Here is a 109,004-nt window from a genome sequence, read left to right on the forward strand (position 1 = left end):
GACATTGAATTTTGTCTTGTCCAGATTTCACTGTACCTGGGCGTCCCGAGCAGACGTGTCTACCTGACGTACTCAGTGTTCTCGTGTCTGCTATTTGCTATAAATAGCGCAAGCATTACACGGTGGAGATCGAACGCGGCATTTCAAATATTGCCCAGGCGGCCCAGCATGGCACCGGACTAATGTAAAGACCAGATTAGTGCTCTAAAGACATTATATCTGAGTTTGAATCGACAACATCGATTTCTAACAATACGTGGGCAGACTGGCTTCATGCCTCGCAAATTCAATCTTAAGGATGGGGGTTAGGGGAGGGGACGGAGAGAGAGATGGTGGCGTTATTGATTGTAGGAGGCAAACAAAGCATATAGTACCATTCAGACGTCACCAACACAAAGCTCCACCATTCCACGACAAGAACACGTGACAGGAAATGTAGTGACTTCCTTTACTTGCCTGGTTCGTCAGACAGGACTTTACAGGTAAATGGTGCGGCAGTCGTTACACACACAAAAAAATACGTCTGTGTCATGCATGAGTACATGTATACAGGCTCATATGATGATGTATTACCAGTTTGTACACATACCAACACATTTATACACAGACACAATCTCTCTCTCGCTTCTGCACGGACATAATGACTTAGCTGTTGCGATTGCAAGATCATACAGTCCTACATGAAATAAAAGATACAGAACAATGTAACGAAAGGCAGCATCTGCTAGACTTGTACAGCAAATATCAAATATTTAATAAACCATCGTGACCCACAATCGGACCCTGGTCACCAAGCGGTAATGGCACGTGGAACTACTACCCCCAGACGTAGACTTTGTGCAGTTTTTTAAAACTAATGCCGTGATTTCACTCGTGCCACAAGCGTGAAATGCAATGCCCGTCTGCCTCGTATGCAGCTGTCCCCACCCTGAGCTGCCCTGACCCTTGAGAGCACTATAATAGTCTGTCTGACCTTATCAGACAATCACTGTTGACACATTTGAAAACAAAACAAAAAAAAGAACAAATTTGACTTGATGGGGTCAGCAGTTCAACGTCCAATCAATCTACGTGGCGCTGGCCACAAATGGCGAAGCCGGGTGCGAAGATATCGATATGGTGTGACGCCAAGTCGTCTGTTTCGCCAGTTGAGTTGATGCCCTCACACCATACCCTTACCCCAAACCTAGTTCTACGCCATTGATTTTTTTTTTTCAAAAGCGCAGAAAGGTACTGCGCATGTTTCTTGACGTAACTTCCGTCTGGATTCAAAACTAGCCTTCACATTGGTTGAATGGGCACTCCGCTGCAGCCTCAGAAAGTCAAATTTGTGCCGAAGAGAAAAAACAAACAAACACACAAACCTTTAAATATAATGCATATAACATAACACAAACTGAATACATCAACTCTCTTGTAAAAATGTTTCAGAAAGTCTTCTACTCTCTATTAGCAGTGTTTAGGCATCATTGTTGTTACCATTTAAAACCATAAACCTGTCAAATGTCGTAGTTTTCTGCGAGAAATTGTGCGTATATAAGCAGCTGGCTGGAACAAAGACGTTAAGCACCTGTCAGTCAATTGATGGGAGCTGGCATGCAGTAGTTCTTTCAATCTAAGCACTCAAGACCTAAATGCTGTGTTTTCACCGGCAAAATATCGACGAATATTGAACCGAGTTAAGTGAAGTTTTTATAAAGCCATCGTGCATAAAATTTGCCAAACTAGGGTAAATGTTCCTTTGTCTAGCTCCAGTTGCTGGCACGGCATTAAACACAAACAAACAAACAAATCCTTTGTCTAGTTAAGAACAGTCTAAAGACCAAAAAAAAAAAATTGACAGCCTAACTTTGCAAACTGGTGATCTCATGAATATTGTTTCGTTCTCAACTTAGGGTGATTGACACAGAAGAATGCTGTATACTTATTTCAACATCATGTCCATCTTCTTAAGTCCTGTCCAGGTTCAGGAAGATCCAATTTACAGGTAAGTTGAAAGTACAGAAGTAATCTACGTGTTGTACAAATGTATGTACTAAGCATAAGAGGACACATGCTATCAATCAATTGCCTCAGCTATCACCTGTCGTATTCTAAACTTCACTGTTTAAAAAAAAATTTAAAAAAAAATGTTTTAGTGTGTGTGTTTGAAAACTTTAAGGATTGAGGTCACTTTACACCAGGTCATGACCATAGAGAGCACCGCGTACTTTTCTATTACTATATGGTAAAATGTTTGCGCTGTAGTGTGTTGGTAATATTTATTATCATCACCAGAAAACCGATTACAACTTGCTTATGTTTGCGTATCATCAAGTCTACTATGTACTAAAATACAGCAAAAGCGAAAAAAAATCAAACTATTTTTATCACAGCCCATTCACCAGAACAAAACAAAAACAAACCCCCAAAAACAAACTTAAAGACAAAATCTCGCAAAAAGCATCCTTCAGCCAGTTGGCCTAACTAAATGGTCAGGATATAACTTGCTGCTACCGAATCTTTGGTGTGACAGACTGAAAGCTCTGTATGTCAAACGGTGTATTCGTGACTATTTTTAACATTTAAAATTTTCGTTTTTTTCAACCACGTGCATAAGAGGTCTCTTCCATAGCGATATTGCTTAAAAGGCAAACTTCAACAACACTTGCAGTCAGCAAACACGGTGCTCGGCGCAGACGGCCTCGTTGCTAAGCAACGAGAGACCTCGTGATACTCGTGACAGAACAGAAAATTTAACCTTGAATGACTTCTTTTGCTGCTGCTGCTGCTTCGCAAGCAAAAACGAGAGCTTTGCCAGGCAGACTCCGTGTGTTCTGGGGGCAAACAATGCAAGACAGATGGTTGGCGTAGAAATATGTAGATCAATACAAGAGTTTGCTCGCTAGGGAATGTGGAAGTACGCCATGTAGAAGGTGGTGGTACAGAGAGACACCGATGTCACTCAGGGACTGTTTATGGTGCGTTCAGTCAGTACGGTGTGGGATGGTGCAATATCAATACTTATACCTTAACATTGGATATATGTTCGGAAATAGCTTGCTCCTGCTGTCATATAGTTTAACTTCAGTCCTCAGAATCCAATATGTACCTGTGTGTGTGTGTAAGGGTGAATGACTGAAAAAGACCAGAGTCAATAGGATGGGAGAAATTATAGACAAGATAATCTAACATTTGTAACGACTGGTTCGTAAAATTACATTGCTGACTAGGTTAAATCAGACATGGAAACAACACGCTAAAAAAAACTAAGGAAAACAAATGAGAAAGGTAAAGCAAGCCGAGGTTCACTCATAACCACTCCTTGACACGGGAAGAACTATGCTTTACACAAAAATATTTGAAAAACACACAAAACTCAACCCTGGTGTTCATCGCAACTTGTCTAACGTTGCAAGAGTTCTGTTTGCCCTATCGGAGGAGCATAACCGTGCACAGGTTGCTAGAAAAAGGGGGAATAACTTTATAGGCGGCATAAGCACAATAGGACTGCTGTCGGACAAGACCGATAACTACGTCAAGAGCACGGTCACCTCCCTTGTGTCTGACCTGGTGAACATGAAAGACTGGGCTGACCGCACGTGCACGCCCATGTGCAGCTTACAAAACTCTGGCAAAACTTTAGCATCCCTCCAGCCTCTCAGCCTCCCTCCTCCCGACGATCATTACAGGTCCGAGTGTTGGAACTGACGGGCTGAGGGCTGACATCAGCGATCGTCAGTTGACTTGCACACTTTTACCCAGGTGGCGTGAACACTGGAGTGCAGCACAAATAAAAGCTCATTAAGGACGAGCAGACGATTCCAAAAATCAGAGAGAAGTCTGGGAAGGTTTTTCCCTTTGTAAACGAGAAAGAAAGCTCAGTAAGAGAACACGTAATTTTTTTTTTTTTTGGTAGCAAAATATTCTTGTCTGGGATATTATTATTATTATTATTATTATTATTATTATTATCTCAAAGGGGGGGGGGATTGGTGTATATAGCCCTGTAAAAAAGGTGCCACGTGCAGAGAAAGAACGGTGTGGCCAAGACGAGATCTGAACCCAGGACAGCCAATCCTTTCTGAACAGATAACAGACGCTAACGGTTGCGCCACCGAACCGCCCCATCCCAAGGATCTCAGCGACCTAAAAGTAGAAAAACTAACATACAGCACTGGCTAGGAGATTATCTAGCTTTAGAAACCAGTAGTAAACGGAGGATATATTTTTTAGAAGACGAGGACGTGAAACCAAAACATCTTCTGATGCATTCCTTCCTACAACGTAACGTCTCTGATCCCCACCCCACCATGATTGCTGGCTGTAGAAATGCGTGGGTAGAAAAGCCAAGGTGAACGAAAATAAAAGGTGAAAACTTCAAAGTCGTTAAAATCCTTGTCTCACGTACGCAAGCACGCACACGCATGCACACAGAGGAATGAAGTTAGTACACTTGGAGAAGCTCAAAGTACTACTTAGCAAATTTTTAAGCAAATTATTAGAAATGCTAAAAGCTTTTGGTCGAGAAAGCCATTAATCATCCTTTCTCACAGCCCTGTCCCTCCGCGCGGTCTATGACCATTAGAGATCCTCCCACACACGCGCACTTTCGTGTATCATTAGATGCTGACGAACTGTTGTATACAGAAATCATTGTTCGGGAAGTCCTCAAAAGCAAGTCTCGCCACGTTTATACAAATAAACATTCATCAAAAGAAACATTTCTCCTAGTAAATCTGCCCTTTATAGCAAGAGGTAAATGATGTACAATGAAAGGCAGTAGTTATGAGGAAATATTCACAAAATCTACATGTAAACTCAAGCATATAGCTGCTCTCTTGACATTACATGTCTTCAATCTTCTCACTCACATCTCTCATACATCTCAAAACTAAGGCATATACTTTACGTGGGCACTTAAGAAAATTATGCATACTTCACGAATGTGACATGACACATAATACGCTCTGGGTCATTCCAAACCTTATTACAGTATTCATGCACGTATTCGTATGTATATATATATATCCTTCTCTCCAATGCAGCAATGACACATGAAGGCAATACAGCGGTCGGCTTGTTACCTGAACAGCAACATCGTAGTAACGAATTCTTTAATGCGATCACATCAGCCAGACTAAGAGCATGAAAACTGTTCTCTTAGCAAGATTCCAATGCATTAGCATGAATACTTTAAAACTGAAATGCGATTGTAAATGACAGCAAAAATGTTCTAAAAGAGTGAAAGTGAAGGAGATGGGGTACCTGCAGTCCAGCTGTCTAGAAACAACAGTTTCTTCTGACGTGCAGGTTGTGTATGTAAAGCTACTTGTCCACAAGTTCTTTAGTGGTTATGGTTACAAGAAAATTCCATTCACTGCTGGGCATAGTCTTCAAGGGTTACAATGCTCATTTTCCAGTCGTGGTTGATGAAAATATTTTGTTTACATCTAAGTAACAAATATACTTCGGACTTTTAGTGCTTCTTCTTCTGGTAGCCACATGATCTTAGTAACACATCTTTGTGATAATCCTGAATGTTAGTCTTAGATATAGTTACCACAATTACAAATGTAAAACGTTTCGTAAATGTTACTGCAGCATTTTTGGACACAACTACTGATTATAGAGAGTTCTTTAGGATCTCTGACACTTTGCTTCATGATCAGAAAATAAATGTTCAAGCCCTTGGTGTTTACCCTTGGTGTAAACATTGGTGTTTACATGAATGCTGTTTCAAAGTCCGCATCGCCCACAAATAGCATCCCTACAAAAGCATGGCTCCGTCTTCTTCATCCTCATTTAAATGACGATAGCAGCGACACCTCGCGCTCAACTAAAGGTGCACAGCGCCACTTTGTAAGGGGAAACTACTTGTCCACATTTACGGAGACTGTGCCGCCAGACAAGAAGTGTTAGCCTTAGTTCTCATCGTAGATAACATCAATGCCCTGTACACCAAGGTAGCAAAATTTATTACTAATTACTGAATCTTGCTATTAGAGGATAAGTGACAAGCGGTGAAGTCACAATTAATTAAAGCATAAATTCTATTCGTTTAAATAGCCTTATAAGAGCTGAACATGATATCACTAAATTATGACACAAGTTCAGTAAAAAAAACCAACTAAAGCTACATTATTACACTAGAAGGTAATGCAGAATTATTGCATCAGCTCAAGAAAAGTTTACTCTGAAATACTACCCAGGCTCAGCAGAACGAAGGAAGAAAACAGATGAAAATAACACTTTCACAGTGATAATTAATTCCAAGGTTGAGTGCGACTGGTTGTTTTTGAAGATAATTGAACGCGTTTGATTACGTTTGATCCAAATTACTGGATCGGTGTACTGCTTCAAAGGCAGAAGCAAAATTAAGATACTCTTGTCTTGTGGGTGAACTTGTCCTTTCACAATTACCGACCCTCGTGTATTTTCCTTTCAAAAAATGACAGTTCATAATGTTAATTAAAAGCATCAGCCACTACATCTATATGAAAAAAACCCTTGAATAACGTTGTTTAACGTACCTTCTACACTCTAAGATAAAATTGCCCGGAAGTAGCATTCACCTACACCCATGTGACCAGCCTCACGCGTTGCCCATTCCAGCTGGACAAGAGCAGATAATAATATCCACTTGCAATAGTCTCCCCTGTACTAGTCGCTCTCTGCCAGTTATTGCTTTCGTATGTACACGTCATCAGCGTGCACGGCAACAGCAGCGCCGAGGTCCCTCCTCACATAATCAGTCCGCTCTCGTCCATCTGTGTGTCAGCAGCAAGTAATAAGAACAGAGATGTGCGAGTAGCGGCCCCTGTGTTCCAAGATGGCGCCTCCATCACTGTGGCACGTGGTCTTGTAGCACAAAGATTATCTCCCCTTTGATCTCGTTGATTCATTAAACTTTCAAGTTCACTGTCTTACCCCGCTGGTTCGATTCTTGCATGGGACCGTAGATAGCAGCGTCATCGTGCGGTAGATTGTATTCAATACTTCATGAAGGGCGAAACCGTTAATGAAACCATTAATAAAACAGTGTCAATAACCTTCGCCTTGTACAACTCAAGTATGGTTACCTAGTCACAATGGAACAAGTGAACGAATTCTTTTCTTTCTCACCTTTAAGTAGTCTCTCTCTTGTGTGTGTGGAGAGAGAGAAATGGTGCACGAAATAAAATCGAGATAAAATTCTCATTGAGTATAAACAATCAGCTCTAATGAATTCGATGCCCGCAGCTGATTTACCTGCGTTCCATCTGCTCTGTTTGACAAAGTCGATTGTTATCTCTCTTTCTCTCTCTCCACACACACTTTTTTGGAGGTGGTGGGGGAAGAATTGGGTTTGCTACATATGGCGGTATTTCAATATTTTTTAAAAGCAACAGTTCCTTGTATGTCTGAAGCGGTTGCCAGCAAAGCTTCAGACAAGATGTACATACACTCCAGTGAGTGAGAATTCACACCACGATAGTTTAGAGCAACAGTCTAAGAAAAGAAAAAAATGGTGAAATTGTTTTCACATTTGACGCACTAACATTCTTTTTGCCCTTAAAGGCCTTGGTAAAAAGAGTTCTCGTTTGATGTACAATTCTCATCGATGTCTATATTCCGCGATGCTGTCGAACTGCATCCACCACTCCGATTCTCAAGAAGACACCGTGGGCGAAGAATGCCACGTCATCAAACTCGGCAGAAAAAAAGGGCAACAACTGTGGCCGACATCTACATGTTTGGGGTCGGTCTCTCTCTGTTGCTTGCTTTCTGCAGTGTAGAGCCTATTGGAAGAAAAACAAAGGTGGTTTGTTGACGCAAAGCAGACGTTTCTGTAGCGGCACAGGGAGTGTGCTAGTGTAATCAATGTATCCAAACCGCTTCGCTGTGTCAACATCGCTCTCCTTGCCTTTCACATTGATTCACTTCACCATGGAGCGATGGCAACACATCCCCGCTCCTTCGTGCTGTCAGCCCGCAGACGACCGTAGGAGGCCTTTTGCTGGACAGGAGGAGTAAAGTCTTGAAAGTTGGTCGTACCCTTGAACAGCCATCTGACGTTGAACTCCCAGAGTGGACCTTCACAAAGGTCAGCAGGGCACACGCGCACACACACACGCTAACGAACACAGTCGCAGTTTCTGTGTGTGTGCTAGACTTGGGTACCTAGCTTCAGGAGGTTAAGTTCGTCCTGTATGCCATCGCTCATGGTCTGCAAAATGAAGGTGATGGTTGTCCTGTAGATGGCCTCCATGTTATCCGTGTACCGGTCCCCAAGAGTGATTTTCACAGCCTCCAGGAATGGCTCCTTCATGTTCTGCAACACGAAAACATGGGAGCGGGGAGTTAACAGCAGAGAGCAGCCATGATATTTAAAAAGTTATCCAATGTGCCTGCAAACGAAGCTAAGATTTAATAAAAATTAACAGATTAAAGAATAGGTGCGAATTAAAAGATAGTATAGCGTATGTCGAAGATGTTTACATTCGTCAAAGTGTAAATAACTGAAAGTGTGGTATAAAGTAATCATCTGACATTATCATTGTAATAGTCATTTTAACCATCACACACTATTTCATAGTCATTATTAACTTTGTTAGTGCTTATTCCTTTTTTTTCTACAGTTGGTTTCAGGCCACACATCTATCTAGATTCTAGAAAGTAAGAGATGATTTGACTTGCGGGCGATAACCTGGCTAAACATGCCATGATAGGTTGCTTCCCTTTGCACATGCAGGCCCGTGTTCTACCCTCCGCGCGAACACCATGAACAAATACAGGTAAACTGTACTTGCACACACGCACACGCACACGCTCACATAAAGATATGCTTGTTTCTAAATGAAAATAAGCGTTTGCATGTAGACGAGTCAAATGAAGGAACAGAGATGGGGAGGGGAAGAACTTTTTATGTTGAATATTACAAAAACGCCGTCCTATCTAGGGCTATACAATAACAACAAAACTCCATGGTAAAAACAACTTTTTCTATACAGCCAACAGTGCCGGAATATTAATCTTTCATGGCGGTATATTGCATACTAAACACTGCTACTAATCGTGTGATAACAACCTTCTCCTTTTCCAAGAGTGAACTTAATGGTGATATAAAAAATGTCATTTAATTCTCTTGTAAATCCTGGTACACCAGTCAGCGGAGCAAGAAATATAACTCGTTTGGGCCAACCAGACAAGGTTTGGACAGAGTTTTGCCCCTTATTAACGCTTAAATTAAGACCAACACGGAGTTGGATGAAAGCATCTCTAAACTTTAACCAAACAATAAAAAAATCAGTTATCTCAAAACACGGTAATATTATATAACCATTTTTAACATGATTATGTTTTCATCATCCTGCTCGAGAATGCAGAGATGCAAGTGTTATAGCTTACTTGCTGTATCTTAAACCTCTCAATACACATCGAGTATCGTTCAGGGTAGTGTTTGAGGTCCTTGGTGAGACATGTAAAAACACGTTTACAAGCAAACTGATGAGCAGACTGCATAGTGCACCACGAAGTGAGGCCACAGACGATTGTATAACATCATTCATTAACCTGTGAATGAGTACATGTTAAGGAAAACATTGATATCAACCTCCGAAGCCTCACATTGGCCTTGTTATCTTTCCGCTTAGCCTCATCAGTGATTTCTGCCAGGGGCAATGTCAGGAAATAGCTGAGATATAAGGTTAAATGAGAGAGAAGAGAGAAGAGAGAGAGACACACAGAGAGAGAGAGACGGTTTTGATCTTTGACTTTACCATTGATTCACAATCGAGGTTTCACAAATCATCTCCCATTATCCACAGTCTCGCCTCCATTTCTTTCGATAATTGAAGTTAAGGTCCTTGCTATCAACTGACACAAAGACAGCCCACTTCCTCTACAGATTGTTGAAGATGATCTATTCTGAAATTTTCATTTACAGGGCGTCCTCGCGCTCGAGAGACAGGCGCTCATGTCAACCAGGATACAAATATTTAAAATTTAATATTAGTTTGATTGTGTCAGTCCGTGGACGTTAATGTAAAGCTAATTAAATTAAATAAATACAAATGAAGAGCTTGTAACAGATTTTTAGAGTGCATTCATATCAACATCGTGCAAATAAAATGTCAGGCAGTTTAGACAGAAATGATACTTTTTTCTCGTTTAAATCGTAGTTTATTAAGTTAATTTTCCAGAAAGTTTGGGTGGTTTTTTTTTAAATCTGGCCATACCTGTTAGAAATTCATGTAAAGCAGGCAAGCTGTTAGAAATGGTGGATGGAGTTAGGCATTCTTTCTTCTATGAGAAAGTCAAATTTGATTTTCCATTTCTTTATGCTTTTTGGGAACTAGTTAAAACACTTATATTTCGATAGTTTGACATTTGACAATTATTTATTGCTGAGACTAGAGCCACCAAGTCATCTGTTGCAAAGGTTTACATCCCACTAGTCACAAACATTCGAGGTTTAGACGCTGAAACATAACGATGAACAGATATCAAAACCGGAAGAGGAGGTGAAACCGAATTTTACGAGAAGACCACGTCCATAACCTTCCTGTAAGTTAGAAATTACTTGGAACAGGAATTTAATGACAATCCAGGGCAGACGTTAACAACGGAAGAAAAAGTCCAGATCAGTTTGAGACACCGAAAGTTGACGGATATATAGTGACAGGAATTCCCTAAAGCTTGCTTGAGCGTATTTCCTCTCGCAAATAGAAAAAAGAAAGAACAAAAAATTAATTTTGCGTGATCACGACCTCACGAAAAGCTGAAGCTATCTACACGGAGACAAGTCCCGCAACCTGGTCTTCTTTCAAGCTGTCAATGCTTTAGAATTGTGTTCCCTCTTTCTTTCCTTCCTCCCATCTGTTAGTCGTGTAGCCCCGGCGTGCTGAGTGTCCCTCACGGCAAGTGGCGGTCAGCACCGACCCATCCATCTCCGTCCGCGGGAGGAAAATAGAGATCGTCTTTCTCGCAAAAGGGTCGGGGAGGACGACGCAGACGTTAAGAACACGAAGGAACAGGCGCACATCGATCGTTTGTTTAATGGATGAGCCCGGCAAAACGGAACGTTGTCACGATCGGCGGAAGTGACGTCATGATGGCCGTTGAGGAGGTTCATTTTAGCTGATATAAAGGTAGGGTTGGCAGTCAGTCTCGCATGGGTCTTAACCTTGCGAACCTGAAATTCTTCCGCAACAAGAGTTACAGGTTTTCCATCATGAAGCTTGTCCTCAATAATCTGTGTTGAGCTGGAGTTGTAAAGATTATAGTCGGCTGCAAATTATGGGACGAAGCTCAGTGTAAGAGAATATTTACCCAGAAACGAGAAATAGACAAATCTTTATTTAAGAGAAATAAGTGAACTTGTCCTTTGTATGGATACTCGCAGACAAACATGCACATAAAGAGGTCAAAATCGCGGTTATTTTTGCAACAAGTACTCTTGTTTTTACATGTGGTCCCAGCTCTCCCACTGACAACATAAATGTAATCATGTACAATCGTGACATCCGTGTTGCCAGTCCTTTTAAGCAGACGACATTCGTGATTCCCTGGCGTCAATGATTGTTAAAATTCCATCGATTCTTCTGGTTCGCCATTATCTGAAAAAAGCGAGAGCATGGCAACAAGCAAGCGTGAGCACTTTCGAGAGTCTGACACGTTGGAATCAACTGGTTTTTGTTTTTTATTAGAACAAAAATGTAGTTCCATTGTCTTGCAAATAGGCTCAAAACGATTTTTGGAGTTTCTAAAAATGACTTGGTGGTGGAAACAGCGCAGAGAAACGCGATATTTCCGCTAACGGTTTAAAGTTCATGAAGCTAGGTCAAAATCAGGCCAAAGGTCAAGTCGGGTCTACTGTAGCCAGTTTCATTTGTGTGCAAATAGTTCTGTCTCGCGTGTCCATTAAGCTTCCTGAAGTGGAAAGGAACACAGGGCCTAGTGACAATTTGTTAGTCTCAGAATGAGACTGTCACTCCTTTCTTTTCAGATACGACCTGGGCATCTCAAGCTACTTTTCTGCGCTCGATGGCAAAAAAAAGAGAGAGATGGGATGAGGAGGCAAAACACGATTATCTGAGAGTTACGTTGGCCGGTACGTAGAAACTGGTGCAGCTACAGGAAGACATCAATATCTTGTTTTACAAGTAAATAAATATCGACTTGAACAAAGTTGAAAAGGGCAGAAAGAATTTTTAGGTTAATCGGACACAATGACTATCATAACAAAATCAAGGGCGATGAACAGCAAAAATGCTGGAGTGTGAACAAAGACCCGCCGTGAAAGGCTCTGTTCTCTGTGTGTGTGACAGGAATCAACAGGATCGCTCCATCAAGCCAGTGAAGAGGTGCGGCAACAGATCGCTCCTTCAACGCAGGAAAGAGAGCAACGCTCGAAAATTTTCAACTTTCCAAACTTGATTAATATTTCTTTCATTCTGCCAAGCCTGCAGAGGCTGCAGTCATAGGGTGTAATCGCATCCCAATCTCAGGTACCCGACTCGCCAATCAAATTCACGAGAATTGTTTCCCCTGTGCCTCAGTCCAGCTGTATCGATCTCGGAAACAAAGAGAACGAAGAATTATTGCAGAGACATATGATTCACTTCACAGCATTATGACAGCGTAAAATTACAGAAGAGAATTATATACACTTACGGCACAAAACATATCACTTCGAAATCTTTTCCCTTTCTAAAATGAAAATTTATACGTCTGGGAAACCGCTTGCCATGACCCACAAATAATTGCCTTGTGTTAGTTTTATGGAAGCTTTATTGTGTTGAGGAATTCACTCAAAGGCCACAGTATTTTATAGCCTCGATGGACCAAGAAGCCTGCTTCCTTCAAGATGTGGAAGAAGTCATCGATCCCCTCAATGGGAACTGCGTTTGCACCGTTACTCCTCCGGGACTGAGCAAGGAGACAGCAAGTCGACAGCTGACGGAGGCAACATCAGGTCAAGCAAGAGCAACACGTCTTCTATGACAGGTCCTTCTGGCTGAAGACATGCACAGCCTTCGTGTGGTCTTATTCACTGAATTAAATAAATTAGATATTTAACCCAAATAAAAGTTTTCAAAAAGTATTTTAATTATATGGTGTTAAGGTCATGCTATTTTTAAATCAAAGTTATTAATTTTGCAGGAAGTTAGTGTTGCTTGCGAAGTACTTTTGCGGCTTCTGATAACGGGAAGGATGGTAGATAACAACCGCAGATAAAACACACTGGCAATACTCAAGAGATTTACTTCATAGAAATCATTTGCAAGCCAAGATACAAACATCTTTATCTTTATTCCACACTAAGATGTCTTAAACTTATTTCATAAGCATTTTCAAGCTCTATCATAAGCTCAAAGTGAAGGTAAACATGTCACGGAAGTACCTTGGCGTGTCAGAGCTTTGAGATTACATTATATCACTAAAGTTGTACCACCGCTGATGCTGAAATATTGTCGTTTGTAGCGTTTTATCAAGTCACTACTTGACTATCATGGTCTGGAGAAAAGCTCCGAGCTAGAATTCGTATTTGGACCTACACAAATATATATATAGGGACCTTGACTTCCAGTAACAGTACATTTCAAAGAATATAAAGTGTGATTTTTTTGTTAATCTGAAATAATATTGTGCCCATGTTTTGGTGTGTGTCAGGGGATGACGTTCATAAATTTGGCATTATCAACCTGCTCCTCCAGACTACACTTAAAGAGACAAACACAGCGCTGTTGTTCACCATGTCCCAGAATAGAAAGCCGACGCCATTGTCAACCTGCAAATGAGGTTTAGAAGGCAAATGCAGCGCTGACATGTTCTACAGACCTTTCCGCTTCTCTCCAGTAAAAAGGCGCTACAGGGCCATTAAGGACTGGATTCTATGGTTTCGGACGAGGGCTGGAAAAGAGATCATTTGTGTCCCATGCAGGGTCCATTTTATGACTGGCCAATGAAAAGATAATCACCTCTTCTGTGACGCCAATGCAGGCTGTGTGTAGGCAGAGATAATAACGTGGCTCCAACAGGCTCCGAGACAGGAGGACTGTCTGGAATTACAAAATGACCTCATCCTTTCCTCCACAGCTGTGCCGTTACACGAGGGACGGTTTGAAAATGCCAGAAGTTATAATAATAATAAAGCAAAACTAATTTAAAGGCGAAAGCTTTTGAAGGTGGAAGTTAGAAGCTCAGTACAATAACAAAGAACAACAAGAAATATCAGAAGAAGAAACAGAAATAAAAAAAGAACGCAAGAGGACAAAGCCCACCAGAAAAACGCGAAGAAATAGGTTGTTATGAAAAGACAGCGCGAGTGGCATCTGTAAAAGGAAATTATTCTCTTAGTCGTAAAGTCGAACACAATTCAACTGATTTTGTAAAGCAAATGAGAAGCAATTTTATGGGTTGGGGGTGTAGAAGTGAATGCATAAACGTTTATTTACACTTACCTCGCCCTACTAGGTCTTTAAGGCTTTCAGCAAGATAAGACAAAACTATTTTGCGGATACACAAAATGCATCAACGAATTCTAGACGATCGACGCGTAAATATTTCATTAGAGGCATAACTTCGATCCTAAGACAAGAGCATTCTAGAAGGAATTGATTAAACCGGAAGAAAACATTTTGAAAACACATAACGATGCTAACTGTAAGCGCATGCTCCCAACTGCTAACTACAACATCGAAAATACCATCTTTATGTTTAATTTAAGGATCTGAGAATAATCACTGTCATCAGAGGATTACAACTGCGAGGCTGACATGTAGGGGAGGGGGAGACAGTACGATGTCAGCAGAAAAACAACAAAAGTAAAGGAGATTTCTCTACCCGACATGCTATCAGGCTCTGAGAGAGTGAGTGATTGCGGTGCTTGCAAACATCGTAGAAAGACAAATTGATTACAGGTTCATCTCTGACGATGTTTCTCTCTCTCTCTTTCTTGGGGGGGTGGGTTCTGTCTACAGACGAGGACGGACGTCTGTGTGCGTTCTGTTGGTTGTGGGATAATTACGACAGATATACAGCAACTTTCTAAATCAACTTTATGCTAAACAAGCAGAAAATTTAGGTGTTAATTTGTGGCCGTTTTTTTTTTCTTTTTTTTTTTTTGTGGAGTTTTATTTTGGGGTAGAGCCATGGCGGTCGCGGCCTTGCAGGGCAAAGTCTGAAGTGGATGAGCGAGATGTCTTCTACTGTCTGTCATCGACCAACCTTCTAATATGCTCTGGAGATATGGAATGAAACCCTGGTCCAGTCGACACGACTTATAGGATCAAAAAAGCAAACAACGAGAAGGCAAACTTAGTTTGTGTAGACAGTCTCGGCTAAACCTACAGAGGAAGTGGGTTTCGGTTTTACATCGAATAACTAGGTGCAGGTGCAGGTGCAACATCGAGATATGAACCCTAGAAATCCGTTCCTTACTGAGTTGGCGACCGATACTTTCTAAACCACTGCCCCAGCGACCCAAGCGGGCTACGAACGAGCTTCATTGTAAACAATCTACACATTGTATTCATCAACCGTAAAACTCAAACAGTTCAGTTTTTATAATAGTTATGATTTCAGATGTCACAGTGACTCATACGTTTGGCCGCTGATGGGGCAGTTGGTATTTTACGCCGAGCCAGCAACTGACTATATCACAGCAGCCAGCCTGTAAACAAATCCCACATTCAGGGAAAGAATGGCGTGCCCGAGACGAGAACTGAACCCAGGACACCCTTCCCTGTGTTGGTGACAGGCGCTAACCGTTGCATCACCGACCCCCCCCCCACATACGTTTGGCCAAATAATTATTAACCAGCAGTAGACAGGGTATAGATTTATTTTCTGTTGCGATGTATTAATATAGATATGTTAATTTGTGATGGATTTTTTTCAAACTTAATTTTCTGGCAGTCAAGAGTAGACGACTGAAGTGAGAATGCTGACCCTACTTTCATTTTTCTTTTATAAAAGAATTGGTTTTTCGTTAACTACTTGATGTTAATTTCTTTCTTTTAAAAATAGCAAGAATATCTTTATTCAGCACGTCTTGTAAACCTTTACTAACGAAGTTTGCTTGTCTGTTCGTAAAGCATTTTTTTTTTTTTGAAAACTCCCAAGCCGTTCAACAGAACTTTGTTTATCCATCCAGACCAGTTACGATTCGTTGTTCTTCTTTGTTGTAAAAACTGTCTTTGTATCAACGGGGCAAATATCAATGTGGCAATTTGAGACCCCCAGCAGTCCCGGGAGATCAATGTAATATCTTTCTTAAGTATACAAATGTGATGTTCAGAAGGATAATCTGTGATGACCTTCAGCAACACGCGGGTCCTCCTGGCCTACGACACGTGACCTATGACGTCAGATCCAGGTTGTTTATCTCCAGACCGTAAAGGACGAAAATAAATCAATAAAATAATCAGGAAAACAAAAGAGGTAAAAAATTTCAGTGTAACGAGCGCAGGAAATGAGGAGAAAGATGCCCTTCGTGTCCGTGGATGGCGGAAGCACATAAAACTCGTTCATGATACATTGGTGAGCAACATAATCCTTCTCTCACGGTGCTGTGAACTATGAACAGCCTTTATTACTGGACAGACGATGAGTTTTATTGGAGTGGTGAAAAGTACACGATTTCCTCATATTACTGGAAACGACAAGTGATTTTTTTTTTTTTTGGTTTGGTTTTTTTTGTTTTTATGGGTTTGTTTGTTTGTTTTGTTTTGTTTTGTTTTGTTTTGTTTTGTTTTGTTTTTGTTTGGTTTTTTTGTGTTTTTTTGTTCTTTTGTTTTTTTCTTTGATTGTTTGTTTTGTCTTGTTTTTGTTTTTTTTTGTTGTTTTTTTGTTCTTTTGTTTTTTCTTTGATTGTTTGTTTTGTCTTGTTTTTTGTTTTGTTTTTAATCATTCATTTAAAGTACACACATTTAATCATACAAACATGTTTGGGGAACTGCTCTTGACTAAGAAGATTAAGCTTTTTGTGGAGTCCAGTTTCTCGGTAAGAATTCATATGGAGGCCTCTTAAGACTACAGCACTTTAAACGCCTCAGCCTTAATGATACTTTCATGTTCATTCATATCTATCCTCCAACCCCCAAGGCTCGCCCACAGTTTCAGGGTCAAAGAGAAAGAGAAAGTCACGGTGACACCTGGCTGAATAACCAAGAACCACACAGCCTGCCCAGATACTGACCTCCGTCTTTCACTCTGGACCTATTCTGAGCAACAGATCGACCAATTATTCACTTTGGGACGTCACCTCCAATCGTTCATCATCTGGACGATGATACCCGCTGTCGCATCCACATCCCTGACGCGGAAAGGGTAGAGACGAACCTCGGGCACGTGCATCCGCATGGTGAGGGTGGAGAGCAGCTCGTGCACCATGCATTAAGGCTCAAGACAATCTTTCTCCTGGGACCATCCAGCGTGTCCTGCTCCTTCTCACGTGAACGCATTTCCCGCGCAAATATGTCAAGAGGGATCAAGCTTCCAGCCGCCCTAATGGCTTCTGTCGCTATGTTCCCCTAGAGGCAGATCGTTTTACTGCTTTTCATTCTACTGTAGCCCAGTCATCACCGCAATAAATAAGCATCTTGACTTGCATGCTCACTTTTATGTGATCATACACTCTTAAAGGGAATAGCAAGTGAAACATGCTGGGCTTAAAGGGCAGATAATGATCTTGTGAATCGTATTTTACAATCCCCTGTACAACACTAGGGGATACAAGGCCACCCTCCAAGGTGCTTTGAACGGTAATCTTCGACAAGGTGTCGTACCGACTCATACGGCCAAACCACACCAGGTTAAGTCCCTTGGCTGTCGAGAGTAGAGGTTCCTAGTGCCCTAAGTTGTCGCAATCTTGTTTCGTACAAAGTCGTTGGTTCTATGTTCGCTGTATGAGGTCCGGAGCAGCTTCTTCAGGCACTTGCTCTCGAATGCTGGATTCTTCTTTCCGTGTGGACGAGAAGAGTCCACGTGTCACATACCTAAAGCAGGATTTCTACAGATTGTATACAAGAGATTTTTATAGATTGTACTTTGCAGTAAGCCTGATGTTATGACCATGCCAGATCCTTAGCTTTAGCTGAACCTTAGCAATGTTTTAAACACAATCGTAAGCAACTGGTTTGTTTAACACCAAGCATTTTCGGCAAAGACTAATTAAAATGTTGGTTCTATCTTTTAAGCCCAATTTATTTAACTTTCCTTTTTCTTTAATTAACCTTAGATTCTCTAGAGAGTTTTCCGCGTCTTTAAATGAAGTCCTCGCTCATAGGAATCTGAGCTCTGTTTGGACAATAGCTACGTCGATGTTCAAAAGATAAATATTTTGCATCGGACGAATTATTTCTCCGACAAATATACCCCAAAAAATTCGTAAAGAACGAAACAAAAAAAAAAAAAGCAGAAGAAAGGAAACCAAAGGCAGTAAATAAATGAATAAACGTCAAAATGCGTTCAAACAGACGAGAGGAAATTATAAACAATATTCTAAAAAAGAAAACTCGTGAAACACAATATCAACAAAAATTCCCTGGCATGTTGTGTCTGACTGACCCAGAAATTCTCCGGCGTGAACCCTGCGAACCGCACGTGCGATGCTCCCGTTTTCCGCAGCACCTCCGACACGTAGTCGAAGTTGTCGATGTGCGTGATGGCGTCGTCCAGCGTCGTCATGACCAGCGTGGCATGGTGCTCCAGCGCCTCGTTGGACCTCAGCTCGTCGTCGCTGTGCAGGTGTTTGAAGCCGTGGAACATCGTCTGCAGGCTGGCGTTGGACTTGAAGAGTCTGCAAACAAGACCAACGGCCATCTTGAAAGCTATCAGCGACGACAACGGACATTGTGTAAGACACAGACAGCAGACTGATGATGTCATTTTATAAACAAAAACAATGACATGTCACCATGCTGGTCTCTCTCTCTCTCCCTCTCTCCCTCCCTCCCTCTCTCTCTCCCTCTCTCTCTCTCTCATGCTTTCTTTTGTGTGTGTGTGTGTGAAGGATGCAAACAGGAAGATGAATAGATCTATGGATGAACATATTCTTATATTTCCTTTCTCTATTATCTATCTGTAAAATAAAATAAAAAATCTCATTAACTTCAAACCTCTTCTGTCTCGTGTTTCTTAAGCACAAAAGTTTCGACACAAATAATCCGGAATTCTATTAGACAAAGGTGAATGGGTGGCAATGCAATTCAACAGGATTTTAGAAAAAAAAACCAACTGAATAAGCTTTCATCTTCAGCTGGCATTCAAATCCTTCAGAGCGCTCATGTATTGCCTTCAAGGAATATTTTTGTGCTGTGATTGCCATCGATGACCAGGAACTCACGATGAGCTTCTTTCCTTATTTTTGCTTTTGAAAACAGGACATGGTGGCGAATGGCAACGAGCAGCATTGTCTCATTATTGGGGTGGCCAAAGTGTCAAACCTCATAATTGTGTGATTACATAATACAAATAATAGCAAGCACCCAAAGGATTTTTCGCATATATTTAAAGATATCTATATCTTCCTTTTCATCATTCCCTCCTACATTCACTCACATGCACTATACATTTTCTTCTTTCTCTCTCTCACTTTGCGTGCATACTCACCCACGAACTATCTATCTATCTATTCCTCTTCGTGCATCAGGTTGCACATAAGGCCTCAACCAGAGTCCGCCACCGATGTCGATCGGCTGAAACCCGCTCTAGGTGACCCCATGTCCAGCCCTTTCCTTTCGTCTCCCTTTCCACTGTTCTTCTCCAAGTTTCCTTTGGGCGGCCTCGTTTTCTTCGGCCGTCTGGAGTCCATCGTAGGGCGACTCTGGAAAGGTCTGCTGTCTGCTGGCGGAGCACATGTCCAATCCATCGCCAACGCTTTTGTTGAACCTGCGTGGTGATGGACTCGGTTTCAGTTCTTCGGTGGAGTTCTTCGTTGGTGATGGTGTTTGGCCAAAAGATGTTAAGTATGCGCCTGAGGCATCTGTTTTGGAAGACGTCAAGCTTGTTACTGATGGTTTTGGTCATCTTCCAAGATTCTGATCCGTAAAGGAGGGTGCTGATCACATTTGACTTGAAGATTCTCAGCTTGATCTTCTGGCTGATGTTTTTTGCCTTCCATGTGCTCCTGAGTGAGGCAAAGGCCTGGCTGGCTTTCGCCAGTCGGGCTCGAATCTCTACCTCCGCATCCCCAGTGTTTGACATTTTGGACCCAAGATAGGTGAAACTGTCAACTTCCTCAATCTCTTCTCCATTTAGTTTGATGCTGTCTTGGACTCTGGCGTTCACTCTCATACTGTTAGTCTTTTTTGTGCTGACCTTCAAGCCAAGGTTTCCAGCTGTTTCTGAGAAGGCATTTGTTTTTTCCTGCATGTCTTGGTGGCAGTGTGACAACAGGGCAATGTCATCAGCAAAGTCTAAGTCTTCCAGTGCTGTTGTTGCTGTCATAGTCATGGTCCATCTGAGCCCTCTCCTCTCGCTGTCGGTGGAAGTCTTCATGATCCAGTCCATGGCCAGGATGAAGAGGAACGGCGACAGAATGCAGCCCTGCTTCACCCCGGTACTGACGTTGAAGGGGTCTGTGAGCTCCGTGTCACAGACAACCTGGGATTTGAAGTCGCTGTACAGCATTGCAATGACCTGAACAAGTTTTGCAGGGACTCCGTAATGCCTCAGGATCTTCCATAAGGACTCGCGGTGGATGCTGTCAAAAGCCTTCTCCAGGTCGATGAAATTGATGTACAGCGGTGTGTTCCACTCGTTGCACTGCTCCAGAATCTGTCGCAGAATGAAGATGTGTTCGGAGCAGGATCGCCCAGGGCGAAATCCTGCTTGCTGTGGTCGGAGGTCTTTTTCAAGAGTTGCCGTCAGTCTTGACAAAACAATCTTGCTGAAGACCTTGCTGGTGAGGGAAAGAAGTGTTATGCCCCTCCAATTATTGCAGTCTCCAAGATCTCCTTTCTTGGGTAACTTGAAGATGAGCCCTGTCTTCCACGCAACAGGGACCTGCCCTGATTCCCAAATTTGCCTGAAGATTTCAGTCAGCTTGGGAGCTGTCACATTCACGTCTGCTTTCAACATCTCTGCTGTTATTCCATCTGCCCCTGGTGCTTTGCCACTCTTCATTGTCTTGACTGCTGCTGTCACTTCTTCCAGGCTTGGTGGGTCTGTGCAGATGTCAAGGTCTATAGCTGCTGGCTGGATGTCTGCAAGCTGAGGGGGATCTGGTCTGTTCAGAACCGACTCAAAATGCTCCCTCCAGCGCTGTAGTTTTCCTGCCTCTCCCTCGACGACATTACCGTTCACGTCTTTCACTGGCACATCACTGTTCTTAAACCCGTTGTTTAGCTGTTTGTTTATCTTGTACAGTGTCTTCAGGTCATTTTTACTTGCTGCATTTTCTGCTTCATCTGCCAGTTTCTCTATGTGGTATCTTTTGTCGGTTCTTCACCCACGAACTCAAGTATACTTATTCATGTGGCCTAACTAGTTGCACATCACGTGATTTTCTATTCCTTAATTTATTTTAGTTTAGTCAGTTTTTTCTAAAATTGTGCACAAAAGATATCACCGCTTGCATGACAGTGTCTTTTCAACGTTCCTTCCTGTTTGTCTTTCAAGATAAAAAAATAATTGCAGTTTCTTTATCTCCTGATAGGGTTTATATACTTGCGTGTGTGTGCTGGTGGGTGAGTGAGTGAGTGAGTGAGTGAGTGGGTGTGTGTTGGAAGGGGGTAGCAAAGATAGGAGAACTAAGACCGATAGAGCTAAAAACTTTCTATGTAAGGAAAGCTAAGCCGGGTGTGGGCGATGTAATGCTATTTACCCAAATAAATAAATGCAAAATGTCACTGTAATATGCTATGGGGGGAACTGTATCGATTGTGTAAAAATCATAATGCATCGGTGATCAAAGCTGTATTATCTCGTCACCACGTTTACTGTTGTGGACACAGTAGCGACTGGCTGTAACTATTTAACGCTTGACTGAGTTCTGACTGTCACCGGCTACCATAGTTTCGCCCTAACTCTTGACTACAGAGGACACTGCAGGACCGCAGTTCTTTCTCGTTAACAACGATCAAAAGATGCAAGCTCCTGAGTATTTGTAAGGGAATCAACTCGAGGTGGCTAGTCGGATGCAACTTTTTTTTTTCTATGCGAGTCATCCTTTTATAGACGAAGTCCATTAGCGTGATGAAAAGAAACGATGGAGCGCAGTGCATCTCGGGACACGTCTGATGTCTTGCAGGTAATGAATGACTAGTACCTTGTACAGTAGCCAGAAGTAGTCAGCGTTGTGTAAGACCATCACTACTAGTGGACCTGTACACATTCCCACACACACTGTCAGAATACCATTCCTTACGTGCAGACTTCATTGTCTCCGGTGACATACCCAGGCCAGGATAGCGAGAGTCGGAATAGATTACCTCCTGGACTTTTAACCCCTACACCTTTTGTCTCCGACCATCAAGAGAGGGGGGATATTGTTTACTTTGTTGGAGCATGTTGCAGGGAGGGGGGTGCTGCGGTTGGGAGGATGCCCCTTGTTGTTTATTCAGCAGCAAATGCCCTGCCGGGAGCGCGCGTTGATTTACATTGAACATTAGGGTCTCTGGGCAGATTTCTCCCTCAGTCATAAAATAAATATCCCACCCTTCGTGCTAAGGCCTTCGCACCAGTCAAAGCAGCTCTTAAAAGAGGAAAGAAGGAGGAGCTTTGTTCTGAGCGCGAATATTTCTGTCCAAGCCAGAGCACAACCTATTGCCATGCAGTTGCCGTCAGTGACAGGAACTCACGCCAACCTCATACCTTGCATGTAAACATTCACAGTCGACTTGAAACAAAGCTAACACATCACCCACATCAACAACCACCTACCACCATCCCAGCCAACATCCGCAGTAAATGAGTCTGTATGCCACGGACATTGTCGGTGCCACGATACCATTTGACTGTTAAACAATAGTGAAAGCAGTGCGTGTGTGCGTGGATAGACATGACAGAGAAAAGGGTTTCAGAATGTGTGTTTGTAGTTGTTGAACGTGAAGGAAAGGATCCTATTAAACATAGTGCAGTATAAGTTTCCCCAATCTTCTATTTTCCAGAGACACACTTTCGTCCTGGATTATTTACCAGAAAGATGATCATCAGATAATCTCGGTCAAGGCTACAACTTCTGTCTGCCATCGTTCTTTGACACCTGTGGCACCTGTGCATGCAGACCGACAGGTAAGACGCCGGTTATGAACCTACCCCCAAGTCATCAATACACCGGTGATGTCACTGCCTCTCGTACCAGGTCAAGTGATAAGATTAAAAAAAACCATACAGACAGACGTACAGATAGACAAAAAAAATCAAGACAACCAAAGCTGATCACTTCAAACTTACTGATGTCGGATATAATTGTCATCACTGAGACTCTCACAGCTCTGTCTCAGACAGTTAGACAGGTATTACTGTTGTCGTCTGTTCTACCCCGCAGCTCTATTTGCTGCTAATTGTACCCGGTACAAGCCCGGCAGTCTGCTGCTGTGTTGATTATGTATCGATCATGACCCCCCCTCTCCTCCAGGGAATATTATTTCCGCAGAAACCAAGATAACAGACTTGAGGGGATTCCGCCCTGTAGGTCAATTAACTAAGATTGAAAACAAGTTGTGTTGATTGTGTTGTGGGGGATCAGAAGGTAAGTTCTAAGGAGGAGAAGGGGGAGATGAAAGATGTTAGATGAGCGTATCGGTGGCTGGGGGAGTAAGTCTTTGATGTCCACGCACAAAGGAGGTTCTGACAAATCTACTTCCCCTCAGTCTCTTTCCATCTCTCCCGCTCTCATCCATCTATCCTCTCTTATCTGCCTGAGTGGTTTGCCTGTTCTAAGGCCGTCTGCTGATCAAACAGACAATAATTTTATTTACAGTCACTAAAATACTATTATTCTGAGTTAGACGCAATCAACTCCAAAGTGATCAACGATAATGTTTACTCCAACTTCATCAGCGTCGCTCTTTCGTGTCCTGAATTGTTGTTTTTTTACCTCCTTATCGTTTACCGCATCTCGATGACGTCTTTCCGGTTCTCGCCTGTCACCAAGCCAGATTTTCAGTGCATTACGTTTTTTGAAAGAGAAAAGCGTGAAAAAATAAAAGTTTCCAGAACCGAAACTAAACAAAGATCCATCGATTGCCGCGTTGCCTTGAGAAGGAAAAACGATCTTCTTGAAATATTAAATGGCGATGCATAACATCGACAGCAGGCACAAATGTTAATTAAAGGTGTCATCGTGGTACTGCAGAAACCAGATCTTGAGTGACAAAACCTGGGAAATGGGACTGGGAGTCTGGTAACATGTCAAACATCCTCAGTGTTACTCCTACTTCTAAAGGTCAGATGAACAAGAAGAGACTACAGACATAAAGTTACTGAGGCTCAATCTGTAGGTAATGGGGACAGAACTACGGGAGAATATCCCCTTGGTGATTGACAAATCCAATTTGTAGGTGTTAATCTTTTACGTAAATGAAATGTTTAATCGGATTTCATCCTTGCCTCAGATCAGAAAGGTCACTTCATTCTTCGCAGAGAACTCAGAAGAAATCAATTCACGGTATCTTAGAAGAAAATAATCTTTTAAATAGAAAAATAACAAAAAGTATGTAAATCGTCTAATTTATTATACATCTGTAAATGCTAATCGTATTTATTCGGAATTCATGTTTATTTTCGTTTAACATCACTCACCAGATGTATTTTCATTTGATGTTGCGATAGTTTCGATTTAATTCTTGAATATTCGTAGGCAAACAATGTCAGCTCCATCACGAGAGCTAAGCTCCATTGTCTTATATACCCACACCGCCAAAAAAACAGCAGCACCACCACCACCACCACCACCACCACCACCACCACCACCACCAACAACAACAACACCAACACAACCACCACCCCCACCATCACCACCACCAACACCTCCATCTCTACCTGTTTCATCGTTACGACTACACGTCCCAATTTTCAGAAACTAATTGGAAATAATAAAAAATAGGAAACGTTTAGATAACAATAAACCCTCACATGACAATAATCCCCCAAGTCATCGGATGAGCACGAAAGAAGTGAGCTGTGACAGCACACAGAAAAACGAAAATATCACACAGCCGCAAAAAATGGAGGCAAAACCAAAGGAGAGAGAAAGAGATAAGCTGCGCTGTCTTGTATGCCAAACCTCATTTCCATTTTATCATTAGCTGCAAATCATCCTGAACTCGACAGAGATTTCTCTCGTCCTTCTTGAAAGGACAAAGTGGCAATAACACAGTAATGCAGTCAATTCCTCGAATAAGATGAAGTGACGTAACAGTAATGCAGTCGGGAGCATAAATAAGATGCACTTCGCGGAACCTGAATTGGATGAACATCAAGAAGACTCGGTAGAGTGATGCGCCGCCATCAGGCATGTCAGTTTAATATAATATACGCCTTATATAGAACATATAAAGATTGTTTTAAAAAATGTATTGAATATAACCTCTTCTTTAACACACTACTTACAATTATATCTGCCATATTTACATTTTTCTATCACCGTTGCCATTGTGAATATGATTATAATCATCATAATTACTCATAAATTTATATATATATATATATTATTAATGGATCTTATTTTGTCGATACCAAGTAAAGATACCAATGATGGTGAAGGACATTAGCACTGACTAGTACATTAAGAACGTGCAAAGATAAATAGAATAATTTGTAAAACGCACTTTTTAGTAAACTTAATTCCTTTTAAAGAAAAAGTTTAAATGGAATGGCCTCAAGAATGTCCCTAGGCACAAAGTAGCAAGCCAAACAGATTATGTAACCAAACAAATCTGTATACACTTTTAGGTGTTGGGACTTTAAGAGGAAAGAACACTTTTATGCATTAAAGTGACGTAGGCGTGTTTCCCTTACACTATAAATCTGATGAAAGTATCCACTTCTGTACCCCAACCACGAACAAAATATTTTTTAAACCTAGTCTCCTTTCCTAACAATGCTGCAAACGCAAGCTGATGCTATCGAATGTTCTCACCATTTCCAGGCAATAAATTGTTGCCAGAGCCAGATACTCGAGAAATCCATTTAGAAAAGCCTCGTCCTCGCGCCTGCACTGCTTTTTTAGAAGTTCAGACGACGAAAAAACAACAGCAAAGTCAGATGTTCCTAGTCTTCAAAAAAGAAAGAAAGACATTCCTTTTTTCATGTTTTTGCTGCTGGTGTAGAGTTTATGCAAACAGCCTGCAGTCACATGGCAACTAAATGAGATTTGAAAAGGTGTGAAGAATAATATAACGGACGCTTGGCAACTTTCAGCTGCCACCTCAGTTCCGTACGTGAAACACGTTTCTCTCACTCACACTCTCTCTCATGTTGTTGTCATGGAAGTGGCGATTCCTGATGGGGGTTCTTGTACCTTTACCTAAGAAATGCTGTACTTTTCCAGGCCTGGCATGTGTATACAAGTGGCGATAGACCAGCACAGTCCCTACTCTTCACGTCTGGCGTTAGGTGGGCCTGGTGCCTGCGGCGGTCGTCTGCACGTGCAGGCGACGTGAACAGAACGTAAAGCAATCTCAGCCTCAGATGCCACAAAAGTCGGCCATGCTTCCATCTATAACGGTTTCTTGTTTGGAAGGACTCTAGCTGTGCATTTTTCTTGCCGTAGGTGTTTATTATTTTAAGTAATTAGGAAAAGCTTAGATTGCGCACCTGGATGCAATTTGACTTGCGCAAGGGGCTGCGTGTGAGAGAGAGAGAGACGAAGGTATACCAGCTTGTCATAAATCATTTTATGAAACATTAGTGAGATGGCTGTGTATTTTTTGCATCATCTTCTTACTAAAAGATATATTTTATGTTTGTGCATGATTTAATGTGTATATTTTCTTTCACAAAAGGTTTTAAAAGTCTTCTATTTGCTGATCACATTTATTTAAAACCATATTGTTCGATTTATCATCTTTAAACCTTCTTGGAATTCGACTGGCGTGGTGTGAGCTTTGTTGGTTGTGAAATTCTATTTTTATTGACGTTTGTGAACTTTTGTCACCTTCTAAGCCCAACGAAGATCATTAGCTGCTTAGTTCCTTTGATCATTTAATGGAAATAACTCTTTGTCGACACAAACTGCGTTAAGTCGATAAAAAGTTAGGCGAAAACATGCGGAATGAAGACTGGACATCATCTACGGCATAAAAACAGATTAACAGCCTCCGTGGATCAATCTTAAAGACCCATTTAGCGGTCTGGTGGCCGCAGAAGCATGCAGGCTGGACTTAAAACCATCAACAAACAGCAACGGCGCAGGTGGTTTTTTTGACGATGAATCCATGTCAGCCTGCTTCTTGTGATGGAGTTCTAATGGGTGTGTGTCACGTTTGTGAGGTTGGTTGGGCGAGAGATGTTTTCTGTCTCGTGGCGATAACAGATGATGATCATCGAAGGATTCATTCACATCGTCAGCCCTGCCCAGTCCAACCTCCGTCACCACCTCCAGTCAGGGCTCTGATTCCAAAACAACCGCCTTTCAAGGACTTGATGTTGCCTGTTTATGGTCAGTGTGTCTTTATCTCAGCGATAAAGACTTTGTGTCTGGTAATAGCAGACCACAATTTCCGGACTTTCAAGGTGCCAGACACAAACTCGACCATTGTCGGTCCATAATAGAGGCGATTAGAAGGCAACGCAAACTCCGCAGGTCGGATTGTGACTGGAGGTTGGTTTACAACTAGAAATCTGTTGGGTCCTTCTGCAGAAGTTGCCCGAACGCGTCCTCAGATGTTCGAAAACGTCTACATTTACATTCATTTACAGTGTTTACACAGGTGAGATGAAAACACAGGTAAACGTGTCGTCTGCGGCTAGGAGTCAACACATAACAAGGGAAATAACCAAGCGGATGTGACGTAACCATTATAATTCGCTACCTGAAAGTCAAAGAGTTAAAATATCTTTCTAAGAAATGAATAAATTTTAAAGACTCTTCCTTTCTGTGTAGCTCAATTAATAGTGAAGATAGATAACCATGAAAATCAGTGCTCTCCCCTTTGACTATTTGTCGAAAAGTCAAAGTAGCGTCTAGTAAGTTGCATGCAGTTGGACACTCATGAGAGATGCTGTCTTGTCAAACAAGTCTATCTCTAAAAAAAAAATATATATATATATATAGTATATTACTACATACATATAGCCTTCAGCATAATCTTGAGTTAAGAGATCTGTCTGGCGGTTATTGCATTCTCCCAGCGGACCTCCCATTGTGTTTAAAACGTTCTTTGTGGGATGGAAGGGGGAGAAGTTAATAGCATTTCTTCGTCGCTTCCCCCATTCAGGGTCAAAATGACTGATAAGAAAAGACCACCAGAGGCATATACTTTTCCCGGCATAAAGCACGAAGACAAAGAGGGCTTTGGGGGAAAATCGTCAGTGCCTAATGGGAAAAAATGACACGCTGCTTGGAAATATTTATGTCAAAAGATGGGAAAAGTACACACCAAATGTTGCCTTTCATCCCTTTTTCCAAAGACAGAGCCTTGCATCCGTAGAAAAAAAAACTAATGATTATCTAGAAGGACCCAGAAACGCCTAGCTCGTTATTCTAACCAACATCGGGGTGTATTACTACAGAAACAATACATATCTTGTGAGGTCGGTTGCCGCCGCCTTGACGCTAGGGTATCATGTGTTGTTATTAATAACAAGAAACAGAGAATGTGTGTTTTGAGATAGCGTGAGGGAGAAAACTTGTCAGTTATATATTTTGTGTCATTTCTTTCGTCGTACATGCTTTGTTTCAAAGAAAGAATACGTGGATGCTTTCTACACTTTGAGTGCCTTTGATGTGTGACCTTTAGTGGGGTCACTATTCTATGTTCATCTAAGTGTTCTTATTGTCAGTAAGTTTATTGTCAGTATGTAAACGGGCTTTTTTTGCATCACAGAAAAATCGCGAAAGTTATTTTATGCTCTATATATTTCTTGGTTTGCATATTTTTTTATTTTCTCTTCTTTTGAGAGATAGTGCGCTTGCCTAGAAGTCTGCTACAGTTCTAGAAGCACAGGACACGCACAGTGACAAGAAGATGAAACAATAACAAAGTTGTCAGTTTTATGTTTTCTGATAAAATATTTCACGGAACTGAACAGTTCATAAAACCTCCAAGACATGCCAGTAAAGCAAGCACTTTGGACCAGAATACTTTGTGCCTGCGTTCCTGCGTGCCTGCGTGCTTGCTTGCTTGATTGCGTTCCGTGTTTGTGTGTGTGTTTGTGAGGACAGGGTACATGTTAGAGAGGTAAATCGTATCTCTAAAGTTTAAATAGTCGATAACAACCGTTCACTGGGAAATGACGACCTTTGGGAAATAGCATTTTCATCAGATGAATGCACAAAAAGTAGCGACAATGGCTTTCTGTGAACGACAAGCAGAGTGAAGGCCCTTTGCGGCATCTTCCATGGCACATCGATTACTTCCAGCGCAGCTTCCTCTCCGGCGCACATCCGGGCACGTTTACCGACGTTTAACATCAACACCCACACACTCTCTGGTCCAGACTTTTTGTCCGTCATTATCGACGCCAGAGAACGGGAAGAGTTGAGTGTAAAACATTGTAGATAACGCAAGCTTTTATGCCAGTCCATCATTAATGTTGTCCATCCCATCGTGACTCCACCCTCCGAACGTAAAGATATATTCCAATGAAAAAAAATTTACTTTTTTAAAATTCTTGTGATCTTTCACGGAATCGCGGACAGTCCCGTAAGGGAAAATCAAATGTGACACATGCCCAGAGTTTGATTTTGTTATTTCTTCTTTATTTCCTGTTATTTATTCTCCGTTTATAACCTTTTCGCTTCTTGATGCCAGATTGCAAGCCTTATAATCTGAAGTGGCGCCTGATAAGAGGACAGTGTTTCTGTCTAATCAGTGAAAATACGATGATATTAATGGCACAGAAAAATCACATTTTTTGCTATAAGTGATCAAAATCATGTATCTGTACATTGCTGCGTATATAATAAATGATTATAATATTGATATTGGGTGTGGGACTACTCACTACTCATGCAAGTATTAAGACAGCAATGTCATATTCTGCTTTCTTTTTCAAGTACATATTATTAATAACAAGCGAAATACGAGAATTTTCAGTTCCATAGAACAAGGTATAGTGTCAAACACATTCTCTTGAGTTCTCTGCCTCTTCTATCTCCTTCTAGCGCAGTAACACATATTTGCATGCAGAAAGAGAGAGAGAGAAAATGAGAGAGAAAGAACAGAGAGAAGGAAATTAAAATCTTAAAAATACACCGCAAGAACGAGACCTGCCGAGGGCGACCTCCACCAGATGAAACTTTTCCACTCAGATGGCGCTGTTCCATCTCCAAGGTTTGCTTAGTTCAAGAAAAAAAGCTCAAATGCCAAGAATAGAGAAAATACCTTTCTGGCATTTCAAATATTTTGCATAAGCAATTTTTTTCAATAAATGTCTGACATTTGAAAGCAACTTTTAAAAACCAAGCTCAAGTTTTGTTATAGAAAATAAAATCTCGCACAGTGAATAAGGGGATAAACCCCTGAAGGAGTTCCTTTATCGTCTGCTGTTTTCGCGCCTTTGTTAATGTAAAATTTGTCTGCTCGAATCTCTCTTTGTCCGAGGCGCAGGCCATCTGACAGCTGCAGAAGGAACACGCACTTGTAAGACTCTTGGAAGATGGGGAGGAAGAGAGGGGATGAGACCTAACCTGTTAAGACAGCATGAAGTCAATTATAATTCTGGCTCCTCGCATCCTCCTGGGGTCCTCCTCCCCTCTCTCCATATGTGTGACATCGCTCTTGACGATTGAACAGGCCCATCGATGGGTCTTTCCATGTCCGTCTTCTGAATTTGTCACCTGCTATCACCCATCATATTTAAAAAAATCCTTCGTTACCTTTTCCTCCAGAATGTGAGATCACCGCTACAGATTTGTTCCCTGGGTTTGCAGGTTATTGATCACGTGATGCGTTCTGATCTCTGGTGAACAATTCTCATCCACAAATGCCGCCACACAGAAGGAGTTGACGGCACATATCACCAGACATATTTCTTTAAGGGAACAGCATGGTAGGAGTTGGACAGTTCTCTACAAACACCCCCAGTCTTGCAGAATGGTAAGCGGGTGGGTGGGTTCGGGTGCACTTTAACCCTAACCCAGATGCCCGTAAGCCGTAAGGTGATGTCAGAAGCACCGTATGCTGTGGATGTTGTGGATGTTGTGGATGCTATGAAGGCTGTGGATGCTGTGGATGGACGCGGCTGCCGTCTACAAACACCGACACGAGTTGTGAACCGCTCTCATCCTTTCCCAAAGCTATGTTTCTCGTAGGGGAGTCATGAACAACGAGAAAGAAGTGGAAGGTGTTGTTCTGACAAGTCCAGTCCTAGAAAAATAAGCCTTTAATAAAACGATCATGCAAATTTAAACCAACTTTCTCTCATTACTGTTTGTGTTATTTTTTTACACAACAACCACGCATTGTGCAGTTAACGAGAAGATAACGGGGAATCTGGTAGCGGGGAATGCGTGACAGCACAGTAGGCTTCAGGGACGAAATTGCTGTAAGCCAAATAATTTTTTTCTAATGTAACTATGTTATCTGTTTAGACAGAACCAGAAAGCCGAAGAACATGCTTTCACTTGGGGGAGCGAGGTGAGGGGAGATCGACAACACTAGTATTAAAACAAGATAAGAACATTCTGGGCTCTGTCATGTCTCGAAGGAATAAAACTCCCTTTAATACAATATAGCAATTCCCTAGACCTGACCCCGTCAACAGGTTTTATTTCCAGACGCTGAATAGAAAGAGAAAGGCAAAGTCTAACACGGTTGAGGACATTTCATGGGTAGCGAAATCCGGAAGATTTTGAAATGAGGAAGAGAAGATTTTATGTGAGGAAGATTATGGGGAATATTTAATACATGAGTGAGCAAAGAATGTTTTGGGAGGTAGAGTGGTCGACATGATTGCAACTGATTTTGAAATTCTAGATGCGCCCGCACGAACGATTCACTGACTGACTGACAAAACAGAGATTTCCCCAAAAAAATATTTGCAATGTAGTTCTACTCCAGTGCAAACTTACAAATTGCATTTATCCAATTCTGAATAAACACCTCCCTCTCCTCGAGACATAGGACGATAAACATCCCCCTGAGGTTTTTTTAAAGGTGACGAATGTACATGGATAATCTTAGCCAATGGAGAGTTGCACCATATTAACCAAGGATACCTGTGGACAATCGTTAGTATTGTTGTTGTTATGTGTTTGTGTCCCTAGGTGTCTATCTCCAATATGTCCATGGGTGCGTGGTAGAGTTTGTAATCGCTATCTTGTACACCACTCATGGGAACCAATTGTAAAATGCTCTGACTCGTAGTAGACATTTAAACAGTGTTACCCACAGGACTGGGGCTTTTTATAATGAAATCTTTTTTCGAAAAAACGTTTTGAATAAGCAGGCTTGCAACAATCTCTCCCTTGGCGACCTTTCTCTGAAACTGTTGTCCGTCTCGATGGCTGGATCGTTGGAACGTGACAATGAGACTGACGTCAGGCACTCGTAAACTGTATTAGGTCAGGTCGATCTCTCTCAGAGGTCACACTCGACACGTAGCGAGAAGCTATCCTGACCTGACTGCCGCGCTCGCCATTATGTTGTAATATTTTTAAAAGATCACATTAACCCAAAATGAGAGTTACAAACCGCTGGCCATTTGATACTCTCGTGAGAGTGCTGAACATGGACGGTCTTTTTTCCAAACATAAAATAACTGCCTGCGTTCGATTGGCTCAGATTCTTGAATGATGCGTATGCACTTCAATTGCTGAAATTAAGCTTAATGGTTTTTTCTCGAAAATAAAGTTTACTTGACATCTTTGTACTGGGCTTGCAACCATCTAAAGTTGTTAACGATTTCATTACTTCAATGGCCTACTTTCAAGTAATGATAGAACCGTGTGATAGTCTATCTCACTACATCAATAAACATAAAGCCTCAAAGCCTCGTTCCGTTACACGCAGTATACGTGAGTGGTTCACCGTGTCTAAAAACACTACTCACTGTACGTTCTACACCTTTTATTGCGCTATAACATTTTTGTCTCTTCGAGAAAAGTTTTGTATTCCGCAAGAATAACTGTCTCCAAAAATATTTGCTGAGCTGTCACAGTTTTTTTGTTATCCTTCCTTGTGTTTCGATAACCATCTCAAAGTCCTAGTAAAACAATTTGTCGAGTCTCACGTTTCTATAACAGCCAGTGAGGATAAAAGTTATAATCATTAACCGTCTCAAAGCTCTTTAGTGCGTCACTTTATGGGTGTTTACCCGTCTGCCTTGCCTATATGTTACTTTTAAGATGTACATTTTCCTTTTAAAAAGAAAGAAAGAAAAGCAAGCAAGAAGACAGAATAATGAAAGATACTTGCCACCTGAATCCCATTCCCCAGAGGAATAAAGCAAACAATTTTCCTAAGTTTTTTCAAAATTATATACCTCTAAAATAGAAATACTGACAAATGGAAAGGAAGATTTTAAAAATTCATAAAAATATGCCCAATTATAGTTGGCATTAAGAACGACGACAGCTCTTGAGAAAAAAAAAAATTTAAGCCTCTCATGCTGCACTGAACATCTGTGGTGGAGAATAGTCCTCTTTCATGGTTCACGGAGAACATCGTTTCTCTACTAGAGAATCTTGTAGCCCGCCTACACTTTCATGATTTTGTCCTATTCTGATTGTAGTTTATTTCGCATGCTTGATAAATAAGTCATTAATCACAAAAAGCAAAAAGAGAAACCTAGGGCTACGTCTAACAAATAGCGATTAGCTTTTTAAAAAATCTTTGAAAAGTCTTCGTTCATTTCAATGTGTCGTCTCAACCTGTACAACACATACGACTATGAACATGAATCCGTAAGAATTCAATCAAGAATGACACTAGGGATAGCTCAGAATTAACCCAAAAGAAAGATAAAAAATACTTTATTTTCAAGATCAATCCAACATCTTTAAAGAAGAAAAGGTCTAATGAGAAATACGAAACTTTCACTGATGCTTCGTCAGGCGTTTCGGTTACAATAAAAATGTCAAGCGTCCCATGGTTCATTGAGTTCAAATATTTGAAGGAAGCATGTAGTTTTAGAACACGGTAAGGTGACTACCACCACAGCAAACAGTTTGAATCAGAGAATTGGTTTAGCGGAGATTCGCAGGTAGAGAGTTACGTTGGAAGAAAAGATCGTTCGTGTCCACATTCGTAACGATCGCAGATGTCTGGGCATTCTCCATCGACTGGGTGTAGTCTGCGCATGCGTGGGGCTTTATCACTAAGCAGTGTTTGATCGTGGACTGGAGTGTAATTAAATGCATGGGCGGAATCTCTGTTCGAAAACGCATGTGGACAAATGTCTGAGCAAAGACTGGAGAATAATGGTGTCGTGGTGCTTGCTGTTGTTTGATGTGTTTGCTGCGTTTATCATTGCGGTGTGTTGCGAGTATTATGTTTTTGTTGCTGGTGCATTCTTTGCTGATATAAAACTAATGTAGGTTGTAATACAGGGCACAAAGACATAGCACGAAGCAGGCAGATAAATTTTTTGACGGGTAAACACACACAGCACATGAACTCGACGGGAAAAACAAAAGATAGACCGAAAGTGAAAGATTGTGGAGCCATACACTATTCGCGAAGGAAATAAAAATCGTATAAAATCATACTACGCAACCGCAAGCATGACTGAGTTAAATAATGCTGCAGAATAAACTACAGCTATAAAACATTACGCTTTTGGCGGCTTGGTGTGCAATGTAAAACAAAGCATAAAAAAATAAGTCATGGCGGTCCATATGCAACAAAAGACGTTTACCTGACAAACATCTCTAGACCAGTCTCCTCCATGTTTCTTTTAATGGCTTTCCACGATTGTTTGAGTTTGAAAACATCTCTGGTCGACATTCCCAACGGTTTGAAGGTCTTGGAAATTTCGGAGACGTTGGCGAACTCCCCACCATTGACGGAATGTGCCGAGGGTTTGACCCTGCAGGCCTCGGCGCTGCTGTGTGCTTTGACCACTTTGGTGTTTCGGCAGCCCATCTCTTGTCAAAGACGTCACAGTACCATGGCTCACAGCAGCCAGTCCAGCTCACCACACCACACAGATATGTGCCACGTCCTTTCACAGTTAAGAATGCTGAGGAATGGTTGGTGTACACGAAGGACTCCGTGGCGTGGTCGAGATGGTTGCTGGAACACAAACTGTTGAGTCGACCATCAGCACCGAGCCGCTGCCTCGTGAGAGGCGCGTTGGCCAGCGAGCCAGACGGGATTCGTCGTCTGTGTAGGTTAACTTAACTCTTGCGGGCCTTAAGTCGTCTTAACTCGTGCGTCGCCTGTGCGCATGTCCAGTGCCGCCGGATGCACTTCCCGCTTGGCTCCGCATCGATTCTGCTGTGCGAGCTGCCGTCGCCGCGTCTGACAGTGAATGATGGCCGGGGCTCGTCGTGCGAGAGGATCCTACAATTTTATTACACTTCCTGCTTCTTTGTTTCTTTTGGGCTTACATCTTCATTTAATTTTATTATATCTCCCTATATTCTATTCTCTATTTACCTCCCCTCTTAGGTTTCTTGTTGTCTTCTCTCTGCCGCTCTCTCTCTCTCTCTCTCACACACACAAACTATTTCGAGTTTCTCCAGAAACCTTTCTTACGTTATTTAATTGCTTGTCACTGTCGTTCATTACCAATCTTCATGACTTCAGATCTTTAGATGTCAGGTAAAATACTTACATCTTCATCACAAATCTTTGAAGCTCAACAGGTGCTGTGTTGGTTTTCTGAACAGTTTTTATTTATCAGGTTTTTTTCTCTCCTTTTTCTGCAATAGTCGTGCAAAGGCGTGGGTGGTAAATGATGATCGCCAACGAGCTTTCTCTCGGACTGTTCGATTCAAATCCCATCGATTTTCTTGCTTTGAACCCTCGAAAGGCCGGGGTCTTCCGGCAGGGTGTGGAGGACTCATCGATCTAGCGACTGCTTTTTTGCAGGCCGACTGGTTTACATCCACTGGTCTCGGTATGTTTTGTGTCCAAGAATCATCCTCCGTCATCAACATTTACGATGCAGCCTCTCGAGTCACCCTCCGGAGCGATGGTCAGCGCCTTGATTAGCCTCGGTTACTTCCTTGACCTACTTTTGTCACCGGAAGTGGTTCTGGAGCTGCGTGGCTCGGTACTCCCACGGAAGGAGCAGCACGTTTCCGCTATTTCCAGACTCGACACGAGATCTCGTGATGAATGGACGACGGCCTGGGACTGTCTTGACAGTGACTAAGGAGAGTTCACCTCTTTACGTCGACTCAGCAACTAGGTTTATATTAAAGGAACTAGTCCATCCCTGTAAATATGTGTCACATGCAGAGAGGAATAATGGATGTCGAAGGCTACATCTAAACCGACAGTTTTAGTGTCTTGATGACAAGCGCTTACCTTTGCGTCACTTACCTATACACCGGATTTATTCATTCACTCTGTTACAAACCAGGTATTTATTTTTTCATCAATCAGAGGAGAAAGGAGTCGAAACGGAAAAGGTGGGCGGATGGCAAGTGATTTCCGTGGGTGTGTGCGTGTCATGACGGCTGCTTTATCTTTGATGTAATGACGTCATTGAGAAGCTCGACTGCTATAAAATGTGACAAGAGTGAGGAAAAGGAGAAACAAAGATAGTGATTTCTGCTGCTGTTCTGGAATCCTCCACACCTGAGCCGAGTCGAGAAACCTGGCGACTTTCCTTGGTTGGATGTTGTAAAATCCTGACTAGACTTGTTAAAAAGAGTCTCACTTTACTTGAAAACCTGTTTAGATGATTCTGATTCCCTTTTTTAATAATCTTTTGTGTCTATTAAGTCTAGAAAATACATTAACCCTTTTGTTTGTCGATTAATTTATTCTTAAAATCGGATTTTTGTTCGTGTTTTCTTTTGGCATATTAATTCAACAGTTAGCAACGAGGCAAAAATCCCAAACAATTTCCACTCGTAAAAGGCTGCGTTCTTTGGATTGACAAAAGTGAAACATTCTACATCCGTTAAGCTTCTTCAATGTTGTTTGTCACGAACACTGAAAGGGAAGCACTGAGCCGGGCAAGGTAACACCTGTGAGCAGTTGACCTTAATGAGTCGACGAGGAAGGAATTAGGAAAGTAATCAGTACTAGAGGTTAAATATCTATGCATTACTACGGCTGCACCACCTCTGCTGCAAACTGCCCCAACAGTGACGTCACAAACCCCAGTCACTTTGAAACCACCTGACAAAACATTCCTTCACGGAGATGGGATGGGTAGTGATGGGGCTGAAAGTGTCGCTGCTAATTAAAGTAGCAGCTATACAAACATAATTACAGTCTTGGAGCAAGGTACGCTACCGGGAAACGTGACTATCGTGACGCACCACAAGACTGGAGCTCCACCGACGTCACTGAGAGTGACGTTGTTCACGAGGCATACACGACCGTCACCAGTTCATAAAGGTAGGATGGGGCTTGGGGATGTATTAGCGGTTTCTGTAGCATTTTTGCGGCTCTGTGCTCCACTGGGGGCGACTAGGAACAAGAAGAAGAAGAGGCTTGGTGATGGGCGGGAGAGGATCAACTGATTAGCATCAGATTCACTCCCTTCGTCTCCTGTCCCCTGCGCTGCACAAATTTCAAGCCGAGTTGGCTTTTCGTATTATCGTCAATGGATTTGGTCTAACCTGCTCAGACGTCGGAGGTCCCCAACGCCATGTCGATGCAGTCGTTCCCATACTGTCTGCGTGGACAAAATGGATCGAAAGATTAAATTTATGCTTTCTGAAAGCTCTTGCCTGATAAAGGGAGACAGCAACCACTCGGTCTTGTAGCATCTTCTTTACATTTTCTTCGCTGCAGTCCTCAAATAATAATGATATTGGGTTTGAAGTTCAGCATGATGATGACAGTTTGATGATCGATGGTGATATTGGTGATTAATGAAGATGACGACAACGACGACCATGATGAGGATTTCATATCCCCCATTAAATATCTGGTAGTTTCGGGGAGTTTTTTTATTAATATGTTTATTCACACGTATTGTAAAGCAGTGGAGTCAATAACGAAGCCCGTTGGACAAACTTTAGGTAAAAATCAGGCCGGACCAATCAACACTGGGAATCTTTTGCACCTACAGCCACTGGGAGGAGTGGACGCTACGTGTTTGAACCAGTGATGTGCTGACCATACTTGAAGGAAAGAAGAGTTCACAGAGAACGATAGAGGTAAGCAAGTCTGATCAAGAGTTGGCTAAACATAGGGCAGCTCCAACAAACACTTGAGTCTCGTGTGAGAGAGACAGAGCACGGGAGGGGAGCAGGGGGACTGAGTCCTCGTCTTACTTCAGGACCGGGTCTCTGGACGGCCAACACCATCACAGTTCTTCTTCTGTTCAAGGAATCCGCCATTGGAGTATTTAACTAGAGAAGGAACTGTCTTCAAGTGTTGTTTACTAAGATGGCCATTGATAAGATGATTTGAGCACAGTAATTGTGCTTCCTTGTAATTATACTTCCAGTCTTCGTTATCATAGCGCAAGAAAGATTGAATCATGATACCGGTTGTGTGTGTGTGTGCGTGTGCTTGTTTGTACTCAATTGTCATGTCTACATCACTCGGCATCTTTCCACACTGTCCCTGGTCTCTTGTAAAGACCATCGAGCTTGCCTCCATGCTCTATAGAAATCTACAGAATTATTGTAAAATATGTACAAGGGCATGGATAGAATTCAATCAAGACCATTTCAGATGAAACAAAAGATAAAAAGCAATCCCAATTCATGAAAGACCCATCGCATTAAGAAACCAAACAAATTAGCATTGGGACAGAGTTTGCTGTACGCAGACTTGTTTTCATAACTGTATGGTTGATCAACATCGCGCTTTGTTCTCGTTGCTAAGTGTCTAATGGACCCTTCAAAGATGCATTGTCTTTAGTGGACAAATGTATGTTCTTTTCCTTTCCCTCCCGTACCTCCGTCTACCCGTTCAAGTACACCCGTTTAGAAGCTACGTCCACTCGCTCCACCCATCTTTTTGTCAACACGGCAATAATACAACACTCCATGACACGACTGCACTCAGATGACGTCACAGACACATGCTGTCACACTTCAGTTGATTCCAAATATTGACAAACGATTCTCGCACTCTGTGCGAGATTTTGTTAAGAAAAGTACCTCGTTATTTGCGTTTGATTGATTAATAAAATTAAAAAAATATTTATAAAGCGCTTTTCTCAAAAATATTCTCAGAGCCTGGTGTCAGAATCATCGCTTGATTTGTAGCTACTACAGTTTCTTGGTGACCGCAATGACCGCTCAACAGCTTTCCACCCGCTTTGATCTGTTTCGCTTCCCTTAAGAGGATTTTACCGCCAAAAAAACATTGGTATTACCTGACATGCAATCGCAATTTTGCTCGTTGGCTTTGAAGATGGTGAAGGCATCCACGTGAATAGACTGAGAGGTGAGGTGTACAGAAGCAGAAATGCAAGAAACCTGCAGGCAAGTACACTGGTGCCGCAAGGCATCATGGATACAGATACTGCTGATAACATCTGTCTGGTTTAGCTATTTCAGCCCTACACGTTAAATAATTGCGCTTCGATGTGAATTTGATCCTACAGGTTTTTGTCTATTCAAGAAGCAGACCCAGTCCTTACAGGAGATCGTTAGACAAATGTCTATAAATCTGAGAAGAATGAGACGGAAGAAGCAGTGATGCTGTACTGCGTGGTCGGCATCACGATGAACTCCAGACGCTGATCACACAACACTCTCACGTGACCTGCAGGGTCACTCAATGCTCGCTTGAACCACGAGGTCACCCTGCATTGTTACGCTAATAGTGACGTCACGTGGAATTGTAACGTCGTGCGGGGTCACGCTAAACTGTAGCCTTACAAGACGAAGTCATATTCCGCGTGTCTATACCGCCGTATGCGTGCCACGTGACTGAATTGGACCATTCAAACGCTGCCTTGTACGTGCAGAACGTCACACCCTGCAGTCGGGTGTCATCTGTTTCACTTCCTTTATTTCCTCCATTTCTCGCCCTATATTCTCTCTCTCTTTTCCCCGGCTAAAAACTTCATCACTTCTTGAAAGCTTCTCGGTCCTCTTTCCTGTTGACAGCAACGGTCAAAGCTGGTCCTGCGCAAAAGTGCCAGATGTTGCGAATAATAACACACGGCGTAATATTTTTATCTGTCATTGCATTTAACAGATGTCAACAAGGAAACACTGGATTTGTTCATCCTGTTTATCATTAAGCTCTCATCTAAAGTTGTTCCTCGTTAGACTAGCGTTTCCTTGTGAGGACGGATAACACTCGCAAAAAGCTGTCAGGAAAGTCTCTACAGGGTTTCAATGACATTACTTTTGCCGTTTCTGGGCACATAATATCCTTGTTACCCTGCCAGCATGTTTGAGAACTGGTAAACAAAGCTGTAGTTACCGGGTACAGACGAAACTCTATTTGAATTCGTTAATGAGAAAGGACAAGGCAAAGATCAGGTTGCAAGCAAGCTGGAAACCTCAGCTGGAAATCCGTTGACCTCAAAAAGTAAACTCACTTTGAAGTCTGTAAAAATTGGAATTAGAATAAAAAGAAAGATTCATGGCTGGAATCGTAGGTCGTAATCAGGCTGGAAACCTCATCTCAAAGTCACAGACCTTAAAAACGTCGACACACTTAAAATAACCTGTGATCGTCTGGCTTACATACACGACAAAGGTAATAAATATAATCAAGAAAAATTTGACTTCTAGCAGGTCTGTATTACGAAGTTTATTTTAAAAAACATTGAATCTAGAACAGTTATCTAGTCTTTACTAAACCATTCCAGCTTTCGGGAAGTTTATTTGTAAAAAAAATCGACACGATTATGTCTTAACGAGTAAGCAACAACAAAAGCATTTTTATAAATGTCGCTTACTGATAAGTTATTCCTTTTGACACAAGCGACACCAGGTGAAATGTAAAACTCTATTCCTCCATTTTCCTCTCCCTCATTTTGTCTGTATGAATGTCTGTATTTTCTTTTCCTTGCAGTCCCACGAAAGCGCGTGCGTACGTGTGTGTGTGTGTGTGTGGTTTTTTTTTCTATGTTTTTGTGTGAGTTGTGTGTGTGTGTGTAAGTTGTGGAGGAAAGTCACGCTCGTGTACACATTCGAGGAAAAAGACATTTTCCTACTTTCGTAAAGTGCACACAGCTTCATTTACACCGGGAGAAGATGGACTGTGCAAACACAAGCTTGTTATGATAACAACGGCCATACATTAAATATGACTGCATACACGCGATACACGAACAAAACAAGATCAAGTTTATTTGTTTGTTTCTTCTTCTGTTCTTTCGTTTGCTTGTATTGCAAACGATTTTTACAAATGCTTCCCGAAAGCTGGAATGGGTACGTGACGATTGGACAACGGTTCTAGATTCAGTGTTGTTTTTTTTTAATAAACTTCAAAGTACAAACCTGCTAGAAAACAAAAACGCTTCTGAAGTCGGTTTAAAGGTCAGTCAGCGAACGTGTTTTCAGCTCCATCAGTTTTATTTCCCCTGTGATTACTTCCAGTCAGTCTGAAGATTCTCACCTTCGCCTAAATTCCTATTAAATTATTAGTAACAATTACCGATAAATTACTACGTACAACGGTAAATGTGGAATCAGAAACAACAAAGATGTTATAAAGAAAAACAATGTTCAGCCAACACCATCACTTGGCCACACAGAGGAGGTCGAGAGACGTGGATACAGAGGCAGACAAGTCAGGGTCGATAACCAGCTTTCGCGCTCCCTCGGGCGTGCGTGACGAGCCTGACGATGCAAGCAGGAGTTGTTGCCCTTGGACAAGACGGCGAGACACCGAGACTGAGATGTCCGCGGGCTGATGGGATCGGGTCTCAAAGCCACGTCTGCGGCCGTCACGGTCCGTGCACAGCCAATTAGTTTTTTATTTGTCTGTCGTTTCGAATGTGTGTGTGTGTGCGTGTCGGTCGAATCCAATCCTATGCACCGGATTCCAGAGGTGGCAAACAATGTGACTGCTTAAATCTTTGCAGAACTCTTTGCCGCTGTTTGTTTGTTTGTTTTTTTAAACATGAGATTAACTGCTAATGACCTAAGGGAATAATAAACAGAAGCCTTAAGATTGTTTATAGAACGTTCATAGCTGACATTGTGCAGGTGTTGATAGCCGTTGATGAACACAGCACGATCTTCATGTAAAGATGAATCAAGAACATAGGCATACATACTTCTACATATGCTTGGATAGATGCACTAATTAATAATAATAATAATCGTCATCATCATCATTAGACATAATCAGCAAAGGCGCACATTAACCTTAACAAAAGAGCACAGAACTACCTCAGGCAACAACAGACATCCATCAACGAACACAGGTATCCATAAGACACTATATATGTCATACAGCAACAGGTCAGGCAGCAAATGCAGAGCAGTTTCAGCAACAGGTATTAAAAAGAAAACGAAAGTCAGCAGCACAAGAAAGCACAGAATCTCCACAAGCACAATGTTCTCGCCTGTTATGCCCTTTTTTTTCGGAATCACGGTGAATTACTACTGCTAATTACTACTTACTAAGGTCAATCCCCCTTTAAATCATCATAACTATCGTCAGCATGCGTGGGTGAGTCTTAAGAACACAATCCCACATTTCTCTCTATCACTGTGCGTCTTGTATCAAGCTCGACCAAAGTCGGGTTCAATTTTTTGCCGGTCTCCGACCGTAATGGGATTGACCTTCCTCCCCTCCTCCTCCCATCCCTCTCACGTCACGTCCAGTCTACGTCTCCCATCAGCCCACTCGCAACCCCTCTCGCCTCCCCCTCGCTGCACCAGCCTCGTTGCCTCGTCGTCCTCAAGATGTGTGTCTATTTCGGCGGCGCTGAGTGAAGCCGTTCAAATCCTCCTTCATCCACAGATACACCGGCTTTCTCTAGATGCTCTGCTAGACCCTTAGCGCCGCCAACAACCCGAACGTCACAGGGTCTCGAGCACTTGCTACCCGTCAACAAACTTGTTCTCACAAATTCACCTCTGTTCTGTTAGCAATAAATACTCAGGTTAGTGACCCCAACGCACAGATGCACACAAACATATATATATATTTAGATGACTTTGCAGAGAAGGATGTAGGTGTTCATATTCAAGCTCGTCAAGAAAAATATAATTCTGGAATAACTTACACTCAGTTCTAAAAGTACATCCAGGACATAATATTATTCCTTGACAATATCAACCAGCCTAACCTCCTCAGCTGTTTCATACATCATTGATGTAGAGCATGGAGTTACAGCGCGCTAATTATACAATGTGTCCACACGCTGGGAATTACATAGTTGTTTGACCTTCCAGCTAATACCGAACGTCACACTGTAACCCACTGGGTGTCTGGCTTTAGCATACGTAACATGTGACGAGAGCACTCAGCTGATGACTGCATCTGATGGCTGCACGGTGAAGGAGATCTGGCAAGTGTGTCATGTCCCAGGAGGTGTTCTGAAATTAATCTTTGGAGGTTACGGGAAATGTCTGTAAACTGTGTGCGTCTGATTTTCTGGGTGCATGCTCGAGTGTCTTGCTATACGATTTACCATTATCGTTATCATTATTATTATTAAGTGTGGATGTTATCAGTAAAGTAGATTAAACTGCTCACTCATTTTTTAGTTCACAGGTCACGAGTCCTTTAAGCTCCGGAAGCATGTAACGTTTATACTGACATGTACACCGTGACGCTCATAAAGAACTCTGATCATTCGGATACACCGGGTGTGGAGACGTCACAGAGTTCACCATCGTCTTCTTATTCATCGAGAGCCTTATCTACTCCCAGGCCAACAGCGTGCGCTTGCACACGTACGGTGAACTCTGATGCACTTCCGGCGGGGTCGTTTGAGTTCACGTCCCCATGATGACGTTGAGTTCCTCGGTTAACTTATCCTCTCAAGAGGCAGATAACATCGCCGGAGCTGGTGCAGATTGTCAGAATCAGGTCGCCAAGCATCTGATATGAAAGAATCGTGCTCTTTTTTTCCTCGCTATATGTAAGATAGTAAAAATCCCAATCATCTAGTGTAGGTTTCTAGAAGTATCTTCGTCGTTTTTCACACATGCCAGCCGAGGATACTGCGTAACAACATGGATATTACAGAAGATGTCATGGCGATTGCCAATGACGGCATGGATACTACAGATGACGTTATGTTATTTCGGTTAGATTATTGTTCCATATGTTCCATTTCGCTTGTTTTTTTGAAAAAAGGAAAAAAAAAACTCGTTCTAAATGACTCCTTAGGTCTTGTTCCCCCAGACGAAGTGCGTCGGGTGTCCACGACAATAACCAAAGAGATTAAAGCATTTGGAACATCGCAGACAAACAAATGACCTAAGGTTTCGCAAGGGAGGTAACAATCTACGACCTCTCGCTCTACCAAATGCTTTTCTGTCGGTGACCTCCCCTTTGCCAACTCTCTCTCTCCTACTCCCATCTCCAATATACATCTCTATCTCGCCTATATCCGTTCCTTGCGAAAAGAACATGAATCTACAACCGCTAGAGCCTGACAAGTCGCAATCTGTAGCACACAGAATCCTCCAGTAGGACGGAGGCGCTAAACAAATGGCTATCCCAACTGTCTCCTAGGCGCCATCATGAGACTTTCGCACAAAACCGGAGACAAACAAATAGTCCGTTTCCAGCACTTTTATGTCTTTCTAGTCTGATTTTCTATTTCTTTTTAACTCTCTTTATTTGTTGTCTTGAATGTATAAAAATCAGTGTTAATGCTACTGATGTATAGAATTTAGGTTATATTTAAAATTTGTAATTTAAATCATAACGCACAGATGTGTTTTCAATATTGAGCGATAAGAACAACTAGCAAATAATTATATTATATAATGCATAGATTGCAGGAATTTTATAATTAGACACCCGTAAATTGTGTTTCCTTCGATCAATGTTAGACACTTGTTATGTCATTTTCTTCTACCCCAGAAATGAGAACTGTAATGTTTAAAGCGATAGCAATAATAAATTGTTCTCGCAGACAAATAATCGCCAACAAGCAGTAGCTAAAATAACTCACATAAAACATTGCCCACACTCACTCACAACACAAAAACACAAAAGCTGAGATTAGCAGTATTTAGAACAAAAGAGTGAAGTGATCTTGACACTACCATTTGACAACTTGTGCACCCTAAGGTTTTGATCTGATGGGAGTAGCTCGTAATTGCTGACTACTATAGGGGTGGAATGATCCTGCACTTATATTATGTTTCAAGGTAGCCTTTGTCCTCATCCTACATTCATACAACGCGCCAGACCTTTCTGCCCTACTCCTGTGACTTTTCACACGCACTCACAACTTCGTTTAGCACATTCTTGTTTATCACACTCACATCCTCATACCAACCCCGGAAACAAGCATTTATCACTGATTCAGTAAAAGCTTCTTAAAAGTTTTTTTTAAATTACTTACATAGAGTGGTATAACTTTTTTTACGACTGTAGACCCCTCAGGAGAATCTCGTATAGCCATAGGATCAAAGACATTGTACTAAAGATGGTTGACACACTTGTAGGACACCAGGAACCCCTACATGCAACACTCAAGCAGTCGACACCCTGGTGGCTAGAGGAAGAACTGGCTTACAAACGATAAGGGGTGGACTGGTCGTCCTGTGAAGGACTTTCTCACCTGCCACGTCAGCATCATGTGCTCACCCAACGACCGGTACCCGTCAGTGGACGAATGACTGAGACCTTTGGTTGACACTTTTCAAAGATGGGTACGTCTTTCTTTACATTCATCCGGTTTTTTAAAAACAAAAACTGCCCTATAAAGCACCATAAACACTGGTAACCAATACTCGCGCATGTTGTTAAGGAAAGGTAACTCAAAAGGAAAGCCTAGCAGATGCAGTGAAGTAGTTGTTACCTCCCTTAGATTGCTTAGCGATTAGATGAGCGTAGTGATGGACGGCATTTCGAAAAACCAGCACTTCATAATTATGATTAGATTGCTTGTAAAGACTTAATGAAAAAATAAATCACAATAAATGCTATAGAGATAGGAAAAAATGCAAGCAGACTGAAAGAAACACACACATATATGCTTACACACGCAAGCAGACATGCGAAAGAGCGCGCGAGAGAGAAAGAGATAAAATGAAATGATTGCAATATAAACTTGGCTTGGTTCTTGATACTTTTTTCTCGTTTCCAAAGAAGGCAGACTATCACATACACTCCAAATAATCATCATCCACCCACCAGCAACTTCAAGACCAGGCGGGACTTTTCTCAAAGAAGCCTAAATGGCAGTCACGTGCTCTTCGTTCCGTTCACAGCAGGGGAGATAAGGAAATCGCGCAAGACCGCGATACGGAGCGATCCTAATCACGTGCCTTCACTAATGACTGCTTCTTGGTGTAACAAGCAAGCCCGCCAGCGCAGCTCTTTGATAGGAAGAGTTAGCACCAGGACAGAATGATGCTTGCCTACGTCTGGCAGCTCTGTGTCAAAGGTCACCGGCAGACTTTGGCAAATTTCTGAATGAAAGTCGGAAAAAACTGTGTGAGGCCTTTTTCTTATGAACACGAGCATCAAACTAGTGAAAGAAAGTAATGAATATATAATGAACGGTGTGAGGAAGCCACTGGTGGTCTGACACCAGACCGCTTTGTTCCTGTGCTTCTGTGTGTAAGGAGGCTGAGATGGGGCTGGAACTGTCAGAAAACCTTTTAAACACAAAATGGCAGACAGCTGCGCTATTCCACAACGTACGCTTATGTAAAGAGAAATGGCGTGTTTATCAAGCGTAAACACAACGTCATCATTATATGCAAACAACCAGATTCGAGAGAAGTTGGTCTGTGCAAAGATAAAACGTTTACCAGGGATGAGAGGATCGAGCGTCACGTGACAGGCTGTACGTGATTGTTACGTAACATTCCTGTTTCTAGTATCTTGCACAGCTGTACATATGGTAGAATTCCTTACATAACACACTGCTGTCCTTCGTCGTGAGGTCTGTATGAATTTTTATATCACGTGACCACACTGAATGTATTACGTAACGACAGCTAATTCTCAGCATGGTACAACCCATCCTTGCGCACACACCGGGTTCATGAAAGTAGAACCGTTTACTAAACACTATTCATATCTGCATCAAACAGTTTACTGGGATGTGAGTGGTTTTGCGAAATATCCAAACATTTATCACAGTATTTTACAGAATTCTTCCTTTCGATAGCTGCAACTTCCTTTCGCCTTTCAGTCTTGGAGGTATTGAAGAAATATTCCGACCGGGCAAATAATTAAAATTAATTATTCACTTCCTACGCTCAAAGAGAGCCTCTTTTTGACTCTCCCTATTCCTTCTGCCCATTGTTGTGACAGGGGATTATTATTACTGGATTAGCCGCTCACTCATTATTATTATTGTTGTAGCTTGTGGATGTTGATACCGATCCCTTCTTCCCGGTCCATCTTCCGTTTCCAGCGCGGGACACGCAACGGATGATGAATGAAGCGAGGTTAAGAAAATGCTGATTAGAATGAAGAAAAACAAAGAAACAAATAAATTATGCCTGCTCATTGGCTTCGAGAAGCCGGGGGAGATTGTTAATCAATTGATCCTGTCTGGGTTCCTGCGTCTGAAGTAGTAATCCCTCTGTATTAATACCGCCATCAGAAGGGAACTTTTTGTTACATTTTATCGAGTGTCGCTATCTTTTCTTTTTATCTACATATTTTGTTATTTCCTTTCGTTTTTGTTGTTTTGTTCTTTCTATTGTTCTGTTTTTCCTTCCTATTTTATTGTAGTACTCTTTCCCTTAAGTGTCTTTTTTTTCATTTATTTAGCTCTTTTTTTAGATGTTTCTTTTAGGTTTTTTTGTTTTGTTTTGTTTTGTTTGTTTTTTTTTTGTTGTTGTTGTTTTTTTTTTTGTTGGTTTTGGCTATCTCAACCCTTTTGTTATCTCTTTCTATCATTTTGTTTTACTTGTATTAGCTCTGTAGCACTCAGATATGTCTTTCAGTTATTTCTCTGCATCTTTTTAGTCATCTCTTGTAACCATCTAAACCCTTTACACCTATTTCTTTCTTTTAGTTTTATCTCTCGCTGTCCACATCGCACATTCTTTGTGCTGTTTTAAATGTTCTGGCCCTTAGACAAACACATATACAAACACTTGGTCAAACAAACTTACAGGTATAAAGATGTCGGACAAAAGCCACGTGTTATTTAATTATCAAGGAAATACTACACACACCAAGCCGCAGACGATAATACAGCAGACAAATAAGACGATGAGTGCTTAAGTCCGTGGAGAATGCAAGTTAGAGTACTGTTTAAGTAGGCAATTAATTAAAATATCTCAGAAAATGTCTGTGGCGTACGTACTAGGAAGTCAATATACTACTGTGATATTTTAATGATATTTTAAACAATTTTTCTTCCAAGAAATTTGAAATCGATTGTATTTATAGCTAATTAGGGTCTGAGTCAACTATTGACAAATAATTCAGACTAATACATTCAGCAGAATGTTATAAACAAGGTGGCATCAGGGAAAATTTCAGACTTGAAGCCAAATATGTCAAAATAATTCTAAAGCTGACTGATGAGTACCTGTGTGTCGTGTCACTGTCCGAGCACCACGCTGATAAATAGAGTTGATTATCCAATTTTTAAAAAATGAAACACTGTACGGTACACTTTGATCACAAGTTGTTTATGAAGATTGTTGCAAGAAGTTCCTGGGATAGTCTTAGGTTTCACTAATGAAAGAATATGGCTCGGCAATTTCGCAAATAAAACGTTATTACTTTAAGAAGTACTGAAGTCCAACGAAATAGGAAAAAATTCTTTCTGGGGCTTGAAAAGAATTTGTGGAATTTGCAAAATTACTTTCACTAGAAGGGCTTTTCTCTGAATTCTTCAAACACAAAAACTTTGATCTGAGATTATGAAGGACTGAGAAGAAGGAAAATGCGGGAAAATGGAAGGAGATTGGGGTTGGGAAAGTCGTCATTACTGTAGGAAGAAATTGTTGACGAGTTAGAAAGATTCAAGTTCCGAACAGTTTGGAACAAGACTGTAGATACGTGAAACAATCCTTGGTCCTTGGGCTGTCTTCGTTGTCACTCCCGTCATTTAGTTGTCTTCATCGTCTCAAACGTCGTCTTAATGATTTCGACTTCGTCATGTAGTAGAAATACTCGTTGTAGTGATGGTAATGGTAGTCGTAGCCGTAGTAGTCAAAATAGAAAGAATGTTCGGAGTAATAAGACAAGAAGTATTCGTAGTTGGAAGACGAAGAATATTCATAACAGGAAGAGGAGAAATCTTTGTAGTCAAAAGAGAAAGAGTGGTCGGAGGAGGAAGAGAATTAAGAACAAATGCTGTCAAGTAAAGCTGAAAAGTTGGAAACAGATTTTGGCAAACTATTACGATTGCATCCCAGTGTCAAAGCCTCCAACTGGCAGCAAACAAAAATATTTTCAATATTCAAGATAACCAGCTACGCCAGAGACACGCAAAGACTTATCGACTTTTACTCAATGTCAGCGGTCGAGGGTTCAAGTCCTGGTGCGTTTAATGCTTTAAAATAACTGTCACAGTAGATTTGGTAGATAAGATCTATAGCTGGTCATTCATCACACGACGAACACGGGAGAAAGGAAGTAGTCAGACCCAGTTTCATGACCCCATTACAGTAAAAGCGGGTTATCAGGGGATTTGAACTCTCAGCAGCATATCTACTCCCCCTTCTCTGCACCTGATCTCAACAGTGGAAATCATTGACCATAATATGAATTCACATGTCAATCTGAAACACTCCGCAAATTAAAACAAGAAAATTCTATTGAAGAGCAATACCCGTTACTTGTAACGGTCTCAGTGTTGTAAATCTCAGGTGTCATTCCCAGCGATTTAAACCTTTGTAGACTACATTGGAGTTCAAATATATCTAAAGCATCATGGAAATGCTATCAAGTTTGTATTCTCTTATAGTGCAAATCGTTAAGCACACATGATAAACGGCATCTTTTTTATTTTTATTTGCATTTTTGTTAACTTTTTTTGTTTTGTTGTAGACGTAGTTTTCCATGTCATGTATACTGTGTGTCAACCTTTGTGATATTTGTTTGCTTTTGTTTACGATTGACTACAAGACTGCATCACCGCAACACCGTAAATTATTTGCATATCTTCTTAGGTCCTCTTTGTGGACGTTGTGTGAAACCGGAACTTCATAGTCATGCCGCAGCCCGGTGATGTGAAAATTATTCTGTAAGAGATGGATGCGACTCCTGTCTGAAAAGAGATCACGGGCAAAGTAAGCTGCACAATATACTTGATGATGGCGTGAGGTGAGAGGTCACCGGCACCAGACTATCGTGCGAGGGAGACGGGATGGAGGGAGTGCCAAAGTCTCCGTCTTTTGTGCTTTACAATGTTCATCTCAAGCCTGTACCCCGTTACAGGCCGGTCAATCTGATAACCTCTATCCTGCATACAGGACACATACAGGATACCAGGCCCCCACAGTTATTTCTTCTACTTCTCCGACTTCTCTCAATTTTCTCCAACTTTCTTTGTAGATTCTGTCTTCAGTGATCTCTTATAATCAGCCCCTCACTAACTAAGCTCGTTAGAATCTCACGCATTAAAAAACCTTGGTGTCGATCTCATCAAAGACAGATGTGTCTTTGTGAAAAGAACGAAGAAGAAACCCAAAAATGCGGACAGGCAAGATGGCAGGCAGGTTTCCAGAAAGATAAGAAAACAGACATGCAGTGAGGGCAATTGTGAGAGCAAGGACATAATTAAGGGGACGCATTAAAGCGAATATTTTTATGGTGGGAGAAGAGGGGCATCGCCATGTCTAACAGTTGTTAGATCGAACGTGTCGTTGACAGAATGACACCATCGAGACACATGCTCTACTGCTCACTGTGACAAAACCCCAGTATGATGCTACAGCCTGAAATACGTGACAATGTAACTCAGTGTGATGTCACAGCCTGAAATACGTGACAATGTAACAGTGTAATATTACGTCCTGAAATACAGAATCAAACACCAGACGCGGTGGATGGTTAAAGACACAAGAACACAAGGACCATGTCAACAAACTGCACAATATCAATACAATACTAACAAGAGTGTTTCACTCCCTTCATTGTCTGGCTGTGGTCTTGCCCCCAAAACTACCCCCTCTTCCTTTTCTACCGTCCCTTCCACACCCGTGATTTTGCCATCATCCCTCGTGGTACATCCCCGATGCCTACATCGCACCAACTCCCCAACACTCCCTCCCTACTCTTCACGCCGCACAATCGAGTCTTGGCACGCGAGGCTGCGCACTGCTCACCCGCCGGCGAGAGGCCCTTAAGGGACCCAGCTGTTCACTTCGGAGGGTCTGGAGCTCCTGAAGGACACAAACCGCGGATTGTTGGCTGAGAGGCACAGAAAGTCGACACGACAGACCTTCACACGAGGGATGGACTATTTCGGTCCTGTGCGGGGTCCTAATGTGAAGTGCTAATTACAGATTTTGCTGCACGACCGTTATCCCGCCATCTACAACGCTTGCACGCTGGGTTCTGTCGGCGGCAACTGATGACGAGGAAGAAACAGTTGCTGGTAGTTGCGTACGTGTTGCATCCCGCTGTGAGTCGGGGGGCGATGAAGAGTACCTTTGATTACGTTGGCGATGATGGCGACCCATCCGACCCTATCCACAGTTACTCTTTTGGCATTAGGCGATAGCGGAACCAAAGATGCTGTATTCATTAATCAATCGTCTGCTCACAAACAAGCGTAATTTCCAGAAACTAGTACGACTTGAGGAATCAAGAATCAAGGCGTTTCTGTCCTCCTTCCCCCGTTCACCGATCTTCATTGGCCTTCAATGTTCGGTTAGTCTTATCGGAGGTACCACCTGCGTGAGGTCTTCAGGCTGAACTTTTCGCATGAATCACGTGACTTTCCTCTTTTTATGTAGATTTTAGCCACATTTTTACGAGAAAGAGAGATAAATGATAATTTACACCTTCAATTCCAGAATGCATCACAGAAGTTATGCAAATGACCCTTTGGGGAAAATGATGCAGAAGTGGAAAAGCGCACGTATAATAAATCCTTAAAGAGGCCTCGTAACGAAATGATTGCTTTATGATTGAAGATCAGACAAGGGGAAACAACTCTGTATTCGTGCTGTGTCCTGTCTTTCTAGATTTTGGACAAGCTTACCGCGATTTCACATGGCTAACTACAACTCCATGTGATGTTTGTGTGTGTGCGCGCGCGTGTTTCTACAAGCAAACATACAATTATATACAAACCAGCATGAAAGAGGTACCTGAAGATTCACGATATCAAACAAAAAAACTTTCTAAAACCTAAAGAATCTATGTAGCAGCTCAGCAATTCATCAAATCCAAAATCAATCAAATAGCAATTAATCTTCATGTTTCGTAGCAGTCAATAAATAAATAATAAACAATAAACTGTTCTGCGTAACGGCCTCACGGGGTGTCCCTCAATATATTGACCCTTAATTTCAAATGGAAGAAAAATAAAATTCACTGGAGAGAACGAATTCGGTGTAACAAATACCAGGATCCCTCCTAGGATCTGTTGGTCTCGAGAGGAGTCCAGTCATCTTGGACATACAGACTCTCTGTGCTGCTAATAGCATCTGGGATTCTCGTCCCTCCTTTGTTAAGCTACGACACACATACATATCAACAGAATAATAACATAATTTTCAATGCATTCAGCTTCAGGGCTCTCTCACTAATGGACTCTATTCGCTTTCGACTGTGTATTTCACAGGATGTCTGTATTCTTTGTGCAGCTATTTTTGACTTCATATTTTTGTCGTCCACTAAATTTTTTAACCTAGGAAGAGGGAATCTAGCGAACATAGGTGAAACAAAGAGAAACAGGTCAAAGTCATTAATTTTTCAAGACTGTTTTCTAAGTGGTCTGCACTGGAAACCCAGGAATGGAAGGACCAGAATGGACAGGCACTTTACCTGAAGCTTTTGGACAGATGGCAAATATTCTCCTCTTACTTCTAAGAGTGTAGTGCTCATTCCTTTTCTCGAAGATTAAGAGTAATGGCTGTCAGACACAGAAGACTAGATTGGTTGAACAGAACAATCCATTTCTCCACCACTCTGCGAAATAGTCTCCGCCCATCCTCTCCCTTAACCTTTTGAACTATGACATACTGGGATCAGTTCAATTGCCATCGTGACTCAAGTTCATCCAACTGTCAAAGGTAGAGTCCTCCTGCTACCTTCTCTTCCTTCTTTGGGGGAGGAAACACACGGAAAGAAGTGTTATGATGAATGAATACAGCAAACCTTCAAAAAACAAGCTTAGGGGAAGTTTCGTGAGCTTCCTTGTACTTTCTTCTCTTTCACTGATCGATCGATGAAACTGATGATCGACGACACAATATATGACGCTGACTGACTCTAGTTTCCCAGCAGCGACTGCTTACACGGCGTCGGACCAGAGAGTCAGAGAATCAGTAGTCAGACGGGGAAAGATGTTCCCCAACATGACGACAGTCTCTGACGTCATTGTCAGTCACTTCTTCAACTGTCGAGAGGAACCAGGGTGTTCCCTATCCCAGTCTTCTCACCTATTGACACGGTTCGGTGTGTAAATAATTGTTTATATGTTCCTTCAGAAGATTGGTCTGTCTGCCTGTCTAGGTGCACTGGACCTCGGGAAGGAAGGAGCGGGGAGAGTTCACACAACGTTAATCGACAACGCACTCCCTCTCAAAGACCTGATCTCTCGGAATCGAAAATAGATGACAATACCAGACCACAAGCTCTCTTCATTAAGATGAGTTGTATTTAATTCGAATTCTAGAATGTTAGTGCATTCCACACAACATTTACAGACGTTAAAAATTGGTTCTCCATCTGCACTCTTCTAATGATCGTTCTTCCAGTTTTACTCATTATTTTTCACGGTCGTTCTGGCATGCACTCTAAGACTTAAGAAAACACATGAGAAAGACGAGGTCTAGCTGCATAAATGTTACACATTTTTATTTGTTAACCATTGCCATCATATCGTTAAAACTTCTGCTACCTCGCGTCCTAAGGTCAGTGAGTTTTAACGAACCTTTCTAATATGATTTCTGTGGGAAATTTTTTTTCCCTTGTTTTTACTATCCTCAATAAATTGTGTCTTCGGTTCTGTTTTCTCTTAATCATAACAGAAGTTTCTCGACTTCAACATGGCGTCATCAAACCTGGGATGCCTTTTGATGCTGTCACTGTCTTCTCAGTTCACAAAAAAACTACTTCGAGAAAGCTTAGAACCTTCCTACCCTTCCCCCGTGCGGGTTCTCTCTCAAATCCGCCCACGTAGGTAGATAAATGTAATATATAAATATATATCAAGCTGTATGTAGCTTGACAGTTCTTGGCTCTGCTTCTATTTGAAAAGCATCGTGCTATAGCAGAGATGTTGGAGGCTGAGAGAATGAGTGAAAGAGAGATTTACGTAGAACGTGTCGAAGCTGTGATGGGTGCAGCTGCTGGTCTCAGACCTATTCACCTGCACGCAAAGCGGCCCCTTGAGACCCAAGACACTAATGAGAAAACTGAATGCTTAGTTTCTCCTTTCGGCAGTTTTTTATGCTTCCGGTAGCTGACCGTCTGCTGGGTCTCGATTACTCAACGTCCCCCCGTCAGGAGGGTAACCGGCCATGATTGATAATCTTCACGGCGTGAGCACTGCTCACCAACACCTTGTTTCGCTTGGCGGGGCTGGGACAGGGGCTTCGTTATTCACGAGCGGAGTAGAGGATAGGCAGGGTGTAGGTGTGAGGCTGTTGGAGGAGAGAGAGACAGAGAGGAGGAGAACAGAGTTGCATTTTCTGCTGTCGAACTCCAAGACGTATGAGCACGCACGTGTGTGTGTGTGAGTGTGTGTGGCGTGAGAAAGTTGTGTTGTTTCATAAATGAGTACCTCAGTTTTCGTCACACGTCACACAAGTTTCTAGCCATGTTTTCATTTTATCTTGAATCTTACGTAACGTTTTTTCCATGTTTTTTTTATAAACTTCCTTCGGCAGTATTGCATCGCAAGCCTTACAAAAGTTATTTTTAACAATGTTTTTATATTTATCTGGTGATTCTGATTACTGCGTAAATCAATTTTCAACAGTTTTTGTCCTGAAAGTCAACGTTTCGACTAATTTAATTTTCTTCTTGTATCTCGTTTCGTGTATTATTTATTTGCAAACCAAGAAAACTCGCGAAAAGACACCAAGCACCGTTGGGAAATTTACTTGAAAAAAAAAAACAGTGATAACGGATTGCCTCCATTTATACGCACTGAAGCCGTAATAAGTATCCCCTTCACGAAAAAATATATAATTATATAAACGGTTCACTCACAGTGTTGTCTGTTTGTTCTTCTCTTTTGTTTTCAAATTTTAGCCTAAAACTGAAAATCTGTGTACTCTACTAAAAAATAGGATTAGTGAGAACCGCTGCAGAATGTTGTCCCTTCTCTCAAACACTATGAAACTTTTAAAAATTAGAATGGTGCAAGATGCCGGGTGAACATTCTGAAATAAACTCTTACTAGCTATCTCTCGACAAACTGCAGGTAGGAGCTGCATAGTCTTAATTAACGGACGGACGGACGGACGGACGGACGGACTATTGGGCAAAACTTTGAAATCAGCGCCAGGTAAGCACTTGGCCAGACCTGGTCCAATGTTTGTTAACATTTACTCTTTTCAGTGTGTCGAGTGACACAATGGAGATGAAAAAATTAGCAGGACAAGTAGACACGCGCTGCATGAAATTCCCGCGAGTCATTACTTAGAAATCACAAGCAAGGTGTAGGTCCTTCGCCATAGCAACCGAACGTTGTGCTGATGACGTTTAGTGGTGCAGTGGTTTAAAGCGTCTGTCATGACGACATTGAGAATCAGATGCCGCAGGTTCGGATCTCCGCATCGACACATTTATTGCAGGATGTGACACCAGTTCACGCCACTGACCGTTGATGGGTTTTTTTTTTCGATTTTCTTGACCCTGTGTTGTGCGATCATGTGTGGTCCTGGAGCCTAGCTTCGGGTTGAGAAAGAGTTCAGTATAAACAAATATTATTTATTTACTCCTTTATTTACTTATTAACTTTCGTGAATGTGCAGATACCCCAAAACAGTTTTAAAAAAAGTGCTGCGTGAAATGTATTTGCCAGCCTTTGAAAGATATTTGTACAACTATTACGTCATGATCAATGGAGACTAATGAACGCATTTTGAGGCTCTCTAGAAACATGCTGCATCGGAAATCAAAGGTTACGAGACAAACGTGACCCACCTGCACTTTGTCTTGACATACACAAGTGCGTGTAGCGTGCACAAACCTTTTTGTGCTTGTCTGTGGGCGTTTCTGACGTCACAGTGTCTGGGGTCTAAGTCAAAGACAGGAAATCACAGGAGCCATCTTGTCTGCCAATAATAAAAGATGTTGACTCCAGTCGTTTTTAATGTTTTCGAGGGTTAATTAATTTCAGACTTTGCTACTGAGATGTTTTGGTGAGGAAATTTGACATCGACACTGGAGAGCAATTTTTTTTTTTAATTTTCCAGTTTAAAAAATTCAGAGAAATTCATCATCGACGTTGAAAGATGATCTACGATTTATTAGATGGCGGTCTTCAAGAGGTGTTGTCTTAATCATCTCAACCATCGTTTCTAAAAAAATATATATATAATCTTTAACTCTTTGTACGTTAGCAGCAAACTAAATAAAATACCCTGTAATGACAGGCGCCGCTACGTCCTCCATCCACTTAACACTATTTATCCACACAAACATTAACCGTGCAGATTTCAATTATTTCTGACAGTAGATATCAAAGGGCTGGAATGCCGACAGAGGAGGAGGTGCAGTCGGGATGAGGCAGGGTAAATATGACGATGCAGCGCTGGGTGCATTTGGAATCCTCCGCCAAGATTACGTAATCTGGCAACCACAGTTTCCATTTCCCTACGAGCTGAGAGAGAGAGACAGCATCGCTAACCATCCTCCAGCATCTCTTGCTTTGTCTGCCGGGATTCAGATAAGACATGCAGCGGTGCCCCCAGTCCCTTGTGGGAGGCTGATGCTGGTTGCAGCAAATGACCTGGAATGATGGGATGGGGATGCGGAACAATGCATGTGCATGTTGTTTTGGAATTGCCCATGCGTTCGTGTGCGAGTGTGTGTGTGTGTGTGTTGCATAGCCATACCTCTAAGGACCACAAACTTTAAAGATTCGAGTTCAACAGTTTCTTCCTTTGTTTTCTGCACCAAAGCATCCAAACAACTCTATTCTCGTGGTTCAAAGTCTAAACGGTATTTTTGGAAGTCTTACGAAACCAGATGTTGCGGTTGTTGTTAGCAATCACTCGTGCGTGGCTGGATGTGAATCGTTAAAAAGACATACTGCCACTGCTGCTACTACTAGTCAGTCAACTAACGAGAGACGATACAGATTGTGTCGATTAGCAAGACAGCAACGAGTCTATGCATATTCTCTCACCGAGATGGTTTGGGGGTATGGCTGGCTGGCTGGGTGGGTGGATGGATGGTAAAGTCAACAGAACGTTATTGAGTGAAAATAAGTTGGGTGCTGCCAGATGTTGCGTGCCTGTGCCGGCAGATGTGAAAAGGGAGAAGGAGTAGGAGTGTTGTGCCGCATCACGTGTGCCTAGAAAGTGTGGCCGATGAAATTTGATGCCAGACTCGTATGAGCTGAAATGATTTATGCTCGCCGTCCGTAATCAACGTTAATATATCGCCTGACAAGAAGGCCGCATTGTAACTTGAAGTTGGTGTGGTTTGAATAATAAAAAAGGAAGAAATATAGCCAGATCTTCAAGATGGTCAGAATATTGAGAAAGATTTGTTTTTTCGATCGTTTTTCTCTCTGCTCCGTTCTCTCTTTCATTCTTCCCCTCGTATGCTCTTTCCGTCTGTCTCTCTCTCACACACACACACATTTCTTTCGCTGCCCATGCCAGGTTGTCACGTACTTTGCCAAGTGCTCGTACCTCACTAATAGCCACTCAGTCATCCCGACGATCAGATTATCTCCTATTCACAACATCAGGCCGTATTATGAGTCAATATTCAAGCGATATGATGCTACACAAAACACTGAACCTATGGACTGCAACCTAAGAGGCATAACTACATCCACCCCACGCACATCATAGTCAGGGGCAGATAATTGTACTCAATTGTCTTGCCAGCGAGGGGTAGGTGTTCGATTATCCATTTACTGCTCTGTAACCGAGTTCACTGTTCACGCAGCATTACTCTATCTCGAGTTCGTTGGCTGGTAGAGAGCTGGTCACTCAACCCGAACCTCGGGTCACGAACTTGTGATCCCCCTGTGACCTCGTCATACCAATATTTAAAAGCTGTTGTCATGTGACGACAACTTGGAAACAAGTGACACTTTCACCATACTGACACAAAGTTAGTAGTAAACAGAATGTGTAAAAGTATGTGTAAACAGAATGTGTAAAATGAGTTTCTGACATTGTGTTGTTCGTTGTGAGTGCGTGCACGCGCATGCGCTGTGTGTGTGAGAGAGAGAGAATGCAGGAGCACTTTGGAACAGACACCTTCAACAACTGACCGACTTCGTCCCTTTATCTTCTAAAAATGTGCAAAACGGACGCTTCCGAAACACTTGTTAACTTTAGAGATATTTTATGCTGTTGGTGGCGCAGGACTGGGAAACGATATAAAAATAATTAAAGCCAAGTAAACCCTGACCTCAGTATGAAAGACACATAAAAGCCCATTTCCTGTTCCGAGTGTGTTTTGCCCAACATTTTCCATCGGTCTGCAATGCCTCGGAAATTTCTTTTACGTGCTCAAGAGGATAAAATTTGAGAACAGCACGGACCACAGCGAAATACTTCATCACCCATCCCAATATTTCAGCATACATCCCAATATTTCATCACACGTCCCAATATTTCATCATAATTTGCAATACTCCGCCATACATCCAACTTTCATCCTCCATTACGTCACCGGCATGGGGGGCGCAGCTAATTCTGCCGATTACAGATAATAATACACAGGCCATTGGTTCGGACAGGATCCAAAATCAATGAACAAGTACTGAAATCCAATTTCCGAAGAAATCTACTTTGATTCTATAATTGAAAACAAATACTGCGATTATGAGGGTAGACATGGGAAATGGAAGAGAATTGACCTTTTTGTTACACTTCAGTTTTCCATCAACACTTTAACAGTAGCGTCTTTGTATCTGTACATGTGAGTGAGTGACAAACTGACAGAGGAAGACTAAAAAGAACAAAGAGAGCATGACAAAACAGAAGGGAAAAAGATGAAACAAGGAAGTCTAAAAGGTGTTTGAGTTATTGGATTGGAGATTGGTACAGTATTTGCCATCGTTTTCCTCCAGACTTTCATTTGCGACAAACATGATGCAGATTACAAGTAAAAGATTCAAAGACAAACAAACTAACACGAGGTGCAATCAAAGGAGCAAAAGGTCAATTAACCCTCTCTATCACACAGGACTGCCATGCCGTACCTTAAAAACATCTCCACGCCCGTGTCCTCCATGTTGCGTTTAATCCCTTTCCACGACTGCTTCACCTTGAAGGCTTGACGCGAGTCCAGGGGCGACCTGGGGTCCTTGTCCACTACTCCGTCCACCAGCGCCACCTTGCGCTCCATGTCGTTGGCGGCGCTGCTGATCTTGCGGGTGGGCACGGGCTTGCCGTTGCCCACCTGTGGGTCGTGCTGAACCTTACTGTTCTTGCAACCCATGAGGTAGCGAGTAGTCCGCCGGGGGTGCGGACCAAGATGTAACTTCACAGTCGAATACCTCAGGAGTCTTCCTCCAGTTCTCGCGGATTTCCCAGGGTACCGATTTGATAGTGAAGGTTTGATTCTGACCCTGTGGAAGGGGGGCTAGATCAGTAACAAACATTAGACACCCGTCCCTCTCCTCAACAGACAAACGCAACCGAAATTCGCGAATTCTGTGAGAGCAATATTAACTTTTCCACAATCTATATCGTCGTACACAAAATACGACTTCAAAAATGAGTGAAAGATAAAAATTTCCAGTGTGTTAACAATAATAATAGTAATAAATACCGCAGCGACTTGCGAAACAGAAAAAGTCCTGAGTTTTTTCTTGTTATTTTTTTTCAAGGCTTCAACAATTCACGCTTCACACTATAACTCAGTTTCGTAATCCTCACAACTGATCGACCTTCTGCAACTTTTTTTCAAATGACTAGTGTGATTATATCTTTCTGTCCTGTCTCCTTTCTTCTCTCTATCTCTCCTTTCCCTCTCTGCTTTGTCCTGTTCGTCGTTTCCCGTCCAGTCACAGCAAACAGCTGTCCCTAGGGCATTAACCTTAGACAATTGTTTACTGAATCCATTTCTCGCTCGTGTGTCCCTAGGGCACTAACCTTAGACTATTGTTTACTGAATCCATTTGTGGCGCTCGTTCCCCCGCCACTAAACAGCAAACTAAACTCACTCACCTACAGAGCCCGCCAGCGGCACGCAGAACGTGTGTCCAGCGCCGCACAGTAATGATGCTCTGTAGCCAGCAGCAGCAGCAGCAGCTTCCTCCCCGGTCGTGCCGCACGCGACTCACGAGATGCAGTGAATGGCAAACGCAAGCTCGCACTGGGCCAAGAAAACCGGAGAGAGGTGGGTTGGATTTTTTTTTTTAATATCGAGGACTATGATGGTAAGACCGGGTTTTTTTTTAGCGATGATGATAACAACTTTTAGATGCGGCGGCGAAGAAGCTCAAACACTTATCCTTCACGAAATGGCAGATGGCGCTATGGTGTCAGGTCGAGTTCGGCGGTACAGACGAACCAAATCCTTGCAATGTTTGCTTCTCTAGTGAAGCTATCCTTCCTCCGGTTATTTTTTTAGACAAGTTTTAGAAGTTAATTGTTTCAGCAGTTCAACAGATGCACTCTCTGCTCCAAACAGGTTCTCGCTCGGCGCTGGTGTTTGGCGGTGCGTCCACAAAAAAGATGGGGAGATGGCGTGGAGGCTGTCTTCTCTGAAGTGGTTAGTGTGAGGCGCCAGCAGTCAACAAAAAGAAAATGGACATGGAGTGTTTACTGGCTTGGGTACAAGGAACTCAAGTCAGCTTTGGAGTCCATTCGAAATCCGATGATATATTAGTAAAACCAGGGCAACTCATCCAGCCAGCCAGTGTATCTTGTCTCAAACAGGTGGAAAGACTACTATGTACCACGTGTTCATTGCTTGTCCTCGCCTTCACGACTCTTGGAGAGATACAAAGAATAACTGATTGTCCTTTCACACGCATGAGGTGGAGGTCAATCGTCAACAAACAAGAAGCATTTCTAGAAAGTAATACATCATTCCCCGCGATAATGCAACCTGACCGAAAAGGCTGCTTGTAAAGTCTGCCACCAAGTTCCAGACATCAGACATTAGACCTTTTTTTTCTTTTATCTCGTTCCTTTCGCCTGGTCTGTAGGCAGCATCTGAGACAACGCAACACACAATTGCAAAATCGAAATTTTCCCAGCATGTGTCTGTTCGGGTCTTTTATGAGGCACATCGTACAGCCTTTCTTAACAATCCCTGGATTCCATAAGACACTAAGTCGATGCGTTCATCATGCACAGAATTTTCTTCTTTTTTTTTCCTCAAAAATGTTTCTATTTTTAACAAGGCAGTTGTGACTTATTTACCCACTCAGAAAAAAAGTAACAAAAAACAACATAGCTCTTCTCGAAAGGAAATCAGGAGTGTCTTGGATGGTTGCCTGCGTTCATACTGTTGTTTGTCTGACAAACTCGTCATGTGGTCTGTGAGCGCACACCTTCTGACCCTCGAATGGATCCAGATTTGAACCAACTGCATGCCGGCGTGCATACTTTAGGCCAGCTTAGCCAAACAAAGTTCTAGAGCCGCTAATAGGAGAGAAGAGTGAAATGTCAGACTTAGAGAAGAAAGGGGAGGTTAAACTAGAGATAACTACTCTAGATTTTAACACTGATTTTAGCCGTATGCTCAACTGCACTTTATGGAAATGGAAATTGCTGCATAAAACTGTCAGATTTTAAATGGTAAGAATCTGGCAGAATTAGGTGTCAGAGACATCACTTTTTTTGGCGGCCAGATTATTTTTTTTTGTTGTGAACTCTCCGTTCCGACATTTAATATGACCTAACATAGTCTCTCTCTCTCTCTTTCTCTCTTTCTCTTTCTCTCTCTCATACATACCCATTGACAGTCAATATTACTACTGGAAAGGGCAAAAGATTATCTGCCGATAATGTCTGCACCAACGATGACTTTCCAAATATCACGTCTGACTGGTTGACAGCGACAAAGGCAAAACAACAACAATGGAAAGAGCAGCTCGCCGACAAGAGGAAGCACAGATAAATGCAGTGACAGGGCATGGCGTCTATTTTGAGAGCGACTTGAGTTTTTTTTTTTTCCCCAGGTTGTTCGTAATGACAGTCATCGACCATTATGACCTTACCATGGGTGAAAGAGGAGAGTCTTGTACAACGATGAACTTTCCGATTTTTGTGCATCCAAACTGTCCTTCCCTGTGACCCACACACATACACATCATTCCGCTTCATTCGACTATATTTGCACAATATTTTTTTTTTTTTTTTTTGCAGAAATTCATTTATCTAAATTTCTAGTTAGGGAGGAAGAACCGTCCGTGCCCATACCTCCCAACAGAAATTTGTGGGTGGTGGTGCTATTGTAGCGCACAAAAGATATGCTCTTAGAAAACGGTGAACTAAGAATCTGCAGTTTGATGCGCAAATTTAATCATAACAAATAAATGTTTTTCATGTTAGTTCTCATTAGAAAAGATTAAAACTGACATCTACAACATTTCGATTTGTTGTTTACTGCTTACTTCTCTTTGCAAGCTTCGCATCATGAACAAATAAATATTAACACAGGCTGACACACGTGAGCCTAATTTACTGCATGTTACAGAGCATGCATTTATTAAATAATTTTATACTAAGCTGGTCAACAGTGCTCGTGTGTTTTGTCATTTCAGTTGAAACAGTTTTTATATTTTATACATCTACACATATGCGAGCTCTCCGCCATTCTTAACGATGACGTCAATGGAGCCTCGGTTTGGAAAGCCGGACGAGTCGCACGTGAATAAGGTTCACATATTGCATTCCTAGCAGCAAGCAGGCAGAAAGTCAGATGAGACATAATGACAAGCCTAAATGAATGGTAGACAGATTCATAATTCTGTCCCTTAAATTATCTACGTGCAGATTACAGATTAACGGCGCATTGTCATGTGAACGATTCGCCTTTTGCTCTGTTTTTCTTCCCGTCCACATAGAAGTAAATTTCTGTTTTTAAGGTTTTTTTAAAATATTGGTATTGGCTCAGCTTCAATAATAAGTAGTCCCCCAAGTCGGTTTAATTTCCATTCTCGTCATTTATCATCGTACCAAAAAAATTTACTTTTCTGGGGAAAGAAACCGTAAGACAAATCCTAGTTTTATCTCTGTAGAGGTATGGCATAATCTCTGAGTACAACAGCACTTTGCCTACATCTGTCATCATTCTCCCCCATCCATCATTCTCATAGTCAGAATCTTCACTTGTCTGAATTTTGCCTTTCAAGCGTCTTGGTTGGGAGGGAAGGGAGGAAAAACATTCTCGTCTCCCCACAGCATTACCGCGATCCTGCGATTTATTGCCTGAATTCATACTTTAACCCAGCAACAGGACATTGGCTTCAATGAAACATCTCTTTCTTTTTAAAACGACGAAAACAAAAGGAGTCCCTGTTTGCAGCCCCTGTAAAAGAACCGAAACTATTTTATCCGTTATCCGCATTTACTAAGCCTCGTTATCGTACCCCGAACTCCAGGCCAAACTACATCCGCAAAGGTGGACTCGAATTTGTGGAATCCCGTAACATCAAGGAGAGACTGTTTCATTAATCGAAGTAGGCCAACATGAAAGAGCTGGTTTCTGTCTTTTAGAAAGATATATATGTATACAAATCCCTCCCACAACCAACGTATGCACACACCCACACAGACAAACACATAAATATATTACGCAAACATAATTACGCAGAGAAACTAATTTCGTGACAAGATTGTAAGAGATCAGAGACACAATAAATTAAATTTATCCCATAATTACCCCTTAACAAGAGGGGGTCAGCTGAAATATGCCGCATCACGGTTTTTGGTGCCAGAAAATGGCGGCTAAACGTTCTGTAATTTGTTCGAGTCTCAGAGAAAGAGGACGCCAGTAACTGACACCGAATCCTCTCATCCAGCATCAATATGATTTAATTATCGTGTGTTGTTTTCTTTCCTCTTTCTAGTGGCTTCTGGGATGTCGTTCGGCGGCGGATTGATGGGGATTGCGTCACTTCAGGCATTAGTTGAGAGTGATGTCCCTTCGACTAAATGACTGGAGTGGGCTTCTCGATGTCGGGTTTTTTTTTCTCTCCCTTTCTCTCTCTCTCTCTCTCTCTCTCTCTCTCTCTCTCTCTCTCTCTCTCTCTCATCTGATTAATGGACTTTAGTTGGTGTGTTTGGAATGTGGTGTACCTGCTGTCCTGGTAGCTTTAGTTCTTTAATGTTTATTTATTTTGTTTTTGACGTGATGACTTAATAATGGACGCAGCACCAAAGACTGCAGCTCCGTTGGAGCTTTGTTGATTACTGGACTGTTTTATGTGTGTTTGGTCATTCGTCATGACAGTTTTATTTGAAGTTCAATTACGAATCATATGTCATGTTGTATCTCAATTTGTCAAGATTGTTTTCCAGATACATTCAAAAAATCTGGACGTATACAAGAATGCTTGAATTCAGCTTGCGTTATTGCTGTTGCTGAAATCTCAAACAATGACTCTTAAGAAGGGAAACCCAGTCAGAACCGGAGAAGATCTCGTCTTCTCGGAGTCGGAGAAATCCCTGCAGGAGTTAAAGAACCCCTCAGGCGTCAAAGAGAAGTTTGTGGAAGATCTACAAGATCGCAACGCCTTAAGCTCATTCTCTCTACGCTGTTTCCAAAACAAGTGTAGAGTAATCTTCTAATAGCATGTAATCAGTTATTTGTAGGCAATGGGCATGATCTTGACATTTCTTCTTGATGAAAACTCTGTTTACCACGGCCCTGTATCTAGACAGTTCACGGTAAATGTTTTCATTGAAAGCTTGTCACACAGAGCCGCTATTCTTACTTATATATCACTGACAGTTCAAGAAAATAGCATGCAGCTCTGTAGCCGACACGTGCGTAAATGCCTGGACAACGTCTTCAGAATTTTTGCCAGAATTCTCATCAATTTCCTAATGTGTGTTCATGTTAGAAGGAGTAAAGGGCATTGAGACTAAGAGGGGAGAGGAAGGAAAGAGACCAAGAAAATGAGGAACATAGATGTACCCTCAGCATCCACCTCATCTGGGGGACCACTGCATCCACACACACCACCAACACCACCGACAGAAGACAGGCAGCGTTAACATCGTGCGAGATGTGAAGAAAGGAAGCTGTGTGTGACGCACCGCGGGGTCAACCCTCAGGTCACGCAGGCCGCAGGCGTTGATGTCATCGAGCCACAGCCAGACATCATGCACGTGACCCCAGCCGTCAATGGACTCGTTTGTGCGCATGCTCGGAGAGGGAAGGACTAAACGTGGAAGTGACCAAGAAGACTGGTGAGAGAAAAGTGAGGAAAAAGAAGGTTTTTAAAAATATATATATATGTGTGTGTACTCTGTTGACACGATGCAGCTGCAGACACGTCGGCTCCCTCTTGACATACTCCTGCAAATTAAAAAAAAAAAACAGCCTTTGCATTTTATACACCCCCAATCTCTAACTTCAACCATCAGATTTTTTTACCACCAGTTTTTGCCGTAAAGATTTTATCATGGCTTCTCTTCACCACGTTAGCCTGTTGGTCTTTCTCGGTCACCAGCCTCCTTCATCGAATATTGCGACTTATTTCTTCAGCTGTCAATGCTCACTTTGATTCCTTCCAGCACTCTTCTTTCCAGAAAGAGCAAGAGAAATGGCGATCTCAATATTTCCTTTACTGGATGCATGTTTGTCAATGCCACCTTTGATGCCAATCTGTGCTACTTCTTCGACTGCTCCACTTTTACTTCTTTTTTTTTTTTTTTTTGCCCCAGGTATTTTTAAAAAAATCTTCCCAGCATGCTGAGCCTTCCTGGTAGGTGTTCAATAAGCTTGATTCCAATTGCTGCGTCATGATTATTTGTTTAGCGGCAAAACCAACCTGACTTTCGCTCGGTGGATTGTGGCTTGTCTGCCAGCGATTGGCCGGAAGCGGTTTCGCCGCCATTCAAAAGCGTTTTTGTTGTCGCCATGTCTGTCGTCATCATCATCTAGCATCACGTGACTCGCACACGTCACGTGTGACTATGCGCTGTCACGCCAAACTTCTCGCGCACAAGACCTTCTTCACGTGCCACCCTGACCTGAAAACTCAGAGCTGCGCAATTGTCCATGTCTGCGCATTTTCTCACTCACACCGTGATGATGTATACAAAAATATTTATTCTTTCATCCTTTAATGAGTATAAAATGTTCATCTTTTCATTACTAACATAGTGTCAATTCTATAAAATGTCTATTTATAGACATAATGTATAATTTCTACTCAGTGGCTAATGAATTGAGAACTGTCTGTCAGGTAAAACGTTCTCTGCTAGTTCCCTCCTCGCGTTAAGCCAGCATTACCCATGGATAAATTGCCGATTGTCATGGATACTAGGCCTAGAACTTTATTTTAAGAAAACTTAAAAACATGAGTAAAACTAGAAATATTTGGGTTGCTGTGTTAAGTAAGGCCTTTCATAAGAGTACAGGAATATAAAGACAAGCTCAGAAGAATCAGTAGCAGAGGGGAGGAGTTGTAATCTCTTAGCTGACATGCGCCGAGATGTGGGCGATACAAACAGGCAAACACCTTGCTGAAGATGAGTGAGGACGTCATCAGTTTGTTCCTGCTGTCGTGTTTTCTGCGCGTCATGTTTTATCGCTGGCACCCAGAGACGAGAAAAGCGATCGCAGTGTTTGGCGCAATCATTCTCTATCCTTCCCACACACACACATACACCCGGCTCCCCACCCCACACACATACATGTACACCCCGCTCCTCACCCCACACACACACACAGTGAACACCCCACTACCCACCCCACACACACACACCCCACTCCCCACCTCCCACACACAACTTGACGTCAGGCTGTACACCCCCGTTTCCCCCACCCGAGAGGAGGGGAGGGTACGTTGCAACAGACAGGCGTTGATGTGTTTTTCTCTTCTCCTGTCACAGTTTAAGTGTTTTCCTCTTTTTCGTTTCTTTGCCGATTCGTGATTTAATTTTGATCTTGTTGCTCTCAGCCTCTTTCCTTTTCCAGGTCTGTGCTTTTTCGTGGTTCTTGGGGCACCCCTTCCCCCTTAGGAACTGAACTTTGTCGCCTCCTTCGCATGTCTCTAATCACCCCTAAAGCCATTCAGAAATTTTCTTCTCCTACCTTCTCCTTTGCACTATCTATTGGGACATTTCTTCTTACTAGGCTGGTAGGTTGATAGTCATTAGAGGCAGCTGTAAAAGACCCTTTTGGGTGTACTGTTCTCAACTCTAATTCCTTTTTCTGAATTACTTTCCTTTGTTCCTACATTTTCATCATCTTGTCGGCCCACTAGCGTTGATTTTCGGTTCAGCAATAAAGTAACAGTCTGGCGACCTGGGTTCAAATCTTGTATGGGATAAACTGATTTTTTTTCTCCTTCCTTACTTCTTTAAGGGAAGGTTACTTTGTCGAGATATAGTTACATTTTCTGGCTCTACGTTAAAACTCTGTCCCCCTCTATTTTTGCTTTAACCCCCGTCCCCATTCCCTCTGATGGTGGTATTGGTGTTGGTGTGTAGCTGTGACTGTAGACGTGGCTGTTGCTGCAGATGACGATCTCTTGGAATGTCTTCTGACATTTGCAGCGCGCCAGCGGAAGGCGGGGCACAGGCAACAAAAGGTCCGTTATCAACGGTTCCAGCGCCGTTTGTGGTGCACGTCGCCGGGACACAATCCTCCCCCTGTGCTCCTCCGGGTCTTCGTGAGTCGTGTCATGCGCACTCCACTCGCCAGCTTCCGCCTAACCACGTGCACCTATACTGCTCACGACCATTACAGCTTGTAACGCATGATAAATGATGCTGTCGGAGGACGTGTACAGAAAACTGGAGGAGGACGACTGGGGAAGGTGGTCAAACTCTCTTTATCTTGATATTTGACCCCTTTTTTCATTTCTCTGTACAAGCGTGAAAAGAGGCATATATATGTGATGAAGTTTTAGGTTAAAAGTTTTATAAACATGGCACATGACACAATTCTAGAACTGTTAAAATTAAATCTTTAGTCCAAGAAAAGACCAGGGAGGCTGTAACAAGACCGCCATGCGTTGCGATTCCTTGCACAGAGCTGACCCTTCAAACATAAAATTTAAGTTAAAATAAACATGAAGATTGATCTCTAATAAACGTCCCTCTGATGTCACTGTAAATGACAGCGCGTTGAGCTTTTTAAGGCGCTGCCCAATCAGCGAGCCGGCATTTCTGACGTCAGGGGAAATGAACTCTTGACCTCTGTCCAAAACTTGGGCGAGAACTCAAAAGATTGAAAGCATGTGAATGGTTTGTTCTCTGAGATTTTAGCTGCTCGTGTCTATTAACGAAATGCACCTCATTTAAACTCATTTAACTCATTGAACACTTATTTAAAAATAAAGTTGTGCTCAGGTTAATGGATAATTAACAGAGTAAAAAGATGTATTTCAGGCATTCCTGCAAATTCTAGTGAAAAAAAGAAAAAAACCCAAGACAAGCTCTTTCGAGATCGTCAATGTTGAGACTTTATACTTCTACCGGTGGGTAGACAGGCATGTACTTCCATCGGGGGGTAGACAACCAGATATCTTCAATCATCTATGTGGGGATCATCTGTACTTCCAGCCCTCTCTGTGCGATGTTATTCTCTTCCGGTATCTGCATATTCAATAACTAAATATTGGCGATTTTATACTTCCACCAATAATATTATACCTCACAAGCTGTTTAAAACAAAGAGAAAAAAACAATAGTCTCTGCTTCTCGCCAGGCCTGTGTGTAATTCAAACCACATGCTCTGTAATGTGGTGCCTGTGAAGTTCAGATTATTCCGAATGAAGAACTCCTGTCAGCTAAAGATTAGAGATTTATTTATTTATTCATTTTTACACTAGTTCTTTCGGTCCCCATCGCCTCCAATATAAAGACCAGATATAACGCTCGATAACGGAAGTCGTTCGATGTTTAGTTTGATTTTCCCGACGTGCTTTGAAGCAGCGGGGCCTGAATGAAGCTCACGCGATAACAGCGCTAATATTAAATATTATATTGTTTACATATACACAAACTACGATTTAGAAAAAAATCCAACAAAATTAAATCGCACTGGCACCGAGCTCTCCCTACTCGCCCCTGAGCGGCCACAAATGTTATCCCGTCTGTCAATCAAGCAGCACGCAGGCTATGGGTTCTCCGCCATCTGATCTCACACTGCCAGCACGTGGAGTAGTGGTTCTCGTCATGCTTGGCAGGTCGTTTCAGTTCTAACGGCAAATACCCTCGGGAAGGATCGAAAGCTGGGGAAACAAATTACTAAAATAATAATAATAAAATAAGAAAGGAAAACTGCGACTCGTCCATTATGTGCAAGGCTTATAAACAAAAATGTTTCACGCCCGGATGGTGAGTCCATTTTGTTAGTAACTGAGACACTGGCGGTCAGTCAACCGATCACGTCTTGCAACCGATTCCTGGCTGATAAGTACGACACTTAGTTTTAAAAAAAAAATGCTACGACGACTGGAGGTGAGGACGACCCCCACTGATGCTTCGTCTCCCACACACACATTTTCCCCTGTTTACCAAAAAAATAACAAACAAGACCATGTATATGAAATCTTCGATGAAACATGAATTACTGGCGCTAGTTGCTACGCTCCATGTCAGTAATGACTATGTTCTCACGACGTCAAGCTAAACTCTGAGCTAATAAACTGTTCCACAGCTACGCTAAAATCCATGTTTGTGTTGACTCCATTCTGACGCCATCACGGGAAGGTGGATCTCTAGAGAAAAAGACCCTCGAGCTTCCATATTGACCAAGCGGTCCTCGACTTCTGCGCCCTCATGCACTCAGCACGGTTTTCGTGTGAAATTCGAATTCCAGAAATGCAGCCTTCGTTTTTACGCCGGATTGTAAAACTTTTCCACTGAATAATTTAACCTTAAACCAATCATGTCTTTGTAGGCCAATACTCTGAAATTTTAGCATCTGGCTGCATGGGACGGAAAAGGACGTTGGGGGATGACTACCAACGAAGCACAAGAACATGTAAGTGCATCTGTACTTGCTTTTTTTTTAAAGGTCTGTGATTGGATCTGACTATGTCACGGTACAGGCGTGATTTGATAAAAGTAGTCTACGTGAGAAAAATGGTGAAAGAGATTGGAGGAAGCTGGCATAAAGAAGACCAGCATTTTGCACGGGCACCGAGCCAGGTGATGAAACTGTGAAAGCATAAGGAGCGAGTGTGAGATAAGATATGACAGTCAGCACACAGAAACATTCCTTTACACCTTCACAAACATTTATCCTTCCACCTCTCAGGGAGCAGATATTGTTTATTTTCTACAACTCGGGGGGGAAAAAAACTGAAGACGTGCAACATTCTCTCTCACTATGTTTGCGTATTTGTTTGTATTTAAATCAAAGAAGCTTTTCTAGTGATTGATGCTGTTAAAAAAACGGTAATACTGTTATTTATGGGTGTTCTCTCTACAGTTAAATCTAAGATCCTTTTGATTGTAAACACTGAGTTTGATAGAAAGAAACGCCTGTTATCATTTCATGCTGGTTCAGGATAAAAGCAATGTACTACCGCTACACATCCTCGGAAAATACATTGTTTGGCTTAATCTAGTTTATTTAAATTTTATAATACTCATCTATTTCATGTACTTGCAATACTAATACTGAAATGCTAACTGAAGTTTAACTAAAGCAATAACGCGTTAAGAACAGTTATTATAGTTATAAAACTGTTTTTAATGATGATTGATAGGAAATTTTATTTTGTAACTATATAGTCCAAATCATAGCAAATGTGACTCACAAGCTCATTTTCCCCTTTTTTCAGTTTCGATTTAAAATTTACTTGGATTATACAAAAAAAATAAAACATAGTGTTAAGCTCAATCCCAGTTATATAAGAATTGTGCGCGATCATAAAACTACTACGTCACTGCAAGATTGTTTCCTTAAAGTGCATTGAGAAACCGAGATTTATTGTGTTTCTGGCAGTGAAAAACAAGGAAATCGAGGTTTTTTAAAAAATATCTTGTCAGTGGTTATGACCTGCTTTTTTCAGAATATGATAACCACGACGTGTATTGGGTTTTTCTTTACAACCCAATTATCTTTTAGCATATATTATTTATAAGATATGTGGTTGCAGATGGGCTAAAAGTATGTGTGTGGATAAACTAATCTTGTTTACTATTCTAAAGTCAGTTTAGTTTAAAGCTTTAAAATTATATTGTCGCAATGTTGGCAAAGAAGCTATATTCTACATTGCCTTTTACAGAAATTATACAATTTTTTACTACTGCTATTGACTTATCGGGAATTTCAAAATTCGCAAGACTGCAGTAAACGGAATAGAAAAGAAAAAAAAGAATCTACTCCCATTGTTTTTTGTAATAACGTAAACAGTATTTCTCTCAGCTGTTGCTTGTTGTGAAGTGAGGGGTGTTCAAGACATCACCTTTCTCGGGACCTGCCAATCTTGTGAGAAAAGTGTTCATTCAGTTTTCTTTCCCTTCCTACCCGACATTTCTCAGACCTAGACAATGTCATGTAGCCATTTAGCAGTTGGGTCAACTACGGGAAGAGCCTGCCTCACAGATATTGAACTGGCGAGTATGTGCTCCTCCCTCCTCACGAACCATTGATCTAGCCTCTTTGCTATTAGCTAACCCATTACCTACATATCTTCAGAACAGAAGGGGTAGCTGTTGATAAAATTGCAGTTAGCCAAATTCCACGTCTTAAACTGCTAAATATTTTTTATATCACTCGCGCCTGTCAAAAGAATGGTTCATGAAGAAAAGACGATGTAAATCATTCAATGGTAACCTGAGATTGCAACATTTTTTAATGATCTGGTTAGTTTATTTCAAGAAAATAATCCCTCAAATAAGTGAATAATTTCTCTTAATTGGCGAGATGTGAGTCTTGAAACATCGCAATTCTCACCTGCAGCTCGAAAAGTAGACAACATGTATCCGCTACATAGGAGAGCTCGCGTGGTGTCAAGTATGTTTTTAGGAGGTGAGTCGGAGGAAGAAGAAGCCGCTGAGAATATTTTAGTCGAGCAGCCAGCAGATGTAAGGTTTGTGGACGATGCTAGACACACGGCTGAGATGTTGAGACTATACCTTTTCTCTCTTTCTCTCACTCTTCCTCCAGCTCGATCATCGATTTTTTTTCCGCATCCCCGTCCCTCATTTGTTTTCTTCCCTTCCTGTCCACTTCTATGGCAGAGTGGGGTGGACAGGAAGGAAAGAAAACAAACGTCTGTCTGTCGGCGTGGCTGAGGGGACAGAACCACTTACAGCTGGGGAAATATTTGCGTGTGAGCCAAAAGTATTTGACCATCAGAGCCACTGGATGCCAGCAGTCGCATCCCCGCCACAGACACACAGAGTGCGGAGTCTGACAGTACGGGAGGTCTGTGAAGTGCTTTCTTTACTTCCGTCAACATCGTTCTTGCAGACTGCTGGCATTTCACATTCGCATTCTCTCCCCTTCACTCACACAAGCGCAGATAACTTTAAAAAAAAAACAAGGTTGGGATTTCGCTGCAATAACAGAAAATATGCATGGCTGGTTCTAACCTTCTCCTTCCCTCACTCTTTCGTCAAGCCATTCCATCATGATCAGTCATCCATACAACGACTGACGTAATCTCCTCCACTCTAACCTCCCTTCCTCCTGCAAACCACCAAAATTATAGTCAACCCACTAAAATGTATGGCAACAAACTAAAATTATCAACAGACTTAAATTACTGGCAAACTAATAAAATTATCGTCAAACCACTAAAATGAAGGATTGGACACCTTCTCAATCATCGACTTTCATTTTTTACCCTCTTATGATCATGACGACAACTCTCCGTTCTTCGAGTTTTTTGGCGCAGTTTTCAGCAGCTCTGGTGACGATTGTCGCACTAGCAGGTCACGTGGGGTGCTAGCTGTTGACGTTGTACTAACCAGGAAGACTAGCTACCCGGAATGATTGGCTCTCTCTTTATCGTTTTGCGCAATTTCGATCTCCACCCGGAAACTCCTCGAGTAACGGGCTCATAAAAATCTCCAGGGCATTTTTATTGTCTAACGTTTTTTGGGTTAGAATCAATTTTTCGTATAATTCTCTCGATAGAATGAAAGGTAAATATCAAATGAGAGACACTAGATAAGAAAAGGAGAAAGCTACTGGGAGCCTTGAGTTGCCTTTATTGATGTCGATAAACCTGTAAGATGTTTGCTTTCGTCTGTCTTCCATCCCCAGGTCTCAATAGACAGACAGCATGCACAGTGGGTGTACTTGTGTGCCACCATGTAAAGCAGGCAGTTGACGCAGAAATTGCTGTTCACATTCTCCTTTTTCCGTCTCGTCTTCCTTAAATTATAGATACAGGGAGATATGCAGGAGACGTTTAGTTATCCAGCGGAATCTCCAAATGGACTGGGAAATGTGTTCGGGCATGTGTCCGACATGAATGCTGGAGTCCACATGACTTACGGGGAAATGGAAACAGAAATTGGAGTATTTTACTGTCATTGTTATTCAAAATTTCAGGCACCGGCGATATTAGTCCGCTGCTGTTTGGCTTTTGCAAGAATGAGTGACATCAACATGGATATGGAAATGAGAGTAATTATGCGTGTTATATTATTCTTTCACAAAGAGAGAAAGGGAGATGAAAGAAGAAAGAAAGAGTATTAAGGTGAACCACTTCTCAATCCCCTCTTTTCTCGCTTTCTACCTCTCATCACCGCATCTATTTCAATCTCTCTCTCTCTCTCTCTCTCTCTCTCTGGCTAGCTGCTGTGGACAGCATGATGGATTGAACGTATCAACTTTTGCGTGCAGAACATTTATCACTTACTGTTGCAGGCAGATTACTTGGTCATTAGTCAACGTCTTCTTTACAAATTATCTCCACATTGTCCGAGATCTGCCTAAGTCCTCTGCTTCTCGTTTCATAGAACTCTCTCTTGCTTGTTCTGCCGTCCTCGTAAATAAAGATTGTCATTTTCTCTCTCTCTCGGTCTCTAGCTCTCTTGCTTATTTTATCACCTCGTCAGCGAAACATCGTCTTCTCTTTCTCTTACTTATTCTACCATCCTCGTAAATAAAGAATCGTTCCTCTCTCTCTCTCTCGGCAATGCTTTTTCTGACATTCACAACTGGTATTCTCATACTACACAGTTGTTTAGTCTTGAAAACTATCACAGGAAATATTTATATATCACTGCCGCATTACATTGTCCTGGAGACAAGGAGAAGGTATTGAAACAATCCCACAGCAGTTTGATTTGTTTCAGCTGATGAGACCGTTAATGAAACTCAATAATCGACGTTGACGGAAAAGTAAAAATATTCCGCTTTTTTTTTTTTTTTTCGCTGATTCTGTTTTTGTCTTCAGCTGCTTGTCATACACGAATTCATAGGATGGCCTGAATCCTGCTCTGTTGTTTGTTTTTGTTGTCTTTGTTCGTGCATGTGCTTGTTTGCATGTGTGTTTGGCTTTGTTTCGTCCAAGGATGGACCATGCCGTGACAATGGGCCTCCTGGTGGTACCATGATGTTAGATACCTTCCTCCGGAGAGAAAACACCGATAAGGTTATCTCGAAACGAAAATAACTGTAATTAATCCCAGACCACATATTTTTCAATTTTACTGGAACCTGTTGTGAGTAATTGAAAACTTTTCTTTAATTTTCTTTTCTCGATATAGTTATTTTGAGACACGTTGAAAAATGAGTGAAATAGTAAGAGTGTTAAAGAGAGAATTTATAGTTTAGAACTGCAAGCTTTGAAAGTGGATACAGGAATTTCATTAGTCGTAGAATTTTCTCACTCTCGGTCTGTCTTTTTCCCACCGAAACACATCCATTCCTCTCTCAGACATCCGCGCGCATTAATTTTGACACACGCGCGATGCTTTACCTGTTTGCGCACCTGCATGACCACATGCGTCCGCACGAAGGTCGCACTCGCAAATAAACTGAGTCGGACTCGACAACTTGTCATGTTTCTCTTTTCTCTCAGTTTTCCCCCCAATAAAAAACCTCACAGTATCATCTCGAGCTGTTGTTTACCTGTCACCTTAAGGAAGGATAACTCATCAGGCGCTGTCGGCAATCAAGGTGTCAACTCTCCTCCCGTCCAAGAAGATGTGAAGACCCATCTGGCAGTTTATCATCTTAACATGTCGTTAAGGGAAATGCAGTCTTCGTGCACGGATCCGCATCTTCCTCGCGCTTGATCGCTAATCAATTGTGTGATCGCCAGTCCATGACGCCTCCTCTAAACGAGATCCCCTCGGACAAAGATTTATGACGACAACAGAACGCATCCGATAGTTCCCCCACCACCACCACCACAACCATTAAAGGAAGTCGTGCGACGGCTCCGGTCACAAGTTCTCGGTGGAGGAGAAAGATTTACGGTGTCAGGAGGTTCGGGTTCGTGTCCAGGATGGTGTCCTTAGCACAGACTCTCATGGAGAGAAGGAGGAAAGAAAACCTAACTTTCTGCTAATGAGCAAAAGGTGATTTACAGCTTCTCAGACAATAGACTCGATCTTCCAACCATTACGACCGGCAGAGGTTCAACATGGCCGTCAATAATCTGGAGAAAATGTCAGCGAAACGCATGCGTCAAAGTCGGATGGGGGAAAAAATCGAGACGATAAAAAGTATATTTTATCTAAAGTATACAGAAAACTGCCTAATGGAAGTTTTTTCCCCTAACAGAAAATGAGCAAAAGAAGAACTATCGTGGTGATAACTATGATGTGTTTCTCGCGTTCATAGTGTGTTTTGGATACAAAGTGTAGAAAAAATGGTCTAAGCTGTATAAAGAGCTCAATATTCTTTCCTTCGACTAAATATTTCCCTTCCAACCCCTATGCAAAACCCTCACCCCTTTCTACCTGTCAAACTCAAACCAAAAAGAAGGTAGGCAAGCAAAACCTATGGAGACAAAAGATGGCTGGGGACTGGCTAGCCTAAAAATCGTCTTTACAAAACTAAATGTCAAGGAGAAAAATGCAGGCATACATGTATATGTCCTACAGTTACTTCTGACATTCAAAACACAATGTGATATCTTGATTTCAACAGTCAAATCTAAACAGCCCTTGGAGGAAACTAAGACTGTTCAACATCCCTGCCATGGACAGACGGAAGTGAGGTTTCGTTCCGACGCAGGCGCAGAAAGACCACAAGTCGCCCTGTAATTAACCCATGTCTTGACTAGCGCCTCCTGAGCGATGAAGATGCTCTCTAGACTTATTCTAGAATTGATGATGATGGATGATGGATGATTGATGATGATGATTACAAGTGTTCTCAATAATAGATCAATCAATATACGTAACGATCAATGAGTAACATCGATACATATCGCGATTTCTCAAACGATACATTCGACAACTGAATTCCTGCGTTTTAAACTGTTTCCGGTAGATCAACAAACTGCTGAAACTAGTCGCGAGCGACCTTTTCTAGTGATGCCGATTGATTCAGCATGTCTTCCTTGCGTAAATCCATTTGTCTGAGCTAGTTAACCAGCCAATTGTTAAACGTCCAAATGTTTTTACTTAATTACCTTTCAAACTTAAATGCGTTGTATGTTTCCCAGAGGAATGATAATTTTACAGCCAAACGTTCTTTTTTAATAATCTCCAGAAATTAAACATGCTTTAAATCGCCTAGTTCCTTTGGGACCGAAGATCATTAGTGAGGAAGAGGCGTTATCTTCCCATCATCTTAAGCAGCATCACATGCTTTATTTCCAGAGCGATACAGAGATATACAGTTTAGTGATATAAGTAACAGATACTATCTCTCTTTTTTTTTCTCTCGTTGCGGCGTCGGTACATGGGTACGTCCGTGCGTTTGCGTGTGTGTGGACAGGCGCGTGCGCGTTTGTATATGAATTTGTATTTCCCGTATCTCTCATTTTCCTAGTTATCTTCCCTTGAAGAAAAGCACATGCCATTGACTGGCACTAGTCCAGCACAAACAGTGACAGATCAAGAATGCACCTCAAACACATGGCAAAGCACACCAGCGCACACCCACCCTGCTGACATCCACCCGCACGAGCAGAATGATGAACACAATCACTGTTTGAAGGCGCTTTCTATCTCTGAAGGAAGAAAAGAGCCATTCACGGGTATCATGACCACCCGATAAACACAGCAACAAGCCTGTCGTTTACAGATATAAACCGCTGTTTACAATGTTGCGTGTTAAATACCGTAAAAGCTCCTTCATGAAATACTGACCTTAAGCATTAGGTATTCATCATATCGTAGTTATCTATCAAAAAATACACAGTAGAAATATTACCAAACAAAATATTTTCTCATTTTTCGTGTTTTTTACATTCATATTTAATAGAAAAACAAAGATGAGAGGTTAAACTGAATATTTTTTCCAGATATACTGGAATGTGGCGGACATGGTTAAAATTAAACTACGAAGACGCTTCAATAATTTCAAAGTTTGAGTTTGCTGGACAGTCATGGCTGTAAGTCTAACGTCCACACCCGATTTTTCTCTTTAAAAACTTATCACCCGGGAAACGTACTCTGTCGTCTAATTTTACTTCATCCGCCCAGCGTCGCTAAACATGCCCTTTCATCTATTATCTTGCATCTTCCTCAAAAGTGCGCGTTGAAGAAAGCGTCGGTGTCCGATAAGAGGAATCATCTCAGGAGAGCAACTGCCGGTGTGACTGACAGTTAAGTGCCCACGATACAGGCACAGGGTCGTATCTCGGTTCGTAAAACGAGAAACGCCGTGACTCATTCTGTCGACCACGTGACGAAGAACACGCAAATGGTTTACTTTTATAGTTTGGTGTCCGACATTTTAAAACGAGAGCAAAAAAAAAAAAATAAAAAGGTAAAAATAGGCCAACGTGATAAAGGGAGGCAATAAGACAGGGGAGAAAACCACAGCAACTCTTGAGCAAGAAGCAAGTATAACTGCACTAGCCATGAGCCATGGATGGTGGGTTACTGGATGCTAGGTGTCATCCTAATTTTATCAGTCCTTATGTTATGTGAAGATATTTCGTTTTATTTAATCAGTGTTCGCGGGGTTTTATTATTGTCTCCATTTCGGTCTGTGAGTACGTTATTCCAGAAGCGGCTTTCGTTGTCTCCATCCAGGTGAACGTGGTGGTGCTGGTGGGGATGTTCTTGATGATGATTGGAAATACCAGTGACATTTATGAGTTATTATGGCTCATGAGCACTATTACAAAAGAAAACCTTTTCTTGCGTGTTTACCTCGCTCAGTAATAAACTGAGGTTCGCTATGTGTTGTGTGTGTGTGTGTGTGTTTGTGTGCACGCGTGCGTGTGATGCCGTCAGCTGACGTGCCGCTCGTGACCTCCGCTGTGCAGCAGGCGGTGAGGTTGATCAAACCACCCACTTGTGGAGGTAAACACCCGGAGTTCTATTGCACTGCAGTTGCTCTTTGAAGCCAGAGGGTTTTGTTTTGTTTTTGTTCATTTAATGAGCCGTGAAATGATGAGGAGACACTTTAGATGCACTCCGCAGTTTGTTTGTCAGCACGTAAGAGTTTGATTCAACAGCCGACAAGTGAGTGGGGTTGGGTACATGACTTTTACGTACTGGGACCAGACAAAGGATAAAATCATAATATGACTGGTGACAAAAAATAATGTCAATAACAACAGCTTGCAACGTGTATGAGGAGTTATTTTTAAGTATTTGTTAAGTGTCCAGTAGACGCACGTAAACATACCCACACACAATAATAATAATGTTGTTTTATACACCTTACCCATCATCAAAGGCAGGATCATAGCGCTGTACAACAATAAACAGGAACAGCTGGTCACAAAAGCTCTTAGTGTAGCTATTCATATTGAAAACAGGATGAATGTCATCAGCATCTCTGCGATTTATAACCTTGCTGAATCTTCCAAGCCCACAGCACAGACACAGACATAGAGGTTAAAGGTGACACGATGAAAGCACGTGACACAAGGATGAAGAAGCACGTACATGGTCATGGAAACCTGCAGGGTGTAGACATCCATAACCCTAACGTCATAAGCAACATGACCTGAAAAGTTCTTGTCAATATTTACGTTTACTTCCTTCCCGCCGTCATCGGAGTTTCCTGTGAAGTTGACCTGAGCAAAGCCAGGATCGGTATAAGCAATCTCTTGAATTTTAAATTCAGCCCAGAAAATAGAAAGCTTCATGGGAATACTGCACTTGAAGTTTGAAGGCAAGACAGTTGAGAACAGAACACAGTCCTGACAGTGAAGAATCACAGTACACAAACACACTCAGAGTTTACGCCAGTATAAACATCCAATAGACAAACACACACGCGCGCGAACGCAAATTTTTCCACAAATAAGTATTCAGATAAAAAGTTTAACTGCTGCGTTTACTTTTATACGGAAGAAAAATAAATTATGTAAAGCTATTTCTGTACTATAAAGACTGAAAATAAATAGTCGCGAGTTCCTTATCCAAATATTTCATCCCGAAGTTTGTTTATTGTTTGTATGACTCAAGAGGGTGTTCTTAAATTGCTTTGAGTTTCACAAAGCATGAAAGAAGTAGAGACTTAACAGTGGGTAGAGAAAGGAAAGATGTAAGATGGAGAGAAGCAGAAAAAGATGAACTGAACAAACAAAAGGAGAGAAGCAGAGAGAGGCAGGAAAGAATTGTACAGGTGAGTTAATGAGAAGAAAAGGAACTTCAGCAAAGATCAAAGCCATCAGCTTCTGAAACATGGAGAAGGTAGGTCTTGTTTTTGTTGGCGTTATCAAGGACCATCTGCGTTTCATTCACTAACACTAATTACACCTCAGTCTTCTGGAAGAAGTAATTTTTGTGGCCGTAACCCAGTCTGCACCCCTCCCTTTGATCCCGCAAGCGCATCCGACTTACCTGGCAAGACATTGGAGTCGACCATGCCACCCACACAAACATACACCTGTGTTTACCTCACGCCTGTACCAAGGGATGCTGGCAGTTGCTCAGAGTGAAAAAAATAGAATCGTGATGCTATAGATAGACTACGTCATCGAGAGACAAACAGTTGCACGATGTGCTTCACCTCCAGCAATGAAGTAGTACTCAACATCTCAATTGACTTCTTCCTTCAGACTCAACAGAAGCTGATCACAGGCTGTGATTGTTATGATACTAGTGAAAGAGAAAGGAATGGATTGTCGGTGGTGGTCCTGATAAAGGCCCCACACTGAAATGCAGGACACATCCTACCCACCTGTATTTTCATTTGTGTGTCAGTCTGTACTAGTTACATGAGAATACATTCTAAACTTTCTGTCTTTCTCTTTCGCACACACCGAGAACGGAAGAGGAGTGAGAGAGGGGGAGGTGCAGCTAGATGCATGTGAGATGTTCATGAACTGGAAAGTGCAGAGCAAGATGTTGCCGACGTTATTGTTTATATTGATTTTGTCCTTCACTCTATCCCTGCTGTGATGACAGTAAAACAGAGTCCATGCCTGCCCACCTTTGCTCTCCTTGTGATGCCTGCAGCACCTGTGCATTTTAGCTCATTTTTCTGGAATAAACACGACAGTAAAGTCTATTTTTTACCAAATTTAACACTCTCTGGTTGTATAGTTTTCTTGTTGAATGTTATACTTATTTCCTTTTTTCTCGTGTTTACGTGTAGGAGCGCGATGTAGACAATGTTGCTGGAAATATAACTAGCCTGAAGATGCTGCTTGCTTAATGAGAAAATACTTTCGTCAAATATAAGCACTACTCAAGGAGCCTCAATTTGTGCGTATTTCCTTCGGTTTAGAAGCCATTCAGACCCTATTAATATGCTGAAGCTGAGAAAATCTCTCTAAATTCTCTCAGTATGAGAGTTAGCCTTGTTTGCAAACAGAATTAAACTTGAATTAAGCTGAGAGCTGCATCGGTGGTGAACTTTTGTAATGTTGATACGCATCGCGGTTGCCAGGCTTGTGAACTACATCTACTCACATGAGTCTGAGGAGAAGTCTTATTACCTCCTCTCCTCTCCAACACACGTCCTCCTTCCCTCCATCACTTAATTGTCCCAGCAATTATGTTATGAGTTATTTTCATGTACATTGACTAGCACATGAGCATCGTGTTCTGTGAAACCTTCAGGCACGTGTCGGGTGGCTGTGCTTACCTTCATAGTCCAGCCAGAAGTTTGGGTGAGATGGGGGAGCAGCATTTTCAGTATCAACCACGTCGTCAACCGAGACCGTTCGGTGTGGCTTTCCCCGGATCAATGTCTAATCATTCTGCTCCAGTTGCTTATCTTTTCCGCTCTCGACGCCCATGTGACTTGCACGCACTATTATTTTAACTATCGATAAACAAAACGCTCCCCTTACCGGCGAAATGTCCGGGTACGATTCCTCACTTTCTATCGCGTATTACCTTTGTCAAGCAGCGCTGAAGATTTTTTTTTTTTTTTTTTTTTTTACATATTTGGATTTTTGTAATATTTCTTCGTTTGTCATGACGGCAAACTAGAACGTGAAATCAGCCATTTTTTTCGTTGTCTTGAAATCCTGACTTTGGCACTCCTAACACTCTGATTTATGGCGAACGTTGGTGTCAAGAGCGTCTGGTTTACATTACGGAGAGCGTGTGGTCAGAGGTGTGGAGTAAAGGTATTAACGCTGTTGGAGGGAGGTATTATCGCCAGTCTTATCGGTTCTAACGTGAAGACCCGTGAGTCGCTGCTTGTAATTATTGTCTGGAATACACACGATGATTGCTAGGAAATGCACCTGGGGAAAGTTGATGGAAACTCGGCGTTGTGAAACGCACACCAGTTATGAAATGGTTGATCGGTTGGATGGAAATCGCATCAAAATATCAATTATTCCCTCCCACTATTATTGAGCTGTTGAGTACAATAGTTATCCTAGCTAACGTTACCCCACTATTAGAAAACACAGGGCAAGTATCCTACCCAACATCCCAAATAAAAGGAAAGTTTACCGAGCTTAACATGGGGATGAAATGATACTGCTGGAAGTAATGACTGGTGACGAGTGATACCTTTCCTTTTTCCTGATGGGGATGATACTTTTTTTGTGAATTTCTTTTTTCCTGTTTATTGCGATAAATACAATGGGTATGTCACGTTTTATTATAGTCTTTCTGCTTGATGAGTAGGACTCAAGCTGTAACAGGGGAGGGCATGATACGTCACTTTGTCAAGGTGGGCCAAAATGGACAGGACTTGGTTTCATTATGTTCATTGTAGAAAAAGGAGGTTGAAAGGAGACAGTTACAGCCACTTGTCGCTTACTTCACACGCATGCGTCTGTACCGACTGACCCTAGCCTGCTTGAAAGCGAAAATAATGTACTAATGAGTGCAATAGATAAACATTGATAGTTTATATGTGACATGAAGTAAATTCCACCATAACACTTCAGACGAACTCGAAAAAACAATTTTGTAAAAAAATAGCTAATGCATATTCAGATACAGAGCAAGCGTTACATAAATTAACCTGGTTATTTTTTTATTATTATTCTGGAGCACGTTCAATCTTTAGCAAACAATTTTAAGCAACAAATAATTTTAGTCATTTACTCATACAAACTCATATGAGGTAAGCATTGATATGTATAGCGAATTACCCCTTCACTTCTGCTTTTGCGGTACAAGTAGTTTGCATTTTCTGTAATATCACTGTCAACACTATTATCACATATTCATGTCTTTATTAAAGGCTTGGCTATGGGACTCAAAATACCAAATAGGTTCAAGAACAATTAGGGGTATGTGTCACTAAAATATCACACCATTTTTTTAAATACTGGAGATAATGTTCACGGGACATAGTACAAAGAGAAATAACCACGTACGCGTCAATGCGCTTTCAGCTCAGCGGTTGTGGCCCTTTTATGCCACAAAGTCTGTTTTCCTCCTCTCGTGTTCACTCCTAGTCCCTTTTTCCTCCCGTCTTTCTATCTATATATGGCATGTGTGCATGTGTGTGTGTGTGTGTGTGTGCGTTTGCGCGCGTGTGCACGTGTGTGGAGACCTGGGGCTGGGTGCACGACACGCTGGTAAAACTTAGCTGGAAGCGACTAGGCTGATGATTAACTACAGGAGAAGTTATGAAATTCGTTAAGAAATAAAATTGCACAAGAACAATGAAATGCATTCAGAATTAAAACTGCAAGAAGACTGATGAAATGCAGCACACAGCATAGAATGATGTGAAGGCCTTGTGAGAAGAGGAGAGATTCCTCATAGATCGCTAAGTCGCTGGTTTTCGGTTTCAAGTAGCCTGGGAAACTCCTAAATTTATTCTATGATTGTGGCAGTGTTGGTCAGAGACAGTAGCCCTGACCTCTCCCTTCGGAAGCTTCATGACTGATTGCAACATTTACTGATTATGAGCGTCGCGGCGCAATTGCAGCACTTGGGGTCACAGGTCAGAGTGAACCCTGGTTTATGCAACAGGTCAGCAGGATTGAAAAGCACGGAAGAATGGCGTGATGCGGAGATGATACAGAAACAGATTCTCTCTTGTCTATGCATGGTGTCGACGTGTAAAAGTGCCCGTTCGCGAGTGTCAAGTAATTACGAAACATCAGTAATGGGCTAAAAATGTAAGAAGTCATATTACAGCAAATAATAACACCAAAAACGTTTATAGTAAGAAACATGTTGCTGCGTATGTTGATGTCAAATGAGAAGAAGGAAAATTAATGCGAGACGCCATATCGAGTTAAAGAAGTATCAAAGTGACACCGCACGCGAAAAGTGACTCCAAACATGTGTAAGATGACCTGGTGAAAGGTCAAGACCCTAGTCCCCCTAGGAGCAGGTAACTGTGTGTGGCTCACCGTGGCTTGCTCACCCAACCGATTCTATCAACCTCATTTTACATCCTGCTAATCAAAGTTATTTTGCAGTTAAACAGATTCGCGTCACATTTGCCCCATCGCATTGCTTTAACCTGTTTAAACCTGGTGACTTCACTCTAGTCACCGCTGCCTTGACAACACATTGTGGTCAAGACCTCTATCAGTTCTTGGTAAATGTGTTTGCCTGTTCGGAATATCCTCAAAGCTGGGCTTAATCTCCTACAGAAGTTAACATTTTATGGTTGTACATATTTTGTAGGATGTTTTAGCATTCTTGTTGAATGGACAACGGATTTTGATTACAAAATATTAAACACAGCACCTCGACCATCATCACCTCCACCACACGACATGCAAGCAGCCCGACACACAACGACAGAGGTCATCAAAAACCAGAGCTCTGTCCACCAGTTGCCTCTGTTCTATCTTCTTTGTCACCATCCATCCCCCATCTCACACATGCAGAAAATAATGGTTACGTACCTGATGAACATCTCCACTCCAGTGGACGAGATGTTACGTTTGATGGCGCGCCAAGACTGCTTGAGGCTGAAGATCTGACGGACGGTCAGCGGGCAGCGTTTGTCCGGAACCACGTTGCCGATGTTGACCTTTTCAGATGACCCGTTGACAGGCTTCTCCTCCAGGCTCTTTTCCGGCTGACTTTTTATGCATCCCATCCTCAATAAAATAATCCTCCTCAGGCAAAGAAGAAATGAACCTGAACGTTGAAATGACACCACACCTACAAGCTCTGATAGATGTTAGAAAGCCTTCATGTCTGGACAGTCCTTCAGCTTTGATTAGGCGACCGCTGAATCTCTGAAAGTATCAAGAATCGCACTTTTTGAGTGTTTGGGTTGAAAAATGAGTACATCCTGCTTTGTTCAGTACCTGACACTGTGGACGTCAAGCTCTTGTCTTTCAATGTCGGCCGAAGTGAAGTCTAGTCTGTCATCAAAAACCCTTTTATTAGTTTCAATCCCGCTAACCTTTCGTGTAGTATGCAGAACCTGAAGACATTGATTATGGCTTGTTCAAACAACCGTAACCAGCGGCTCGTTGAAAGGTTTCTGACCCTTTCAGATCCTCACCGTCCCCATCGGTGCCTTCAAAGAAATGAGATCCTTGTGGAACTGGCAGACGATGTCAAAATGGAGAAGCTCTCTGTTCTCGCTGACACCCAACTGGTATTTCACAACCAAAGGACAGTCGTAGATAACATGCACGCTGTTCGTTATTCACAGAAGGAAGTCGTCTGCATCCGCACACATTTTCCCGAGTAAGTCAGCGATCAACACATCAGAATTTCCTGTCTATCGATGTCGTCTGCTCAGAGACTCTTTGTGTGAGCTCAGCGCAAAAAAATGTCGCAAAATTTCCTGTGACGTCACACCCAAGGATGCTATTCTTAGTCACTTTCTTTTTTGACGTCGTTTTACCTTGACCTATAACCCCGCCATTTTCTGCGAGAAAAGAACAACAAATGCCGTGTCGTGATCAGCTGCGTGACCTCCCTTGCATCCACTCCAGCATCAAAATGACAAATCGTTGAAGAAATTCTCAGTCAAAAATAAACTTTTGCGTTGTTAATGACATGAAACCGCTCCAGCCGTAACTAATACTTTCCTTTTTCCCACATCCAGTCACGTGACAGAATTTCCCTGAGACCTTTTTTTTAATTATTTTGAACCAACTTCCTTGGTGAGCGTTCAGACAGTAGAAGGTCCGGCACTGTGAGTGTTGAGTTAACTGGATTTATCTATCTTACAACTGAGTAGAATTAATCTTCTAGCACCAAAAGGACCGGTGTTATGTTGATGGATTCTTTTCTCTTTTTCTTTGAGAGTGTGTCTGTGTCTGTGTCTGTGTGTGTGTGTGTGTGTGTGCGAGCGCGAGCACGCTCACTGACGTAAGTGTGTAAACGTGGTTACTCCTGTTGCCGCTGTACCAACATCCGGGGCGCTGGACACGCCGAGTGCTGGAGGTCGTCGGAGGATGTTGCTAACACAGATCGATGATGCCGTGATCGATAAATCACAGAGAACACGCGCGCTGTCGATGCCTTTCAGCACGTGTAGGTTCTACAGCTAACACCTCAACACAAAACCACTTTGCTTTGTTTTCTGTTTGCTCGAGAGAAAAAAAAACAACAACTCCTGAACACTTCCTTTAACCCTCTTACCTAGTTGCACTGGGTCGTTGGTTTGATTGTTTGTTTGCGTGACTGACTGGTAGCTTGGTTTTTATCTCAAATGTCGGTGATTTGAATACATGAAACACAAACGTCACATCTACATGCAGAGTTGTGACGTGTAATTACGTGATTTTCACGTAGCGCCAGGATAAATATCTCTTCTTTCACGAGATCCTGATGCCAGCTGACGAAAACTAGTCTTTGTTTACATCCTGAAGAGCAAAGGTCATCCACCTGTGCCTGTAGGTTGAATTTCGTACCGAGAGGTAGAGTCACATGTGCTGTTCAGATTTAATGGAGGGATTTTCCGAGGATACACACAGAGAAGATAAGCTGAATGAGAGACTTTATTTTTTCTTGTCGTAAACTTTACTTCGTGAGGTATCAGTCGTTGGGACCTGCGCTGTCACCTTGGGTCTTGTTCCGTGAACAACTCATCAGTGGATGTTTTTCTCATCATGTACATCTTGGCAATACTAGAAATACTAGTCACCTCATGTGAACAATCAACACACTTTGTAATTTCTTAATTTAGTGACTTTCCCGTGATCGGCGTTAAAACCAAGACAGGCGATACTGACTGTTAGAAGACGAGTAAGACCAGGGTACGTTGACGTCGACTGTACCCGACACACTCGCAGATTCACGTCGACGAGTCGAGATTAAAGGGACATAGCTGCGAGGCATGAATTATTTCTCCAGAGGAAATCACTCTTCTTCCTCTCTGAACACCAGCATCGGGTGCACGACACGTGACCGAATGGACCCGTCTCTTTGCCAAGCCGCGGGATGTCCCGCTACACACCTGGGGGGAGATCGACTGACAGAAGAGACTAAATGTTGATCCACGTGTTATCTCGTTACCGCCATGCTGTGCTGGGATCGTTCCTGTTGACTTCTCCTGAGGTCAACCAGGCAAAATGTCAGGGTTATTGCGTATTATTGGATATACTGAGCGTGACGTTAGGACACTGAGCACCCTTCACTACGTCTCTCTCGTCACGGTGCGACGTGAAGCTCGCTCACTTTCTTGGCTGAGTTCTGCCGGCGGAAGCAGCCTGAGACGTTTCCGTCTTCAACATCCGATTTCTGAACGCCTTGCTATCTGTGGACATGCGCTCAGAGACTTAACGGCGAGTGGGTGACGTATTCAGGTGTAGCCTGCTGACGTGAGCACACTTACAGCTGTTCCCGATGACGCACTGGTTTCGGGACTAGCTTCTTTCACACCATCCGGCCTACTCGTGGCAGGGTTAATCCGTCGTGGCACCTGACGACAGACTAACAACCTGCAACAAAAAACAAAATTACGTAATTGTAACGAATAATTAGTAATGAGAGGAACTAGTTGCACTCGTGTGCCTGCAACGTAGAAATTAGGCGCGTATGTCGTGTACGAAATAATGGATTCAAGCACGAACTTGCATTACTGGACTGCTGGGATAAGTTCAAAGTTTACACGTAGCTTTTCCCCGTCTACGTTATCAAGATACAAGCCTATAAACTCATTATGGACAAAAGTAACTCAAATTCTTCGTGGACAGATATAGGCCAAGCTCTCCGTTGATAGAAGTAGGTCAGTCTGGTCACGGACAGAATCAGGCCAAACTCGTGACGTCGATGTAACCGATACCCCGAGTTTTTTGTTCTTCCCTTGGCTGCGCATCTTCGGTACCCGGAGTCTTGACCTCTTCCCTCCATTGTTAGTCTTCAAACTCTAATGGCGAGAAACTAGTAAGCATTCGGAATGTTTGATCCAGCATAAATAACCAGTGATGTGTGTTTTATTGTGGGGGAGATTGTTTTTGAGAGAGAGAGAAGAGGGGTATGTGGACTGTAGCCGGGTGCCTATAAGAAGACCCACAATTGATTTCAATAGATTTCAATCCTCCTCCAATAGTCCTCAACAAACTATTTCGTTTGCTCTGTCCTCTGTCCCAGCTGCCTCAATTTAAAGACCAGACACTCGGGGGGGGGGGGTTGAGGTTGTTTTAAAGCCTTTTCTAATCTGTCCTTGTGGGTCCTCCAGTCTCACTAACTGCAGCCTTATTGGCGTCGTAGATTTGTTGGTGAAAAAAAATCCCTTTTCATTTCAGGGCGCCAGCAATTATTTCCGGTGACTGCTACGGGAGTCTGGACAATCTCACAGAAGCCTTTTATTAGAATATCATTGGTGACACTGTTATAAAGTAAATCTTATGTTTCTAAGAAACAATCAACAGACAGGGTCACGTGATTCTGAGCCTTGCAGCCTGGTGGAAGTAACACGAATTGTTGTAACATTTGTAAATAATAATTAAACAAGTGTAATTAATCAGTTATCTCCATACTTTTATTGTCGATAATCAAAGCTGACGTTTATAAGCAGGATAATGGAAGAATGTTCTAACGGTGTAAAATTATTGATAACTATTTTCTTGCTTTACAACATTATGTTTTTTTTAATCTGTTGGAGACGCAAGCAGATACTATAAATAACAATCTTTAAAAAATGAGATACCTGCTCAAGGTGAACTAAAAGCCAGGTATGTCTTCACATTCAACACCAACTCAGTGCACGCCATGATGTTTGCTCGGTTGGCAACGTAAACAAAATCTTGTTGTGTCTGTCCTGCAACAAGGACACTCGAAAGTCTTTTTACCTTCAAGCTAATTGCATAGCGTGATGAATGAATATTATAGCCACCGGAAAATGGTTCTTGTGGCATTTCTTGGCAAATGATTTCATGGATCATGTCTGCGCGAGGTTAAAGGTTGTAATAGAAGGAGACAGGCCATAAGCACCGCACGTCACAAAATGGTTTCTCGTTAAACCGTTTTAATTTCGGGACTAAAAAGTGCCTTGAGACACTCGGAAAACACTTAAGTGTCTGTTATTAACGTGAATATTTTTATTAATGCGAAAGTGAAAGAGAGAGTTTGTTTAGTACACAGTTCTGGATTCGATCCGGTCATGACTTAGACCTCAGCCTCGTCGCACTTTACTTCGTCCACCCGACTGTCGAGAATGATCACCTGACTTCGTTGTGAGGATTAAGAAAGGTAAAGAAGTGAGAGAGAGGAAATAGGCATCGTCCCCACAAAAAGTGAGGCAATCTAACCTCTCACTCTCCAACGACTTAAATGGTTGGATGATGACCTTTACCCTTTTTTAAGACTTCTACCGGGTGGTGAAGCTTACTTGATGTGTGCGAGACTTCAGAATCCGCCTGTGCTTAACTACCCGCTGTAACCTAGTCATTACCGCTTTATTGAGCGAATTGCTAATTTCAGAACCCTCCAGGCAAAATGAGAAAAATCATAAATAAATAAAAACACGGCGAATGTCGATCGAACGAACGTTGAACGGTTTTCCGACTGCCTCTCATGTCTGCGAGAACATTTCTCTGAAGGCGACAGCAATCTTCCAAAGGTCGCTAGAGGCAGCAACCATCACATCTCCCCCATCTGGCAAAAAATAACACAGACTCATTGCACCATTTCACGCATGCGCCGGACTATTTATCGGTTTGTTTTTGTTTGTTTATTTATTTATTTATTTTTTGTGGGGGGAGTGTGAAGATGAAACTAGCTGATTAACTACCTTGAGTTTGTGTGTTTGTTTGTTTGAGTGTGTACACACTACCGCCCGTGAGTGGACGTCAATACCTGAGCTTTTAGACTGTTGACATCTACGCATGCGTGCAGATTTAATGATCCCGGATCCCACATTCATCCATGGTGTATTGTTTATTTACACCGCGAGGACCTGACCTCAGAGTCAGCCAAAGGACAAAGAATGACTGTCAACTGCATGGCTGCACGATAATCGTCGTGCCACTTCCATCATCCCACACGTTTACTGCAATAAACACTCTCAGGTGCGATACAGAAGGGATCTCTAACATGCAAGGGATCTCTAACATAAAGGTGATTTCACGCAGTGTTGGAAAACTTACTGTTGGCATCCTGCAACCGAAGATCAACAGACAACTATTATTTTTAAGGGATTTGAGTCAGCGCTGTCAGTGGAAGACCTTTGACCTCACCGGCTGCCGATGACTTGACATTCAGAAAAATAAAATCCAACAAGAAGACATGGACCCTCGCCAACTATTCACACACAAAAAAAATTCTGGCGCCTGTAAGGAGTATTGTACTCGAAATACACAGTCCTAGCAGACGGGAAGCCTTGCTGAAACGCCACTCGTCATAAGCAAGAAACCATATTTGAAACAATACGAACAAACTCTTGGCCAGACCATCTCCTGCTTTCGTTAGAATAGAAAGAAACAAATGAGGCGATGCCGAAATAGATATTGCTCTATTTTAACGTCTTTGCAGGCTGCTTTCGTCTTATTTTGTTTTCTTAATATTTTTTTTTCCTTGCAAGAAAGGTCATTTGAAATGCTCCCTCCTACAAGGTTCGCGTGCTTCTCTTACATCATTTGGCAGCAGCGCCCTCTTCTGGCCCGTCTAACTTTTAAAGGGCTGGAATTCTCTGACGCTTTGTGAACCATAACCTCATGGGACAGCAATGGAAATTCTTGAAAGGATGGTATCGATTCTGGCAACATCCATTCCAAAAGAAGTAAAAAAACATTGTTTGAATGAAAGGAGATCTCGCATCCACAAGTGTAGTTCTAAATGCTTGCAATACATCGAAAAACGAGCCGCGACCACCCACCCCACCCACCCCACCCACCCCACCCACCCCACCCACCCTACCCTAAAGCTAGTCTTTGGAGTGAAGAAATAATGTAAGACTGTCGGACAACTAAACTACCTCAAGAGCTACTATGGCTGCCAGGCCCCAAACACTCATGTCGGTGGTAATCTCAAAGAACAGATTCATTCATTCACTTTGCCGCCATGTGATGTCCCCGAGCAAATGCAATCACGTCCAGCTGAGACGAATGGCAACGACTGAATGCAAGACAGGACTCAAAAGATTACAGAGGTTTCTTCCGGAATAACTGGGACCAGCCACGGAAACTAGTTGGTCTGGTTGATGTCAAAATAGTTTGATACTCAAAATTCTGAACTGGACTGTGACAGTCACATTTTCCAGCTGGGATTCCCATCACCCGCTGGACTTGAAGTTTACAATTGTACAGGTATTCTGCAATTCAGTCTCACCCACCCACCATTTCTCTCGTTCTAACACACTTCTTTCTCATTCAATTGTGGTTTATGAATGCGAGTGTGTTAGTGTTTTCATATGTCTGTGTGTGTGTGTTCGCGTGCGCGATGTCAATAAGTCCATGCGTTTCGGTAAAACTACCTTTTGTTATTTTACACAGACCTTTTTTTCTTTCTGAAATCAAAGCGAGACTGGCAGAACCTTCACGAAATAAAAAATGGATTTGCACCAAGCCTCAGATTTGTTTTTTGTTTTGGGTTGTTTGGGGTTTTTTTCACCGTTTCAATTCACTTGAGGGAGAAAAGCTTCGTGTTAACTGGAATAGAGCGAGTTTAACTTGTTCTTCCATTCGTTCTAATCTTCGCTCAAGTCTCAGTTTCACCCAACATGGCGGCAGATCAATAAAATGCATTTAAAGAATGGCAACAGCGTGAACAACATGACAAACAACAATAAAAACAAAAACAAGAACATCACGAACAACGCGCGATGTAGGTCTGACAGATGGAGGCCGGAGTTTCCATTAGTACCTCCGAGTGCTGACAGAACTTCTCTGTAAAAGCAGAAAAAAAGGAGAAAAACAACAAGAGAAGAAGAAAAAAACAACAAATCATCTTGCTAACGGTAAAAAGAGAAGATACAACCATGTTTGTGCACTCGTTTTCTCTGACTTCTCTTCCACCTACTGTTTGTTCCACGGTCTGTGTAGGAAGACCAGAGAATGACTGAGTTGCATTTTGTATTTATGCCCAATGTACAAACATCTACGTCTGTTGTGCATTCCTTCGTGATGTCAATGTAAAAAATGTTATAAGAATCTTTCAGTTTCGTTTCTCGCTGTTAGTTCCCAGTAACTCTGGAAAATTAATCCAAAATGTTTCCTTTCTTATAAAGAGAAAGAGTCCATAATTTGAAAATGTTTGTGGTTATTGTTAATAAAAAAATTTACTTTGGCACTTTCGATGTTGTAATTTTAATTAAGTTGTGGTATAAGACTATTTCTTCCTGTACCATTGCATTTTGAACCAATAATAATTTTCCCTCTCCATCCTCCCCCAATATCAGTTATGGACAAATTCCTTCCGAAATACAGAAACTGTCATTGTCAGAGCACTCCCGGTAAGCGACTCTTGCTTGCAAAAACGACTTCTTTCCACCGAAAGGTAAATGAGGTTGGGTTGTTTGGCAGAATCTTTAATATCGAAAACAACCGCTGACGGGGAGACACCAACGACTGCTTTCTAGGGGGAGGACGACAACTCGCAACACTCGGAGATGCTAATGAAACCTCCGACATCGATCCTCCAGACTTCGGTCATTCGTTCTGTCGTCTACCTACGTACCGGTTCTTCATCGAGGTTTGTGATGTTGGAACATTATTTTGACATTACTCCGAAAAATCACTCAAAAACCTTTAAGCAAGGCGAGGTCACTTCCTGTCTGCGGTGACCCACCAAGGAAACCTCAAAGACATGGCATTACTTGTCCCTATTTCATTATTAATTTTAATATTTAAACTGATGGTTTTAAAAATCTTCTTACATTCTTCTTTTTTTATTATTTGTTAACTGTCCTTAATAGCGAAATAAATGCCTACAGGGAAATGTGAAAGTGTTGTCGTCAAGCTCAGTGGTGCTGGACATCAGTTCCACACACGCTTACTTCATACACACATGCTTGTATCTTTAGACACCCCTCTTCTCCAAAGTAAAGAAAAACTTTAAAAGATCCATTTCTAGTTCTGCAGCCATGCAACCACTTCTACTTTCAAGAAAATAAAACCCGATGAAGTGCAGAAAGGCAGTGAGATGTTGAGTCAATATTGCCAGGAGATGGAGAGGCAAACTCAATGGACACTTAAGCTGCGGCCACACATCTTGACTAACATTTCATCAACAGCCGCTGACTTGGAACTTCAGTGGGGCACTCGGTCAGTTCTAACAATCCTGACGCCCCTCCCACGCAATCCTCACCCCACAACTAGTAGCAATAATGAAGGAAGACCGACAAGCGAGGAAGAAATGATACGGAGCTTATACCATGAGCAACATGTCCATAAGATACTGGACGACAAAACATCTATAAAATATTAGATGAAAGAAGCCAACAGATACTGAATGACAAAAAAAAATCATAGATACTGGACGACAGAGAGACAAACTCAATGCTCGAGGGAACTTTATTCCCAAAAGAGCAAAGGAAAGATGAATGTAAAAAGAAGCCTCGTTTACATACCAAGAAGACGGAGAAGTTCAACTTTGAATAATGGTCTTCTTATAGACTGAAGTTTTCTGCTGCATGTGATGCAGGTTTTGGCAGAGGTGAAACTGTTCTGTCAGTGGGTACGTGAGCAGCGGGTTGGCAGAGGGATAACGAAGGGATGGGGAGTGAAGGATGGGAGGAGAAGGGGGATGAGAGGGCGAGCAGACAGAAAAGTGTAACATAATGTCACTAAAGTTTTGTCCTGAAGAATTACAGCGGCCAATCGATGGCGAAAGACCCATTCCCCAAACTCTCCCTCACTCCTAAACCTGGGAGAGGAATCAATATATTTTGTCAGATCTCTCTCTCCCTCTCTCACTCCCAATCGCCGTCAGACTTTCATCTTGTAATCCAGCGGCACTAGCTCCTTGACCGGCGAGTATCACGTGCAATCCATGTTCTCCCAGAACGAGGCTTATTTATCACAGGAGTCTGAAAAACTCGTTCGCCATTGAGGTCCGAAGCTGTCTGATGCTGCAGCAATGTCAGTGTTACTCCCCTGTCCTTCTTTTCTCCACCCTTTGAACTTTGCGCTTCATTATCAGACTAGTAGGCTAAAACATTCCACTGACACTTTCCCCCTCCGCCATCTTCCAAGACACGTCTACGTGACGTAGACTTCCACCTACAAACAGGTTACGTCACTAGGCGCAAGCTGATTGGTTAACGCAGTCAGCTAAATGGTTTTATTTTATGATCAGTGCAGCTACCAGGTGGGCGATAACCATGACGTGGTGTACCTGACACCAGGTGTCAGCACTAGGTTTAGTCAGAGAGAGACCGGGTGGACACCGTGTTGGTGCGAGGGTGCGTGTGTACCAAGACAACGCGATCTTTGGATGATGTTCGGGTGTGCTGGCTAACCTGATTGCTAACGAACGGATGTATGTGTAATATCTCCACTCCTCCACCGGTCATGTGAATAATTTCAAGGCTTATCTCTACTCATCCTTCCGGAAATTTACAGGCGATCAAAGTTTCGATTTACATCCTGTCGTCTGCATAATCCCACCTGTCAGTTTTGACTGATCGTTGACCGACATGTAGACTGTAGGGCACAAGGACTACTACAAGGAGAAAGTATGTGTGTGTATATATATATAAAGATCTGCTATTTCTGTTCACAAGTAGTCTGCTATTTTCATTTAGATTTATTAGCTAATAGAAATAACTTCTTTCTAGTCCCCATTGCCTGTTATTTCTATTCACTAATAACCTTCTTTTTTTTCTTTTCACAAATTCTTTTCTTTCACAGATATCCTGCTTTTTCTGTTCACCAACAACGCATCGAAATTTAGCTTATTGCTACTTTTGTCTCATAAATAGCATTCTATTTCTATTCCTGCTAATTCTAATCACAGATAACCTGCTTTTGTCTAACTTTACATCGTTGACTGCATGCTGCCTGTTCCATCTCGCCACACTTTGCTGTCTCCACAAATATAACATCGACTTGGCTGAGCACGATTCACTCTGAGACCAAATGTCAGAGTGAACATTTCAGTAAATCACTCAACCCCGCCCTCTAGGCCTGCCTCTTACCCACAAACAGCCAACACCAGAAGCCAAGAAAGGTTCATCCTCCCCAAAAAAATCTTCCTATCATCGAAATGAAAGAGATGTACCTTTAAATAAAAGATATGAAAACAGCAAAGATAAATCTCGTGTTCGGCACTTGCGTCTACAACAGTTTTTTAACGCTTCATGAAGACGCCATGTTTCCGTATTTTTTCTCGAAAAAAAACAAACTGACTCTAATCCGTAACGAGAGCAAAAAAAGTGTCGAGGGATGTTGGAGTGGGTGTCAACGGTTTTTACGGCGGATTCATTTGACAACAAAATTGTCGAACGATGCTGCCATTTTTTTTTTTTTCTTTCTTTTTTTGCACTTTTGTCGGCTGGCCAGCCCGACCTTGATTTAAAGTTTTCAGGCTTCAAAAATCACAGAAAGCATGCAATCTGCAGAAAAGCAGAGCTTACGAAGAAAGTAAACAAACTTGTTTACGCTGCGTCCTGCCTTTGAAGAAGGACGGTGAGTGCCGTTCACTGGCTTCGTTTGTGTTGCGAGGGTCGGGATGCTGCCAGTGCAACATGTCTCAATGCAAGTCATCCCGAAAGACGGTTATTTAGTTTTGCAAATACCACTCATCTATTTTTCCCACCAGGAGATCCTTGGCCCGACAACTTCTTTCACGACGATTGCCATGTCCAAGTGTGCAGCAGCTACATTGAAACCCTGTGTCGCTTTTTGTAACATCGTCCTCTGTCACGCCAATATTTTCCAATTCGTTCAACTGTACCTTCATCCTCACTGCACGATCTCCAAATCCAGTTTGCCAGAGTTCTAACGACCGCGTTCCCTACTCAGGAGATTGTCGTCTGCCATGCGGGATGCTCAGAGTCGTCAGGAGAAAACTCAAGATGGCGGGTTACTGGAACTGCCTGATAATAACCTATAATATAAACCTATAATTTTTTTAATGATCGTTTGCAGCCCAAAATTGTGATCAGACATGATTGAGGACATCAATGTCTATAATTTAAGCCTAACTTACCATTTGAATTTTTTTTTTCGTTTTTTAATACGTAACATTATCTCAAAATAGCTGCAAGCGGACCTCAACACACTGAATGACCTCATACTCATCCTTGATCTGTTCTCATCCAGATATATTGAGAAACATAAATCCCTCCAAACAACAGTCATTACAATTGTTACTGTAAGTGAAGTCCTCGCGACAAGTCAGCACTAAAAAATTAAGGTAACCCTCCAAATACGTTGGTTGAGCTGAGTGAGGGTGAGTGGGACACTGATGACAGTGGGGTAAGAAAGATCCATCGAGATGTTTCAATCTGAAGTGCCTAAATGCTGACTTTAAGAAAATGATCTACCAAAATTTTTTTTTTAATTTCACAAGACATAAACAACGACAGGGCCTTGTTTATAACTGTATGATTATCTCAAACCAGAAACAATCTTTCTAATAACGCTTTACAAGAATTTTAACCGACTTACCTGGATTCAAGGAACGAGATATTTTCCAGTTTAGGAAAAGAGACTAAACTAATTAGCGGACCAAACAGTGCGTTACAGTCCCGGGCATCTCACACCGCCTGTTGCTGTTCCTGGAAGAGATGGAGCCTGAGAGTGGTCTCCCCTGTCGCCTGCCTGTGACGTGGGTGGGGTGCCAGACAGCAGGAGAGACACAAACGGAGAGGTGGGAGGATGTAGGACCAGGCGCAGGAGGAGAGCAGCCAGCAGCGCTATCCCCCGGACTGGGAACGGTCAATGTGGGCGGGCTGAGCCGTCCAGGAACGGGAAGTTAGGTTTGAGACAGCCGCCGCGCAAGCGACCTTGCAAGTTGAAAGGTTGCAGGATTTCATCCCGCGGTAGTCTTGGAGATCGATGTGCGAGTGGGAGGGGAGGAGGATGAAAGGAGTTTGGGGGAGGGATGGAGAGTGTCTGGGTGGCGCAGATCAAGGATCAACCGGGGTGGGGTGGGAGGAGCTGCGGGGGGAGCACCCTTCATTTGCACTGGCGGCGAGTGAGCCAGGGGCGGAAAATTTGATGATGGAGGCGTCAAACAAGAAAGGTGTCTGGGGAAAATGGACTGCACTAAGCCTGTAGCTTCTAAAGACAGAAAGAAAAATTGCGAGAACTACCGGCTCTTGTGGTATCGGAGAAATACTCACAGTCTATACACCCGGCGACGGAGCGTCCGTTACATTGCGCACCTCGCCCGTTTGTGACGTCACCCTGTTGCTGGACGCCGTTTCTCCTGAGCAAGAGAGACGGGTAGGGTGGTGATGGGCTGGTTATCATCAGGTTTTATGATTCGGAAGATCACGTGAGACGGTATCCATGGCAACGAAGCTGACTTGTATAGGACAGTCTCTCTGAGATATGGAGAGGAAGGAGGGACGAAGTCCGAAACGAGATGAGCTCTAGGTGTAGAGTGTGGTATCACGTTTCCATCTTCTTTTAGGATTAAAGACAGAAAAGGTGATGACGAGAGTATGCTGTCTTCTTTCCGTGAGGGATATGGTGGTCCTTTCATAGCCAGATGGATCTTTGTGATCGTTTTAGTGAGGGTCAAAGTGACTGATTCAGTGAAGAGCGAGAAAAAGTGGGATTTCTTTAGGTTAATTTGCACGCCGCTCTGAACTGTAAAACATTATTATAACTTCTGTAAAAAAAAAAAAATCCCGAAATGACGATAGTGTTTACATTGGGTCAGTTTAAATGCAGGAGTAAACTCAAGATTATTGTCGGTCTTTGTTGAAGAAATACACAAAGCTGTTACTGCTACACGCCACATGGACGTTTCATGGCTGGTGATGTTTCAAGATGAGGCAGATTGCTTTCTGTGATTGTAGTCCACGAATGCTGCTCGTTGTTTTGATTCTTTTCAAAGAGATGGAGAACTTAAAAGCTACAGCAGTTGCACTGGAAGTCAGCCATTCCTCTCTCCGCTTCCTTGCTCCTCAATAAAACACAAGACTTCAAAGCGACCGCTTCTCTCCACTCTCAAAGTCTTTGAGGCTTCTGTTCATTTTATGGTCCCTTGCCTTTTTAATTGTTTGTGCATTTCTGGCATTTTCTTTACTCAGAACAGAGCCATCCTTTAATTTAACTAAAAGTTCTCGGCGACAAATGTTGCTAGGGTCACGTGGTATGCGGTAGTGGTAGAAGCAAAAGATATTTCTGTAGAAGTAGATACTTTAAATAAATTGAAGACCGTCACAGTAAAAGAAACTAAGCAATGTATTTGTCCTACATGTAAGGACTGTTTTTACACGAATACTGGACAATAAAAGTCATGGTGAACATCATCTGGCAGGCAAAGCAGAGATCCTCTCGAGGAGCTCAAGAGCATCAGGTACTTGGGTGCCATACTATACAAAAACCCTGAACAAGGCCTCTACTTCTTTTCATAAACCTACAGCGCTGGAAAAGGAGGGATTCCTCCTCACTAGAAAGAAAGCTGTAAACCTTCTTGCTGAAGTCTTCGAGACCATCAATGTTTCCATACGAAACAGAAAGGTAGTGATGACACATCTCCACTCTAAACTTCAACCCCACTCCACCAAGGACCTCACACCGTAGCAGACCTCAATGAAGCCATCAGCAGACTCAAGAACAAGACAGTTCCTGACAAAGATAAAGTCAAGCATCTCGAGCTAGCTGCCAGACAGAAGCTGCTTGAGCTCTACAACTAATCATGGACAAGGGGAATCTTCTCAACATCCTGGAAAGAAGCCATTATAGTCCAAACCAACCACCTGATCATAAAAAGTAGACTAGCTTCAGGAAGAATAGAAACACCGCGGACCAGCTCATTTAGCCCAGTCATTAGAAAATGCATTCGTCGAGAAGAAGGCAGCTGCCACCTTCATCGACACTCCAAGGTCTGTGAAAAGGTTAGGAAGGGAGGTCTCTTCAAAAGCGACTAACTGCAGGGATGGCCAGACATGTTCGACAGGATCAACAGATACGCCCCCCACTGGACAGCAATGATCAAGCTTAACATCATTCTCAGTTAAAATCAGGGAAGACATTGTCCCCTACCCTCTTCATCATATTCGTCAACGACATGCTCAACACTCTCTCCGCTTCATGCTGATGATTTTGCAAATTGGAGTCCACCTGTCCGGATGTGGATGGCTCTTAACAACACTTTAACCTTAACAGGCAAGGACTGGTGCATCACCGTCAACACCTGATGATCACCGCTATCATCTTCTTCCTCTTAAATACCAAAGAGACCCTGAGGTTAATTCTCAACATTCAGAAGGTATCCAAGGAAGAGAGATCCACACCTCTGTGCCAAGCTAGACAAGGGCCTTACGTGAGTTCAACTCAGTTGTTGTTGTTGTTGTTGTTGTTGTTGTTGTTGTTGTTGTTGTTGTTGTTGTTGTTGTTGTTGTTGTTGTTGTTGTTGTTGTTGTTGTTGTTGTTGATGACAGTGAGAAAGCTGGAGTGGACAGAGCAAAATGCAGACATGCGAAGTATCCCAGGTGGACTAAAGACTACACCCATCCACTTCCTGGGGACCATAACGAGACTTGTCTTCCTTTATCAGAGCCGAGAAGAAAAGTTCTTGATCCAACACGAGAAACTACAAAGGCTTTTCTCACATCCTTCCCACAAGAGGCCGCTAAGAACAAACAAAAGAGAGACGGCTTCGAACATCTGACAAAACAACTAACAAGGAACCATAGCCATAGTATTGCCCACGCCCCATACAAATGAGAGTTCCTCCGAGATGCTGAGCAATGAATAATACAGTTCCAGGACATCTGCTTTTATACGGAATTTCCAGTCAACTAACAAGACCAACCACACTTCTCCAGGAAGCTGCCAGACTTGTCAGCATCAAAGCCCACTCCCTCTCTATCATGCTGTCTTCCTGTCTGACTGCAGATCCGGCAACCAGAGCTTGCAGTTCCCTGGTGAGCACTCTTTCAGTGCATGAAGGTAGCAGTCCCGTGGATCCCTGCACACTGCGGCCTGTCAGGAAACGAGAAGGGAGACAAAGTCACCATGCCTGGCAGCCGTCTGGAGTGTCCAAGCCAGGCAATTCTCAAAGCTCTGTTCAAGCAACACTTCAAAAGCCAGTGAACAAACCAACACAACACGCCATCAGACGACAGACGCCTCATCTGAAGCGCCACCAGCAGACCATCATCACCCGCCTGGGGACCAGACACTGCCAGGCTGGACGTGATAGACATTAGACAGACGAGACAAACACTGCTCAAAGGACTGTTATGCCAGTATTTTGGCAACATTGGTACACGATCGACTCTAAAACGGTCATGGAGAGAGAGCTTAGAACTTCCTTATTTACAAGCCTACGTCATATCCGGTTTCTTTCTGGGAGAGCAGCGCTTGCCACCTACCCTCACCACAAATGCACACACACACACACATACACACAAACAAATATGCTTGAAATCATGTAGTCCTGCAGTCATCAAGAAATATTTATAATGAAGGCCAGTAAAAACTTTACTCACGAAATATTTCGTTGACCTGCATGCCAGGAAGCACAGCTCGGCCTCAAGGTGCGAACACCAAGTGACTACACCTGGCGACAGACGCGACCTCAGTTGGCAGACAACATTTTCTCCCAATGGGTCACAAACTCGACTCGTCGATATAACCCCTCTCCCCAAATATCACCTCCAACCCCCATTCTTCTCCACAACATCCACCCTTCACCTCCTCCCTTTCCACCCACTCACCCGCTACCCAAACAACGGAGCAACGGGGCAACTCTCTCAGGTAAAAAGTCATTAAAACTTATGGACCGTGAGAGACATAGGGGAACACCTGTCGCCGAGTATCTATATATGTATTTTAACAGCTGTGTACCGGCTTTTGTCATTACTTATCTTGTATTAATTAACTTGTAGACCAGCTTCCTAGTCTGAGCTTGCTAAAATCTTTATTTTCAACACTCAGAACATTCACGTTCATTACAAAATATTTTAAAAAAATAGGGACGATGACATGCTGCAGTTTCTAATTTCTGTAAACAAGGAACTTTGAAGATGTTTATGTGCTGTGAATGAATGCATGTAAACATCAGCAACAGTCATCTGATAGTTGTGTGTGCAGGATGATGTGGGAAGGAATGAGGTCGTTGTGTTTGAAATTTGGAGAAAGTATCGATATTTGAATGAGAGAGGGTAGTGGAGGAATAGTTGAAGAAGAAGAGGGAGGTATAGAGGTTTCAAGCAGCGCGTGCTGTGCACAGACTTAACTAAGATCGATCCTGGAGGAAGACATCTTTTCTCGGCAGATGAAGTCTCTGGGTTGAAAAGAAGGACTGTGAAGTGTGGAAGGTTCTGGAGGGTCTCGTCCTATCAAAGTAACACCCTCTCCTACATGGGAGGAAGGGTCTCTTTTGGCGGCAGTCTATCAACGAGATGAGGGTCAGAGAGAGAACAGGACACCTGACGATCTCCCAGTCTGGAATGGGGGAGACACAACTGCAGCATCCACTGATCGATGTGCCCAGCTATTAACCTTTCACTACCTCCCTCATCCATTACCAACGGATTTTTTTTTCGAATTTTCGAGAAACGACTTCTTTGACGCTTTTACGAGCATATTATAGGAGTTCAACGATGTTTTCATCAATTATTGGGTGTGACTGTGTGTGCTATTGTTGTTGTTTCGATGATGACAATGAGGATGATGAGGAGGAGGAGGAAGGAGGATGGAGGTTGTGGTGGTGGTTGGGTACTTACAATCCCTCAAAATGTTCCCTATGTGATGTCTGGAGTTTTTTTAATCTGAGAAAGTGCGTGTTACTTTACAAGCAAGTGCTGCCGATACCCTTATCAGGACGAATCCTTTTGATTTTTGCATTTCTGTCGTTTTTAAATGGGGTGAAGGGGTAGGAGGCAAGAGGGATGGGTCTGTGTTTCCCACGGTCGATGTGCGCTGATTTCCTGCCAGTTCTCTCGGCCAGTGTGAAAGCAGAGAGATGTGCAAGCGGATTGCATTGATTGAAACGCTTGGAAATATTTTTGTTCAATTTTTTTTTTTCAATGTTGTCAGAATTAGAGAAGGAAGGAAAAAAGAAGGACGTTTTTCAGTACCAAGCAAAAGATACTGAAACCGACTATGAAACGTTACATAGAGCCGCAGTACAATGTGACGTACTGCACATTGGTGAAGTGACGTACGGTTGTTGCAAATCGCAATGAACAGCATGACGATTGAGAGTTTATATCTGAGCATTCGTAATGGCTATAAAATTTATACCCTTGTTGGTACTGGGAACTACTTCGCTCCGTCAAGACACGATTCTGAACGCGGGTGAGACGTAACAGGTCAGAGGTCACGAAATCGCTTACGCACCACAAGACGATTTTCTGCGTGAACTCACACAGTCGATAGAACCACAGAGCTACATTACATGATAAGACTCTGTGGTAAAACTTCCACCATTACCAAACCTCTTTCGTTCGTTGTATCAGCTTCCGCGCAGATGCAGTTTTATTTTCGTTTTCTTGTCCTGTGACTCATTTTTCCAACGTTTATCGAATTCCAGCTGTAACTACATTTTATTCCAGAGCACGGTTTGTTTTCTATAAATTTCATTAGGAAATTAAAATTTATTATTGAGCTATTTAAACTCGATCTGTTAGGCAAAGTCGTAAACAGACGCACCTGTGTTCTTGGAGTTGACCTATCTTACCTGGAACTTCTGAATAAGGTTTGATTAGAGAGTGATGAGGGTTGACAGCTATCATCCATGAACTGAGAAGAGTGATAACTGGTTGGAAGGGATTTACTCTGTCACTTTTCCTCTTCACCTGTTTTCTTTTTTTTTTCTACGCAATTTTATTTCTACTGTCTGCGCCATCTTGCTATAACTTTAATTTTGGATCTCTGCATCAGCAGTGTCCATTCCAGACTCTGATTTATTTTTCTATAATTTGTGAATTACTCCAGAAAGTTCTGATGTTTAGCTGACACAGAACTAAGGGCAGGCCGTTTTCATCTTCATCAAACTAATCTTACAACGACCGTTGGAGTGATGCCCTGACAAGAGATGTGTCGATGGAACCACATTTCTGTCTGTGAAAATTCAGCCACTGGACTGAAGGTTGAGAGCTGAGCTTCCATACAAACATCCTAAACACGTTCAGCTACTTCTAACAGCAGAATTTTATTGACTTACCAAGGTTCCATACAATGGCGAGGCTGTGGTGATGGACTTCAACATGAGTGGCTACACACGAGGACACGCAATAATCTCTTTGTGAGACCAGCGTCCATTATTATTGTTATGTTAGAGCTTTTATCTTTTTGTAAAGCCTTTGATAGAAAACGTTATGAAATCAATTTTATTATTATTGTTATTGTTATTTTCTACAATGACTCATCGCTGTGTTTTAATATATCTAGCTCTACCATGATGCATGTCATACTTTGGTTTTTCCGACCTTCGAGAGTTCTATGTTGAAGGGTAGCCGTGTAATATATCCGTTATTTGTGGCAATGCCACAATCGCTTGATGATAAATATCACGGTGATAACCCACACACACACAACCACACCACCACCACTACCACCACCACCACCACCGCCACCACTACCACCTCCACCTCCACCACCACCACCACTACCACTACCACCACCATGCCTGTCAACACTTGCCTGCCTGGCCTGCATTATGTGGAATTCTCTTTCACCAGTCCCAGAGCTGAGCCTGTAACTCATCGGAAACCATTGACAGAATCGGCCGACTAGATCTCTCCGACCCCGGTAATGAAACACTCGACCCAGTTCGGACTAGAGCCGTAGAAAGCTTTTATGGGAGTCTCCAGGACATCGGAATCACATTAAAAATATAAGACGTTCGGAGGACTGGAGCTCCCTGCCTTCATTGGAAAAAAACTTTCACGACTGCAAGGCCCTTTCTGTGTAAAGTGAACGCAGTATAAAATTAGAGTACACGTGTTTAAACTAAGGTTTATTTTTTTAGGACTGTCTCACAACCAGTTCTTTCTGTCGTGTGTGGCTTGAGATAGATATTAATGACAGCAGAGTGCTTACAAGCGATAAAAACTCATGGTGGTAGTTGTCGCTGAATGGAGCAGGTAACGATGACAAAGTCTCTGTCCTGAAACCGATTTCTAATGATTTTATGTAACACAGTTCTGCCATTTCCAAATGAGAACAATTGTTCACATATTTGATTAATTCGGCACATTGAAGGTATTGTGATCCTTTCATACATTAATAATGAGTGTAACTTAGCAAATATCCTTTAAAACTTAGCACACATCAGTAATTTCTGTGTGTCACTGCTTTGTTCACATCATGTACCTCGGGGGTCTAGCAGAAGATTCTTCCAAGGTTCCATCCGGAAGGTAGGACCAATGATGATAATGATGGCTGTGTTTTTAATCCCCACGCCGCACACTCTTTAGAATGTTTTGTGTTTCATCATCGACATTGACGACCAAACTGCTCCCAGTGGCTGAAGATGCTCTTACGCATGACCGGAAGAGCTGTTCCCGAAAGTCCATTCGCGTTCCTCTACTTCGTGGCTGATAGCGCCATCAAGTCTGACGGCCTTGCACAGGAGGGGGAAGTCTTTGGACGCCATCTTTTCAGTGCGCTCCTTTTATCTTTTTATTTTATGTTTTTTAGAGGTCGGCTCTCTGCTGCCCTAGTGGCACACACCATTTTCTGTCTCGCCGCTTTCCGTTTCTAAGCAACCAGAGATGTGAAGGACCATTCGTCTCATTTCTGCTTCGGCTAGGTTATCCTCGTGATACCCAAACAGTGACCTCGGGAAAATGCAATGCAGGATCTGAATGTCACCTCTGAGTATTTTGTTGCAGTAAACGTTAAAATGTCAAGAAGAAAAAAAGAAAACCACTTTCCTTGAAGACATATAGTGTTCCCTTTACTGCCCTCCCACCGCGAGAACTTTGGTTCCCCTTCTGTCCTCCCCTATCCACACCCTCTGCCAGACAAGATCCTCTCAGACATGATCTTTCTCGCTGCATACATATGTAATCACCATCACAAGGAGGCTATAGTGTGGTTCTTCCAAAAGTCTTGATAATCTATTCTTTCCACTATGGCGATGACTGCAACAATGGCGGTAGGTGGTGTCTCATGGGTAGTTCAAGTAACAAATATTTCATGAAATTGTGTCTCTTTTTTGGTAATGTTTCTCAAATTCCATAAAACCACGCATATTTAAACATCAGAACACTGGAACTGTTGTACATACACTAAAGATGAGTCAACTTTGAGATGCAGCTATAGAGATGTCTTGAGTTCTGACAAAAATACAGAAAATTAACATCGCTTTAAACAGTCCCCCACACATTACCTCCCTTTCTTTGTCTTTCTGTGTATATGTACATCTGATTTCTTCACCAGAAAAACAGTAATACTGTGAAATATTTGAGACTTTTGTGTAGCTTGGCAAACAAGGAAATTCAAACCTCAATCAATAGTGGACAAATAAATTCTTATTTAGCTTGCACCTCATTGGACAAACTGTGGTGTCATACATTTTATTTGCATTGTTTCTCTGTGACAGGACAAACAAGATGGCCCCAGCAAGGCATGCAAGGCTGGTTTGTTGGTTTGTCCATCAAGACAAGATAAACTGCTTTGGCCAAAGAGTAGGCGTCTTCGAAAAACTGGACCTGATCTTAGGTTCTTTCAAGAAAATTGGTCCACTCCTTTTTTCTCTCTTTCTCTCTCTCTCTCGCCGTGTTTGCTTTTCTGTAAAGGTCGTTCGCTCAAATACTAGTTGCACATCATCGATTGGCTAACAGACCCACAAATTAGGCCGCACTCACACGCCAGAAGCATCTGTCACATTTCATGGAGATGGAGGTGCTTTAATGAGAAAGGCGATTGCTGCTTCCACAGGAATATTTATTCCGCCTGTACTTCTTCCCTTCTATCACTCATTTTTTTAAGTCTGCTCCAGCGGTCATCCCAGAGCAGAAAAACTACTCACTGAGTGAGCGAGTGAGTTATGCTGTCATAACTGCAAAGCTTGCGGTTCTATAAGCAAACTCCGATGCAGAGAAAGAACAATATGCCCGAGACAAGATTTGAACTCCGTTCTTACTGCATTACTGACAAGAGCTGCCGAGACCATTCGAGTTTGTGAGTAAGTGAGTTAAGTGAGTGTCTCGTGCAGCGAGCACGTGTAACAGAAGGAGGAAGTCAAGCGGTCACGTGACCACCAAGATGCCGGGCATCCTGATGGCGCGCTGTCGCCTGACACAGAGCAGGCAGCGGCTAATGAGGCTATTGTCAGTCCGCCCCCTCAGACGCTGGTGCAGCGGTTATCAAGGCCTTGAGGGGTGAGTGGTATACTGTGTCCAATTACGGTATTGTCACTCGTTTGAAACCTTCACTCATGACAAGCCATTGTGGCTGGAATGGGTTTAGAAGCAGTACTGCAGTGAGGTCTTTGCTCTCCTCCCTGTAGCCCCACCCAACACACACAGGTCTTTTCTCCTCCCTATAACCCTCCAACACACACATGGGGTAGGGGAGTTCAATCGATAAACACAAATAAGGAATTTTTCATTACAGAGATCCCAGGCCGAAGCTCAAAATATTGAAAGTGATTAACATACAACTGAGCAACTCCTTTCCCTCGGCAAAAAATATATTGCTCAGCCAGTCATCTCTTTATCGTTACTGCTGTTTCCTTTGCATCTGTCATCATGTTCCGATCGACCAGCGTACGTACATCCTGACTCGATGGCAGCGCCACCCACACACACACACGCATACATAACCCACTTGCAGCGGTCCAGGCGGTTGTCTCGCTTGTCTGTTCGGATATTATTATTAATGTGATTCTTCCAGGGAGCGAACTACACCAGCCAGAGAGGGAAAGTGGGAGATGATTGTTAGTTTATGGCTACGTCACCAGTCCGGCCATTGCAGTGCCTTACCCAGCATGCACATGGACGCCGGGCACTGCACTGGAAGTAAGGGGCATAACTCACGCTCCGTGGCGTGCGGCAGGGGGGGACAATAGGTGCAGTGCCACGCCCAAAGTATTTTATGAAAGACCAGAATATTCTGATAAGTTTGGGATGATTTTTTAAGTTCTTTTAATAGCAAAGCTTTAAATGTTAACCAGAGTGAAGCAAGAAATAAACTCAGTGTCGGGCAATGAACGCATTTTGTTTATTGAGAAAAGCTGACGTGGACTGACCTACATTTTAAACTCTGACGTCACTAGAAGCCGCAGCCAAGCCAAGACATTCAAGCATAATATTATGGTCTAGAAACGTGCAATTATCGAGCCTCGTTTTGAACGACAGCTGTCTTGACCTCTCCGCAAAAGTCAGGAGGGAACAGCGATGTTCAAAGACTTGGACCACGTGACGGAACAAAGCTTTCCGCTCATTAGCTGCGCGAATTAGCTTCCATTGATTTCAGCCTGCACCTGAAAAAATATAGTTCTGTAGTCTGGCTAGCCTTAAGACCCGCTACAAGCAAATGATGTGTTCGTTAGCAGTGCATGCCGGAGTTAACGAAGGACGTTGCGAGGATATCAAAGGGGAGGTGACCTAATCAAACCGTCCAGGGAGCCTGGGGAGTGACATCGTGAACACGTGTTTACAACTGCATCAGTAGCAACCATCGCTAGACTCACCGGATTCCTCTCTCTCTATCTCAGTATAGGGTATTGTGGGCCTTACCATTCATAAACAAAATAGAAAATACAATGTTATATCGGATTTAGTATGTGTAATATGCCAGCATTCCTAAGAGAAGAAACAACGGACCTCCAGTTAAAGTATAAATGAAGGATACGACATAAATTGCTGATGCCTGATAGTCACAGATGTATTGTGGACAAAAATCTTTATTCTATATGTTGGGGTTTTTTAATCTGCTTTGTTTTGTTAATATTATGATTGAATCTCCCCGAGTCACAATGACAATCATTGATATTAACGTTCTCTCCCTCTCTCTTTCGCTACTTAACTGACTTTCATTGTCCACTCTGTTTTAAAGTAGAAGAAACAGAATTCCATTCCCATGTTCGTTAGTCCACAAATGTACTACTTGTAGCAATATGTACATAAACCAACACTTGCTGATGTATACCGATAAACAAACATTAAGATTGTTTGTTCCCATGCTGATATTGTTATTTACCGGTCTGAGATTTGTTTTGCTTTGGATCGATAGCCGTTCCTCAGAAGCTTTTATATAATGGAGACCCTGAACTGATGTTCATCGTACATAGTTAGATATTGGAAGTCATCAATCAG

General features: G+C 42.4%; 1 protein-coding gene across 4 annotated transcripts; it reads right to left on the bottom strand.

Moving 5' to 3' along the window:
- Positions 1-431: 431 nt before the first annotated feature.
- Positions 432-88,087, bottom strand: LOC112569971 (neuroglobin-like). 4 transcript variants are annotated; one of them, XR_003100559.1, is made up of 5 exons: positions 60,791-62,901; positions 59,821-60,189; positions 18,535-18,766; positions 6,513-8,293; positions 432-5,933 (listed from the first exon to the last, which is right to left on the bottom strand). XR_003100559.1 is itself a non-coding variant. In XM_025248099.1 (4 exons), the coding sequence occupies exons 2-4, from the start codon at positions 60,057-60,059 to the stop codon at positions 8,129-8,131; spliced, it is 636 nt and encodes a 211-aa protein (XP_025103884.1). In that variant the 5' UTR covers positions 60,060-60,189; positions 60,791-62,901; the 3' UTR covers positions 432-8,128. The 4 variants fall into 4 exon arrangements, 3 of the variants coding, with proteins under 3 accessions (XP_025103884.1, XP_025103886.1, XP_025103885.1); XM_025248099.1 differs by having other exon boundaries at positions 432-8,293; XM_025248101.1 differs by lacking the exons at positions 59,821-60,189; positions 60,791-62,901 and adding an exon at positions 85,102-88,087 and having other exon boundaries at positions 432-8,293.
- Between the last annotated feature and the right edge of the window lie 20,917 nt (positions 88,088-109,004).

Source organism: Pomacea canaliculata, linkage group LG8, assembly GCF_003073045.1.
Source record: "Pomacea canaliculata isolate SZHN2017 linkage group LG8, ASM307304v1, whole genome shotgun sequence".
NCBI classification, from domain to species: domain Eukaryota; kingdom Metazoa; phylum Mollusca; class Gastropoda; order Architaenioglossa; family Ampullariidae; genus Pomacea; species Pomacea canaliculata.

Bases quoted from the DNA above. Each gene is read 5' to 3' on its own strand.
- LOC112569971 (XM_025248099.1), bottom strand. From the start codon at position 60,059: ATGGGTTGCAAGAACAGTAAGGTTCAGCACGACCCACAGGTGGGCAAC. The intron at 18,767-59,820 runs GTACGGCATGGC...TCTTGTTTGCAG, and splicing joins GGCGTGGAGATGTTTTTAAG to ACTCTTCAAGTCCAACGCCA. The intron at 8,294-18,534 runs GTCAGTCAGACA...TTCGTGTTGCAG, and splicing joins TCACGCCGGAGAATTTCTGG to AACATGAAGGAGCCATTCCT.